Source organism: Dreissena polymorpha, chromosome 2 (assembly GCF_020536995.1).
Source record: "Dreissena polymorpha isolate Duluth1 chromosome 2, UMN_Dpol_1.0, whole genome shotgun sequence".
Taxonomy (NCBI): Eukaryota; Metazoa; Mollusca; class Bivalvia; order Myida; family Dreissenidae; genus Dreissena; species Dreissena polymorpha.
In genome coordinates this window covers 125,624,860-125,761,275 of record NC_068356.1, presented here as the reverse complement: position 1 = coordinate 125,761,275, position 136,416 = coordinate 125,624,860, and the positions used below count along the sequence as shown (strand labels likewise).

The 136,416-nt window shown below is 38.0% G+C and overlaps 2 protein-coding genes across 2 annotated transcripts; one reads left to right on the top strand and one right to left on the bottom strand.

Moving 5' to 3' along the window:
- The first annotated feature begins 19,959 nt into the window (after nt 1–19,959).
- On the top strand, nt 19,960–81,087 carry LOC127868890 (exportin-6-like). The gene is made up of 24 exons (XM_052411031.1): nt 19,960–20,010; nt 21,650–21,740; nt 24,670–24,782; nt 26,178–26,375; nt 33,287–33,446; nt 34,739–34,882; nt 35,927–36,362; nt 38,484–38,610; nt 43,003–43,112; nt 50,930–51,038; nt 51,724–51,816; nt 53,642–53,871; nt 54,744–54,836; nt 58,656–58,806; nt 59,613–59,759; nt 60,491–60,680; nt 61,493–61,648; nt 62,786–62,900; nt 63,196–63,255; nt 72,541–72,652; nt 74,568–74,723; nt 75,751–75,849; nt 76,485–76,715; nt 78,559–81,087. The coding sequence occupies exons 1-24, from the start codon at nt 20,008–20,010 to the stop codon at nt 78,661–78,663; spliced, it is 3,429 nt and encodes a 1,142-aa protein (XP_052266991.1). The 5' UTR covers nt 19,960–20,007; the 3' UTR covers nt 78,664–81,087.
- Nucleotides 81,088–85,243: 4,156 nt separating this feature from the next.
- LOC127868889 (myosin heavy chain, striated muscle-like) lies at nt 85,244–129,939 on the bottom strand. Its single transcript, XM_052411030.1, is given in 31 exon segments — nt 85,244–85,946; nt 89,808–89,972; nt 90,592–90,792; nt 91,091–92,025; nt 92,330–92,876; nt 93,729–93,974; nt 96,148–96,226; nt 96,412–96,665; nt 97,984–98,040; nt 100,429–100,519; nt 101,008–101,153; nt 101,774–102,449; nt 102,986–103,243; nt 103,471–103,507; nt 103,510–103,587; nt 105,181–105,268; nt 108,510–108,577; nt 110,303–110,423; nt 110,889–111,068; nt 112,678–112,848; nt 113,666–113,934; nt 114,251–114,389; nt 115,511–115,614; nt 116,503–116,601; nt 118,104–118,167; nt 120,838–120,939; nt 122,141–122,264; nt 123,918–123,945; nt 127,096–127,252; nt 128,702–128,845; nt 129,628–129,939. Coding segments are annotated over 31 exon segments (5,940 nt in total). The 5' UTR covers nt 129,829–129,939; the 3' UTR covers nt 85,244–85,835.
- Between the last annotated feature and the right edge of the window lie 6,477 nt (nt 129,940–136,416).

Genomic DNA, 136,416 nt, shown 5'->3' with positions numbered 1-136,416 from the left:
AATTGATTTTATAAATAACATCATACATGAAATATATTAATTTCTCAAGAAGTAACAACAACATTTTAAATTCAAAGGTAACAGGTTGTATTTTGTAACTGATGTTTATTGCTCATGTTATCTGTAGATCTTGTTTATATTTATTTGTAAATAAATTTACATTATTTCTTCGTACATGAATCTTTGAGTCTTTCAATAAGTTATTATATGGACTGTTGAAATGATCTTCCTCGCAATTTTGTACACATTATTACAGAAACCAGATAGCCATCGATTCCAAATGATTTGTCTCTCAGACATAAGTATTGATGTCTACAAACAGACAAGAGAAACATTCTAGCTATTTGCACATCCCCACAATTTATGTTGTTCATACAATTGAACCTCGTTCTGGGAAAACTGGGCTTAATACATGTGCGTGAAGTGTCGTCCATGATAAGCCTGTGCAGTCTGGGACTTTCCGCTTTTATGACATTTTTCGTTTTAATGAAGTCTCTTCTTAGCAAAAATCCAATTTAGACGGAAAGTGTCGTCCCTGATTAGCCTGTGCGGACTGTACGACACTTTACACACATGCATTATTCCCAGTTTTCTCAGAACATGACTCAATTGAACCTCGTTCTGGGAAAACTGGGCCTAATACATATGGGTTAAGTGTCGTCCCATGGTAAGCATGGGCAGTATGCACAGTCTAATCAGGGACTGCACTTTCCGCCTTTACTGGATTTTTCATTTAAAAAGACTTCCTTGAAATGAAAAATTCCATACGGACTCGTATGTGTCTTTTTACGTGTTAATGCTTCTTATAAATTGGAATTTTGAAACCATAGAAATATTTAAACTGTATATTTGTTGATTCACCGCACAGTCTAAACCCCGAGTGAAATATGCAACTCTTTAAGCCAATAACTATCAGTTACCGTAAATCATTTAGTACAAAAAGGATAAAAAGTATTGACATTTAACAGCGACGCTCGGCGTCACAATAAATTTTAATTAAGACATTTAATTTGGCTACGTTTATCCCAGTAATTTCACACTTTTCTACGCACTCGTCAAATCTGTTTTAACTTAACAAAAGCTACCGATTAACGGAACATACACTGACGGAGTATCTTGATTTCACTTGGGAATTTACCACCGACAAACATATAAACATTATAAATGTCGTAGTAACACGTTCAACTTAATAAGAATCCACGTAATACAACTAAACAAGGAAACTCTGTCACATAAAAGTAACACTTCAGTTGTGTCGTGTCTGTCAAACATTGTCGCTAACATCATACACTTGGCGGGTTTGTATTGTTTTTCAATTGAAATCGTTGTCACGCAATCTCATTGGGTCGCACAGCCTCTGCTCGGATGCAACACGGACGCCATACGATATCCCGAGTAGTGAGACCATAAGCTGTGCGGACACCCCAGCGAGTGTACCTTTCCCGCACCAAATTGTCATCACATGTTCATGTCATGTCGTATACAGTTCTTGGCTACGTTTTTATGAGTCCAAATCAATGTTCGCAACTTTTCTTTTCGGAAGCCAATTTTCACGAAGCGCCATTCGTGCTTTCTTTCTGTTTTATTTTGGATATTAAATTTCAAAAGGGACGAGGTAACTTATTGTTATATCGATTTTGCCTAGAGCATCGAAAAAAGTCACTCCTTTTAAATAGCAGTAACCTAGCTAATATCACTACGTTTAAATACCCGACTGCTATTTTACAAATTCAATAAATTATTTGTAATTTGCTAGCATTTAACAATATCTTTACTGAAGAACATAAATACCCCGGTATTCTAATTTTGTCTGCTTATCGCGCATTTTTTTCATTATCTTATTCAGTATATAAGGCGTCCGTTGAATAACTGCATCCACATGTATTTGTTGGCTGTCCGGTTTTGCAGTGGTTGTTACGCTTCAATCCTCGGCGACCCGGTTTCAATCCCCGTTCCTGGAAGATTCTGTGTTTGACTATTGGTCACAATACCAGACATTTGGAGTTTCCTCCGGGTACTCCAGCTTCTCCAAAAACAACGACCACACCAAAATTGAAAATCTCTCAGTAACAACTAATAAGGTGGAAATTGCAGCCACTTGTATAATTAACAATTCGTCCCAACTTTCGTGAGTCTAGTCAGTGTATTAGGTGAACGTATTTGAACACACCCCGGGTCCTCACAAAATACAGCCTCGTCGCGGGAGGACCTCATGAACTTTGAAATACTTGTACACACACTCTTTATCCCCATAAAATCTGTCCGCGAGGGATTCGATACAGATAAGATGGTCCAATTATTTTTACGGATATGCATATCGTGCACACGCACCATCCAACAATGCAAATGTATGATGCATAAACTAATCGAGATGGAGGGTACACGGATACACAATTCACATTCACATACATGCAATTTAGTTGTCTTAGAGGGTGTCGAAAACAGTCACACTTAGGGTCGTTCTCCTTAATCCATTGGACATCTGCATTAAACGATAATAGACGTTAATATATGTGCTATTGTGTGTTTGATTCAAATTTTGTGTTCTTTTTATCAATGTAAGATAACAATGGAAAGTACTAAATAAAAATAAATAGATTAACAATTGCTGACAAAATGTGCCTGGTGTGTAAATCAAATGCATAATAGTACAGAAAAATTTTGGGAGATTATTATGTATTAACTGGACTATCATACTTAATATTAATCAATTATCACTTTGTGGCCCAACATCTTTATTGAATTACCGATGACATAGTTGTTTTCCTTTCTTTCTTGGTTTTCATGCCATTAACAGATGCAATTTACAAAGCTATAAGTATTGAATTAGTGAGGGTGAATACACCTGTAAACTTTGTTTGAAAAAAATGCATGTTACTTTGTACCGGACATTGCAGGTGTTTCGGATGAAATATATGGCCTTGAAGAAACCTACTTACATTAAATAATTACGGGTTCAGACCAAGAAAATTTGGGCAAAAGCGATTTGTTCTAAAAATAAATAAATGATATTTTCTAAGCATGAAACTTTCAGTTTTCAAAAAATACCAAGGATTATAGAGTTGTTGATACCAAGTACTCTTAAAGTGAAAAAATGATGATAATGTTTAATGCTGTTAATAATAAAAAGCATGATGATTAGGAGAATGAACAAGATGATTGCAATCATTTAAAAGATTCAGGAAATGTATTGTCATCGATAAGGATTATTGATGATGATATTCCTTTGATAAATCTGAAATTCAAATGCAAAGGTTGACGAAATATTAGAGCAGTTGAGGTAAGCAGACAAAGGGATAGTGAAGTTGACATAGTTAGTCCAAGGAAAAGTGATGTTGGGGTCGTGAGTCTTAGAACAGTGAACATGAGGTCAGTAGATAAGGGTTTACTTAATTAGAGGTAGACAGGCAATGAAATTTTAAAGTGGATGCCGGAAGTTAGATGAATAAAGGAATAAAAGTTGGTAATTGGGAATAATGAGGTACATGTAAAAAGGGAAAATAATAGTAAAGATGAGGTTTGTAGTCTAGGGAATAGTAAGGCAAGAAGTCTTGGGAATAGTTTTGCAAGAAGTCTAGGAAATAGTGAAGTTGAGGCCATTAGAATAAGGAATATTGAGGCAGCTATTCAAAAGAAACCCGGTAGTTTTGTTTTTGCGCCAAGGAACAACTTCCTCCCAATCCCGTTGAACAGCTGAGGATACACAAGGATACCTCCAAATGGCTTTCCCAGATGTCTTCCTCATTGGTGATGCCTCGCCACACCAAGAACGTCCTCGTAGCATTAAAAATAAATCAGGAAGCTACAAGTATGCTTACCTGTATTGGGTATTTGCACAAAAACGAGCGATGGTCAATACTGAGCTTCAATTTCTAGTTCATAGCATGATTTAACGAGAACAAAGCAGGGAAAAGGCCAAGCTCGCTCTAAAAAGTGATGCCTTTGAAACAACTAGAATACCTGTAAAAGACGATTTAATGCAAAATGCCGAGCTTTGGAAACTGGACCATATCAAACTTATTGATATTCAAGTCATCAATACCGGATACAGCTCCATTCTGGAAACGGTCAAGAGATGACGCAATAGCTGTTCACCGGGGTTGGGAGAAAAGTGTTCCTTGGTGCAAAAATAAAATGTCAATGTTAATTATTCTGTTCCAGATTCGTGCTCCACCGTATAACCATCACCCGGTAATTCACAACCTCTGTCCAGGTACGGAGAGCCTCTCTATCCAAAGTGACCAAGAATTTTTGGAGGGTCGGAAAAGAAATGTTCTACAGTATTCAAGCATCATGTCATTTGTGTGCGCATTGATTGCATAGCTTGACACAACGTTTTTATCTAGAATTAGATATGATGGTGATGCCTATTTTACACGGTTTGAATTGGGTGCAAATGCCACTCCACATGCTCATAGGCTGTATTTCAGTCATGAATTCAGTCAGCAAATGGACAGCTTGAAACAAAACATACATAACTGCCTCAGATTGCCAAAGACGAATGTTTTAATACTGGCTAGGATCTCATCAATCCGCTTGTTCAAGACACTATCCGACAAACCTCAGATCTCACACCATGCAAAGAATCCAAAGTCCATTAACACTGTTATTTTGTATAAACGTATTTGTTCATTCTGATACTAAAGTTTATTCAGCGTATTTTTTCACATTTCATATCTCAGACAAGAAATAAAACGTCTTGGAAAAATCGAATAATATATACAATTACATGTATTTGAAAAAATACAGCACGATTCAAACAACATTCATGTCCTTTTCAGTATACTATTAGTAAGCATGCACTCGTTAAACCTACCGGGTTTAAAATGAATAGTATAAGCCCAATCATATGTTGTTGGTAGTTGCGTGTATCTGAACACTGGACATTTTGGGCCTATACATTTTCCTTTACTGTTTATACGCCCCTGCGAGAACTTAAGTGTATTGACAAAGTCATTTGCAATTATGGAGACGTTTAAAGCAAAATAGAACTGTCTAAAACATTTTGTCATGAGAAAATAACCAGACAAGTAACATGAAACTACTTTAGCAAGCATGGTTTTAATTATTTCACCCAGCAAGCGGATACACGAGTACTATGGAAGATTTGTTGAAGGTCAGGAGACTCTTTTTCGTGCCTATTATTGGTATTTATTCGCAACTACAGTCTAGTGATCCGTACAGTGTGTGGTAATGCACTAATTCTGGTGTCTTTTGCTCGCTTCCGGAGACTTCGGCGAGAGAAGCCCTTCATCCTGGTTTGTAATCTGGCATTGGCCGATCTTCTCGTGGGCCTTGTAGCTCTACCTATGGAGATTGCGAGTAAAACATCATATGTGTTCCCAAGCTCACACAAATTCATCTGGAAAGTGTGTCTTATATACAGCACATCAGCGTAGATGCACCAGTGGTTAACTTGTTCCTGCTTTCGCTAGAACGGTTTGGTGCCATATTATACCCTTTTCAGTACCACATGCGATTCACAAAGAGACGGTTGCATATACAGTCAAGTTACCATTACCGGATCAGTAGCGTAATAAAGATTTTTTGGTGAAAAGCATTAAATGTTTTAAGACGTCTTTTACACCAGTTTGATTAATTATTACATTTGCTTACTGTTTTAGAGCATAGTCTTACTTTTAAGCGCTGGTAAAATGTATTTTTGATACCTTTTTTCGCCTCAGAATTCATGCATTAACGGATCAGCTGTAGCCATATCCACACTTAATCGAAACCATTCAGGATGGCATTTAACACGCTATTTGAACTCTTGAAGCATGAACTGTGTTGTTTACAATGACCAAGTAACATTGCCAGTTATAAATTATATTCATTGTTTGTTATTAATTGTTTTCTATATGTAATATTGTATCTTGACGTTCTTGTGTGAATTATCTGTTGAAAATCCTAAATAGATCGAAAAGATATGGGCATCTTATAAACCATGTAAATTGTTTGAATCGTATCTAATCATCGATATTGAACATTGAACATAAATAAAACATTAAGATTGAGATTATTTATTGAAATAATCAACAAGATTTGCATATATTGTAATATAAAATATTATCAATACGCATTATATCTCGCTTGATCCGTTATTTCCCTTATTCTTCATTTCATTTAAGGTGTTGGAAAATCTTGAACACCGATCTCCTGCTCGGCTAATAACTTTAATATTCAATTTAATTTGACTTTCTCGCTATATGTCACTCGGTGTTTCATCTACACATGTACACCATTTTAATTTTAAAACGCGTCATCTGGTTGGTTGTTCTCATTGTGTTGGCCAATGATATTGCGTTTTAGAACCGAGCATTCGATCGACAAAATATGACAGCAAAACACAGACATGTAGCGGGAAAAGTCGAATTTAAATGAATATTAAAGTTATGAGCCGAGCAGGAGATCGGTTAGTAGTGTAATCTCGTTGCTTTTACTGTCTTATAACGAATCCAGTTGCATTTTGTCGGCAACTGCATGGGAACATGTGTGTTTTCGATGAAAAAGGTCACGTCCAGTGTTCCACAATCTTTCAGCAATAGACATATAGTGCGTTTCATACCTTGTCAAGGCTTGTGTATATATAATCCCTATACGAGGGTTATTTTTTAAAACTGTGTATTTTTGTCAATATTCGTTGTTGAAAAGTCAAACCATACACAATAGGTGTACATTTAACAATCTGGAACCCCTGGGGTAAGCTCGGGGTGGGGGGTGGGGGGGGGCAAATTTATGATACTGCTGCCTGTGTACAGGTCAGCAAAACATACCGAAATGTTTTACAAAGAATAGCTCCGATTACGACTCTATCAACGCGTTTTAAAGAACAGGCCTTGAAGATGCTGTGTGCATACAATCATCTAAAAATGCCAACTATTTATCGCGATACGAAGTATTGAACATCAAAGTGATCCGCTATGGGTAATGATCCGGTAATGGTAACTTGACTGTACTCATTGATTCCGAATGGGTAATAATCATAGTTGCTAACTTTAGTCCAATGGTTGGACTATCGCCGGAGGCGGATGAAGATGTCAGGTCCGCACAGTACTTCACGAAGGCTTTATCATCGGGTTCCACGTTGTTATCATCGTTTGCTTGTTGGCGAGAACAATCTTCTTCATTGTGATTGCTCGAATTGCACGAAAAGCTATTCGAAAGTTTCGAAACTTTGAACATGTCTTAGATCACCAGCGCACAAGCAGCATGCTAATGGTTCCCGGCTTCTTCGTCTTGTTTGGGGATCTTACTGCCTGGTTGCGTTCATACCCGATTCCGCGAGCAGCGACTCCTTATTAATAGCGAAGGGCTGGTTATCAACTCTGGGCCTCTTAAACTCCTGCCTAAACTGGTTAGTGTATGGCGTCCGTTGCCATAGTTTCCAGACCGCTTTCAATAGTATCTTAACGTGTGCATGCACGCGGAAGAACTTCAAGCTGCTATTTTCTTTGAGATACGGTCTATAAGTAAAATCAATAGGCTCATAATTCAGCCTGATACAAATTGTTGCAGCAACTGTTCTATTGCAAAATGTGTTTTAAATGGATTAAATATGAGCCGTGCTCTGTGAATAAGAGGTTTAATGCATGTGCGTAATGTCTCGTCCCAGATTAGCCTGTGCAGTTCGCACAGGCTAATCAGGGACGACACTTTCCACCTAAACTGGATTTTTGATGAGATGAGACTTTCTTTAAAGGAAAACTATCAAAAAAGCGGAAAGTGTCGTCCCTGATTAGCCTGTGCGAACTTCGCAGGCTAATATGTGACAACACTTTACGTACATTCATTAAACCTTCATTTCACAGAGCGCGGCCCATATGTAATATAACTTTAAATTATCAACATTTTGTTCTGCAGTTATTTATGAAAACGATTTTTATTATAATTTTTTTATACGTTCATTAACTGATTTGAAACAAGCTGCTAACCTTTTTTCGGGCAAACGCTGATTTGATAACCATGTATGATAATGAATCAATAAATATTAGGGCAATATTGTGTATACAAACACTGTAAAGGTTTAAAAACAGTAACTATTTAGGCATAACAATTACATGTATTTTGTATCTGGATGAAACACAATGCGTATGTATCTTCCAAGTTGTTAAATCTTATATCATACATTGTTGTTCTATTGTGGTCTTTTTTGGCCTCAGAAATTCAAAGCTGGCTTGGTCGCTTTTGCGTAGTGGATATAGTAACAACTACCAAACAGAAACAGGAATCTTAACACAATGGCGGCAAACTATTTTATGCGGATGAAACACATTATTCGACAATATTTATTAAAATTTGCCACATTTTTATGATGTCATGCTTCTTGTTAATGTGTTCACCTAAAATATTTTTACCTTTAAACTGCACAGGCATCCATGGCAAAAAGAAAAAAAGTATTTCAGTATTTTAAAGATACGAATTGCGACATTTTCTGTATTATAGATACACATTTTATTTGCGATCTATATAAAACTATTAACTCAGAATTGGGCGGACTCTTTAATGTGTAATTTTTCCTCCAATTCACTATGTGTTTCAATTTTCTTTACAAAGAAACTTGAGTAAAAGGTAGATCATGTTTATCATGATGACCAAGGAAACTTGATTGTCTGGGCATGTGTACTATCTATGAGCCATACATTGATTTTCCGGACTTTTTCAACAATACTTTTCTGGAAAAAAAAGATAACATTGGTAATGATTATTTCTTTATTTAAGAGGATTTTAATTATGTTTTAGACCCGACACTGGATTAGGATTGCTATAAACCTGTGAATAAAAAACAACAAGACAAGCGGTTATAAAGCATATTGAAGAATGCAAACTGTCCGAGAGTTAAATATATTTTTTAATAAGATACACATGGAGACAAAAAGCTAGGCTTGTTTTTTCTTCTTACAACACTTTCAATTCCAGCATATCTCAATAAAAATATTCTGGCAAGCTTCCAATCCACTCAATCAAATGTAAAAATGTCTTAAAACTTAAACCATGGCAAAGGTTTATTGAAGCATAATAATAGTGTCGACTATTTAAACATAATAAATAAAAATAATTATCAAAATAAGTCAACAATACATGGTCCCCATTTTTATAATTGTCATAAAGTGTCTTATATAAAATATCAAAACATTCAATGCACGATTGATGATCGAATTTGTATCGATACTTTTCTTATGAAGATAAGAGGCAAATCTATAGTTAACATTTCCTACAAGACAAAATTTATATCGTAAACTTCAACTTAAACTCGACATATAAAAACTGGAAAAAATCTCTAACATGAAAATATTAAAAATATTTATATTTTGAAAGCAGAACTAAACAAATGTATTATGTACATTTAAAGGGTTTGTTATTAGGTTTAGAGCTGAATGGGTTCGAAATAAATATATAAAAAACACTTCGAAACTGTTTTGTAATCGTGTAAAGTACAATTATACGATACATATTTTTTACCAATTTATTCATAAACCAGGGGGGTAAACCAGCTATGAATGAACGCTGGAGTTATGCGGGTACTTTAATTGACGGTGTTCAGTCCTTTACCTACGTTGGTGTCTGCTTCTTTCCTTCACTTTCGCTAAGTAAAATGGCTAGCGAAAATGCAATTAAGGGGAAGCGTGCCATGAATGGCATATTATCGTCATTGTATAAATATGGTCAACTATCTAATTCGGTCTTCTTTAAACTGTTTAACAGTAAAATAAGTCCTGTTTTATGACATGGAAGTGAAATTTGGGGTTTTAAAGAAATTCAATGTATCGAATCGGTCCACCGACATGCCTGCAAAAGGTACCTTTGTGTTGGTGAAAAAACATCAAATATCACGAGCCTCGGAGATTGTGTTCGCTACCCTATTGTAATAACTTCACAAATTCGATGCCTAAATACTGGCTGAAAATAATAAGCATGCCCGACACCAGATACGTAAAAAATGCTATAATTTCTTATTGAACACAAACATAAGTCTCTACTTTAATTGGGCCAATGAAATTAAGAACTTACTTAGCACAAATGGATTTCATTACATTTGGATGAACCAGGATGTCCCAAACCCACAAAAATTTATAAATGAATTTAGAGAAAGGGCTAAGTCCCAATACTTACAGAACTGGTGGAGTATAGTTAATACATCTCCCAAACTTGAATTATATAAACATATTAAGTCACAATACGAACACGAATCATTCTTAGACATCCTATGTGTCAGTTTTGCCCAACTTCGTTCCGGAACCCTTCCGATAGAAATCGAAACAGGCAGATATCGCGGTATAACAAGAGAACAGCAACTTTGTCAAATTTGCAATACTGGTGAAATAGAAAACGAATTACACTTCCTACTCAAGTGCCCTGTATTGCAGGATATACGAAAAACATATATACAACGTTAATTTTTCATAAACCCAAATATGCATAAATTGTTTATAATGCTGTCAAGCAAAAATGAACAGACAATTAAACAAACTGCTTATTACATTGTTAAAGCACTTGAAACGCGAAAATTAATTCTTGATCTTTAATATAACCTAATTTAGAGGTTTGCCACAGGACTACGCTATATTTTCAAATGAATGTTAAAGTGTTCTTAAGCTTAAAATGTAGTCTCTTACCGAGTAAGCCCTATATTTCGTTTCGATAGTCATACTACTCGGTATACAATTTCTGTCAATTTACTGTAGGCCCTACCTATATTACCTAATTTCAGCTATTACTACTTGTAAGAATCCTATACGCTGGCTTCTAGATCTTTGTAGGTTATATGCAGGGTTTATACAGTTATATATCGTATATATACTCAATAACATTTGTATATGTGTATGTATGCATATAAATGAATATAACTATATACATGTGTGAATGTGCGTGCGTGCGGGCATGCGCGTGTTTTGGATGAAATATGTGAATATTTTTGCTCTACTACATGTAATTACTGTATAGTGTTTTAGCATGCTATTGTTAAGCATTGTTTACCACTCGACTATATGTTTAAATAATATGCCAACCATTTGTGCACACACCATTGTCTTGCATGAATTGTAATATATATGTATATGTGTCAGGGGCCGGAGGCCTATATCACAAATAAACAGATTCAGATTCAGAATAAAAACGGATCTTTCAGATAACCAATCCGGTTTTTCAAAAGAAACTCATTTTTACTATAAAACCTATGCAAATCTCAAATTGTAAACGTGTTAGATGAAGATGCAAATAGTTATGTTAATGACATACACATTCCCAAACTGTCATGAGCAAAGTAAAATAGTTTAGAAGGACCATTCAAATAAAAAGAGGCTTCGACTGTTTAAAAAACAAAGCAAATAAATATTAAAAAACTGGTTCATACAGTATTACATTGACTTTGTAAATGCTTTTAGGCCAAAATTTGGCACTTGTTTGCAGAGCTCTTAATTATGCTTTTATAAGTGGAAATGTATCCGTTACTTAAACGTAAGATACAATTAATTGCATTTCAAAAGGTATGCGCTCAAACATGATCTATATAACTAGGGTCAAATCCTTAAATTAAGGGCATCAAAGTCAATGACATAGAATACATATTGTCACAATTTGCCCACGACACTAATATACGTCTGGATGGCTCTATAGAATATCTCCTGAAACTGTAGATGTATTGTTATACTTCACACACTAATCAGAGTTAAAAGTTAATTTCGACAAAGTCTGGATAGGTTAGAATAAGTTTAGCTCCGAAAGCTTTAAACAAGATGGAGATTAAATCGGAAACTAACTACAAACTTTTGACATGCTAGGCTTAAAATTTCACATTTACCGTTAATTTGTTTTTATAAAACTAAATACAATGTAGTGAAAACTAACGCCTTATTTACGAAACTGGTGAATAAATTTTAACTTATATAGGCAGAATTCAAGTCATTACATCCTAAGCATTGCCGTTGTAAAACCATCTCTGTGTTTCCTTGCCAATTCCACCACATAATCTTTTAACAGAGATTAATGAAATGGGTTTTTTAATTTTGTGACGAATGGTTAACCATACGCTAACAAAACTATTTTACTAACATAGTATTCTGAATGAGGTTTAAAGATAATTGATCAGTTTTGTTTCGTCAGTTCTCTGAGGTGCTCATGGAACCGTAACATTGCCACTGGGAATAGAAAACGTATACATTTTAACGCTGTAGAAAAGAACCATTCAAAATCAGTTTGGTTGTTTTTAAAATCCATAATTCTGTAAACCAGGCATAGCAATTGGTAACAAAAGTGTATTTGTTTAAATCATGGTTTTAAAAATTTCTTCGGCGACTTGATGCACAATTCGGAACTTTTAACCTTTTTTAACCTTTTACAATTATGATGATTTTGCAATGTATTTTGCTTCAATTTTGCTTCAATTCGAACTATTTATTTTTCTAAGGAATAATTAATGCAGGTAAAACATACATGAAGCTCAGAAGCTCTTTTGACATGTGCTTTATGAGGCCGTTTATCCCACCAAGCCTTCGGTCCATCATAGAAAACAAAAAGGGTACAAAAGCTATGTATGAAATAATAATCGTACTCAACATGAGTATTTGTCAGTGTGCTTAAATAAATGGTCGACTATTTATATACATATTGAAGCAACAGAATGTCGGAATATTTTGTATAGGCCTTTTCATGTTGCACAAGACGCGATTTACAGTGGTTTCAATACATAATAATACATAGAATCATAGGTATTCACTCCTTCTTATTTAAAACTGGATATGCCACTTCAGCCAAATGCACTTTGTGTCACACTGAATGTAAAACTATCCACCAAATATTTTGGGAATGTAAGCATGAGAATAAATTAGCAGAAATGCTTTGTGTATTTTCGAACTTTTTGAATATGCCTTCTTTTATACTTGGGAATGCTAATACAATTATACCATTGAACTTCATGTTTGTTTTGATCAAAATGTAATTAATAATTGAAAAATGAACCAAAGTAGACCCATTCTTAAAGCAATAAAATCGTATTTGTCCTTAAATTGCCATTCTAATTGAAATTAAGTATTTCAATGATATACGTCGAAGCACCGAATGGCAACGATTGTTACCTCTTTACCTGTAGTTGTGATAAGAGACATAAGAATTCATGTTTTGTCAAATATTTTTTCAACACAAATTGTGATTATATTGTAATGTAAAAGCTTATTATGGTGAAGCGTATAAAATGTGTTGTAATATGCATTTACTGCTTGTAATTTCCCAGACCGAGGTTCATATTGTAATATGTATGCATGTGTGTTTAGTGTCCCATGCTGTATGCTAGTTTACCTGGGGGAAATATTATTGTTCTTTTCATTTTGTACGTCAGTCTTTAAAAAGGAAAGGTTGTGTTTTTATGACGATGATTATAATAAAATTATTGACAAAACGATCTTCAAAGTAAGCAACACGGAAGCAGTGTTGAAAGAATAAACTAAAATCCGGGCACAATAAAACAAAGTCATGACTCAATATAAATTAAAGATAATAATATAACTTATTTTGATAAAACTAAATGAAATAATCGTATCGGTAATCATTTGAAATCGTGTGAAATCCATCTAAAAGCACGAGCAGTCCCATCTATGGATGCCTCCATTTCTTCATGACCAGTATGACAGGAAATGACTTTTTATTGCCTCTCCTCCAATATTTTTAATATAAATATTTTTTTCCGCTAAAACATCGCCAAAAAGGTAGGTATGTGGGCGTATTATTTTTCCTTTGCATTTTTCAGATACACGTGGTATTTCTCAGTTACGTAATAATATGCAATTATATGCATAAACCATCTGACTCTTCATTTAACATTATTTGTGTTTTTATTTTCAGTAATTTTATAGGTAAGTTAACGAATATAATCGATTGAAGCAATCAGAATCGCAAACTAAATACTTATTTTTGCGAATAAAATCGATGAAGCAATCACACTCGCAAACAAAATGCTTATTTTAGCGAATATAATCGATTGAATCAATCAAAATCGCAAACTAAATAAATGATTTTATGTTTATTTTTCGTTCACTTGAATACCGTCCATATGCCCATTTAATGAAGCAAAAGTAATTTTTTTTTAATCTTACGTCCTGTTTCCCGATGTTGTTTGAAATTGAAAATGCTTAAACGGTATCTGCTTAAAGTTGCATGTTCGAACGTAAACACACACACAACTAAAAACAACAACATGCGCTATGGTTACAGAAGGACACAAAAATGAGTTCGAGCGGTAAATTATTTTTTTTTCTCCATTAAAAAAAAAAAGGTGCGGCAAATCCGACGACCAACATATCAATTTGGAGTGGCCTAGTGCACGATGATAGGGCGAATACCACAACTTTTCCGCTCACCGTCGAAATTTTATACTTCTGACAAGTGCACCGTATCCTTTTGACGAAAAGTAACATTGCGGACAAAGACAAATCCGGTAAGTAGGTGACAAAATGTTTTATTATAAGACACTGAAAAATGATTGGCACTTGCGAAGCACTCCACCGAATTTCTGAATCAATATGTCGTCTATTTAAAAGTTTACTAGTCGTTTTATATTTAGCATGACTTTGAACAAGTGTTTACAAAAAGTCGTGTCGCGCTCGACACCATTCGTACTTGTGAGAAAAATGTAATAATCCGATTATTTTCGATGTGTCAGACCTGATGTGACAGACTTAAATCATTGTATATATAAAAAGAACATGCCATACGAAGCTGTTTGTTTCAATATCTGTTGAAGGCCTAATTTTGGTGAAAACATGCATCACTTACATAAAAATCGATGCACCACTCAACACTGATTATAAGCACCGTATATATATTCCATGTAACTGAAATTCGTGGCACCGCTAACTTCTGCACGTGGTTTTAAATGATAAGCTATAACAAGCCATCGTGAGCTTAATTTATTTACGATTATCTTCCATTTATCAAAGTTACATGTCCCAAATTTTATCATGAAAATGATAACATGCTTGCACCAAAAAAAGGTTTTCCGGGATCGATTGTCTTGCTTTCAATTACGTGGAGGGCACATGTTTAAGTCTCATGTTTCAATTTATCTTTATTGTTGTGGTATAATACAATCATAATTGATAATTATTATTTATTGATTTCAGATTCATAATCCGTAAATGAAAAGCTGTCAAGCTACGATTATATAAAGGTATAGGCAAATGTTGGTGTAAAACTAACCGAAAGAAATAATAAATTAAGTTATCTATAGAGTGTGCATTGTGATGTTGCATTGGTTACATTTACTGAAATATGACTTTGGTGTTTTTGGCCAAAACCAACGGTATATACCAAATATGCTCTCGACTACTTAAATCAGAAAAAAGGGGTTACAATTATAAAAAACAACTTTTTTGAGACTGTCTATAGAAGCGTGTGAGTGCACGTCTCCATAGATAAGACATTACAGCGCGGTCCGTTTTTACGAGATGTAAAGGGTTCGAATCATATACATGTATAGTTATTTCCGTCAAGTATTAAAATAAATAAATTGAAACCCAAATATGTTCAAAGTACACTGTAATATTGCTTTGAAACGGTTTGTACACTTGTTTACCATCGTGATTCAGTATGAAGCCATTATTTGACATTGTTTTAATAAATATTGTGCTTTATATTTGTTAACAATTATGACCCCAAACATGAATCTTAACACTTTTCCGTGAAATAATCTATGCACAACTCTCCAGAATTTCATGGTGTCTTCTTTGTATGTCATCATTGAGGTTATCGGTAGACCGTACCACCTGACAGCATCCAGAAACAATAGCAGAGCAATATTTGTCAGCGGAAACTTGTTGTTACATACCAAATTGATAAAGTTACAAAAGTCATAGCATAAATTTGCCGAGTGTAATTTTTGAAAGAAACCTGGTAATAGATGTGTCACTTTTTCAGTCATGATTTCTAAACTGCTATTTTCAAATAATTTCTTTTATGATGATCTTGCTTTCTTGGTTTTCCGTTTGTGTGGAGCATTAACAATATTGTCATGGAAGGCTGGGCGGCACTGATCAGTTGGTGTCTCTGTGACATACGTCGAGCTGGTACATGCCGGTTGACGGTCGCCTGGAGATGCGCTGGTATCATATTCAGCACCGAGAGGAAAAAGGCTCCGTTTCTTGTTTTTTGGTTTGTTTAAACATACATTGGAACGTCTCTTCCATCTGAAAGAAAAAAATATCAGAATAAAGCGGTGCCAAAAAATCATAAAGATGCGGTGCCTTTACGGACATTGTTGAGCGGTGTCCATATTTCTATAATGTCAGTGTTGAGCGGTGCATACTTGCTAACACGTGTAAATGTAAAAATCACAGTTATATTCAATAAATCATGTCATAATGTGTTGTAAATTGATTCTTCTACCATAAAATACCGTTTAACAAAAAAATCTTTCAATTAAAATGTTTAAAATCTGCAAAAAATACGATTTTTCGCGTCATGAAAGTCACTTCTTTCAAGACATGCTCAAATTGTTTTCAAAGTTTTGAAGTTAAAAGCGACTCAATTTTGATGCGGTAAACGGCAATTATATGTAAAGTGTATACTTCGTTCGATGGAATATCTTTTTATTAGCAACTTACCTTCTATCTTGTTTTTTTCTTTCATTTCTATACTCGCCAAAAAGGTTGAGGCCATGTTTTTGACAGAACGATACGGTGCGCTTGTCAGAAGTATAAAATTTCGACGGTGAGCGGAAAAGTTGTGGTATTCGCCCTATCATCGTGTAGTGGAATTTAAGAAGTGTTTAACATCTTTTAACATCTTTATGAAACTGGAATACACTCTGCATTTACACTTAATACTAAAGACATGAACATGTCATAAACTTGCTTTAATGTTACAACAGGGGTTTTGCTGCCGATCGCCACTGTCGCAAATTGCGACATTTTTTTTAAAGTGGCGACACATTTTTAAAAGTGGCGAATTTCAAAACTGACACTATAATTGTAAACTGTGCTTATATTTTTAGAATGAAATCTGGTCTGATACATTACTGGAGCATATTAAGTCATCAGATTGCGTACAAACAAGCCAAATGGACCATTGGTTGTTATCAGATTGCTAATTGCCCCTTTGTTCCATATAAGAATGAAATCTTGCAAAAGATCATTTTTAATATAACAACATGTTTCCCGCTTGGTTGGACACAAACATTGTCAGTTTGAGTTAAAATCAAAATCAGCATTATTTATATTAATCTTCTGAACTCTTTGAGAATTAAATTTTTGCAATATAGTAATTTTTTATTTAAAATAACTAACAAGAAAGTAAAAAAAGAGAGTATATTTTTGAATGCGGAAATGCGGTTTCCTTTTATTTCAAAACGAGGTTAATCAACAGCATGTTAAATGTAATACTTTTTTTGATAAATTAATGTAATATTAATATGTGACCAGCGAAGCTATAAAATCTCGCAGCCTAGTCAGGAGTTACGCAATAAAATCACAAAAGCTTGCGCGGTTTTCTGGCGGACAGCGCAGCTCATGACTAGACTTTCGCAGACTGGGCTTGAGCTACGCTTGCCGAAATGCCATAAGACTCATTTTCGCATGACGCAGCTCTGGAAGTGTGATTTTTATGTTTCGAACGAAAACCGCGTGTTTATCAAACATTAACATACCATATATTTCGATTCTGAAGAAATAAACTCATAATATGCCATGTCAGGACACATATAATGTGATCTCATGTGGTAAGATAAGATAAGATATATTTTGAGTCGGCAAGACATAAAATAGACAACATAAGCCATTAAGGCTTTTGAACCGACTATATAAACATTTGTATAAATGTAACAAGTATAAAACAGCTACAATATGGAAATTAAATATAGCAAAATTAAGTTAATAGATATGATATGCATGCTAATAAGTTAATGAAATCACAGTATTACATTCTAATAGTTTTCATACTATTTAAAGAAATATTGTGCAGGAGGCCGCTGATCTTGATCTATAAGTAGATCTAAAAAAAAACTGCCGTAAAAAATTGTGATTTTAAAGACTAAGAAGAAACCAAACACAAAATGAGCTAAGAAAATGGGTAATGGGTAAAGACGAGGTATTAAATCAAAACAGATTCGAATTGAATTGGTCAGCAGCTTCCTCACAAATAAAAGGTTGCAAGTACACATAAGCAAATATAAAACTGACAAGCACAGCAAGTACACATAAGCACATAAAAAAAACTGACAAGTACACATAAGCATTTACAAACTGACAAGCACATCAAGTACATATAAGAACATATAAAACGTACAAGCACGGCAAGTACATATAAGCCCATATAGAACTGACAAGCACAGCAAGTATACATACGCACATAAAAAACTGACAAGTACACATAAGCATATACAAACTGACAAGCACAGCAAGCACATACATGTATAAGCACATATAAACTGACAAGCACAGCATGTACATATAAGCCCATATAAAAACTGACAATCACAGCAGACCGAAGGTAGTTATAGATTTTAGGTAAAAGCAGATTTCATGCTAAACAAAATAATAGTGAAAAATGTTCATGGTAAAATGTTCATGGACTGGCATCAAGCACATAAAGACTGACAAGCAAATGCAAGCTTTGGGTCGTATTAGAATTTAGGTAAACAGATTACTTAACAAATAAAAAATAGTAATGAAAAGTGAATAATGTTCATTTGACTGTCACTGGTGTCATGCAACTGGCTCTAAACATACAACATTAATGCATACATGTATACACATAGACGGGTACAAAAATAGGCCTAAGCATTTCAGCACAAACAACAAGCAGTACAGAATATTTATAGACAATAGAACTCAACAGGGTAATGTTGAACATGCAATACAAAAAACATAAAAAGAGCGCAAAAAGCACAATAAGCATGAAAAAGAAGGGCAGAGAAAGTAGAAACTACTTATTTTGCAGTATGCTGTACCTGTGCTGTAGCCCTGTCCCAGGAGCAAGAAGAACATTTACAGACATTTCCATTCCAAGACTGAATAAGATTTTTCAATTGATTATAATTTATGTTGGCTCTAAATTCTTCTGGGAGGGAATTCCACAGCACAGGGGCAGCATACATGAAAAACTGCTTACCATTGGTTGAAGTCTTTACGCTAGGAATCTGTAAAATATTTGAATATCTAAAATTTATTAACGAATTTCTTTTTACAACTAAGTTAGTAAGTACTACAGGCGCAAGCCCGTTAAGAATTTTGTAGGTTTCAATAGCCATAGTATGCATTTTTCTAATATAAAGAGATGGAATTTTAACTTTTTGAAGCAAATCATGGTAAGATGAAGAAAAATCATTGTAAACAAATCTAAGTGCCCTTTCTTGCAGTCTTTCCATTTTCTTTGTATTGTTTTCAGAACAGAAATGCCAGGCCATTGGGCAAAAATTGAAATTGGATAGTATAAAAGTATGAAAAACTGTCAATTTATTTAGCTTATTTAGATGTTTACCTATTCTTTAAATGATATTTAATTGCCTATCCGCTTTTTTACAAATATTCCCAATATGATCTTCGAAATTGAGTTTATGATCAATATCAATACCAAGATTATAATGGTATAATTGTTTCTCTGAGATCGCCTAGGTGAAGTGGATATGGTGTTCATCTAGCGATCGGGAGGTCCCGGGTGCGATCCTTTTTCTGGGCGCGTTCTTTAGATCTACCCCAAAGACACCAAGTGCTGGTTCTACCCAGGCCCAAGACTCATTGAATAGCCAAAGTGCGTCGATGCTCAACAATTGCTATTAGATTACACGTATTTGATAAGAAAGCAACACACAGGTTATATAGCAAGTTAAATGAGAGAATAGCTTTAATATTTGTGAATATTTTGTTATTAAATGCGATTTTCTCGAACACGTGCATAGTGTAATATTGCCTATTTATTCGATTAAAACGCAACTTGTGTAAATCAAGAACACTCCCGGAAAATAGAAAATTAGACAGAGACAGATGTACATTTAACCACTCTGTCTGCATCATAAACCACGCAACCATGGTAATAAACTGAATATAATTAATTCGCTTGTTTATTTGTAAGCCGTTGAATTTAATTTCAATTGGTCCTACTTGATGCAAATCCAAATATATCGGATATTCAGAAAATAACTTACCGATTTCGTTCGGACAGTTAGTAACTGAGTTACTCATGTTATTGTTGGATCAGAACAGAATCATTTGAACAGTATATTGTTTTGAAGAATAGATATTAAGATTCACCGCTTGATATTTGGTTTACTAAAAGCATTTGAATGTTAGGGACCGTTACGTCCTCGTGGCGATTCGCATTAAATACAGTCGATAGGTGTATAACGGATAGCTAAGGACTTCGAGTCTCATTTCAACGTAAACGCCATGCATTCAGTAATTAAATCATTAAACCTAGATAGACACATGTCTTTCCTTTTGAAACATGGCAGCGGTTTTAAATTTCCGAAAAAATATTATTTGTTTACAGCGCGAATTTCATGGTACACTGATTAGGCCATTACCGGATCCCTTAGTTCTTTATCGGATTACATGTGTATCGTGTTATTTCTTGAAATTTGACACAGCATTTGTAAACAATAATTGCAATATATGTACATTTCCAGAGAGGAAATTAATTTCTGCGTTTTATAAGACCAAGTTCATGGAAATCGCTGCACAATTGATGAAGTAATGGCTGTTCAAAGCGATGCACCCTATATTCGAGTTGAATACCTTGTTATATATATAGATTTGATAGTGACAAATATGTTTTCAGAGAAATCGTTTTTTCGTTATAATTTGAATAGTTTTCATCAAAAATGATGTTTTCACTAATTAATATCATAGCCACACGCTAACCACATTTGTATTGGACAACTTCAATTGAGTTTATATTTATTTTGAGACAATCCCCACATTACTGAATATTGGTCACCGCATGTCCGTTATTCACTAAATCCCGAGTTGAAGCTGTCATGCTTATTTTATATGGTACGCATCAATTTGGTTTCTGAGCATTCTTACTTTTGTAAAGGACACATAATACTAAAATATTACATCAATGAACATTATGTTTACCAAACAAAATCTGCAAAATTCAAGAAACCATTTGTCTGCACTTTTCCTGTCGTCACAAAAACGGTGCGTACATAACGTGACCTTGTTTTGCTTTCGAAAAAAGAAACAGTTGTAAACATTGAAACACGTCAACAAAACATGAATCGACTTAACAATGATAGACTTTTTGTATTCAATTCAAGAAAACTATAAATCTTAACATAAATAAAAGTATTTTGCAAAAAACGTTTAACTTATCCGTTACTCACTAAAATCCGCTATACACCAATTGACTGTAATGTGTTGTGTGATATGCCTCTTTGTGGGAGTGGTTGCAGAAACACAATTCTATAATAAAATATTTTAGCTGTGCTCTTTAGTCTAGGTAAAACGGGCTTAATGCATGTTCATAGTGTTATCCCAGATAAGCCAGCACAGGCTAATCAGGGATGAAAATTTTGAAGAAACTTCCTTTAAAAAATAAAATCCATCAAGAAGAAAATGATGTCCAGGATTAGCCTGTGCAGAATTCACAAGCAAATCTGGGATTGCTGTTTACTGACATGCATTAGCCCCACGTTACTAGGGCGCAGCTCATTTTTTTGTTGCAGGCTGGGGACGCAGGAAGCCTGCATTCTCTCGAGATGTTAATGTCAGAGTTCTTCAGTCCAGCCACCAGCAATGACAGAAAACGGGAAATTGGTAACTGTCTGTCTGATATCTTGGACTGAACAGAATGCAAAACCCTAATTGTCTGTAATTGGCAATTGAACAAATAGCATACAGTTCTTAAAATCCTTTGTATAAATTCTCAATTACCACTTAGATATGTATTTGTACGCATTTGAAGTCCCTATGAAAGTTAAATTTAATTCAAGACAATTCTTAGTAGATTCAAGTTTTAAAGGCTTTATTTCCAACTCTTAGATATCCCTTTCTTTCATAGTATCGGCCCTCCTCATTGTATCGTCCCTCTAACAAAAAACCTTCAAGAAGTGCTGGAAAACTATGTTTTTCAATTTTTTGAAGTTGTAATTTATTTGATGGTTATCCATGACTATTATGGCGATCATTCTCATAATTTCCGGTGTTCATTGGAAAGTAGGTCATGTTTATTCCAAGGTGATGCCATGTTTTTTTAAATAATGTAACACACACGCAAGTAGTTTGTTAATGGATTAATAGTTGCTTTATCATATGTGTTATATGCCGCTGATTTTTCAATAAAATGTAAAAATATTTTAAAAACCAAATGACCAAGTTACTATTTTTAGAACAAGCGTGCGCACATAGTAACAAATCTTAACAACCAATCAGAAGGGCTGATACTATGAGAGGGTCTGTACATTAAACTCATTACTACAGGGAGCTTAGTCTAGCAAGTATTTTGTCAAAACATTACCAATTTAAATGCAGTTTTCGTTGTTATGTCCAAGAATACACATTTAACTATATTTTGATATATAACACATGCGTTTTTAGCTCGACTATTATATATAAAATATATATAGTGGAGCTATCCTACTCACCCCGGCGTTAGCGTCTGCGTTAGCGTGCAAATGAAAAGTTTTCGTACTACCCCAAATATTTTCATTGTGCCTTGACATATTGCTTTCATATTTTGCATACTTGTTTACCAACATGACCCCAACCTATAAACAAGAGAAGACAACTCTATCAAGCATTTTTTCATAATTATGGCCCCTTTTCCACTTAGAATATGCAGCAAATGTTAAAATTTGCGTACTACCCCATATATTTTTAATGTCCCTTTACGTATTGCTTTCATATTTTGCATACATGTTTACACTCATGACCCCAACCTATAAACAAGAGCAGACAACTGTATCAAGTATTTTGACAGAATTGTTGCCCCTTTTATACTTAGAATATGCATATTATTGATATATTTATGTTATAGTTTGCATACTACCCCAAATATTTCCTATATCCTTTGACATATTGCTTTTATATTTTGCATACTTGTTTACCAACATGACCCCAACTTATAAACAAGAGCAGACCACTGTATCAAGCATTTTGACATAATTATGGCCCCTTTAACACTTAGATAATTTTAACATTTTGCTTAAATTGCCATAACTTTTTTATTTATGATCACATTTTATTATTACTTTGACAAAACAACACTTACCTGAATACCACAATGGATTCCACCCAAACAATACCCCACGCCCCTACCCAGAATCCCTTCCCACCCCCCCCCCAATTTTTTTTTTTTTAACATCATCTTATAAATTACCCCACCCACATTATAGCCCCTTCTCACCCCCCCCCCACCCAATTTTTATATTTTTTTCCTTTTTTTTATTTTTGAAAGATCGTCTAATAAATGACCACACCCCACATTATACGCCCATGATACTGTCAAGCACTCGAGTAGTCGAGCGCGCTGTCCTCTGACAGCTCTTGTTTTGTATTTTTTCCATTCCAAAATTTCAATGTTTTCAATAAGAGGGCCGATACAACGGATAGACATGATACTGATGAGCAGCAAACAGCATAAAACCTGAACAGACTGCGAGTTACTCATTCTGATTTTATTCTATTTTCACTTTGCTTCTGAGAGGGAGAGGGTTAAAATCTCTGTGTACCCTTTTATTAAACAGGTTTTAAGCAAATTTGAAATCCTAGTAAATTAGATTAGGATATGGCTGGCATGCAGGTGGTGTCAAACAGATTGAATTCGGGGTGTATCAATTTTAGGGCAAAGTCAATGTATTTCTCTCAATTTCTTTTGGTTTGATGGAAATTTCTGCATAGGTCAGAAGGTTGTTTACATGAAGACCTAGTTTACTTAGGATCACATTTGGGGCCAATGGAGTTAATGTCAAGGTCACTGTCACTGTTATAGAAAAACAGCAAACAAGTGGTTTGTGGTCAATTTTTTTAATGGCATGTACTGATCTGGATGAAATTTAGGAAAGATCTAGCTTGTGTGGAAATCTAGCATAGGGTCGAGCTCAAGTTCACTGTTTTCTAAAAATAGAAAAAAAAATCTGCTTAGTAACTTTAGTGTGGATGGTGGTATTGTGCTTAAACTGTGTGTGAAGAAAGCTTGGGGCGGCACAATTATTAAAATTGATACCTTTAATCTTCAAAATCTGGTTTTGTGGCACTGCCAGGTTTTTAGCTCACCTGAGCACAACAAGGGGCGAGGCATTTTTCCTTATATGGCTTTATAGGCTTTAGTAAAACCTTGTTAGCATTCTAGAGGCCACATTTATTGTCCAATTTTCATGAAATTTGGTCAGAAGATTGGTCTCAATGATATCTTGGATGAGTTAAAAAATAATTATGTTTGCTTGAAAAACATGGCTGCCAGGGGCGGGGCATTTTTCCTTATATGGCTATAGTAAAACCTTGTTAACACTCTAGAGGCCACATTTATTTTCCGATCTACGTGAAACTTGGTTAGAAGATTTGTTCCAATAATATCTTGTTATCTCAGGTGAGCGACTTTGGGCCTTTCAGGCCCTCTTGTTTGCATATACATTTTGTGGTTGTTTACACATGTTTAGTTTTCGTCTCACATTAAATGTTGTTTTGCTACATGCAAATTTTGTTATTATTTATGTTGGGTTGGTTGTTCATTTTTGTTTGTGTTTAGAGTTGCTGTTGAACCAGTTCAGCCAGACCAAAGACTGTTGGAAGCAGTGTCTGTTCTTCCTGTCCAACACTAGCAACGAGTTTGTCATGATGTACTGCCTTACTGTTCTAGAGGTAAATATTGTTGAGCCACGCTTTGTGAAAAATGGGCTAAATGAATGTGCATAAAGTGTCTTTCCAGATTAGACTGTGAAGTCCACACAGGCTAATCAAGTACAACACTTTCTGCTCTTTTGGTGTTTTTTGTTTAAAAGAACTGTCTTCTCAGTGAAAATCCGGTTAAGGCAGAAAGGGTCAAACTGCTGAGGCTAATCAGAAAAAAACTTGACGAACATGCATGAAGCCCTGTTTGTCTAAAGCAAGGCTCAATTGGATATCCTCTGTGAAAGATAATAGTAATATTACTCCAATATCTTTAATTGATTGACCTCAGCTGTTTTGTGTTTAGTGTGTCATGTTTGATTTGGTTTGTGACTAACATTATCATAGATCAAAGCGCTGAAGGCACTGCAGTTGTTCTCTATGCTTTCACCTATTCGGAAATACCACATGACTGATGTAGCAAAGTTCACATTTTAGCTCACCTGAGCACAATGTGTTATGGCCCTTTGTCCACCGTGCGTTGTGCGGCGTGCAACATCAACATTTGCCTCTAGAGGCTACATTTTTTGTCCAATCATCATGAAATTTGGTCCAAAGATTTGTCCCAATGGTGTCCTGGACCAGTTCGACAATGGTTCAGGTTGGTTGAAAAACATGGCCGCCAGGGGGCAGGGCATTTTCCTTATACGGCTTTAGTGAAAACTTGTTAACACTCGTTAAGTCCCATTTATTGTCCAGTCATCATGAAACTTTGTCAGAACATTTTATTTTAATGATATCTAAGATGAGTTCAAACATAGTTTCGGTCTGTTGAAAAACATGGTCGCCAGGTGGCGGGGAAGTTCTCCTTATATGGCTAAAGTAAAGTTATATTTCTAGTTCACTCTTTATGAAAATCGGTTTGAACATTTGTTCTAATGATATCTTGGTCTTCACAGAACAGGTCAGTATCTTTGTATCTCAGGTGAGAGACTTTGGGGGTTTCAGGCATTCTTGGTTAATTATGCATTAATATACTCTTCCACGACAGCTATAAATCAATCATAATTTTTTTGCATGTTTTATTCACACTATATGCCAATTTCTAAATGAATGTAGTTGAAAAACTGAAATCTCTGACATAACTGATTTGGTTTTTGGTTCATCATGATGATTTCTCGCAATGGCTCTGTAAACACTGTATAAATTGAATTTGTTTGAAGTCTGCATAGGATCATCACGAATGGCACTTTCCACTTTTATGGATGTTTTCATTGAAAGGAATTCTCTTCTAACAGAACATCCAGGTTAAGCAGAGAGTGTGGTCCTTGATTCGTCTCTGCAGTCTGTGCACAGGCTAACCTGGGACAAAACTTTACCGACATGCAATAAGCACAGTTTCCCCAGAATGAGGCACATATTTTTTAGAACCTGATCAACAAGCACTGGCTGGGCATTCATGTGGATGACAAGCGAGACATTCGTGCCAACCTGAACCAGTACATGATGGCTCACCATGGCAAAGTGCCAACCTTCATCCGCAACAAACTGGTTAAGCTGGTAGTGGACATCGGCCGTATTGATTGGCCTCACTTCTATCCAGAGTTCTTCTCTAGTATACTGCAGGTAGGTCAAACTGGTAGTGGACATCAGCGGTATTGATTGGCCTCACTTCTATTCAGAGTTCTTCTCTAGTATACTACAGGTAGGTCAAACTGGTAGTGGACATCAGCGGTATTGATTGGCCTCACTTCTATCCAGAGTTCTTCTCTAGTATACTGCAGGTAGGTCAAAGTGGTAGTGGGCATCGGCCGTATTGATTGGCTACACTTCTATCCAGAGTTCTTCTCTAGTATACTGCAGGTTGGTCAAACTGGTAGTGGACATCGGCGGTATTGATTGGCTACACTTATATCCAGAGTTCTTCTCTAATATACTGCAGGTAGGTCAAACTGGTAGTGGACATCGGCGGTATTGATTGGCTACACTTCTATTCAGAGTTCTTCTCTAGAATACTGCAGGTAGGTCAAACTGGTAGTGGGCATCAGCGGTATTGATTGGCTACACTTCTATTCAGAGTTCTTTTCTAGTATACTGCAGGTAGGTCAAACTGGTAGTGGGCATCAGCGGTATTGATTGGCTACACTTCTATTCAGAGTTCTTCTCTAGTATACTGCAGGTAGGTCAAACTGGTAGTGGGCATCAGCGGTATTGATTGGCTACACTTCTATTCAGAGTTCTTCTCTAGTATACTGCAGGTAGGTCAAACTGGTAGTGGACATCAGCGGTATTGATTGGCCTCACTTCTATCCAGAGTTCTTCTCTAGTATACTGCAGGTAGGTCAAACTGGTAGTGGACATCAGCAGTATTGATTGGCCTCACTTCTATCCAGAGTTCTTCTCTAGTATACTGCAGGTAGGTCAAACTGGTAGTGGGCATCGGCGGTATTGATTGGCCTCACTTCTATCCAGAGTTCTTCTCTAGTATACTGCAGGTAGGTCAAACTGGTAGTGGACATCAGGGGTATTGATTGGCCTCACTTCTATCCAGAGTTCTTCTCTAGTATACTGCAGGTAGGTCAAAGTGGTAGTGGACATCAGCGGTATTGATTGGCTACACTTCTATTCAGAGTTCTTCTCTAGTATACTGCAGGTAGGTAAAACTGGTAGTGGACATCGGCGGTATTGATTGGCTACACTTCTATTCAGAGTTCTTCTCTAGTATACTGCAGGTAGGTAAAACTGGTAGTGGACATCGGCGGTATTGATTGGCTACACTTCTATTCAGAGTTCTTCTCTAGTATACTGCAGGTAGGTAAAACTGGTAGTGGACATCGGCAGTATTGATTGGCTACACTTATATCCAGAGTTCTTCTCTAGTATACTGCAGGTAGGTCAAACTGGTAGTGGACATCGGCGGTATTGATTGGCTACACTTCTATTCAGAGTTCTTCTCTAGTATACTGCAGGTAGGTCAAACTGGTAGTGGGCATCGGCAGTATTGATTGGCTACACTTCTATTCAGAGTTCTTCTCTAGTATACTGCAGGTAGGTAAAACTGGTAGTGGACATCGGCGGTATTGATTGGCTACACTTCTATTCAGAGTTCTTCTCTAGTATACTGCAGGTAGGTCAAACTGGTAGTGGGCATCGGCAGAATTGATTGGCTACACTTCTATTCAGAGTTCTTCTCTAGTATACTGCAGGTAGGTCAAACTGGTAGTGGACATCAGCGGTATTGATTGGCTACACTTCTATTCAGAGTTCTTCTCTAGTATACTGCAGGTAGTCAAACTGGTAGTGGGCATCGGCAGTATTGATTGGCTACACTTCTATTCAGAGTTCTTCTCTAGTATACTGCAGGTAGGTCAAACTGTTAGTGGGCATCGGCAGTATTGATTGGCTACACTTCTATTCAGAGTTCTTCTCTTGTATACTGCAGGTAGGTCAAACTGGTAGTGGACATCAGCGGTATTGGTTGGCCTCACTTCTATTCAGAGTTCTTCTCTAGTATACTGCAGGTAGGTCAAACTGGTAGTGGGCATCGGCGGTATTGATTGGCTACACTTCTGATCAGAGCTCTTCTCTAGTATTGTGCCGGTAGGTCAAACTGGTAGTGGACATCAGCGGTATTGGTTGGCCTCACTTCTATTCATAGTTCTTCTCTAGTATACTGCAGGTAGGTCAAAGTGGTAGTGGGCATCGGCAGTATTGATTGGCTACACTTATATCCAGAGTTCTTCTCTAGTATACTGCAGGTAGGTCAAACTGGTAGTGGACATCGGCGGTATTGATTGGCTACACTTCTATTCAGAGTTCTTCTCTAGAATACTGCAGGTAGGTCAAACTGGTAGTGGGCATCAGCGGTATTGATTGGCTACACTTCTATTCAGAGTTCTTCTCTAGTATACTGCAGGTAGGTCAAACTGGTAGTGGGAATCAGCGGTATTGATTGGCTACACTTCTATTCAGAGTTCTTCTCTAGTATACTGCAGGTAGGTCAAACTGGTAGTGGACATCAGCAGTATTGATTGGCCTCACTTCTATCCAGAGTTCTTCTCTAGTATACTGCAGGTAGGTCAAACTGGTAGTGGGCATCGGCGGTATTGATTGGCCTCACTTCTATCCAGAGTTCTTCTCTAGTATACTGCAGGTAGTTCAAACTGGTAGTGGGCATCGGCAGTATTGATTGGCCACACTTATATCCAGAGTTCTTCTCTAGTATACTGCAGGTAGGTCAAACTGGTAGTGGGCATCGGCAGTATTGATTGTCTACACTTCTGATCAGAGTTCTTCTCTAGTATACTGCAGGTAGGTCAAACTGGTAGTGGGCATCGGCGGTATTGAATGGCTACACTTCTATTTAGAGTTCTTCTCTAGTACAGTAGGTTTCCACGTATAGCGCGCTCCCGTGTATATCGCTCAGGCTGTTTTTTAAATGCAAAAATGGAGAAAAAAATATTTAAAGACAATAAAACCACCAAATCGGACCGAAAATGGCTGCCATTGGAAAGCTTAATTGAGCATTCAAAATAGGAAGCGTCATTATGATTAGGAGCATGGGTTGCATAGCACTATACTTTTCTGACAATTTTGTAATTTTCTAGCAAAAGATTACGTGCATTTCGTGAAAAACGTGAGAAAATAAGAATTAGTATACATCGTGTGATTTTTTTTGGGGAAAGCATGGGCATTACCGGTAAATTTGAATGTCGCATGGGAGACAGGGATACAGTTGTTGAGGTACACCACTGTTGAACGTTCAATATTTATACACACAAAATGCAATTGCATATCTTCACGTTCTCAAGTGTCAATTAGTGTCTCAAATGTCAATAAGCGTCTTAACAAGTCGTGGCACATATTACTCGATAACATCTGCCAATTCCGAAGTGCAAAATGACCCCTTTCACACCTACCGTTACCCGCAAAAAAACCCTCGTTCGCACCTACCCTTGCCTGCTCTCCGGAATGTCAACAACAATCCCCATCAGAATTCATCAATAAAGAAGTGTAAAAACACAAACAAAGAAATGTCCGCAAGTTTATTCAAACATACAGTCAATATTGTATTAAGAGACCACTCAAGGGAGTAATCAAAAGTGGTCTCTTAATAAAATGGTCTTTAAATAAAAAAGGCCATTCTGGAAGAATGCTTACCCTCAATTTTAATCTATATGAAGGATAATCTCTTTTGTCAACAATGATTTTAACTTTTATAATAAAATGAATATAAACACAATACATAAACAATATTTTACTTATAATGTGTTTTATTTTTTCACTTATTATAAATTATCATATATTATAAATGAATTGTGTGTACATATTTATTTGCAAAAACAACATAGACAAGGAAATATTTTTCACGTTTTTTTTCACCTGACACATAATTTTCCACGTCTTCAAGTGCCTCGGTGTTACGCTTAAGAATGTTCTGAATTTGAGTTTTACCGACTCCAAACTCATCTGCAATTTTACGTGCACTTTTACTCTTTGACAATTCCAAAACCCTAATTTTCTCGTTCAACGTTAACACTTTTCGTTTTGACATTTTATTTTCTGCATGTACGCTTAAGGAAATCTGACTCGATTATGATACATAATGAGCTGAAAAAATTAAAACACGTCAATTGAAAACAAACGAACAGACCTAATTGGAATTTTTTTAAGTAAATAACAATGTGATTGGCTAACAAATATCTACTAATTAGCATAATTACAAATTGGTAATGTACGAATTTCAACAGATGTTGCCGATTAATAGTTTATTTTCCGCACTTCTCAGGAAATGTTTGTCGCGTACAGTGCATTGTTTCTGCACCTGTTATCTATACTCGAGAAGAATCGGCGTTGTCTCTTAACGTTCCACATAGTAAACTTTTTAAGCTGTAGACTGTGCGTAAAACGTTCCTCTATTATTGAACTCAGTAAATTAATATGCAGTCAACAACAATACCGGTCAGAACCGGTCAACGAGACAAAGCATAATCATAATGTTTGGTGTGAAAACAAAGCAGCGGTGTAACAGTACATCTTATCAGCTTAGATAAACAATTAACACGGATTTGTCCCTGAAAGATCAAAACATTAACCACTTTTACCTCCTAGTGGTCGCTTAATTCAAGATTTGGACATCAAAATACATAGAAATCAGCGGTCGCTGGTCGCGTAAGACAAAAGTCGCTGAATACAATATCATTATATAGCGAAAAAGCTCCGAGGGATTTCAAAATGGTCGCATAAGACAAAGGTCGCTTAATACAAGTGGTCGCATCCACAAGATTGACTGTATTTATTTTTGACCAAAACTTCTACCGCATTCATATCTACCAGTAGCGACTTCTTGTTGTTTCGACAATGGCCCCTCAGTCTGTACGATTATAGGGTGGTAGTTTTCTGGAAAAAAAACATGGCGGCCATTTTGATTATTTACGATTACACAACATATTTTTTTACCAATTTAGCAGCCAGGATAGCGTTGTATCAATGTACAGCGCGCACCAGCTTTTTAATTTGAATTTTGGAGGTAAAACACTGCGCGCTATACGTGGAAACCTATGGTATACTGCAGGTAGGTCAAACTGGTAGTGGGCATCGGCAGTATTGATTGGCTACACTTCTATTCAGAGTTCTTCTCTAATATACTGCAGGTAGGTCAAACTGGTAGTGGGCATCGGCGGTATTGATTGGCTACACTTCTTTTCAGAGTTCTCTAATATACTGCAGGTAGGTCAAACTGGTAGTGGATATCTGCGGTATTGATTGGCCTCACTTCTATTCAGAGTTCTTCTCTAGTATACTGCAGGTAGGTCAAAGTGGTAGTGGATATCTGCGGTATTGATTGGCCGCATTTCTATCCAGAGTTCTTCTCTTGTATACAGCAGGTAGTTCAAACTGGTAGCGGGCATCGGCAGTATTGATTGGCCACACTTATATCCAGAGTTCTTCTCTAGTATACTGCAGGTAGGTCAAACTGGTAGTGGGCATCGGTGGTATTAATTGGCCACACTTATATACAGAGTTCTTCTCTAGTATACTGCAGGTAGGTCAAACTGGTAGTGGGCATCGGCGGTATTGATTGACCTCACTTCTATCCAGAGTTCTTCTCTAGTATACTGCAGGTAGTTCAAACTGGTAGTGGGCATCGGCGGTATTGATTGGCTACACTTCTATTCAGAGTTCTTCTCTAGTATACTGCAGGTAGGTCAAACTGGTAGTGGGCATCTGCCGTATTGATTGGCCTCACTTCTATTCAGAGTTCTTCTCTAGTATACTGCAGGTAGGTCAAACTGGTAGTGGGCATCGGCGGTATTGATTGGCCTCACTTCTATTCAGAGTTCTCCTCTAGTATACTGCAGGTAGGTCAAATTGGTAGTGAACATCTGCGGTATTGGTTGGCCTCACTTCTATTCAGAGTTCTTCTCTAGTATACTGCAGGTAGGTCAAACTGGTAATGGGCATTGGCAGTTGGCTACACTTCTATCCAGAGTTCTTCTCTAGTATATTGCAGGTAGAATTTAATTGTTTATTATCACTTTATCACTTAGCTTTGCATTTTGACACGCTTGTAGTTTCTCAAAAAATAAAAAAAAATGTAAAATTTGTCTAAATAGAATTAAATTTTAAAGGCTTCATTTCCAGTCCTAACAGACCAACAAGCAGCATACAGCATATACTTGTAACTCGCAGTCTGTTCTGGTTTAATACTGGTCGCATTAAGCCATTTTCTCTTTGTGGTCACATTAAGCCATTTTCTCGTTTTGGTCACATTAAGCCTATTTCTATTTGTGACATTGTTATGATGAAACAGGCCTGAATGTTTGTTATGACCATATCAAGTCTGGGTCATAGGAAGTAAAAAACTAGGTCAAATCTTCAACAATATTTTACCTTTTCAACTCAGGTGAGTGTTTAGGGCCATATTCCCCATTTTGAATATATGGGCAGTGCTGTGTGAAAAGGGGGTTAAATGCATGTGCGTAAAGTGTCGTCCCAGTTAAGCCTGTGCAGTCTGCACAGGCTAATCAGGCACAACACTTTCTGCTTTTATGATATTTTTCCTTTAAAGAAAGTGTCTTGATAGCAAAAATCAAGTTTAGACACGGGCTAATCTGGGATGACACGCACATGCATTAAACCCCCTTTCAGCACGGCTCATATATGTCAATATCCTGGAAGTGCAGGCTTCCAAATATGTCACCTGAATGCAAGCCTTGGTTGCATCTTACATGCTCAATATGTCAGCTGAATGCAAGCCTTGGTTGCATCTTACATGCTCAATATGTCAGCTGAATGCAAGCCTTGGTTGCATCTTACATGCCTGTATGATCTCTAGAGCTGCAATCTGGTAATACAGGGCTTAATGCATGTGTGTCAAGTGTCGTTCCAGATAAGCATTTGTAGTCTGCACAGGCTTATCAGACTGGACACTTTTCGGTTTATGGTATTATTCGTCTAAATGCGATCTCTTTTTAATGAAAACACAGGCTTACCTGGGATGACACTTTCCCCACATGCCTTTACAACTGTTTTAGCTAGTGCAGCAGGGCGAGACAACCAGCCTGGGCCTGATCCTGCTGCATACGGCCTCGGAGGAGCTGGCTGTACCGCGTGAGGACATCGCCATGGCGCGCAAGGAGGAGCTGCACAGACTGCTGCTACAGCAGGTCCCGGGGGTACTCAGTCTACTCAACAGTGAGTGCACATTTACGGCGTAAAAGAGTGTTTTTGTGAAGTTTAAGGCCAAAAGTCTCAGCTGTTTACAATTGTGTGAAGGTTGGAACAGCTTGTGTTAATAATGCACCATGTTAAGGTTATTGAAGTCATTTGAGTGGCTTTCTTGAAAAACTTAAGCTAAATGGATGTGCGTTAAGTGTCGTCTGAGATAAGTTTTTGCAGTCTGCACAGGACGTCACTTTCCACCTTAACTGGGTTTTTGCTAAAAAGGACTTCCTATATCCAAATAATAATGAGAATGAGGCTCCTCTACTTTTGGTTTTTGGAAACAAACAATTACCAAATTAAGGCTATATAATCAACTTCCAAGTTTTTTACTGTATTATTTTACATTGTTAACATGATGGATTATATACAGTAAACTTGATGCAAGCCTTGTACACATTTTATATGAGCTTCTGCAAAAACTGGGCTTAATGCATGTGCGTAAATTCTCATCACACATTAGCCTGTTAAGCCCAAACAGGCTAATCAGGAACGACAATTTACGCTTTTAAATATTTTTTTGTTTCAATGTACTCTCTTCTTTACAAAATCCAGTCTAGGCAAAAAGTGTTATCCCTAAATAGCCTGTGCAGACTGCACTGGCTAGTCTTTTAAAAGACTATACAAACATTCATTTAGCCCAGTTTCCATGAGTTTCCTCTCTCACATTATTTTCCTGCAGATTTTCTATAAATAGTTGTGGAAATCCCCTATGGTCAGTATCTGGATTTATCTAGATTTCAAAACAAACCCAGGATGAACGTGTGATATGTTGGATATTAATGTCATATTCTCACACTCTCACTTGTTTCGCTGCAGATGTTCTTGAGGTAGCCGAGGAGCGGCACTGTCACCTGGCTTAATGCATGTGCATAAAGTGTCATCCCAGATAAGCATGTGAGGTCAATACAGGCTAATCAGGGACAAAAATTTACGCTTTGTTCTAAGGATGTCTCTTCTAAACAAAATCCAGTCTATGCGGAAAGTGTCGTCCCAGATTAGCCTGTGCAATCCGTGTCCTGGATTAGACTGTGCGAACTGCAGAGGCAAATCTGATACAACACTTTATGCGCATGCAATTAGCCCAGTTTCCATGAGACAGGTGTCTAACTTTTTTCCTGCAGGTGTTTTATAGTTAGTCCTGGATATCCACTGTGTGTAATATCTGCAGTTATCTGGATTTAAAAACAAACGCTGGATGTACACTATGATTAAGTTGGATGTTAATTTCTTTTATTCCAATGTTCTTCCTTGTTTTGCGGCAGATGTTCTGGAGGTAGCCCTGGAGCGACACCGTCACCTGGTGTCTGCCACCCCCCCTCCCTCCCCCACCCACGGGGAGAGTGCTGTCGAGCCCAAGTCTTCTACATCTTCAGTGCAGCTGTTCTCGGCGTCACCTCTCAGATCAGGTGCATGATGAACGTGATCATTTCATAAGACTGACGACAAGTTCTGTTCAGCCTCGCTCTGGGAAAATGGGGCTTAATGCATGTGCGTAAAGTGTTGTCCCAGATTAGACTGTGTAGTTTGCAAAGGCTAATCATGGACAACACTTTCCGCCTTAACTTTAATTTTTGTAAGTAAGAGACCTTCTTTTAAAAAAATGGTTGGTAAAAGTGGCAAGTGTCTTTCAAGATAAGCCTGCCCTGACTGCACAGGCTGATGTGGAATGATACTTTAAGCACATGCATAAAGACAGATTTTCCCGGCGTGACACTCACTTTATGTTAAGCCAACATTTTCGTAAAGTATTCATTCACCTGTTATGCTTTGTTCATGAATCTTATAAAGCATTGTAAAAATATGTACACAATGACTTACAATAATGTTATGACAACATACAAAAACAAATTGCATTTTATAAATATTGTTAACAAACATGTGCTTAGTTAGTGAATAAATGATCTTAAGTATGTATAATTGCTGTTTAAAATATTGTGCATTTATAATTATTACAGTAGGACATCCTTATTAGGTTGTTACAAAATAAAATTCGTAGAAGTCATTGAAATTCTGCTATTTTGTAATATAACTTGAACCATGAATGTATAAGAGTGAAACAGTGGTAACAACAGTAATATATATGAGCTGTGCTCTGCGAAAACCAAGCTTCATGCAGTCCGTGCAAACTAATCAAGGATGACACTGTCGATCAAAACTGGATTTTTTGCTAAGAAATTACATCTTTTAATTAAAAGTACCTTAAAAGTGGAAATTGTTGTTCGTGATAAGCCTGTGCAGATTGTGCAGGCTAATCTGTAAGGACACTTTGCAAAAGTGCATTAAGCCATATTTTCCGGCAGCAAGCTTCATATATTATAAAATTATAAAATAGGAAGTTGTTTGTGTGTGTGCAATTAAAGGTAATGCTTATTAAGAAATATTTCATAGAGCATTGCTACTGATATTGTCAACTTTACGGGCGATAATGTATAGTGTGTTGTGCCTTTCAGATTCCTTGATGAGTAACCTATTCAAATCCCCCAACAGCCACATACAACTTGAAGCCTTACCTCCCTTGGACTCAGCCACCCAAGAGTTGTGTGCCCTGAGTCTCAACTGCCTCTCCCACCTCTTCAGCTGGATCCCTCTGTCTTCATTCATCACTCCAACTCTGCTGAGCACTATATTCCACTTTGCTGGTTTTGGGTGCGAAACCCAAGGCAGCCGTACTATGAACTCTGGAGCAAATTTCAACTCCATGTCGTGCTATTTAGGAGTTCTGGCAATGAATTGTATCAATGAACTCTTAGCGAAGAATTGTGTACCAGCAGAGTTTGAGGATTTTCTTCTACAGATGTTTCAGCAGACATTTTACTTGTTACAAAAACTCACCAAAGATAGCAGCACTTGTTCTAGTGGTAACAGATTATCAGAGTTGGACGATAGGTGAGAGAAAAAAGGATTAATAATTGAGCCTTTTTCTGAGAAAACTAGGTGTAATGGATGATTGTAAATGTCATCCCAGATTTGCATGTGCAGTAAGCACATGCTTATCTGGGACGACACTTTCCATTTAAATTTGATTTCTGTTTGAAGGAAATGAAATTCTATAACAGCGGAAAGTGTAGTCCATGATTAGCCTGTGCAGACTGCACGGGCTAATCTGGCACAACACTTTACAGACATAGATGCAATATACATAGGCTACATAGACGTCAATATTTGCCTTGTTAACACTATAGAGTCCACATTTATTGTCCCATCTTCATGAAACTTGGTCAGAAGATTTGTCCCAATTATATCTTGGACGAGTTCAAAAATGGTTCAGGTTGGTTGAAAAACATGACCTCCAAGAGGAGGGGGGGGGGCATTTTAACCAGGTTTGTCCGAACGAAAAAATGGTTATTAGATTGGCGAATGTCGGCTGGTTGGCGGGCAGGCTGAACAAGCTTGTCCGGTCCATCACTTTGTTGTTCATTGTAAGATTTTAAAATCATTTGGCACATTTGTTCACCATCTTTAGACGGTGTTTCACGCGAAAGAATTACATTGATATCTCTAAGGTCAAGGTCACACTTTGAGTTCAAAGGTTAAAAATGCCCATAAATGAGCTTGTCCGGGCCATGACATTCATTGTGAAATTTTGAAATCATTTGGCACATTTGTTCACCATAATTGGACGGTGTGATGCGAAAGAATTACGTCAATATCTCCAAGGTCAAGGTAGCCATGACTAAAAATAAATTGATTTTGAAACAAGGGGGTAACCATGAACAATCAGTAATAATGCACTTTTTCAGTTTTCTCCCTTTATCAGACTTTTTTTCAAATTGAAAACCTGGTTTTGTGACAATTTTGTCCCTTGTTCATTTATAATTATGGCATAGTAAAAAAACACTAAAAGTCACATATATAGTTCAATCTTCATGAAACTTGGTCAAAACCTTTGTTCTAAATATATCTTGGACGAATTAAAAAGTGGTTCTGTTCTGTTGAAAAACATGGCCGCCAGGGGGCAGGGCATTTTCCTTATATGGCTATAGTAAAACCTTGTTAGCATTTTAAAAGTGTGTCACATTTATTGTTCACTCCTATGAAAATGTGTCCGAACATTTGTTCTAATGATATCTTGGGCTGCACAGAACAGGTCAGTTTCTTTGTATCTCAGGTGAGTGACTTTGAGCCTTTCAGGCCCTCTTGTTTCTTAACATTGATTGTTGTTGATTATCTTAGTAATTGATTAATTTAGTCTAATAAATGGAACTCCTGCTAAAGTATCAAAATCTAATCCAATGCAGAAAATTTTGTCATAATCTATATTTCATGTCCTTACTGAGCTGCCTAGCTAACTTGGAAGAGTGCTGGTCCACAAATCTGAGTATGGCTGGTTTGATTTTCTGGCCAGCCACTTAATTTATGTGGTCATAAAATTATTTCTACAGCCATCTGATAAACCCTTTCCCACTTAGAAGCAAAGTGAAAATGGCTTTGTGCAAACAGCATAAAACCAGAAAAGCCTGCGAGTAACTTGCAGTCTGTTCATGTTTTATGCTGTTTGCTGCTCATCAGTATCTGATGAGGAGATAATGCCTTAAAGAGTTGAATCTAGTAAGAAAGGTCTTAAATTAAATATAACTTCCTGAGGGACTAAAAATGCATGGAAATACGTATCTAAGTGGTAAATGGTTAAAGTAGGGCAGTTGTCAGGTACCTGCATAGTTATGTGCCCTTAGTTCTGATAAACCAGATAACTCTGAATAAGTGTGAGTTGAATAGCCCTTTACCACTAAGATACGTATTTTGACGCATTTTTAGTCCCTCAGAAAGTTGAATACATGTATACTTAAATACATTTATTACCAGATTCAAGTTTCAAAGGCTTCATTTCCAAACCTTAGATACTGATGAGTAGCAAACAACATGAAACCTGAACAGACTGAGAGTTTGCACATAGCCATTTCACTTTGCTTATGAGTGGGAAAGGGTTAACTGACATCTGTGATTGCACTGAAAAACTGTTGAAAAATCCCATCAAATAAACAAACAAGTTCTGTGTCTCTGTTTCAGTTACGTGGATAAGTTCACAGAATTCCTACGTCTGTTTGTTAGTATACATCTACGGAGGTTTGAGTCCAACACCCATTTCCCTGTGATAGAATTCCTCGCACTTCTGTTTAAATACACCTTCAGACAGGTCAGAATGAAACAGTTTTCAGTAAAATGGCAGATATTACCATCTATGTATTTGTCATTGTCTGCACAACATGTGGTTTAAATCTTCCAGTGCTGAAACCGAATTTTGAAGGCCTTTGCAAACAGTTTGGATCCAGATGAGACGCCACAGAATGTGGTGTCTCATCAGGATCCAAACTGTTTGCTATTCTGATAGTATTCTTTGAAAAAAATCAAAGAAAATGCTAATTTTAGAAATTCAGCAGACGACATTTTTGCAGACGACAAATTTCCCAGCATGCAAAAGGTTAAGTTTATACCTATTCTGGGAAAACTGGGCTTAATGCATACACATAAAGCTTTGTCTAAAATAAGCCTGTGCAATCTGCAAAGGCTAATCAGGAATTACTTTTTCCTTTTGTATGGTATTTTTCATGTGAAGGAATTCTCTTCTTAACCAAAAACCTGTGTAGAGGGAATGTGGTCTCTATGGTGTAGAGGGAATGTGGTCTCTATGGTGTAGAGGGAATGTGGTCTCTATGGTGTAGAGGGAATGTGGTCTCTATGGTGTAGAGGGAATGTGGTCTCTGTGGTGTAGAGGGAATGTGGTCTCTATGGTGTAGAGGGAATGTGGTCTCTGTGGACTGCACAAGCTGGGACGACACTTAATACACAAAAATAGATCCCAGTTTTCCCAGAACAAGGCTTATTTTAAGTCATTTTTAAGATATTTTTTAAACAATTTAGTTCCCAGATATGCAAACTAGCTGTAATTTTTATTAAAACTTTTTAGTTTCAAGTACTTATTTCTAAAATATAATTTAAACTGTTGCCATAGCAAATCATCTCCTTCTAAGCAATTGAGATTTACTTGATATGGTCTAACTTCTTGGATATTTCTGCTTTTTTATTGGTTGCGCAATTGTACATAGCCAGAACATATAAATAGAAGATATCCACATATGATGATGTTAACTACATTTTCATGTAGACTCCTATTTAAACAAGCCAGAAACAGCTTGCATTAAGACCATGCTGTAAATGATTATTTGTTTAAATTAATTGGTGAACTCCAGGCATTTCATTGTATCAAAATGTAGGATATATCCTTTTTTAGCTCATCTATTTTTTGAAAAAAAATTATGAGCTATTGTCATCACCTTGGCGTCGGCGTCGGCGTTGGCGTCCGGTTAAGTTTTGCCTGTAGGTCCACTTTTCTCAGAAAGTATCAATGCTATTGCATTCAAACTTGGTACACTTACTTACTATCATGAGGGGACTGGGCAGGCAAAGTTAGATAACTCTGGCGTGCATTTTGACAGAATTATGTGCCCTTTTTATACTTAGAAAATTGAAAATTTTGGTTAAGTTTTGCGTTTAGGTCCACTTTTCTCAGTGAGTATCAATGCTATTGCATTCAAACTTGTTACACATACTTACTATCATGAGGGGACTGGGCAGGCAAAGTTAGATAACTCTGGCATGCATTTTGACAGAATTATGTGCCCTTTTTATACTTAGAAAATTGAAAATTTTGGTTAAGTTTTGTGTTTAGGTTCATTTTATTCCTTAAGCATCAAAGCTATTGCTTTCATACTTGCAACACTTACTAACTTTCATAAGGGGACTGTGCAGGCAAAGTAATGTAACTCTGACTGGCATTTTGACAGAATTATGTGCCCTTTTATACTTAGAAAATTGAAAATTTGATTAAGTTTTGTGTTTAGGTCCACTTTATTCCTACAGTATCAAAGCTATTGCTTTCATACTTGCAACACTTATTAACTATCATAAGGGGGCCGTGCAGGCAAAGTTATGTAACTCTGACTGGCATTTGGACGGAATTATGCGCCCTTTATACTTAGAAAATTGAAAATTTGGTTAAGATTTATGTTTTGGTCCACTTTACCCCTAAAGTATCATAGATATTGCTTTCATACTTGGAACACTCAAAAACTATCATAAGGGTACAGTAAAAGGACAAGTTGCATAACTCTGGTTGTCATTGTTACGGAATTATGGCCCTTTTTTGACTTAGTAACTTTTAATATATGGTTAAATTTTGTGTTTCGATCCACTTTACTTCTTAAGTATCAAGGCTATTGCTTTCAAACTTCAAATACTTTCATGCTATCATGAGGTTACTGTACCTGGCAAGTTGAATTTTACCTTGACCTTTGAATGACCTTGACTCTCAAGGTCAAATTATTAAATTTTGCTAAAATTGCCATAACTTCTTTATTTATGATTAGATTTGATTGATACTTTGACGAAACTACTCTTACCTGACATACCACAATAGACTCCACCCAAACCGTCCCCCATGCCCTCCCCCCCTCCCCCCCTCCCCCCCTCCCCCCCACCTCCCCCCTCCCCTCCCCCTATTTTTTTTTTTTTTTTTTTTTTTTAAGATCATCTCACAAATGACCACCACACCCTCACACTATACCCCCCCCCCACCCCACCCCCCCCCAATTTTTTTTTATTTTTTTTTAAGATCATCTCACAAATTACCACCACACTCTCACCCTATACCCCAACCCCCCCCAATTTTTTCAACCATCGCACCCAAAAAATCGCACCCCCCCCCCATCGCCCTCCCCCCCCACCCCCACCTCCCCCACCCCCCCCCCCCCCCCCCCCCCCCCCGCCCCCGATTTTTTTTTTTTTTTTTTTTTTTTTTCGCTTTTTGGGAAGATAATGTAATAAATGTCCACAACCCCACACTATACACCCCTCTTCACTCCACCCCTCCCTCCTTTGTGATTGAAAATGAGAGTCCCTTCACCTTTAAAAAGAAAATAGATGAGCGGTCTGCACCCGCAAGGCGGTGCTCTTGTTTTAACTGAATACATTACATAATATGGGATATTTATTGACAGCTTTTCTGTGATATATATGGAAATATCTGTATAAATAGTTAAAAAGCCATAATTGACTGTTTCAAACAGTGAAAAAAAAATTGTGAAGATAATATATATTTTTCCAAGTTTTACCATGAAATTATGTCGATGTTCATGTCATAACATCATTATTCCAGCAATATTAACCAGTGTTTCTCTTTTCAAATGTAAATATACGTAAGAAGGTATTCTACAAAAAGAAAATATGTTGGTTTTTGGTAGATAATTGATTTTATTCACTCGTGACCACACATTTGTTTTTCTGCTAATTTAAAAAGGTTATAAAACGAACCTGATCCTAAAGCAAACGGACCCGATCCCAAATCTAAGTTGTTAAAAAAAATCATGTTTAAAAAAGAAGTGTCTAATGATTTTTGTCCCCTACTGGTTTCACCGGAGGGGACTTAGGGTTTCTGCTCTGTCTGTCTGTCAGTCTGTCTGTCAGTCCGTCACACTTTTCTGGATCCTGCGATAACTTTAAAAGTTCTTAATATTTTTTCATGAAACTTGCAACATGGATAGATGGCAATATGGACATTATGTACTACATTTCATTTTGTTCCTACGTCAAAAATTGTGGTTGCTATGGCAACCAAAAACAAATCAATCTGAAAATGGTGGAATTTCTGACAATGGTGGGGCCGGTAGGGGACCATATTGCTTGACAATAGCCTTGTTATATCTCAATTTTATTTAATTAACATCTTACAAAGTATATAACTATAACTTTTTGCGTGAAATGCATTTTTTCCCAAAATCGCCAGCATAAGGCCTGATGTGACAAAATTTGTTGATAAAAAAAAATCTAATGTGGTCCATTTTGTCTGTAATTTTTTTCAAAATTTGCCATTTTATTGATTTAAAAAATCCCAATTTGACCAGACTCCTTTTTTTCAATATGGCAAGAAAAACTCCTGCCTCAGTATTTTCATAGTGGCTATTCTAAGCAATTTTATGTTTAATTCAGTAATCTAACAAAACCAACAAATATTCTCTATTAGTTCCCTACCGATGAAACCGGAGGGGACTTTTGGTTTGCGCTCTATGCATTAGTCTGTCATACTTTTCTGGATCCTGCAATAACTTTAAAAGTTCTTCACATTTTTTCATGAAACTTGAAACATGGACAGATGGCAATAGGGAGATAATGCATGTTATTTCCTACGTCAAGAATTATGATTGCTATGGCATTAAATAGACTAGAAATATGAACAAATACACTAGAAATAATTCTGAAAATAGTGGATCCTGCGATAACTTGAAAAGTTCTTCATATTTTTTCATGAAACTTGATATATGGATAGATGGTAATATGGAGATTGTGCATGTCATTTCATTTGGTTCCTACATCAAGAATTCTGGTTGCTATGGCAACAAATAAACTAGAAATATTGCTGAAAATGGTGGAGTTTCACCAATAGGGGACTTATATTGCTTGGCAATAGTCTTGTTTGATTAATGGTTGTTTGCCACGTATTTGATGTTTAACAAATTGCCAATGTTTGTTGCAGCCAACCAATGATGGTTTTTACAATTGTCTGGACATCTGGTCAACATTTCTAGACTATCTGTTCACAAAGGCAAAAGGGCGCCCATCAGAAATACAGGCTATCATAGACAGGTACTGGGTCAAATTTGTTGATCTTGTATATCATTGCGTTTACATGCATATGCCATTGTGTCATAATCCTTTGTGATTTTTAGCTCGGCTGTTTTCGGAGAAAACCCGAGGTATTGTCAAAGCCAGCTCTTGTTGTCCGCCGTAGGCGTCGTGCTAAACCCTTAACATTGGCTCTAAAATCAAAGTGCTTCCACCTACAACTTTGAAACTTCATAGGTAGCTGCCCCTTGATGAGTTCTACACTCCACACCCATTTTTAGGTCACTAGGTCAAAGGTCAAGGGGGCTGTGACCTCTAAAGAAAAAAGATTCTCCTGACAAGCTTTCATTTATTCAAAACTGCACCTGCAGCCGAGCGTTGGCAACTGTTATGCGGTGCTCTTGTTATTAACAAATTGTTATATTGTTTTTTGCCATAGCATTTTTGTTGGTCAGGAGTTTAACATTTGTTGCTGTCGTTTTTAGCTCATCTATTTTTTGAACAAAAATTATGAGCTATTGTCATCACCTTGGCGTCTGCGTCTGTGTCGGCGTCGGCGTTGGCGTCCGGTTAAGTTTTGCGTTTAGGTCCACTTTTCTCAGAAAGTATCAATGCTATTGCATTCAAACTTGGTACACTTACTTACTATAATGAGGGGACTGGTCACGCAAAGTTAGATAACTCTGGCGTGCATTTTGACATAATTATGTGCCCTTTTTATACTAAAAAAATTGAAAATTTTGGTTAAGTTTTGTGTTAAGGTCCATTTCATTCCTTAAGTATCAAAGCTATTGCTTTCATACTTGCAACACTTACTAACTATCATAAGGGGACTGTGCAGGCAAAGTAATGTAACTCTGACTGGCATTTTGACAGAATTATGTGCCCTTTTTATACTTAGAAAATTGAAAATTTGGTTAAGTTTTGTGTTTAGGTCCACTTTATTCCTACAGTATCAAAGCTATTGCTTTCATACTTGCAACACTTATTAACTATCATATGGGGACTGTGCAGGCAAAGTTATGTTACTCTGACTGGCATTTGGACGGAATTATGCGCCCTTTATACTTAGAAAATTGAAAATTTTGTTAAGTTTTGTGTTTTGGTCCACTTTACCCCAAAAGTATCATAGATATTGCTTTCATACTTGGAACACTAGCAAACTATCATACGGGTACAGTAAAAGGACAAGTTGCATAACTCTGGTTGTCATTTTTACAGAATTATAGCCCTTTTTTGACTTGGTAACTTTGAATATATATGATTAAATTTTGTGTTTCGATTCACTTTACTTCTAAAGTATCAAGGCTATTGCTTTCAAATTTCAAATACTTTCATGCTATCATGAGGTTATTGTACCTGGCAAGTTGAATTTAACCTTGACCTTTGAATGACCTTGACTCTCAAGGTCAAATTATTAAATTTTGCTAAAATTGCCATAACTTCTTTATTTATGATTAGATTTGATTGATACTTTGACAAAACTACTCTTACCTGACATACCACAATAGACTCCACCCAAACCATCCCCCGTGCCCACCCCCCCCTACCCCCCCCCTCCTCCGAATCCCCCCCTAATTTTTTTTTTTTTAACATTATCTCACAAATGACCACCACACCCTCACACTATACCCCCCCCCAGACCCCACCCCCCCCATTTCCCCCCCCCTTTCCCCCCCCCCCCCGAATCCCCCCCCCCCCTATTTTTTTTTTTTAAGATCATCTCACAAATGACCACCACACCCTCACACTATACCCCACCCCACCCCTCCAAATGTTTTTTTTTGAAACGGTTAAAAAACACAAATATTTATTTTTATTATTTTATGTTGGAAATACCGTCCAACCATCGCACCCAAGAATCCATCAACCACCCACCCACCCCCATCCCCCCCCCCCCCCCACCCCCCCCCCCCCCCCCGATTTTTTTTTTTTTTTCGCATTTTTGAAAGATAATGTAATAAATGTCCACACCCCCACACTATACAACCCTCTTCACTCCACCCCTCCTTCCTTTGTGATTGAAAAATGAAAGTCCCTTCACCTTTAAAAAGAAAATAGATGAGCGGTCTGCACCCGCAAGGCGGTGCTCTTGTTAAGTTATGCCTCAGGGGTTAAAATTTGCTGCTGTGGGGCTGTCTTGTTCCCTTATATGTACATAGTGAAATATTAAAAAATCTCTGAAACTGCAATTCACAGATATTTGATATTTAATGTGTTACATTGTATGGTGGACCTCTACCAAATATGTTCGCATCATGCCCCTCGGAACATTGTCCTCTTCAAGTTTCCCTTATATGTATATAGTGAAGACTTGAAAAATCTTCTCTCCCTAAAGCAGCAATGTCCAGAAATTCTGAGGCTTAGTATTTGGAAATATAAGATTGTGTGGTGGTCCTTCACCAAGTTTGTTCAGATCACAACCCTTGGGTTGATCCTGCCTCTTGGTTGGGATATTTTGTTTTCTGATATGCACATAATAAAAACTTGAACAATCTACTCCGAAATTGCAAGACCAAGAGGTTTGCTATTTGCCAAGGAACATCATATGTGTCTTGTTCTGAGAAAATTGGGCTTAATGCATGTGCGTAAAGTGTCGTCCCAGATAAGCCTGTGCAGTCCGCACAGGCTAATCAGCTTTTCCGCTTTTATAGTATTTTTAGCTCCACTGCCCAAAGGCCAGCGGGGCTAATGTCATGGTCCTGTGTCCGTTGTGCGTGCTTCCGTGCTTGTGTGCATTAACTTTTCCTTTTAACATCTTCTTCTCCTTAACTACTGGTCCAATTCTGATGAAATTTCTCAGGAATGTTCCTGGGGTGAACCTCTTTCAAATTTGTTCAAATTATGCCCCTGGGGTCAAATTTGACCCTGCCCCGGGGGTCACAAAATTAAAAATTTGCTTAGATAAGGCCTATTTTGTGAAAACTTTCAAAATCTTCTCGTCCATAACCATTGGGCTTAGGGCTATTAAATTTGGTATGTAGAGACATCACCGTCACAACTTATAGTCCTCTACCAAACTTGTTCAAATTATGCCCCTGGGGTCAAATTCGACCCTTCCCGGGGGGTCACAAAATTGAACATATGCTTATATAATGCCTATTTTGTGAAAACTTTACAAATCTCTCGTCCATAACCATTGGGCCTAGGGCTATCAAATTTGGTATGTAGAGACATCTAATAGTCCTCTACCAAGTTTGTTCAAATTATGCCCCTGAGATCAAGTTTGACCCTGCCCCCGAGGGTCACAAAATTGAACATATGCTTATATAAGGCCTTTTTTTTGTGAAAACTTTAAAAATCTTTCTGTCCATAACCTTATGGCATACGGATACCAAATTTGGTATGTAGTGACATGTAATAGTTCTCTTCTTAGTTTATTCAAATTATGCCCCTGGGATCAAATTTTAAACTGCCCCGGGGGTCATAAAATTGAATATATGCTTATAAAGTGCTTATTTTGTGAAAACTTTAAAAAATTCTCTTGTCCATATCCATAGGGCCTAGGGCTACCAAATTTGGTATGTAGTGACATCTTATAGTCCTCTACCAAGTTTGTTCAAATTATGCCCCTGGGGTCAAATTTGACCCTGCCCCGTGGGGTCACAAAATTGAACATATGCTTATATAAGGCCTATTTTGTGAAAACTTTAAAAATCTCCTTGTCCATAACCATCGGGCCTAGAGCTATCAAATTTGGTATGTAGTGACATCTAATAGTCCTCTACCAAATTTGTTCAATTTTATCCCTGGGGTCAAATTTGACCCTTCCCCGGGGGGTCACAAAATGGAACATATGCTTATATAAGGCCTATTTTGTGAAAATTTCAAAAATCTCCTTGTCCATAACCATCCGGCCTCGGGCTATCAAATTTGGTATGTAGTGACATCTAATAGTCCTCTACCAAATTTGTTCAAATTTTATCCCTGGGGTCACAAAATTGAAATACTAGTATGCTTATATAATGCCTATTTTGTGAAAACTTAAAAAAAATTCTTGTCCATAACCATTAGGCCTAGGGCTACACAATTTGGTATGTAGTGACATTGTATAGTCCTCTACTTATTTTGTTCAAATTATGCCCCAGGGGTCAAATTTGACCCTGCCCTGGGGGCCACAAAATCGATTATATGCTTATTTAGTGCCTATTTTGTGAAGACTTTTAAAATCTTCTTGTCCTTAACCATAAGGCATAGGGCTACCAAATTTGGTATGTAGTGACATCTAATAGTTCTCTACCAACTTTGTTAAAATTATGCCCCTTGGGTCAAATTTGACCCTTCCGGGGAGGTCACAAAACTGAACATACGCTTATATGGGGCCTATTTTGTGAAAACTTTCAAAATTCTCTTGTCCATAACCATTGGGCCTAGGGCTACCAATTTTGGTATGTAGTGACATCTAATAAACCTCTACCAAATTTGTTCAAATAACTTTGACCCTGCCCCGGGGGGTCACAAAATTGAATTAACGCTTATAAAGTGCCTATTTTGTGAAATCTTTAAAAATCTTCTTGTCCATATCCATAGGGCCTAGGGCTACCAAATTTGGTATGTAGTGACATCTTATAGTCCTCTACCAAGTTTGTTCAACTATGGCTCCCAAATTTGGTATGCAGTAACATCTTATAGTCCTCTACCAAGTTTGTTCAAATTATGCCCTTTGGGTCAAATTTGACCCTGACCCGCGGGTCACAAAATTGAACATTATTTACGCTTATATCTTGCTTATTTTGTGAAAACTTCTTGAATATTCTTGTTCTTAACTCTAGGACCTAGGGCTACCACATTTTGTATGTAGTGAGATATAGTAGTCCTCTACAAAGTTTGCTGAAATTATGCCCCTGGGGTTAAATTTGACCCAGCCCAAGGGGTCACAAAAGTGTACATGTGCTTAAATAGGGCCTTTATTTAAGTATTTGCACTTGCAGAGAATATTTGTTTCAGCCTTTTTTTTCAGCAGTGGAGCGATACAGGGTCATCATGGCCCTCTTGTTAGTTTCAAGGAAGTCCCTCTTAACCGAAAATCAAGTTTAGGCGGAAAGTGTCGTCCCTGATTAGCCTGTGCTGCTAATTTGGGATGACACTTTACGCACATACATTAAGCCCAATTTTGTCAGAGCAAGGCTGAAAAGTTAGTCCACTGCCAAGTCTGTTCACATTATTCACCTCACTGAAAACTGGAATTAACTTTTTTATTACTTATTAGCCACAGTAGGTCCAAAAAAATGGCCGCCAGTGGAATGTGTCTAAATGAAATATTGTGCACTTTCAAGAAGACAAATGTTTTGTCCAATCTCTATGAATCTTGCATAGAATACCGGTATTTGTTCTAATGATATCTTGACTTTGTTTAAAGATGGTTTCGGAAACATCTAAAACTTGCTCAGGACATTTCAGTTCCTCAAAGTGTCAGGCGAGCAACGTATGGCGTATGGTCCTCAAGTTCTTTAAATTTTGTCTTTTTACCAATTAGTGCTAACCATGACGTTAGACTATGCATTTTTGCCTTATGATATTGCATTAGTTGTGCATTTTGTGTCAGAGGTAGAACTCTACATATACAATAACAGACTGAGAAATTTTATTACTTTAAAATATGAACCTTGCTCTGTGAAAAGGGGGTTTAATGCATGTGTGTAAAGTGTTGCCCCAGATTAGCATGTGTAGTCTGCACAGGATAATCAGTGAAGACACTTTCCGCTTTTATAATATTTAAAAAATAAGAAAGTCTCTTCTTAGCATCTGAGATGACAATTTATGCTCATGCATTAAACCCCCTTTTCACAGAGCATGATTCATATGTTCTTATGTTTCCTGTAAGGAGCTTTGTGAAAGCAGGTCATGTTTTTGCTTTATTCCCCTAACAACAAATATGCCACACACTCATGCATTTTAATCGGCTTCTTCACCCTTTGCATGCTGGGAAATTCGTCGTCTGCTAAAATGTCATCTGCTGAATTTCTAAAATTAGCATTTTCTTCATTTTTAGCTCATCTATTTTTTGAAAAAAAATTATGAGCTATTGTCATCACCTTGGCGTCGGCGTCGGCGTTGGCGTCGGGGTCCGGTTAAGTTTTGCGTTTAGGTCCACTTTTCTCAGAAAGTATCAATGCTATGGCATTCAAACTTGGTACACTTACTTACTATCATGAGGGGACTGGGCAGGCAAAGTTAGATAACTCTGGCGTGCATTTTGACAGAATTATGTGCCCTTTTTATACTTAGAAAATTGAAAATTTGGTTAAGTTTTGTGTTTAGGTCCACTTTATTCCTACAGTATTAAAGCTATTGCTTTCATACTTGCAACACTTATTAACTATCATAAGGGAACTGTGCAGGCAAAGTAATGTAAGTTTGACTGGCATTTTGACAGAATTATGTGCCCTTTTTATACTCAGAAAATTGAAAATTTTGTTAAGTTTTGTGTTTTGGTCCACTTTACCCCTAAAGTATCATAGATATTGCTTTCATACTTGGAACACTCGCAAACTATCATAAGGGTACGGTAAAAGGACAAGTTGCATAACTCTGGTTGTCATTTTTACGGGATTAGTGCCCTTTTTTTACTAAGTAATTTTGAATATATGGTTAAATTTTGTGTTTCGATCCACTTTACTTCTTAAGTATCAAGGCTATTGCTTTCAAACTTCAAATACTTTCATGCTATCATGAGGTTACTGTACCTGGCAAGTTGAATTTTACCTTGACCTTTAAATGACCTTGACTCTCAAGGTAAAATTATTAAATTTTGCTAAAATTGCCATAACTTCTTTATTTATGATTAGATTTGATTGATACTTTCACAAAACTACTCTTACCTGACATACCACAATAGACTCCACCCAAACCATCCCCTGTGCCCTCCCCCCCCCCTCCCCCCCTCCCCCCGCCCCCCTATTTTTTTTTTTTTTTTTTTTTTTTTCAAAGATCATCTCACAAATGACCACCACACCCTCACACTATTACCCACCCCCACCCCACCCCCCATCCCCATTTTTTTTTTGAAACGGTTAAAAAAAATTATTTATTTTTATTATTTTATGTTTGAAATACCGTCCAACCATCGCACCCAAGAATCCCCCCCCACCCCCCCCCTCCCCCCACCCGAATTCCCCCCCCCCCCCCAAATTTATTTATTTTTTTAAGATCATCTCACAAATTACCACCACATCCTCACACTTTACCCCCCCCCCCCCCCCCCCACCCCCACCCCCAATTTTTTTATTTTTTTTGAAACGGTTAAAAAACACAAATATTTATTTTTGTTATTTTATGTTGGAAATACCGTCCAACCATCGCACCCAAAAATCAATCCACCCCCCCACCCACACACCCACCCCGAATTTATTTTTTTGGGTTTTTTTTCGCATTTTTGGAAGATTGTAATAAATTCCACACCCCCACACTATACACCCCTCTTCACTCCACCCCTCCCTCCTTTGTGATTGAAAATGAGAGTCCCTTCACCTTTAAAAAGAAAATAGATGAGCGGTCTGCAACCGCAAGGCGGTGCTCCTGTTTTTTCAAAGAATACTATCATAATAGCAAACAGTTTGGATCCTGATGAGATGCCACGTTCTGTGGCATCTCATCTGGATCCATACTGTTTGCAAAGGCCTTCAAAATTTGCACTAAGAGTTAATGTTTGAGCAGGTTTTTCAAATTTTCTCTTTTGTTCTCCCTGTCGGATAAGTTTCAGAAGTGAGAGCCAAATTTAATATTGATAACGTATTTGTTAAGTTCCTGTGTTTTATTGGATTCCAATTTGTGAAGTAGATTTTCTGTTGATATTATTGTATTTGTGTATTCCCTATTGATTCCCTATTTCATCTCAGGTACAAGGATGCCCTGATGTCTCTAGTCAGCCATATTCTGCAGAAGCTGCAGTTTAAATACAACCAGACTCAGTTAGAGGAACTGGACGATGAAACACTTGACTATGATGTAATTTATTTTGTGTCATTTGACTTTGACATTTTAAAATATGTTCAACACTGATTTTGACGCATTTTCCTTTCTGCTTTTAGGGTACTATTTGTTTAAAGAAAGTCTTCTTAGCATAAAATACAGTCTGGACAGAAATTGTCACTTTACGCATGTTCATTAAGCACAAACTATCACAATTTATTTGATGTAAAAACAAACAAAAAATCACTTTTTTTTTACAAAAAAATAACAACAAACAAGTTAATAAACTATAACAATATATTTTACAAAGAAAATTAATAAATAGAGGACATTTGTTGGAAATAGTGGATTATCGATTGTAATTCACAAGTAATCATAGAACATATATTTTTTATGATCACAAGTGAATTAACATAGATATTCCATGGAATACAACACATTTTCTTTTTATTATTTTTTTTCACGGTTCATACATTATTAATGAGACAAACTTAAGTATTTAGTTGGAATGATGACGTCATTTCGTAAAAAAATGTAGTAAAACAGTACAAATTATCGATAATGTTCACTGTTAATTTCACTGTTTGAAACCGTGAATAATCAGTTTTAATGCACTCATATTTCTCTATAAACCACCTGAAAGCATAAAATAAACAAACTTACACATTTTATTCGACGAGAAAATCAAATAAGCAAACTATGGCAAATTCCCTTGGTACAGGAGGAGACTGAGTGGCAGCACTTCTTGCGTCACTGCCTGGAGCTGGTGGCCAAAGTGGCTGAGATACTCACCGCAGAGACCTTCCAGATACTGGTACGATAGAGGGAAAATTGAATGTTTTATAACCCTTTGCCACATAGATACGTATGTTGATGCATTTGTAGTCCCTAAAAAAGTTATATTCAATTAAATACCTTTTTTACTAAATTAAAGTTTTAAAGGCTTCTTTTCGAAACCTGAACAGACTGCGAGTTACTCGCAGGCAGTTCTGGTTTTATGCTGGTTGCAAAAGCCATTTTCACTTTGCTTCTTATGGGGAAAAGGGATAATAGTTTGAACATTGCATAATATTGTGAACATTGTATGATATCGTGAACTCTTTCAGATACTGTTAGGATGGTGGGAACAGTATTGTGAACAATGTATGATAGCGTAAACTCTTTCAGATACTGTTAGGATGATGGGAACAGTTAACGTTTGAGACTGCTCTAGGACGGCGACGCTTACTGCATGTGCACAAAGTGTTGTCCAAGTTTAGCCTGTCCAGGCTGCACAGGCTTATCAGGGACAACACTTTCTGCTTAAACTTGATGTTTGCAAGATACCAAAAATACCATATAGTTTAGTGTTGTCCCTGATTAGCCTGCGTGGACTGCACAGGCTAATCTGTAACGGCACTTACCCACATGTATAAAGCCATATTTTCCCAAAGCGAGACTCACTTGATGTTCACTTTATTATTCTAAACCAACTTTGTTATGCATTTTGACAATAATTAGCACTTTGAAGACATTGACCAAAATTGCTAACATATAACAAATATATTTCCCAAAATATTAGATTGCCTGAGGAATGTTCTCGAGTATTTTAAAAGTCACAGATTACATTTTATGATGTGACATTTTATGAACCCAATAATTCTGTGTTTTGACGGAATGGGTTTTATGGGTGTGCTGTCAGCACATTGATGCAGTTGGGCAGGAGCTAACCTGCCCACAAATCAGACCAGTCAACCATACATTATTTAATACCAAAAGGAAAACTCTTTATGGTTATTATGTCATGCATCCAGCATAGCTCCAAACCAGCCTGCAAATTCATGCAGTTTGGTGAGGAGCTACTTTGTCAGCTATAAAGTTAGCAGTTTAGGGGACAGGGTAGCTCCTGACCAGACCGGGAAAATGCGCAGACTGGTCTAGAGCTACACTGACATTATTTATAATTTTATTAATATTTTCTCTCTGAGGGGCGTTTCTTGTTTGATTTATTTTTTAGCAGTCACATAAACAACCAAGCTATGTAATATGGATCTTTTACACCCATTATTACTGCTTCTTCCTGTATTTGCGCGATGATGATCTGAAATATTAACTTTATGATGCTATATTCTTAAACATTTTTCTAAAAAGAAGGGATATAGTTGACACTTGTTCGTAGTTTCATTTCATCGTTCCTTAAAAAGTTGTAGCTCTGTTGCTCTGGTCTCCTTCCTACCATTGAGTAATTAAATGGTATTTAAATTGAGTGCGTTCTAATTCCCTTGTATTATTGTTTAATTTGAGTTGCAATGCTATGAGATTAAATTTTATTTACAATTATATGTATCATGAATATTGCTGGGCCAAGTGTGAGGTTGAGCGCTCTAAAACTGGTTTAAACCCCCATTGCTTTGCATTGACCATTCCAAGGCGGTGACCCCAGTTTTATTCTGATATGTGTTTATGTTGTTTTGTATTGTGCTGTTTTGTACTGTTTTGGCCATTGGTCACTTGCCTTAAATAAAGGACCAACTAATTGTATATAATGAGAATGCAATACTGTTACAGAAGCTGGAGTTTCACTTCTTTATATTATAGGGCATGATGTCCCTTTTTTTTTCACAAAACTTGTCATTTACCTGTTTGAACTTTCATTCCAGTATACACCCTTTCAAGAGGCGATGCACATATATTTTGAGTTGGAACGCCATATAGCCACGGGCACTGAGAAAAGGCGCCTCAACATTCGTGGCGAGAATGACTGTCGCAGGCTGCACTGCTCCCTAAGAGATCTGTCATCCCTTCTACAAGGTCTGGGTAGGCTGGCAGACCATTTTATTGCCGAGAAATTCAGAGAACGGTTTTCTGATGGACATGTTCTTATTGAAAGGTACTTTATATAAAATAAAATGAAATTGTGCCGAGCTTTGGGAAAATGGTGCTTAATGCAAGAGCCTAGAGTGTTGCCCAAGATAAGCAGGACTGCACAGGCTTATCGTGGAAAACACTTTAAGCACATGCATTAAGCCCCATATTCCAGAAGCGAGGCTCAATTGTATTTAGTATTTGACATGGTTTAATGGTTTTCAACAAAGATGTGCCATTATTATCTCCCGCAAAAGGCAGAGAGATATAGAATTAGGCTTGTCCGTCCGTCCATCATGTCTGTCTGTCTATCACAATGTCTGTCTGTCTGTCACAAAACTTGGCATGGCTTTATCTCAGAAACTAAATAAGATAGCAACATGAAACTTAATGGGTGTATTGATATCAAGGAGGAGAATTGCCATGCACATGAACCATAACCCTACACCTTGTTAAATAAGAGTTATTGCCCTTTGTTGTTTTAGTATTACTTAACCTTTCAGGGCCTTATCTCAGATACGCTATAATATTTCACTATGAAACTTTATGGGTATATAGATATCTTATGAGGGGAATTGCAATGCAAAAAACAATTACCCTAAATATTTTTAATATCATTAAATATTTACTTAAATGTTTTTTAGGATTATACCATATATCAAGGGATTTGCACCCATCCATAAACAAGCTTTATTTGGTGGGGGATATTAATTCAACGAATTTGCTAGTAACAAATGTTATCACAATGTGACATATCATGGAGTCACATGGTTTATATTGATAACATTAAATAACAAAACAAAACAAAATGACCTCTGAAATTAGAAAATGACTCTTTGTTATAGAATGTTCCAAATCCCTTGGGTTTAGAAGAATTGTTAGCACCATATATTTCAGGTTGGTTAACATGGTAGTTTACGGTAGCAGAGTGAAGCTGTTTGAATTGACATCTACGGAACAGAGTGTCTTACAGACTGACCTTATTGAAGTGTAAGTAACATGTGATTATATGGGAAAACAGGGCTTAAATGCACTTTCTGCATTTATTGTAATTTGTATGCCCCCGGATCAAATGATCGGGGGTCTATTGTTTTTGGAATGTCTATCATTCAGTCCCAAAACTTTAACCTTGGTCATAACTTTTGCAATATTGAAGATAGCAACTTGATATTTGGCATGCATGTGTATCTCATGGAGCTGCACATTTTGAGTGGTGAAAGGTCAATGTCAAAGTCATCCTTCAAGGTCAAAGGTCAAATATATGGCCTCAAAGCGCAGTAGGGGGCATTGTGTTTCACAAACACAGCTCTTATTTGTTTAAAGACAGTCTGTTCTTAGCAAAAATCTAGTTTAAGCAGAAAGTGTCGTCCTGCATGAGCCTGTGCAGACTGCAAAGGCTAATCTGGGAAGACACTAAATGCACATGTAATAAGCCCTGTTTCCCAAAATGAGACTCATATCAAAGAAAATGAAATGAAGATTTTTAGGACTGTAAGAATCACCTATAAAACAACAGTCTGTGGGGCTGACATCTGATTGACATTAGAGGTGTAACAATGAGTCCACTTATTTACTATTTGCAATCTAAATGGATCCAAGAGCAATAAATAAATTGCAAAATCTGATAGCAATAAATCCATAGCAAAATGATTATTTGACAACTATTTTAAACATCAGTATGTCAATTTTTGAGCCAAAATATGCAAAAAAGGGTTGTATGACAAATGCGGCCACAATGCTCCAGACCAGCCTGGGGATTCCTTGCAGTCTGGTCAGGACCTACCCTGTCTGCTATGAAGTCACACAAGGTTATATGGTCTCATTAGCGGACAGGGTAGATCCAGATCAGACTGCAGTAATGCGCAGGCTGGATAATGGCAGCATATTGCATCAGACCGATTGACGCATGACACAGCTAATATAGTGTATGTGCCAGGGAATATCATGGGCAAAATAACTATAGCATATGAAACAGACTTTTTTCACAGATTTTTGCATGTCTTGAAGTTTGTCATTAAATGCTTTAAATTGATAAATGCAAACATTGGAACTTAAGACCTCCAGTATAAAACAAAAATTAAATTAAAGAAAGAAAAAAAAGTAATCCTCACCTGGTCTTGAATGGCTTACCATTTGAGTAAAAGTCTATCGCTTAAACCACTCGGCCACCAATGCATACATCGTCAAAACGTATTTTATACTTTATATTAGCAATCCTCGTAATGTTAAAAAATATAATGATAACAACAGAACTATCCAAACTATTCAATTGTTTTGCGTTTGTAACACGTTATAATTTTCAGGTTTTTTAATTGTCAAAAGATGCATATAATGGATATTTTGAGCACGGTAAATATTACTGTTTCCTTGCGAAAAACATATCTACAAAGACAAATTGCGAATCTGAAATATTTTTTTTTCAATTTTGTCAATTTTTTAAAACGTGAACAGGTCCCTCTAACGAAAACATCAACAAATATATAAAACAGCATTTCAACTTGAGAGGATTGGCAGCAATGGCAAACATGGCTGAAATGTTGGCTTCTAAACATGCAAATGAGTCTTGCTCTAGAAAAAAGCCTTAATCCTTTGAATGCTGGGAAATTTGTTTTCTGCCAAAATGTCGTCTGCTGAATTTCTAAAATTAGCATTTTCTTCGTTTTTTTTCAAAGAATACCATCAGAATAGCAAACAGTTTGGATCCTGATGAGACACCACGTTCTGTGGCGTCTCATCTGGATCCAACCTGTTTGCAAAGGCCTTCAAAATTCGGTTCCCGCGCTTAAAGGGTTTATCATGTGCATGAAGTGTCATCCCAGATAAGCCTGTGCATTCAATTAGGGATAACCCTTTCCACTTTTTTCATTTAAAGGAAATCTCTTCTGAGCAAAAATCAAATTTATGCGTGCAGTGTCATCCCTGATTAAACTGTGCGAACTTCTTAGGCTAATCTGGGATGACACGTAACGAATATGCCTTAAGTCCTGTTTTTCCAGAACGAGGCTTAAATTGTTTTTCGCTATTTCAGTACCGCAAAGCGCTGGCGGCAATTAAGCCGTTTTGACATTGGCTGCTCCAGTTATATTTATACAATGAGATGTCTAACTTCAGGGATTAATGCATGTGCAGTCTGCCCTGGCTTATTAGGATTACACTTTACGCCTCATGTGGATTTTTGGTTTAGAAAAGACTTCCTTTTCATGAAAAACTAGAAATGGCGCGGCAGAGGCGGACATGTATCCCCACGCCGCATGTTTGACCCAGGGGGGCCCCAAGGTTGGTAATGGGGCCATGCATAGTTGAGATTGACCGTATTGTCATAAGAGAAGTTCAGTATCAATTAGAAGTGAATCGGTGGAGAAATGAAAAAGTTATAGTAAAAGGCAATTTTGGGTGGGTGTGGTCTATGTGCGCGGGGTGCCCGAGGGTTGGTAATGGGGCCATTCATAGTTGAGATTGACCGTATTGTCAAAAGAGAAGTTCAGTATCAATTAGAAGTAAATTGGTGTAGAAATGAAGAAATTATAGTAAAAGGCAATTTTGGGTGGGTGTGGCCTATGTGGGCGGGGCTCCCCAGTGTTGGTAATGGGGCCATGCATAGTTGAGATTGACCGTATTGTCATAAGAGAGGTTCAGTATCAATTTGAAGTGAATCGGTGTAGAAATGAAGAAATTATAGTATAAGGCAATTTTTGGTGGGTGTGGTGTATGTGGGCGGGGCGCCCCAGGGTTGGTAATGTGGCCATGCATAGTTGAGATTGACCGTATTGTCATAAGAGAGGTTCAGTATCAATTTGAAGTGAATCGGTGTAGAAATGATGAAATTATAGTAAAAGGCAATTTTGGGTGTGTGTGGTCTATGTGGGTGGGGTGCCCCAGGATTGGTAATGAGGCCATGCATAGTTGAGATTGACCGTATTGTCATAAGAGAGGTTCAGTATCAATTTTAAGTGAATCGGTGTAGAAATTCAGAAATTATAGTAAAAGGCAATTTTTGGTGGGTGTGGTCTATGTGGGCGGGGCGCCCCAGGGTTGGTAATGCGGCCATGCATAATTGACCGTATTGTCATAAGAGAGCTTCAGTATCAATTTGAAGTAAATTGGTGTAGAAATAAAGAAGTTACTGTAAAATAACCTAAAGAAATGAGTGAAAATCTCTGACCCGGCTGCACCCCAACCCCCATTACTTTTGACCCAGGGATCAGATCAAAATTCCAAATAGTGTAGGGTCGCACATATGCTCATAGCTACCATGCGCGTAAGTTTTAAGGTTCTATTGCTAATTGCGTAGAAGGAGACAGTGGCCAGGACGGACGCACGGCAGAGATAACCACAATATCCCCACGCTTTTCAAATGCGTCGGGATAATTAAAAAAATGGGAACGTGACATCCCTGAATAGTTAGTGCAGCCTGCACAGGCTAATCTGGGATGACACTTAACTCAAATGCATCAAATCCGATTGTCCCAGAGTGAGGCACAAATTGTTCTGGGTATGTATATCACTCCGAAAGCGCTGGTGGCCTTCAAGCATTTGTGCTATTTGCTGCTCCAGTTACAATAAGTCATCCAACCACTGGGCTAAATGCTTATGCTTAAAGTGCAATCTGCACAGGCTTATCAGGAACAACACTTTACACCAAGTCTGAATATTTATTTAGAAGAGACTTCCTTTAAACTTTAAGTTCCAAAAATCAGAAAGGGTCATCCTGACTGCGCAGGCTAATCTGGGAAATACTTTACCCACATGCATTAAGCCCCATTTTCCCAGAGCTAGGCAAGGTACGCACATTGTGACTCGGTATTTCAGTCATGCCCAAGCCCTTGCAGCCATCAAGCCGTTCTGCCATTGGCTGCTACAGTTCTACAATGAGTCTTCAAGCTACCCGGACCAGAGACTCAAGTTCACAGAGATGCTTACTACGCTGCTCGGCGCTGTCACGAGGCTCTTTGACCAATCGGTATCGTCATGTTTTGTACCTTGTGTATTGGCGATAAGGAGACATTGTTAAGCTTTGACCACTCAGATTCTGAAAATTCTTTTGTGCAGAACATTCTATTTTAATATTGTTTCTTGAGTAATTCCTAATTTTTATTTATAAAACATATATAGTTTTTTACCAATTTAAAGGGAATTTATGCTAAAATATTTAATTCAAATGTAAAGATCTTATTCCCAGACAATATATCTCAGTGACTGTTACATTTCAGATCCCAAAAACAAGATATCTCTGTGACTGTTTCATTACAGATTCCAGATAATATATTTCAGTGACTGTCACATTCAATATCCCAGACAACATATCTCAGTGACTGTTACGTTTCAGATCCCATACAAGATATCTGAGTGACTGTAACATTTTAGATCCCAGACAAGATATCTAAATGACTATTTCGTTTCTGATCCCATACAAGATATCTCGGTGGCTGTTACAGTTCAGATCCCATACAAGATATCTCAGTGACTGTTACATTTGAAATCCCAGACAAAATATCTCAGTGACTGTTATATTTTGGATTCTAGACAAGATATCTCAGTGACTGTTACATTTCTGATTCAAGACAAGATATCTCAGTGCCTGTAACATTTTAGATCCCAGACAATATATCCCATAGTGACTGTTACATTTCAAATCCCAGAAAAGATATCTCAGTGACTGTTACATTTCATTTCAAGATACCCCACTGTTATATTTCAGATCTCATACAAGATATCCCACTGTTACATTTCAGTTCCCAGACAAGATATCCCACTGTTACATTTCAGATCCCAGACAAGATATCGCACTCTGCCGCCCACCTTCTGTCCTCCCTGGTGTCCACAGTACGTCCCAACTTCCTACTACAGGTTCCCTGCATACAGGGGCTGTATAACTCAGCTAGTCAAGGCGTGTATAGGGGCTGCATTCAGGAGGTATGCACTTAAGTATGTAGAGAACTCAACTATGTACAGAACAAGTCCCAACTTCTGTCTACTTGAATCCAAGCTTAAACATGAAAACAATTAATATTGATAAAATGTGTACATTCTTTCTTTGCTCATGTAAATTAATGAGCGGCATTCTGGAAAAACTGTTCTTTTTGAGCCTTGCTCTGTGAAAGTGGGATTTAATGCATGTGCGTAAAGTGTCGGCCCAGATTATCCTGAGCAGTCCGCAAAGGCAAATCAGAGATGACACTTCCCGCCTTACCTGGATATTTGCTAAGAAGAAACTTTCTTCAATTGAAAAACCCCATAAAAGCGGAAAGTACCGTCCCTGATTAGCCTGTGTGGACTTCACAGGCTAATCTGGGACAACACTTTATGCACAAGCATTAAACCTCCTTTTAACAGAGCATGGCCAAATTAATTTTCTTAAAGTGTTGTCCCAATTAAGCCTGTGCAGATCGCATGGGCTAATCAGGGATGATACTTTTTCCCTTTTATGCTTCTTGTCATTTACAGAAAGTAACTTCTTTGTGAAAATCCAGTGAAGACAGAAAGTGTAGTCCCTGATTATTATGTGCAGACAGCACAGTCTAATATGTGTCCACACTTAACACATATGCAATAAGTCAATTTTTTTCCAATTAGATGTTCAAATCATAAATATTGATAAACTCTCTGCATTCTTTCTTTTCTTATGTTAATACACATTGTTTAAGATCCAGCTGCTGTTATACCGCTCCCTCAGCCTGTACCTTCTGTTGCCATGGAACAACGTGCCTGATGCTGAGCAGGACTGGGCGAGCCGTGCCTTGCATCATCAGACATTCTGCCACCAGATGGCAGCTCCACTACTCCACTTGAAGGACACGTCCATGCTTATAAATAACAAGGTGGCACAAGAGGAAGGTGAGACGGATGGACGTTTTTGTGTCTATTATATAGAGACTATTTGGGCCTTGTTCTGGGAATCCGGACTTAATGCATCTGAGTAGTTTGTCAACCCAGATGAAAAGCATGTGCATTGAGGCATCAAACTGTCCACCTTAAGTGGATTTTCATATATAAAAGACTTATTTTAAACAAAAATATTTCGTAAAAGCGTAAATGTATAGGCTTATCTGGTATGACCCTTAATACATATACATATGAAGCATAGTTTTCACAGAAAGTGGCTCATTATATTTTAGTGGATAAATATATCTGATACTGAAGTGCATGTACCATGTGCTAAGAGAGCTCCAAATATTTTGCGTGTAAAACTTGGTTATTTTACGTAAGACAGGTTTCCATTTCGAGGAAATGATTTTATCTGACCTGTATTGTTATATTTTGTGCCCTGCAAACTCAAGTGGGCAGGCCTCTTCAGGAATGTATTAGAGCAAATATCCAGCGGTAAATCTGCATGTTTTGAGTCTTGTTGTCAACTGTTTTTAATCATGAAACATCACATCTTGTTAACCATGTTACAACTGCTGCAGCAAAGCCAGTGTTGCTTGTAGACTGGTTTACCCATGTTACATCTACTGTTATCCATGTTACATCTGTTACACCCAAACCAGTGTTGAATACCAGTCTGGGCCTGCTAGTTGACTGGTTTACCCATGTAACATATGTTATGTCTGTTACAGCCAAACCAGTGTTGCATACCAGTCTGCATCTGCTTGTAGACTGGTTTACTCATGTTGCATCTACTGTAGCCTATGTTATGTCTGTTACAGCCAAACCGGTGTTGCATACCTGTCTGCGCCTCCTTGTAGACTGGGTGGAGGGTGTGTCGGGTGAGGTAGTCAAGGCCAAACAGATCTGCTACCAGTCCATGGCCGACATCGTCAATATCACACTCAATGTGTTCCCAGTGTTCATACATCAGCCTGGTAATTGTTCCAACAAAATTTATGGAGTACTTTTCAGTTCAAATATGAGCCTCGTTCTGGGAAAACTGGGCTTAATGCATGCGCGTAAAGTGCCATCCCAGATTAGCCTGTGCAGTCTGCACAGTCTTGTCAGACATAACACTTTCAGCCTTGACTGGATTTTTCTTTCAAAGGGACTTCATTAAACGATTTTTTTTTTATAAAAGCGGAAAGTGTTGTCCATTATAGGCCTGTGCGATAATCTGGGACAACACTTGATACAAATGCATTAAGCACAATTTTCTCAGAATGAGGCTTATATCAACTTTTGCTAGTTTTATTTTTAACTTCGGTATCAAAATTAAATATTTGTAAGATTTATTGAACTATTTTAATGATATCGAAAGTGGAGAACTGGCAGAGTTTTTGAAGAAATATGAAGGGAACTAGATAAATAACATCCATGTCATCAATATAGATAGTAATCCAAATAATCGTCGAACATGGTTTCGCTTTCACCTCTGCCATTGTCATTGGTCAGTGACAAACTGTACTATGTGATATAACACATGGCAGATTGTACTTCTGCACTTTGTGATATCACCTAAGGCAGATTGTACTTATGTCCTAAGTGATATCACATAAGGAAGAGATTGTACTTATGTCCTTTGTGATACCACATATGGCAGATTGTACTTATGTTCTATGTGATATCACATATGGCAGATTGTACTTATGTCCTATGTGATATCACATATGGCAGATTGTATTTATGTGCTATCTGATATCACATATGGCAGATTGTACTTATGTCCAATGTGATATCACATAAGGCAGATTGTATGTATGTCCTATGTGAAATCACATATGGCAGATTGAACTTATGTCTTATGTGATATTACATAAGGAAAAGATTGTTCTTATGTTCGATGTGATATCACACATGGCAGATTGTACTTATGTCCTATCTGATTATGCAGAGTGTACTTCTTCACTATGTGATATTTCACAAGACAAACTGTACTTCTGCATGCTGTGATATTACACAAGGCAGATTGTGCTTCAGTGCTATGTGATATTACACAAGGCAGAGTGCACTACTGTGAATTGTGATATAACTCAAGGCAGATGGTTGTACTGAACTATGTTATATTCCAGAGGTGCTAGAGGATATCCTGGCATTTTTCCTGGCCCTGTTCCAGTCTTGTAGGGTCCAGATGGGAATCCCCTTCACTGAGCAAACCATCCAGACCTTCATGGCCCTCTTCAACAAGTGAGTAGGGGAGGTTCCAGTACTGGCTCTGGGGTATCTTCAGCAGAAAATGAACCTTTCTCTGGGAATACAGAGTTTGATGCATGTGTGTAAAATGGTGTCCTATGTGGAATGCACAGGCTTATCTGGATTGACTTTATGGACATGCATTAAACCAGGTTTTCAAAGAGTGTGGTGCATATACAAAGAAACATTCAATAACATATCAGTTCCTGTTACCATGTTACCCGTGCTGTTTGTAACCATGTCAACCATGCTGTTAGTTACCATGCCAACTGTGTTGCTTTTATTGCAGGGAGCAGCTTGCTGAGACTTTGAGTCATGAGAGTGGGGCTGCACACAGGGTTATAGAGAAGTAAGTCATGAGAGTGGGGCTGCACACAGGGTCATAGAGAAGTAAGTCATGAGAGTGGGGCTGCACACAGGGTCATAGAGAAGTAAGTCATGAGAGTGGGGCTGCACACAGGGTCATAGAGAAGTAAGTCATGAGCGTGGGGCTGCTCACATGGTTATAGAGAAGTAAGTCATGAGAGTGGGGCTGCACACACGGAGAGTGGGGCTGCTCACAGGGTCATGGGGAAGTAAGTCATGAGAGTTGGGCTGCACACAGGGTCATAGAGAAGTAAGTCATTAGAGTGGGGCTGCTCACAGGGTTATAGAGAAGTAAGTCATGAGAGTGGGGCTGCAGACAGGGTCATAGAGAAGTAAGTCATGAGAGTGGGGCTGCACACAGGGTCATAGAGAAGTAAGTCATGAGAGTGGGGCTGCTCACAGGTTCATATAGAAGTAAGTAATGAGAGTGGGGCTGCACACAGGGTCATAGAGAAGTAAGTCATGAGCGTGTGGCTGCACACAGGGTAAGAGAGAAGTAAGTGATGAGGTGGTGCTGCACACAGGGTTATAGAGAAGTAAGTCATGAGAGTGGGGCTGCACACAGTATTAAAGAGAAGTAAGTCATGAGAGTGGTGCTGCACACAGGGTTATAGAGAAATAAGTCATGAGAGTGGGGCTGCACACAGGGTCATAGAGAAGTTAGTCATGAGAATGGGGCTGCTCACAGGGTTATAGAGAAGTAAGTCATGAGCGTGGGGCTGCACACAGGGTCATAGAGAAGTAAGTGATGAGAGTGGGGCTGCACACAGGGTCATAGAGAAGTAAGTCATGAGAGTGGGGCTGCACACAGGGTCATAGAGAAGTAAGTCATGAGCGTGGGGCTGCACACAGGGTTATAAAGAAGTAAGTCATGAGCGTGGTGCTGCACACAGGGTCATAGAGAAGTAAGTCATGAGAGTGGGGCTGCTCACAGGGTCATAGAGAAGTAAGTCATGAGCGTGTGGCTGCACACAGGGTAAGAGAGAAGTAAGTGATGAGGTGGTGCTGCACACAGGGTTATAGAGAAGTAAGTCATGAGAGTGGGGCTGCACACAGTATTAAAGAGAAGTAAGTCATGAGCGTGGTGCTGCACACAGGGTTATAGAGAAATAAGTCATGAGAGTGGGGCTGCACACAGGGTCATATAGAAGTTAGTCATGAGAATGGGGCTGCTCACAGGGTTATAGAGAAGTAAGTCATGAGCGTGGGGCTGCACACAGGGTCATAGAGAAGTAAGTGATGAGAGTGGGGCTGCACACAGGGTCATAGAGAAGTAAGTCATGAGAGTGGGGCTGCACACAGGGTCATAGAGAAGTAAGTCATGAGCGTGGGGCTGCACACAGGGTTATAGAGAAGTAAGTCATGAGCGTGGGGCTGCACACAGGGTCATAGAGAAGTGAGTCATGAGAGTGGGGCTGCACACAGGGTCATAGAAAAGTAAGTAATGAGAGTGGGGCTGCACACAGGGTCATAGAGAAGTAAGTGATGAGAGTGGTGCTGCACACAGGGTCATAGAGAAGTAAGTCATGAGAGTGGGGCTGCACACAGGGTCATAGAGAAGTAAGTCATGAGCGTGGGGCTGCACAAAGGGTCATCGAGAAGTAAGTGATGAGAGTGGGGCTGCACACAGGGTCATAGAGAAGTAAGTCATGAGCGTGGGGCTGCACACAGGGTCATAGAGAAGTAAGTCATGAGCGTGTTGCTGCACACAGGGTCAGAGAGAAGTAAGTGATGAGAGTGGTGCTGCACACAGGGTCACAGAGAAGTAAGTGATGAGAGTGGGGCTGCACACAGGGTCATAGAGAAGTAAGTGATGAGAGTGGTGCTGCACACAGGGTCACAGAGAAGTAAGTCATGAGCGTGTTGCTGCACACAGGGTCAGAGAGAAGTAAGTGATGAGAGTGGTGCTGCACACAGGGTCACAAAGAAGTAAGTCATGAGAGTGGGGCTGCACACATGGTCATAGAGAAGTAAGTCATAAGAGTGGTGCTGCACACAGGGTCATAGAGAAGTAAGTCATGAGAGTGGGGCTGCACACAGGGTCATAGAGAAGTAAGTCATGAGAGTGGGGCTGCACACAGTATTAAAGAGAAGTAAGTCATGAGAATGGTGCTGCACACATGGTTATAGAGAAGTAAGTCATGAGAGTGGGGCTGCACACAGGGTCATAGAGAAGTAAGTCATGAGAGTGGGGCTGCACACAGGGTTATAAAGGAGTAAGTCATGAGAGTGGGGCTGCACACAGGGTCATAGAGAAGTAAGTCGTGAGAGTGGGGCTGCACACAGGGTTATAGAGAAGTAAGTTCTGAGGGTGGGGCTACACACAGGGTTATCAACAAGTATGGGAAATATGCAGTACATCAGTACATGCAGCCCTTTTTTGAGAACTTTGCCACTAAAATATTCCGAAATTGTAAAAAGTAAATGACTGAAATTTGAACAATTAAAAAAATGTGCACCTCTTTTTAGCTCACCTGAGCACAACGTGCTCATGGTGAGCTTTTGTGATCGACTTTTGTCCGTCATGCGTTGTGCGGCGTCAACATTTGCCTTGTGAACACTCCAGAGGCCACATTTATTGTCTGATCTTCATGAAACTTGGTCAACTAACTAACTAATGGGGTTGTTTACCCTGGGGACTTCGGTTAGAAACAATTGCCCGAGCACACTGCTTAACTTAAAACTCTACGTTAAAAAAGCCGAAAACGGCTATAATATGGTCAGCCCGATTTTACTGGGCTGTACCATTTATAATACAACAATAAATTGCAGTGTTGATGCGGTGCTTCAATAAAAATCTATTGGTTTAAAAATATCTGTACTTTACTTATTAAAAAAGCGTTAAAAACGCAGTACTCAATAAAATTAATAAGCAATGTCTTGCCTAAAGCTGTTAGAAAGCGGCGTTTTCATTGGTTGACAGTATTTAAAAGCATGGCTCTGATTGGTTATCTCTTTAACGTCCGCGCAAACGCAAGTAGGTCAATCTGTTTTGGGATGAAAAATTCACACAAAGAATGACCTTGACGTGGGCGTCTGCTCTTGCACGGAGGTGAAAGAGATAACCAATCATAATGTTTGCGTCTGCTCTTTTGCACTTTTAAAATGTAAACAAAGCAGAATTTCATTAGGAAATGTATGAAACAAGACAGAATAATTACATCCATTAATACCTGAATCTATTTGAATTTAATATGATTGGTATATGTTATTTAACCACTATGAAGATGTTATATTAATATTATTGTTATTTTTATTATTATTATATCGATGGTCCCAATTTAAAATGACGAACCTACATTTTTGGCATTTCGCGATTTTGATATTGTGTAAAGCGGGAAATCAATGCACATATACCCCCAAAACAACAAAATAGTTAACCAATCGCAACAGCTCCATATAGTCACGTGATGTAATGACGAACCGCAATTGCTTGAAGTCAAAATGACGAAGCTGAAAAAAATTGTTACGTCGGCATTTTGCGAGCTTATTAATATATTAAAGTATCAATATAGCCATGCATTTTAAGGCAAATTGACGAAACGTAAACGTTTGCTTATAAAATAATTAAATGATGTACATTTTATAGCATTGATGAACGCAAAAAGATATCAAAATAATATAAAATGTTGAGGTATTAACTTAGTAACTTGTGGCCGCAACTAATAGCTTGTTCCTACAACTTATTAAGTTGAGGTTTCAACTTAGTAAGTTGTTCCTTCAACTTTATAACTTCTGGCCGCAAGTTACTAAGTTAAGACCACAATTGTCTGAGCACTTGCCTTGTTTGCGACTGGGTTCAGGGTTCCATCCCCGGTCTGAGCACTAGCAACGTACGCGTCGGATCCCGGTTTCGAGTCCCATGGTTTTTGGATTTGAACCCGGGACGCTTCTTGTAAAGGGCGATTCCTCTGACCGGGGCTCGATCCCGGGAACCATCGCTTACGAGGCGAGTGCAAGATGCCTAAGTTTTCGACGGTCTGAAAATCTAATACGGAGTTTTCGACGGCCTCGGGGTTCGAATCATAGTTCGAGCACTAGCCCTGAAAGCTTTGGGTCTCTAGATCAATCCTCGGTTTGAGGATTTACCCTATAAGCGACGGCTCGAATTCCGATGTGAGAATTTGCACCAACAGTGACCGGTCCCGGGTTCGAGCCCCAGTCTGAGTACTAGTCCTGAAAGCTATGGATCCCGGGTTCAAGCCTGTGTCTTAGCTCTTGCCCAGTAAGGGAAGGATCCCGGTTGCAAACCTCAGTCTGAGCGTTCGCACCGAAAGCTACGGGTTCACACAGGGACTCGAACCAAACAGCCGTCGCTAACATACCATACTGAGCACCCGCCTACTTAGCGACGGGCTGCGGAAATGAGCTTCGTAAGCAACATTTCCCGCTTTCGAGTCCGGAAATGAGAGCTAGCCTCGCAAGCTATGGGTGTTCGGGTTCTAGCGCCGGTCTGAGCACTAGCCCTGTAAGCTATAAATCCCGCATTTTTCGGGTCCGGCGATAAGACTACGACTTTGATCAGGGTCCGTTCGCTTAAATGGTAAGTACTTAAACAGGGATTTTAGCCCGGGGGCATAGCATACAGGGTGAGTGCTCAAGCAGGGCATCCAAGCCGGGATCCGTTACGTAGGGTGCGAATGCTCAGACTGGAATCCAAGTCGCTTACAGGGAAAGTCCTTAGACTGGGGCTAAAACCCAAAGACCCATCGTTTAAAAAGGGAGGTATCAGACCTGGATTCCCAACCGGAATCCGTCGCTTATGTGCCTAGTTTTCACAACAGGGTTCGAGCCCTGAACCAAGTCGCTAACTTGGCGATCGCTCAGATAGGGGCTCAAATCTGAAATCCATGACTTACATGGCAAGTGCTCAGATAGGGCTCGAACGGGGGATCCATAGCTAACAGGGATAGTGCTCGAACCCGAGCACCTAGTAAAATAAGGGGTACTAATTGTGATAAAACGGTAAAGATGAAACGCCCGATATTATTGGTTAAACTTAAATTAGTGGTTTCAACATAGTTAGTTGGTCCCACAAGTTATTTAGTTGAGGCAAAAACTAATAAGTTGTGGGAACAAGTTATGAAGTTGTCGCCACAAGTTTCTGAGCTGAGGCCTCAACTTAATAAATAAGTTGTTCCCACAAGTTATTTAGTTGAAGGAATAACTTAATAAGTTAAATGAACAAATTACTAGGTTGAGGTCACAATTTAATAAGTTTTGGGAGCAAGTTATGAAGTTGTGGCCACAAGTTACTAAGCTGAGGTCTCAACTTAAACAGTTGTGGGGACAACGTACGTAGTTGTTTCCACAAGTTATTTTAAAAATTGTTTCCACAAGTTATTAAGTTGAAGCCACAACTTATGATGTTGTTCCCTCAACTTTATTAGTCGTTCCCACAAGTTACTAAGTTGAGGCCACACTATAAATAACGAATTGCGGTTGTCACCTCTGTTCCACCGTGTAAAACAGAAAAAAATGCATTGCTTTGCTATATCTAACGGACAACAGTGGAAAAATTTATTCTATTGAAACAAAATCTATTACAATAAGCTGTCCAATTTGCCGAAACATCACATAAATGCAAGTCTAAATGACGAAGATACATTTTACAGCAGATTTATTAACTTAACGTCAAATTAGTTCCATACGAACATGGTCTATCATGCGACAATTTTAAAAATGTTTAAAATAATCTTTATTTGACTTTGTGCAAGAAATGTTTAACTAAAATAGGTCTCCTGAAAACTTGTGTTTTTGTAGGTTCGACATTTTAAATTGAGACCATCGATATGTATGTTGTTTGTGTTGAAAAGAGAGAGGAGAGGGATAGCCCAATTTTCATAAGTATTTATGGTGAAAACACTTACTATTTATTATATGTGGTATCATCATTATTAGACGCATTGTTCAGTATTTACTGCAATGGGTTGTTGGAGTCTTGAAACTTTGTGATCTGTGTTTTAAATGTCAAAATCCAAATAGGATTACTTTTAATATAATGTTTATGGAAAAGAAAAGGAATACACGGATGTGTAATATGTTTGTAAAACAAAAACAAATAATAATATTTAAGGATTTTTCAGATCACAAAGTGGTTTAACATTGCCACTATGTATTTACATACATAATAAAGTATCAAAACTAGGTGTATATTTAAGGTTTAAATTTAATGACATACAACAAGATCTAGGCAGTGGGAAAATATGACTATTTACAACGTTAATTAGTAGGAAAGTTAGCGCCTGGTTGAATAGCTCTCATATGAAAAGAGAATTTGCATGTGGACATGCAGTTATATGGAAAATTATATTAAACACTTGCAGACAGGGAATATAGCCGTAATGCTCCAACATAAGACCCTGTCTGTATGGAACTTAAGGAGTATTGGGCTATGTAGAAGAAACGTCCCCCCAGAGTGGCGTTAAGACAATATTTAAAAGAAAATCAATAGTAATATTAGTATATTACAGTTAATTACTTACTTGTCGCCAAAAAACGGTTACCTTTATAGGGCCACGTAAGAATTATAAGGTAAAACAATGTATTTTACAGTTAAAAATTAAACAAAACAAAGAAGTTTCTATATAAAAGTAAATTATGTACATTATGTACAAAGCTGCAAGCATTTATTAATAGGTAAAATACATAATGCCACCCTGGGGGGTTTTAAAGAAAGAGAGTTTGGAAGTGTAGGCTGGTGTGGGTGGGGCGAGCCAGCAGGGGTAGTACTACTGGGAAGGGTACAGGGGAGGTTATTATGGAGGTGAAGTTTTATGATGGTTGTGTCCCCTAGACCAGAGGGAGTGCACAGTAAATGGAAATTACAAATGGAGAATGATGGATAAACTTGGTCAGAACATTTGTCCCATTGATACCTCGACTGAGTTCGAAACTGGATCATGCTGGGTCAAAAACTAGGTCACTAGGTCAAAAAAAAGAAAAACCTTGTGAACACTGTAGAAGTCACATTTGATGCCCAATCTTCATGTAACTTTGTCAAAATGTTTGTCTAAATGATATGTTGGTTTAGTTCAAAAATGGTTCCGGTCCCTTGAAAAACATAGCCGCCAGGGGGGGGGGGGGGGGGCAGTATTCCTTATATGGCTGTAGAGAAACCTTGTGAACACTCTAGAAGTCACAAATTTTGTTCAATCATCATGAAACTTGATCAAAACATTGGTTTCATTGATATCTCGGACGAGTTTGAAAATGGTCCAGATCGGTGAAAAAACATGGCCGCCAGGGGGCGGGGCAGTTTTTTCTATATGTATATAGTGAAAGCATGTGAACACTCTAGAAGTCACATTTTTGGTCCAATCTTCATGAAATTTGGTCAGAACATGTGTTTTCTGGATATGACGGTTGAGTACGAAAATGGTCCAGATCGGTGGAAAAACATGGTCGCCAGGGGGTGGGGCAGTTTTCTCTATAGTGAAAACATGTAAACAGTCTAATTGTGATAAGCCATAATGTTAAAGAAAGATAACCTGTACATACTTTCTAATAGTTAACTAATAGTTAACTCCCTTGTATAAACCTGGGACTTCTTTCATAAAATGTGGTGTACATAAAGACAGTAGTTTGCATGCAATTTAATAAACCTATGTCATAAAATAACTGTACATGTACTAATGCACTGTAGAGCCTTATCTTTGATCTTTACTGATAAGCCAAGTTAACATACTGATGTATTTAGCAGACTACTGTGCTATGAAACTGTTTCCATGGCAATCTTGTTATTTGGCATTTTCTAAATTAGAAAGACTCTTTTGATTGAAATAACTTTTATAAATTCTTCTTATTTTTTACATTTGAGTCACTGGAGTGTTCCACTCTCCATAAATTGTGTTCTATAGATTAAGTTAGACTTATTTTATAAACTAAATTTTTTAAGCAACTTCTAGACTAACAGTAACTAATACTTATATCAGTTTTTTGACAGATTGTGAACTTCTTTTTACATTCATTGAGGTATTTCTTTAGACTAAAGTAAGTTATTTTCATTAAAGCTGCTTTGGTTTTCACTTATAGATTAATTCTTTGAGTGTATTCAGGCGTATCTGACTGGACGCCTTTCGTTAATTGAATTACAACCAGCAAGTGAGTTAGAAATAAGCGTACTTTAATTAGACTTAATTTCCGTATTACATAAGTGCTCACAAAGTTACATAACTCGTAACTGTCCCATGACCGGTTCACTTGCGTAAGCGAACGAGACCGCATCACCACAGTTGTTTATAGTAAAACATTGTGAATACTTTTAGTCACATTTTTAGTTCAATCTGAATGACACTTGCTGATCTTCACACATGGTGACAATCTTTATGAGCATAATATTTTTTGCTCATGGTGAACTTTTGTGATCACCTTTAGTCAAATGTCTGTCTTCTGTTGTGCGTCATGAATATTTGCCTTGTTAACACTTTAGAGGCCACATTTATTGTTGGATCTTCATGAAACTTTGTCAGAAGATTTGTCACAATAATATCTTGGACGAGTTCAGAAATGGTTCCAGTCTGTTGAAAAACATTTCCGCCATGGGGCCATTTGTTGTTCATTCTTCATGAAACTTGGTTAGAACATTTGTTCTATTGATATCTTGGGCTGCAAAGAACAGGTATTTTATTTTTATTTCAGGTGAGCGACTTGGGGCCTTTCAGGCCCTCTTGTTTTTCAAAAATTTGAAAAATAATACTCAATTTTTCACAAATTGAGGGACAAAAGTCTGCTTCACATAGAGGAGAAAAAAAGCCTGAGCACATGCATATAAACATTTAGCGGAAAGTGTCCACTAATAAATAACAAAACAGATATTTGCTGTCCATGAATTGTAAAAATTAAAGATGTGAGTTTTAGAGATAATTATACATATTTTTCCATATAACCTATATTATTCTGATGTCTCTTTTATTAAACATACTTAAAACCATCCTGAATGATATTATAAGTTAACAAAAGCCAGTTGTTATGGGCCCGGTTTTTATCATTCCTCTATATGTTAAAAGTTACTCATTATCTGTGCTTGCCCTGCAAAAACTGGGCTTTATGCATGTGCGCTTATTGTCTACTCAGAGTAGCCTGTGCAGTGTGCTTATCAGGGATTTTCATTACAAAAGAGACATCCTTTAACAAAACAATCAATGAAAGCAGAAAGTTTCATCTTGGTTGAGCCTGTATGAACGACACTTCCCATATGAATTAAGCTCAGATTTCCAAGAGCTCATCTAAACAATGCCATTGTTTTCTGCATGCTTTTGTTCTCCAGATTCCTGAAGATCTTACAGATCATTGTCCAGGAGCCTGGGGCCTCCTTCAAGAGATTTCTACCCAGCATCATCAACATCTGCATTGAGTACATCTACCCTGTCCTGGCACAGGTAGGGACCATAGATACGCACGTCTTACCTGTCTTAGGGCACATATTCCCCTTCCTACAACAGGTTTACTTTCACTCTCCGTATTTTCAGACTTTGTGATAAACCTTGGTTTACTTTCAACGTGATAAACCTAGCTATTTTTTTGCACTGTTGGATATACCCTAGATGTATTCCTACTCTCTGTGATAAACCTAGCTGTATTTCCATCAGGTGCCATAAGCCTAGCTAATTTTCCATCCTGTGGTATTAACACAGCTGTATTTTAACCTACTGAATAAATGGCTGTATTTTTGGCATCACAAATGATTATGCCATGGCATTCAATTCTTATGTTCTTAGTCTTGCACATAAAATTGTCTCTATTTTCAACACTGACCTAAACTTTTCTTGTTTTGTACTATTCTTTGTAGATTTGCATGTTGATAAGGTCATAATTTGCAGAGGACTAAACAGTTGCAATAAATAAATAATTTTGTAAATAAACCATGTACCATTCAAACTTCACATTTGTTTGCACATATCAGTTCAATAATGTTCTATATTACCAATTGTGAAAATGTGTCATTTTTAAAGGATAGTTTAAAATAAAATGGCCATCTTAATCAGTTTTTTGCATTAAAATAATAGTTCAATAAGAAAGTACTGTTGATTTTTGTTTCTCGTGTAGGCACCTAACATCAAACCCAGCCCAACGATTTGTTTGTGCCCAATTAAGAAAAATACTGGTACCAGCCCAATTGGGACAAATTGCGCAAAAAACCCTGAAATTGGGATCTTCAAATTGGAAATTGGTGTATTTGATATTTTGCACCTACATTTTTTTTAATTGATGCCTAAGTGTTGTCAAGTGTCAATATTATATTTACTTAGGTTCAAGACATAGAGCTGCATAGGGAAATTAACTGGCATATATAAGGTGGCATATAGCAGTTCAACTGTCAGTCCGTCTGTCTGTCTATCAGTCTGTGCGTCCGTTTGAAAACTTTAACATTGGCCATAACTTTTGCAATATTGAAGAAAGCAACTTGATATTTGGCATTAATGTGTATCTCATGGAGCTTCAGATTTTGAGTGGTAAAGGTCAAGGTCATCCTTCAAGGTAAAAGGTCAAGAAACAAAATCCAAGGGCAGTAACAAGCCTTAATTTCTATTTTATATCATTTGGCAGGTACAGATCATTTTCACAAGTGAAGAAATCTTTTTAAAAGGGATATAATAAAAAGAGATATAATTTTAATTCAAAGCAGCATAGTAGGAGGCATTGTGTTTCTGACAAACACATCTCTTTTATTTTTATAAAAATGAAAAAAGAAAAAAATCTTCCATTGGGAATTTTATGAACCGCAATTTGGAAATTTGTAGTTGGGAAAGTGCCGCTTTTAGTACTTTATAAAGAAGGAAAATAATCTCTGATAACAAGCATGTGCTCTGTCATGTTTTGGGATTTGGATTCAAAGCCTTGCGACCTTAGTTGTTAGGAAATTTGTTTTGAAATTCTATTCATGACCATTCTCTGCCTCTTCAATTAAGGCAGGGGTCAGTTACTGATATATGTATGTTCATTATGCACTGGTGAATCAGCTTACCTAAGAAAAATGTTAATATGATAACTGACTGATATGATATGACTGAAATACTGTTTTAAATGATAAAACAACAACCAAAGACAATGAAGCAGGTGTAATAAGTCTCGCTTTGGGAAAACGGGACTTTAAGCATGTGTGTGAAGATAAGCCAGTGCCGTCTGCAGAGGCTAGTCAGGGACGACAGTTTCTGCCCAGATTAGATTTTTTTAGAGGAGACTACCGTTAAACAAAAAATTCCATAAATGGGGAAAAGTTTCTTCCCATATTACTAGTATGATCTGGGACGACACTTGACGCTCATGCATTAAGCCCCTTTTTTCTGTTTTCAGCGTCCATCCCCAGATATGAAGCAGGTGCTCTATGAGCTACTCCACGAGCTGCTGATGAACAACTGGCGCTACTTCTTTAAGGGCTCCGTCCTAACAGCCCTCAACAGCAAGGAGGAGACCCTGGAGAATGAACAGCAGTTTGTGGCCATCATGCAGGTATAAACTCATAGACATGTATAGGGCCATTATATCTTTGGAAAATACCCGGGGAGTCTGGGTGAATTTCACCTATTTCAGCTAAAATTACCTAACTTTTTCTCCTGAAAGGTTTAAGGCGCAGGTCTTTCCATAGTGCAGTCATGAAGATGCAGCAGGAGATGTAAATAAAGTCTGAAATACAAACGCACTCACACACAGAAAATAAAGCAACTGCTGTCTCTTTTCCTTTTTGCATCCCCCCATGTTCCATTTTGGGATATTTTCAGAATGGATTGACTATCAGTTGCACCTGCAACATGTAGCAAGTGTAAAAACTGCTACATTGAGCTATGGTTATTTATATTGATATTTGTATGCCCTCATGGGTGGAATGTGTTAAGCATTGAACTTGTCAGCCAGTATGTCCCAAAGCTTGTGTTTTCAACTCCTCTTTAACTGCTGGGTGGTTCTTTCAGGAATTTTGATAAGACTAGATTTTGGCAGAGTTATGGCCCTTTGTCTATTGTCACATCCTCAAACTTGCGTTTTCAATTTTTTAACCACTGGGTGGATCTCACTCAAATTTTTACCAGTGTATGACATTAATGTGTGGATGATGGCAAAAAAGCAATTATGGTAGCAATTAGTTTCGGCAGAATTATTGTTCTTTGTCTGTTTTTCCACTATAGAATGTATAGTCCCAATTTTGTATTACCTCCTCTTGAAGTACAGGTGGATCTTGCTGAAACTTTCAAAGCTGAATGGCCATTGTGTGGAAATAATCGCATAGAAAGGAATTTTGCCTGTTTCTCGTTTTGCAGCTTTTTCGCCATTTGTCCTCACAGGCTAATCAGGGACAACACTTTCCACCTAAACTGGAAGAGAACTGAACTGAAGAGACTTTCTTTAAAGAGAAAATACCAGAAAAGCGGAAAGGGTCGTCCCTGATTAGCCTGTGCAGACTGCACAGGCTTATCTGGAAGACATTACTCATATGCAGTAAACCCCCTTTTCACAGAGCACGGCCCATATTTATTATTTTCAGTCCTATGGCCAGTCATTTCTTCAAACAGATATTACAGTGTTTAGACAAAACCTTGAGTCCTTAGAAAAACTCAACTCCAAATGGAGACTTTATAAAAAGGTATGTCTTCATTTTTTTAAATCTTTTAAAGATTTATTTCTTGAGTATGTTGTCTTGTTTTGTTCACTTTAAGCTGCTTGAATATAGCCTGGTACTTGTATCTTAAAGAGTCTTTTTAATAAGTTTATTTGTGCTTATGGATGAATAAACAATGATTTGGAGTTCTGATGTGTATGTTGTAGCCTCATTGGCATAAGTTGTTTATAAGCTATGTAGGAGTATGAAAATATTGATGAGATTAGGTGACTGATGAACAACAGTTCTGCAAAAAATATTAAGATTCTATTAAAACAAGATGATATAAATATTTATGCAATTAAAATAAGGCCTGTTTTTTCTATACCATAATCAGGTTTGGGACTTCTTTTTACATTACACAATTTTCTTGTAGTGCTTATCAACTGTTTATTTTATATTTTTTTAGAGTTAAATAATAATAATATGAAACTTAAATAGTGTAAAAATACTGTTGTCAATTTTTTTTTCACTGTTTGAAACAGAGAATTGCCAATGATATTTTCCTATATAACACAGGAAAGAATTTTTGCAACAGAATATTGCCAGTTTTAAATCAATAATATTTTCATAAAAACTGCAGGAAAGCATAGACTTGATAACTGTTTCTATGGTTTCAGCCAATATTCTACAGCGGAATGCAGACGCAGTTCATGAACGTGTTGCTGCAGGTGCTCGTTCACAAGTCACATGACCTCCTGCAGGAAGAGATAGTGGTCACAGTGTACAACATGGCGTCTGTAGACTTTGACCGGTTCTACGGAGAGTTTCTGCCACAGTTCCTTACAGGCTGTGAACGGCTTGATGGAACACAGAAGAATATGCTGACAAGCAACTTTAAACCAGAAAAGGTTTTTAAATGAACTTAAGCCCTGCTCTTTGAAGATGGGGTTAAACCCTTTACCACTTAGATACGTAATTTTACGCATTTGCAGTCCCATTGAAAGTTAAATTTAATTTAAGACCTTTCTTACTGGATTCAATTTTTCCATGCTTTATTTCCAACCCTTAGATACTGATGAGCAGCAAACAGTATAAAACCTGAACAGACTGCTTACCCGCAGGCTGTTCTGGTTTTATGCTGTTTGCACATAGCCATTTACAGTTCGCTTCTGAGTGGGAAAGGGTTAATGCATTTGTAAAAGTGTCGTCCCTGTTTAGCCTGTTCAGTTTGCACAGGCTTGTCAGGGACGACACTTTCCACTTTTATTCTAGTTTTTCATTTAAAGGAAGTCTCTTCTTAACTAAAATCCAGATTAGGCTCAAAGTGTTTCCCATGATTAGCCTGTGTAGACTGCAAAGGCTAATCTTGGAAGACACTAAGCACATGCATTAAGCCCTGTTTTCACAGAGCGTGGCTTATTTGTAATGTTTGTATCTGTCTTAAATAAAGAAATGTGTACTTTCATATATTGTGACATAGAGTGTATGGCTCTTATAAACCCTTTCAAAAGAAAGAGGAAACTAAATGCACAAAGACACATCAATTTGACTTAAGTTGCCAAGAAAATAAGTAATGTCAACTTGAAAAAATGTGTAGATTGTCTCTTACCACTGTACATGTTAGTGCAATGTTACCATTTACAGACCCCTGTACATGTAAGTGCAATGTAACCTGATCACATTCCTTTACATGTAAGAGCAATGTAATTTGATTCAGTCCCATTTATACGTAAGGGCAATGTAACATGATTTATTCCCCTGAACATGTTAGTGCAATATAACCCATTTCAGACCACCATGTTCATTTTTTGTGTGCAATATAAGGTCACAATATACTAAATAGTTTCCCTATATAATTCAATGTAAAAGCCACAACTTTGAGAGAAAATAAATGCAACATTTTGCACATAGAGACCACCATAACCATACCTTTTCTTAACCCGTTACCACTTAGATACGTATTTAAACGCATTTGTAGTCCCTTAGATAATCGAATTTCATTAAAGAACTTTCTTACTAGATTCATGTTTTAAAGGCTTCATTTTCAACCCTTAGATACTGTTGAGCAGCAAACAGCATAAAACCTAAACAGACTGCGAGTTATTCGCAGGCTGTTATGGTTTCTACTGTTTGCACATAGCCATTTTCACTTTGCTTCTTATATGGGAAAGGGTTAAAGGCAATTCTATGCGAAATCGATTAATGCAATAAAAAGATAGGTCATGTTCAAACCAAAAAAGAACTTGACACGAATCAAAATCGACTGTTTTTGCAACTTTTTTTTTGCCGTTTCTTAGTGGAATGTAACCTTTTTCAGTGCAAGGCTTTACTAAAGTCTCCGAGTTTATCATATTTCAGGGATTTGGTCGTGAACACCTATTTATGCCCTACCATTATCTCCGAAAGATAAAACCCAAACAATAGTTTAAAGTGTAATACATGCCTTCGAGTCAACTATGGTATTTTTTTAGAGAGTACAGCCCTTCATGAAACGATTATTTAGTATCATGAAACGATTATTTAGTATATTGTTTTTCATGAAACGATTATTTAGTATATTGTAACCACCTTCATGAAACGATTATTTAGTATATTGTTACCATAACCCGTTTCAGACTGCATTGTATATTTAAGTGTGATGTAACCTATTTCAGACTCCTTGTACATTTTAGTGCAATATAATTGTTGTAGACCCTGTACATGTAAGTGAAAAGTAACCTGTACATTATAGTGCAATGTAACCTGTTACAGGACCTGCCCACATTCACACAGAGTCTACAGAGGTTTGTGAACGACCTGCGCTACTACCGTCTGCTCAATACCGGTCTGCCAGAGGGCTCTGTGCAATTCTCTTGATGAAAAGTGCTGCTAGATACCTTGTTCTTAATTGTTGAATTTTGTTTTGTTGATATTAAATTTTGTTTTCGGATACATAAAACTTATGCTTGACAAATTTGTTATCTAAAATATTCCTGCTAAAGGAGTTTTATGGGCATTGAATTTAAATACAAATAGTGTTATTTTTAATAAATCATGTATTAATTATAGTAGTGCTTAACTAAGAACTGCTTTTTAACCAGGTTTTCCAAAGGAAAAAAAACTGGTTATTAGATTGGCGAATGTCAGCGGGCGGGCGGGCTGGCGGGCGGGCGGAACAAGCTTGTCCGGGCCATAAATTTGTCGTTCATTGTGAGATTTTAAAATAATTTGGCACATTTGTTCACCATCATTAGACGGTGTGTTGTGCGAAAGAATTACGTCGATATCTCCAAGGTCAAGGTCACACTTTGAGTTCAAAGGTCAAAAAAGGCAATTAATGAGCTTGTCCGGGCCATAACTATGTTATTCATTGTGAGATTTTAAAATCATTGGGCACATTTGTTCACCATCATTGGATGGTGTGTCCCACAAAAGAATTACGTCAATATCTCCAAGGTCAAGGTCGCCACAACTAAAAATAGATGTATGTTGAAACAAAGAGGGGTAATTATAAACATTCAGTTCAGTTTGAGTTGTTTATCAGACTTTAAAAAAAAATGAAAACCTGGTTTTTTGACAATTTTGTCCCTTGTTTAAACTTGAGTTTTCATTATTATATTAAAAAGTTAAATTTGTTGAGCTAAAACATTTTTATAAAACATAACAAGTGTTGTAACCAATATTGTTGTTTGCTTACTATTCAGCATTATTTGTTTATTATCCCCTGCCATAGGCGGATGGATATTGTTTTGGCTTTGTCCGTCCGTCAGTCTTTCCGTCTGTCCGGAGCCATATCTTAAAAGTTCTGTGGCGGATTTCATTGAAACTTGGTATTAGTATATATATATATATATGGATAAGATGATGATTCACGCCAAAAGGCATTGTACACCATCTGTTAATAACGGAGTTATGGCCCTTTGTATTTTGAAAAAATGCTTTTTTGAGTGTCAAATATAACACTTTTGTGTCCAGAAGCATATTGGCGGGGAATATCAATTTGCTTGTTATTAATGCATTGCACTGTTTTTATGTTGCATATTTTAAGTTGAAAAATTAAGCAACTGATGGCAATATGTAGTACCTGTGTTGCCCATATGAACGAGTCTGCAACTGAAGTCTATTCTGGAGTTTGACTACTGTCTGCCTCAGTAAAACATAGCATAATTCAGAACATTCACCATAAACTAATATTGTAATATTTTATATAAGTTATTATATCCCCGAATGCGGGGGGGGGGGATGATCTTGGAGTCACTATGAAGATTTGGTTGTGGATCTGTCCGCATAACATGTTTTACGTTTTTGGAGAGAACTACTTTGACATTTCTCAAGCCTAAAATAGAAATAAATATATCATCAAGTAGAAGTGCAAGACACTTTAATTCCACGTGATCCAAATATTCCTGAGTTATATGTCCTTGAACATAGCAATACTGGGGTATCAGTTTTGTTGGTGGTACAAGTTCGAGCATCAGCTGCAGGTTTCAATAAACGAGTTGACAAAACAACTTCCAATTCGCTTAATTTTGTATTTGATCAGCGTTCTGAGAAAATAGGGCTTTATACTTTTGCGTTAAGTATCATGCCAGATTAACCTGTGCAGTCGGCACAGGCTAATCAGGGACGTCTTTCAGCTATCATGTTTTTCCTTTAAAGAAAGCCTCTCTTTAGAGCAAAATCTAGTTAAGACAAAAGTGTCGTCCCTGCAAAGGCTACTCTGGTACTTTACGAACTTGCATTAAACCCCGTTTTCCCAGAACATTAATCATTTTGTATGTTAATTGAATCTCATTTTGTTGATATCTTGTAAGCATAGTACTGAAAGGATAACTTGCAAACAATATTTCATAAGTTTTTTTTGGCGTAGCGCTGTTCTACAAACTAGCCATCTTATTTATATAACATAGGAGCCGTGTCAGGCCTGAAGGGGCTTTATGCCAAATATGGCCGGCGTTGCTCCAGACCAGTCTGCCCATCCTAGCATTCTGCTCCAGTGCTACCCTAACGACAAAACACAATCCTATGAGACTTTATGGCAGACAGGGTAACTCATGGATAAACTACGCAAATGCACGCCACGGTTTTGGCTTCACTGGCAGCATTTGACATAAGATCCACTTTCGCATGATGCAGCTAATATATAGATTGATTTGCATTGCAGCAACCTGTATTTTTGTGCATTTGCAAGTACATTTATAATAATGAGTTCTTCTTGTTTTGATGTGTTTTCATAAATCAGTATTGTTAATATTAGTATATTATATTATGAGATATTAAAAATAAAAACGTGATGCCATATCCAGTTTGGTTTTCTTTAGCGTTCGAATACATTGTTCTAGCTATCACCACACATCCGTAAACCTATCCATTCTTCATGCAAGTGTAATCAGAGGTGTTCTTCACATTTTAAGCACGGGACTAATGAATGACAATCATTTCATTCAATGTGTTTATATAAACCGATTAGTATTAAATTAGAAATTAAATGTAAAGCTCATATAATTGTCCATTAGTTCTTCTTGAATGCTCTGAGCTTTTATGAGTACATACGTACAGCGACCCGGAGTGTCAATAGCTGGGAGTTGTATTGTCGCTACTAAATTGTCCATCTGAACATCGTGGAGGCTCTTTCGAATGCAAATCAGATGTTGTTATCTAAAACATTTGGTTTCTTGACAAAATTCATTGCACACTGTGTTTAAACTAAATTAAAAAAAGAAGAGAATATAATGAAATCGCTAATTTATTTAATGACAAACGTATTCCAACAGTTAATGTATAGTGAATTTCCACTATTAATCATTTGAAGTGTCGTATTTATAGCTATGAAAAGTGACGTTTATTTGTAAGCCATTCACATAAGTGTCTCCATTTGTACATCATGTTCAGCATTTCTGGGTCAACTAGTTTGTTTCATTGATATTTATCTGTTTAATTCACAAGCATGGGTATCGGTTGTAGTAATCATAAATATCGGTAACAGTTGTTCGAACAGTAGCCAGATTACTATGTGGATTAGAAAGGTATGAGGCTGTGTTCTGCCTATGAACGTCGCAATTTTATGTAAAAAAGAGATACTGATATTCTTGCGTCGGTGTAATCAACGATGTCAATATTAATATTAATACGATGGGTAGTAAAATATCGCCGATATGCTTTATTCAAATTTCGAAAGATATTGAGTTTAAACTGACTCCTTGTTCGCCCCTGTTTATTTCCGCCCTTCAAACAAAATCTCTATAAAAGCAGTAATTTACTGTGTGTCTCATCTAGGAAACGAGCCTCGTTCTGCAAAAACGGGCCTTAATGCATGTGAGTAGTGTCGTCCCAGATAAGAATTACAGTCCGCACAGACTAATCAGGAACGACACTTCCGCTTTTCTTGCATTTTTCGTTTAAAGGAGGCGAAAATCCAGTGTAGACTCAGAGTGTCGTCCCTGATTACCGTCTAAGGACTGCACAGGCTTATCTAGGACGATACTTTACGAACATGCACGGAGCATAGTTTTCCCAGAGCGAGGCTCAAACAAAAAACATGGTACAATGGAAAAAAGAAAACGAGCTGCAAATGACAACCAGTTGTTTAAAGAGGTAGCTGCAATTGAGCCAGAATGAACAGCAACAATTCCGCTTCCCCCATTTTCTCCTTATTCCAGGAGTTTAATTTGTCTTTTTCTTTGCTCGATTGTACATGTATGTCATAAATTTAAAACGTTCACAGTTCAATCCGGATATTTGATGACGCAAATGCGCCGACGTCCATATTCGGCGTTTCAAAATGGGAGACGCCATACCTGTGAAACTTTATTATAGTCTATTTTTAACCTTGTTACTCCATGCGAAAATGGGTCTTAGGATACATGCAAGCAAAGTAGATCCAGGTATTACTTTGCATGCGAACACTCTGAGGAGGAGTCATAATGTCTGCTGAAAGGACCACGAAACCTTGCTTGACTTTATGGTTACAATATACTAAATACTTGTTTCATGTAGGGGGCTGTACTCTCTAAAAAAATATCATAGTTGACCCGAAGGCATGTTTAACATCTGAAACTACTGTTCGGGTTTTATCTTTCGGAGATAATGGTAGGGCATAAATAGGTGTTCACGACCGAATCCCTGAAATATGATAAACTTGGAGACTTAAGTAAAGCATTGCACTGAAAAAGGTTACATTCCACTAAGAAACGGCCGAAAAAAAAGTTGCAAAAACAGTCGATTTTGATTAGCGTCAAGTTCTTTTTTGGTTTGAACATGACATATCTTTTTTATTGCATAAATCGATTCCGCTTAGAATGGCCTTTAAGAAAAGGTATGGTTATGGGGGTCTCTATGTGCAAAATGTTGCATTTATTTTCGCTCAAAGTTGTCGCTTTTACACAATCTCTTGCACGACGGTCACATTACATTCACCTCTGTGTTGGGCTCAGAACGGACTATTGTTATGAAAGCGTCTCATTCATGTCATGATCATTCCAAGCGTTCATCAGTGAGGTTACAGTATACTAAACAATCTCTTGCACGACGGTTACATTGCATTAACTGCATTAAAGAAACCCATCTCATACCATGATATCTTATATCAGTCTTAATTAATTATTATAAAATTGATATGTTTTTTTTTTATGTTAAGAAACCGACATACATAAATACGTCGAAGCAATGCCTAACGTCACTCAATAAAAAATATGTACAATTGTTTACATTTGTGAAGTGCGTGGAATGATTACATCTGTGTAAATGGGCAATAAAATAGTTCCAAAGAGTTGCATTAAAACTCACAAGTTTTTGCACGATTTATCGTACATTTAAAAGTCATATTTCTTAATTAAATGCATGCGATCTTAAATATCCACTCAAATATAATATACATTGTATGCGTTTGTTCGGTTTTAGCTATTTGGTAGACAAAATGGCGTGCTGAGCCTTATGCAGAGTTGTATGTGAGAGCAAGGAACGACAACTTTGCGTGGAGATTGGCTTTTACATTGAATTATATAGGGAAACTATTTAGTATATTGTGACCTTATTGCGGACTGGTTAGCCCCTTACTAGACTGCGAAAATGCGCAGACAGGTCTTGGGCTACAATGACCGCATATAGCATTTTACCCATTTTTGCACGACGCGGCTCAATTGAAACATTATTTATTGGTAAAGGATAACATAAACCGAATTGACTATGTTGTATTTTGTCGTACGTGCTGTGACAGTTCAAACAACGTCTAGTCTATGTATCATACTATTAATGTTTCGCATTGACAAGACCCCTGCATTTTAAATCAAGTTGGGCCCTTGTGCCATACAATTGAACAATCGCTATGTATTCGCATAATAAGATCAATTTCTATAGCAATATTGAAAATAAGTGCACGTTTTCCTTTCGAGTCTACAATTGTTTGCGATATATTAAATTGACCATGACAGTAACTGAGTGTTTTTGTATATATATATTAAAGTTTCGACTTTTTGTATCGACCAAATGATTTGCAACCACTTACATGAACGTAGACAAACATTGGTTTTTGACGTCCAAAAATAGTCCAAATTGTTTTTGAATTACAAAACAATAAAATCAGTGCAATTTGGCAATTCCGAAAAATCTGTTAATAACTATATTTCCATTCAGGGCAGAAAAATAAACACGCTGTCAAATCTAATAAAACGTAAAAACAACCTTCGCAAGTTCGAAAATTGTGAGCTCTTATAATTATTAATAACTTATGAAGAGCTATTTTAAATTGAAACAAATTATCGCGGACGTAAAATCCGAATCGAGCAAGAAGATTTTGTGATGATCAGTTTCCTAAGTAAAAACATTTTCTGATGGAGTAGATATTTTTTTTGTTTGTCCGCCCTGCACCTCTGCAAAACTAGAGTACGCACTAACGGAACCCAGTATAGCCAATACTGTATCTGTTTCTACAACTACCACCAAGCAATTCATAACTTAAAATGATTTAAGTAAATGGCCACTTTACATGTATTGTCCGTGCCACAAATTTCATCAAATTTAATTAACAACCATACAATTAGATAAACGATGCAATCAAAATTGTTCTATTTTAGTATAATTAACATGTAGCTCGAGATAAACATTGGTGACTCACTGTTTCAGATGTTTGGTATTTTCCGAATATTCAGTTAAAGAACGTGGAACGAGCTCTGTCTTTATTTTAGTTAGGTAAATCTGTGTTTCAAAATATCAGAACTTGGCAGGCTGGCCTTATCAGTTCTTCTGCGACATAAGTATCTCACTATTCAGAACGTATCCCCTTAACCCATTGCATGCTGGGAAAATTGTCGTCTGCTAAAATGTCGTCTGCTGAATTTCTAAAATAAGCATTTTCTTCGATATTTTTCAAACTGTTTGCAAAGGCCTTCAAAATTCGGTTCCAGCACTGAAAGAGTTAAACACACACTCTGTCGTATGGCGAAATGAACTCAACACACTGTTCAATCATAATGCAATTTATCATCTGAAAGTTATTTTGTAACAAAGACGTGTAAGACAAACTTAGAATAAATAATGCCACACAAATCACACTAGAAAACCGACTATATACGGGCCCATTTAGGGATCATTCATAACCAAGGGGGCTATTCCGGGGAAAATAGCTACCGAGGTCAAATGTCGAAGCGATGACGTCTATTAAAGTCTCAATAAGAGAATAAATACTATCGAGAATGTCTATATTTAGAGATGATATAACATTTCACACAAATAAAGAGTAAATAGCTAGTTAAGACTCATAATTTACCAAACACTCGGGTCTCAAACGGCTCGTGTTGTGAATCTAAACAATCTAACATCAGTTTTACCGGGTATTTACATAGCGTTGTCTTGGATTTAAAATAGTTCGAATACCGATTGTTAGACGTCTGGATTCAAACATGAAATCCGCTTGGAACACTAATACACAACAACATAATACAAATAATGTATATTCCAAACTAGCTATATTTAAGGCCTAACACGTAAACGTTCACTCATTCAAATATGGCCACATATTTTCTTTTACTGGTACAGTAAAATAGTCCGAGAATTTAATAGCCGTCATCATCACCCAAAACGGACGATCTGTAAGAAGTATTCAGCGCAGAGTTTGACGCTCTTGTAACAGAAGTGCGATGGTAGGGTGACAGGGTTCCAAGAGTCTGAAAATAAGAACAAAATACGGAGGTTAAGTCTCAAATAATAAATAATTATTCACACATGATGGTCATCAACAACATGAAAAATGTATCGGTATTACCCATTTATGCCTAGTGGACTCTCCCATCCCTCTAAATTGGATCAATTTATTTCCAAAATTAGGGATGTCTAGTATATTTATTCTTATATTTAAAATATTTCTTACAGAAATTCCTTTAAGCAAACAGCGCAGACCCTGATGAGACGCCGCATTTAAGCGACTTAAAAAGACAAACTGTACACACATAAAACATAAGCACTATGTTGTAAATAGAATTAACATTAACAAGTTGATTTGGCGTTTTTGATTATAATAAAATTGCAGCCACAAAATGTAAAGAAATTCAAATGAAATTGATTTCATCGTATAAAATATCCGAAATTTGCTATATCTATCTGGGTACTATATATTTGAAACTATTTTCTTACGAATATTAACAAGAACGTTGGTCGTGAAAACGTCAAACTTCTAAAAAATTGCAATTGATAAAAAAATTACACACACTTTCTTAGCAAACAGTAACTGAAATATCAACAACAACACCTAAACCACTCCATGCTCGGAACTGCATGAATGAAACATGCTCGGAAAATGATAACTTCGTGGTAATGACACAAAATGGAATCCAAAATGAACGAAAGGCAAGCTTATAAAAAAGAAAACATATAAACATGTTATTTTGGGCGTTCAACGGGTTTTATGTGTCAATAGTAAATTAGGTATCGAATGTTATTTTTTACAAAACAGTATGCTAAGAAACGCTTTTGAAAGTCGCAACAGATTTTCGTGAATGTTAAACTGGGACAGATTTCTTGGTTCACATTAACAGTGCAATTATGAAAGTTTGTTTTTGCTTTCTTCCATGCACTTAAAATTGTCTGAAATTGCGTTTCCACTCCAGGCAGTTAACAAATGCAACCACTCGTAAAATAAAGCGCCACCTTTCCCACTCAAGGAAGATGAAATGCTTGTAACCACTGGCGAAACCACGTGCACCACACCATTGCCAAATTGACACCTACACTCTACTCGGTCATGTGACTCGAGCTGAAGGACTGATGGCTCTCGCGGATCGTTACTGAGGATCCCTGAGGTTTAATAGTCAACAAAACATACATGATATACAAAAATAAAGACTGAATTTAATTGAATTCAAACACGGTTGAGATGAAGCAAGGAGAGTCTATCTACTGATGAACGGTATGGAGAAGTAGATGAGCTAGTATAATAAACTAAAACGGTAACAAGTAGTCTAGTTCTGGGAAAACAGGCTTAATGCATGTGCGTAAAGTGCGTAAAATGTCGTCCCATTTTAGTCTGGGATTTTACAGAATTTTTCGTTTTATTATTATTCTCTTCGTAACAAAAATCCAGTCCTGGCGGGATGTGTTGTCCATGTTAAGCATGTGCGGACTGCACAGGCTAATCTGGGACGACACTTAACGCTCATGTATGTATCCCAGTTTTCAAAGAATAAGGCTCTAATATACAAAGAAAAAGACTGCATTGAATTGAACTGAAGACAACACACGACTTTGATGAAGCGAAGGGGTGCTATATACCGATGAACGGTTAACAGCGGTCGATGAGCTACTACAGTTAATTAAACACTTATAAAGGTAATGAAAACTGTACAATTGTTGTGCAAAACCTGGTGCCAGTATGCTAGTACATGTATATAGTTCGCTAAGGGTATACGAGTACAACGAGCCTCGACTAGGACTCGTGGCAACCCTGCAGTGCTAAATAATATACATCAATAACCAACTCAAAACGTCAAGTTGCATATATGGATATCGGTGAAGGCACAACAACAGCGACGCCCTAGTTGGCGGCGTGAATACCTAAGCAGACCTATGAGAACGCAGGGGGAAGGGGATTGTTAATTCCAGGAGGACTCGCGCCAGGACGACTCTCGCTCCCGACGCATCCTCTCGGCCTTGGCCATGGCCGCGGAGAGGGGAGTCGCGGGAGCCACAGGCGGCGGCTAGAATGGGTAAAGTGCGACCATTAGTTCGGCTTAGATCGAAGTATTTTAAGAACTTACTGTTCTCAATGACTTTTTGAGGATATTTTTTCCATAGACGAAAGCCAATTTTTTAAATGTTGTCAATCTACGATACCCCTTCAAAGCTAGTCTTAGTATATATCTCAATCAATAACATTGGGAATTCAATACTCTGTAAATCCCACAATTTAAAATCAGTATACGACCCCAATACTTTAATAGTGTCAATATAAGAATCTCATTATCAATGTGTCTTGTTCTGAGAAAACTTGGCTTAATTCATGTGCGTAAAGTGTCGTCCCAGATTAGCCTGTGCAGTCCGCACAGGCTAATCAGGGACGACACTTTCCGCTTTAATGGTATTTTTCGTTTAAAGGAAGTCCCTTTTTACCGAAAATCTTGTTTAAGCGGAAAGTGTCGTCCCTGATTAGCCTGTGCGGACTGCACAGGCTAATCTGGGACGACACTTTACGCACATGAACTGAGCCCAGTTTTCTCAGAACAAGACACATTTGATGTTTTCAATCTACAACACCCATCATTTATCATTCTCAATATCGGACGACCATATTACGATCTGTATAATATACTAAAAACATTATTTATCATGCTCATCACACGTCACGCACAATATACTACTCCTTAATTTATGCCACCGAATTTCATATTTTTCAAACTACGACCCTAAATTCTTAATTTCTGAGTCAACGACATCACCGATTTAACTCTCTTAATATTCAAAGCCCAGAATGCACTTCTTTCAAATCTAAGGCTTCCAGGTTAAGCGGCGAAATGATTTCACAACGAGGTTCTGATCTACAGAAAGCAAACAACTATGGAACATCAAGAACAAGGGACACAACTGGGTGATACGAAAAACGACGCCCTTAAGTTTACCTCTACGCTTATATTAAGGCGGAGGAACGTGTTTAGGGCTTAGGCTGAAATATTAAATATATTTTATGAAGAAAGCTGCGACCCTTGGTTATAATATTAATTTTATCTTTTACTAGCTCTTCCTAGTTTCAGTTGAGAATGGTTCCTCGAGAAGAGGAAACTACTTTTTTTCTATTTTTTTATATATCATAAAAGACGCGAAAAAAGAAAAAAAAAATTTAAATAGCGAAAATTAATATTCTGGCACGGTCCTTAATAGGTTATATACATACCATAAACAGCAATGCTTATAATATCATTAATACTTTAATGAATAAACGTTCTACGTCACGATGAATATAAAACTGAACAACACCATGTTAAAATGGGTCTAATGCCATAAGCGCCCAACGCAGCTCCAGACCAGTCTGCGCATTCATGTAGTCCTGTCAGCAGCTACCCTCTCCGTTTATCAGAGCCGGAAACCTTGTGTTACATTATAACGGACAGGGTAGGTCCTGTACAGACTGCGCGTGAGCCGCATATGACATAACACACATTTCGCATGACACGACTAAAATTATCACCAGTACACACGATTATGAAAATATCTGTATTGACGACGTGCTTTCTATGAAAGGTAATTGTACGATAGTTTTGCTTTTGATTATAGTGACACGAATTCAAACTAGGACTTAACAACTTATACTTGATAATGCAGTGTTACACAAATTTTACAAAAATATCTGGTCAGAGATATCCTTCATAGTAATGATACAATTGTTCACTAACATTTATGTTGGTTCGAAACTAGACAAGCACTGAAATTTCAAAGTAACTGATGTACATGTCTGCATCTAAGTTTATTGGTACATGTTAACCAGATTATTGAAATTCGTTAAGCCGGGTATACAGAGTCCCGTTGCTATTGATACTTACAGCGCCCCCTGGGCTCGCGCTCGTTCGGTTTGTGGAGACGGTGCTGCGGTTTTTCACGCGCAGTTTCTGCAGCGATCCCTCGGCGGAGTCGGCGCGCTCCTCGGCGTCCTCGAGTTCCGTCTGAACCTTCCTGTACTTGGCAAGGTTAATGGCCGCAACTTCCTCCTGTGGGGTCGGATGTCGGATATATTTTAAACATCGGTCACGTAGTTTGCAGGTTTAATACAAAGTCATCATGATTATCAGGCGATCATAATACTTTAAAGGATTGGTCACGCTCGGGAGATATGAGAAACGATATTTTATTTTTACGGTAGATTCATTATTTACAGATTCAATGGAAATATGTGATAAATAGTCTTGCATGTAACAGTGGACAGTTAGACGATAATGACTTTGGCTTAGAGTCGCAGATAAAGTCTCATTTATATACGGACACACACAGATTTGTCGTGGAAAAAACCTTAATTGGCATATCTTAGTATTTGGAATTAACTAAATTGGCCTTATGCAGGGAAAACTGGATTTAATGCATGTTCGTCCGCACAGTATAATCAGCGACGACACATTCCACCTTAACTGGATTTCGCTAATAAGATATTTTTTTAACGAACAATACCATAAAAGTGGAAAGTGACGTCCATTATCAGCCCGTGCACATGATAATCTGAAATAACACTTTCACACATGTGTTAAGCCCAGTTTTCTCAGAACGAGCCTCAAATAATATGAAACGACATTAAAATCTATCGTAGATGTGATACCAGCCTCATCCGGTACTTACAGCCTCCTCCACTTGTCGCTTGTAGGTCTTGATCTTGTTCTGTAGTTTGTCGATGAGCTCCTGGAGCCGCTCTTGATTCTTCTTGTCCTCGTCGGCCTGGAACGCCAGCTCCTTCATGCGCCTGTCCGCCTTGCGCATGTTCTTCTGGGTCTCAGCGTGGCGCCTCTGTTCGCTGTCGTACTCAGTTTCCAACTCACGCACCTGCCGAGATGAAACGGTATTAGCTTCCACATACCTTAAAATGCTAATATTGTTAAGGGTATTGCCTTATTTAGTTCAATACTTTAATCGAGTATTACCAAAACATGCCTATATTTACTATTTTACTTATTATCCACTTAATGTATACACAAATGTTTGATTTTAAAAGAGTCATAACGTGTTTGGCAGTGCTTGCATATTAAGATACGTTTGTATCTGCAATAAATAACACAACGACTTTAGCTTTATATTAAACTTAACAAATGATTCATATTAGTAAAACTGGCGTACTGCATACCCTTTGTTCCAATTTGGCAATCATCTTCTTGCCTCCCTTGAGCGCCTGGGCCTCCGCCTCGTCGAGACGCACCGTCATGTCCTTGATCTGGGCCTCCAGAGCCTTGCGCATCTTCTCAATCTGTTGTCCGTGGTCTTGCTCGGCACGCAATTCGTCGGCCAGGCGGGCGGCATCGGCGATGGCTTTCTTGGCCCTTTCGTCGGCACCCCTCACTTCGTTACTCATCTCCTCGAGGTCGCCCTGCATGGCACCGATGTCTCCCTCCAGCTTCCTCTTTTGGCCTCCCAGCGACTGTACCTGGGCGGAGAGCTCATTCAGACGGTCGTTGGCGTCCATGAGCTCGTTCTCAGCGGCCTTGCGGCCTCTCTCCGCGGATTCGAGAGCGGAGCGGAGCTCGTCGCATTCACCCTGCACGACGGCTACGCGGCGTTCAGCCATGTTGTACGCCTCCCTGGCCTCGCTCACGTTCCTCTGCTCCTCCTCAATGGTGGTTTGCAGCTCCCTGCACTGCTCCATAAGACGCTTGTTATTCTTCTCCATATCGGCTCTAAGTCTGTTAGCGCCGTCAAGAGCAACCTCGAGTTCATTGATATCCTGCTCGAGCTTTTTGCGGATTCTTAAAGCCTCCGCCTTACCCTTAGCCTCAGCTTCCAGACTGGCGTTCATAGAATCCATCGACCTCTGGTGGTTGCGCCTTGTGTTCTCGAATTCTTCTTCCTTCTCCGCGATCCTCCGGTCGATCTCCTGGCGGATGGCGGCGATCTCGAGTTGCGAGCGCGCCACCTTTGCCTCCTCCTGTTCGAGCGCGGACTCAGCCTCCTCCAGGGCGGCCTGGAGTTCCTCTTTCTCCATCTCGAGACGGCGGCGGATCTTCTCTACCTCGTGGACGCTTCTGCCGCCCTCGGTGAGCTGGTCGGTCAGATCGTGGATTTCATCTGCAAAAGGTGGCAAGTTAATTTTCATCGCCCATTGAATTATTACTATTTTTGATTCAGAAAAAGTATTGATTATTATTTATTTATATTGTTATTATAATAACGTAAAATTCTATATTTGAATGGGTCGATACCGAATAATAGCCTGTTTAATTTGTTATAAATGTATTCCTGTTTAAACTATAACAAGCACATGTTTCTACTACAAGAAAATGGATTTTAAACCCATGACACCAGTGAACTTCTGTGTAACAGAAAGATCCAAATTGTTTATCAGTCGAAAAATTGCCAATATTGCATTTACCAGCTAGGTTTTTGTTCTCCCTCTTGAGTGACTCGATGTTGTCGTTGGACTCCTCAAACTGCGCCTTAGTGCGGTACAGCTCGGCAGAGTAGCTGCGTGCCTCCTTCTGAGCGTTCTCAAGCTCTCCCTGCAGGTCTCGCACGCGCGCCTCCCACTCGGCGACCGTCTTGTCAAAGTTTCGCTGCTTCTTTTCCAGCATGGTCGCGTTGGCGTTCGACCTCTCCACATCGACCATCAGATCCTCCATCTCGCCCTGCAGTCTGGCCTTCGTTTTCTCCAGTTGGCTGACCTTGGCGTTGGCGGTCTCGGCGGCTTGTTCCGCTTCCTGCAGTTTGATCTGCAGCTTGCGTTTCGCCTCTTCGAGCTCCTCGGCCCGCGCCATGCCCTCGCTCTCGTACTTGGTGCGCCACTGTTGCGCCTCGGCGTTGGCGCGGGACAACTGTCGCAGCAGGTCCGCCTTGGACTCCTGTTCCTCCTCCAACTGCTCGCGTAGGTTGTCGATCTCTGACTGGAGGCTGCGGATGTCGCTCTGCAGCTTCTGGCGAGCCTAGAAAACACATCTGACATGTAAACATCAACGTACTGCCGACTTTTTAAACACGTTCAATTTCAAATCGAACGCTTTAAATCATTCACACTAGAAACCCTTAGTATACACGTACGTTTTTGTAATGGCAATTAAAACACGACATGTCTTGACATATACAATAGTTGAAACTGGACTAAGAAACAAGCGTCAGCAACTTTAACTAATTCGTATCGAGAAGAGTGGTACAATGTTTATATATTAATATTCAGAAGTAAAGCGAATCAGAGCGACTGTATGTTCAAGACATAAGCCATTGGCATATTCATTTATTTCATGTTATGCTGGTCATGGCGCTACGTCTATGGACAAGCGTGTTACATATACACGAGTACATGCTCGTTTTCACTCCAGATCAGCATACGATTTATTCCATAACCCGATGTATCACGATTGGCTCGTTTTCACTTATAAAACGAGTTTAAGCCCCGGAAAACATGAACCTAATCCGCGTCGCTTTCATAAAAGTAGTTCCAGTCGACAAATCAGGCGAACTCCCAGACGATTACCACTGTCTGGATTTAGCATCATGCTCTTGAGTATACACAGTTTACAACTTAACATCATGAGAACTCTTGATGAATAGAATAACGATATGTTGTAATTTCGATAAAATATGTCATTAAAATACACCGTACAGACTTCACTGTAAAGACAGATGTATACGAAGTATAAAAGCCAACGCAATTGTCCGTGACAGCAACTTAAAACTGATAAGTGTGCTGAACTTGTATCGCGTTTCTCTCTGAAATGTGATGTTCATATGTTTTTTTACAGATTGACATGTTTTCTACCGGCGTGCGGCCCACTTACCCTGGTCTCTTCTTCAAGCGCGCGCTTGGCGTCCTCGAGCTGCTGGAGCAGCGCCTGTCGCTCCTTGCTCAGGGCACTGGCCTTGCTCTCGGCGTCCTCTATCTGCCTCTGCTGGTCGGCGTTCTCCGCCTGGAGGCGCGCCTTGGAGCTCAGGTGCTCCTGGATCGCCCGGGCGCTCTCCTCGAGGCGTGCGTTCAGGTCGGCGATCTGTGCCTCGACTTGCTTTGACATTTTCTCGGACATGCCCTGATAAGAAAGATTTATTTAGAGTTCATTCGTGTTTATGTGTGCAATTCATGATCAAAGCAACGTTTGTATTAATAGTTTCAATAACTGTGTTTTGAAGACAAATACGTTTGATTTCATACAGCGACATACATAAATACTAAATGAGCACACATTTTTTCACTATTGTAATGCAATATATTATTGTAATTTATTAAAGGTATTAACTAATATCTTATTATCAATAAATGGTTTCAAACCTTAGGTATTAACTAATATCTTTATATCGGAAATGGTTTCAAACCTTTAATTTAGTTGAGAAATACAATTGCATTTTCAATTTCAAACTTTAATTTAGGAAAATGCACAATTTAAGAGATGAACGATTAGTTGTAATCAATATGTACTTAGGAAATCACCATTAACAAAGGGAAATGTTCTTTTCATGCTACACGACTAAGAACTAAATTGCAGCATGCTATGTCCATTTCTCATCGAATTTATACACTGTCATTTATGAGCCTGGTTTTTGGAAAACTGGCCTTTATGCATGTGCGAACACTATCTTCACAAATTAGCCTATGCAACTCGCACAAGCTAATTAGGGACGATACTTTCCGTGGTAATTATCGTTAATAGGAAATTTCCTTTAAGCGCAAAATAGTTAAGGGAGAGAGAGAGTGTCGTCCCTGATTAGCCTGTACGGACTGCACAGTCTAATCTCGGACGACATTTAGCGCACATGCATTAAGCCCTGTTTTCATAGAGCGCGCTCATATATTTTCCTCTGTTAGACATTCCGATGCGGGTTTTACCCTGAATTTCTCCGCCTGTTCCAGGCTCATCAGCAGATCCTCACACTCTAGATGCATGTCGAGGCGCTCCATCTCCATTCTACATGCAAACACAAACACACAGGCATGCTTGGGGAAGAGATACGTGAGTCCACTTTGGGGAAATGTTTAATGCATCTACGTAAATTGTCGTCCCATATTAGCCTGTGCAGTCAGCTCAAGCTAACGAGGACGACGTTTTTTCGCCCTCACTGGATATTCGTTTACATACGTAATACTACCTTTTAAAGAAAAATCGATAAAAGCGGAAAGTGTCGTCCCGAACTGCACAGGTTAATGTTGTTGTGCACTAAACACATTATGTATAAATCAAGTTTGTTTTTCCAGAATGAGGCTTACTTCAAACGTGAGGCATGCTTAGGACATAACACACTCATTTTGTTAATATTTACTTAAGTTAAACATTGACATCAATTGTCAACATGAAATCTATCTATACGAACATGCTACAGAATACAGTTTTAAAAACATCAATATTCGTTATTCGTAGACATTGCCTAACAATGTGTTGGTGAATATGGGCCCACAGCATAATTACTACATGTATTTTACGTTTTACGCAACATTCATGTCAAAGGAGGGGTAAAAGAGGCGGCAAAGTGTTCTTTTTAAAACCGAAAAAAATGGAAATTTTAACAAGTGCAATTTGAAATTTATAAAATTAATACAACATTAACTGTAATAATACATTTAAAAAAGAAAGACAAAAGAAAAAAATGTTAAAAGTGTAAACCAACAAACACAGCGCATATGGTTCATTCGTTTACCATGTGACTGTTACATATAACAGCATGCATGCAATTATGTTTCTCCGCAGACGAAGATACGAGGGAAAAATAAAGAGAATCGAACGAAATTATAAGATTAACCTGCGTCATGCGAAAATAGATCTTACGCCATATGCCAGCAAAGTTCAAAACCAGCCGTTGCACAAAGCGCAATCTGGTAAGGAACTACCCTGGTTTGGAACTTTGCTGGTCTCGTATGACATACGCGCATTTTCGTATGACGCGGCTCATGGAAAGAACATGCCCTTTACATGATGAAAAAAGTCGATAGACAATCGTTCCACCCATTAACGGCGCACGTTGGCACCCAAAAATATGCAGTTAGTCTTTATAAATGAATATTAAAAAAACACACACACATACTATACTCGCACCTAAAATATGGAATATCTGTTAAGAACGTATTATATTAATTGTTTTTCCTGAACATATGTTATATGGACGATGCTGGCAAATTAAATAAATCAATACAAACAAAATGAACAGAATAGCCCGTAATGAGTAACCGAACAAGCACGTGCAAGGCATGCAGACGACTCATGCGCTGCGTACTTTGTTCTTGGACACGTGCTCGATTTGTGCGTGTAGGTCATCGATCTCACTTCGCATCGTTTGTTTCTCCTTCTCTACCCTGCAACCCGCCACACACTTACATATTGTAAACCTTCTTAGACTCATATCTATAACGACTCTTGATTTCATTTGAACACACGCGTATTCATTGTTAACCTTGCTTCATAACTTATAATGTAAGACTTTATTTTACTAGACTAGAGCTTAATCAATACATGTATGTAAATGAAGCGGAATACTGACTTGGCTTTGACTTTCTGCAGCTGGTCGATCTGATCGGCCATCTCATTGGAGGCGTCCTGCGTCTTCTTCCTGAGCGCCGCGATCTGTCCCTCATGCTGCAGACTCGACTCCTCGAGGTCACGGCGGAGCTTGAGCAGCTCCTGTTCGCGCTTCTTGTTGAGCTCGAGCTGCGCAGCGGTGGCGCCGCCCGCCTCGTCCAGACGCTCATGGAGTTCCTCGAGCTCCCGGTTGATGTCCGCCCTCTGCTTCTCGACCTGGTGGCACCAAGACAAAAACGAGTTTAGATTTCTTACCCGAACATATTACATTGATTTGGGCCCAGCACCACGAACTTCAGTCAGTGTTCTGACTCAAATGTGTGCGTTTGCTAAAATATTTTAGATGAGTTCCAAAATTATGCTCAATTTGGTGTTCACAGCCTGACTCAACACTGAGTTTGAGAAAAAATATATGCATATACTTACAGGTGATATTTTATTTTATTTGTGAACTGACCGACATTCTAAATACTCAACTGAGTTGAAACTTAAATTGCATAATTTTAGTTGAGCTTAAAAATCTAATATGTTTATAATACTGGACCAAGAACGTATGAATTTTAGTGTACAAATATTTTTCTGTACTAAACTCCCACTTAAACTCACTCACCTTCAATAAACGACACAATTTAACTGTTTTTCAAGAGCTTTGCTCGAAACCAGTTGAATATCTATGCCTATCGTTAAAGAGCAACTTATCTCTTATTCAAAGAACGCGTTCTGCCTTCGTTTTGTGATTGATGACAAAAGTTGATAACAGCATGGGAAAACATACGTTGCCATACCAACCGTTGATCCCAGGTAACGGTGTTTGTGTTATGGAATTTGATAATGCACTATGAGAAATAATGCAATTGGAAATATTCGAACTTATTAACCTCTGAATATAAGTATTTCGTTTTTTTTGCGGCATACTTCTTTAGTACAGACATATGGTAATATACAAGGGAACTTTATAAGTATTGGCTGTAATAAATAAATTACTTTGCTTCTTAATAGCCGCTTATTGCTGTAATCTTGGCTTCAATTAATAAAATAAATTATTTTTTACTAAGTTATTACTTCTAGCAACATTTTGAATATTTATTTGACGTGATGAATACCATAATGTCAAACGTAAAAAAAATCATTGAACACACACTTATACAAATTACATTGCTTAACCAGAAAGAAATGCATACCTGATATGTATCTTATTTTATCTATCCATCGATAAGAAAAGACGACATATATTTGTGCTACATTTGTGCTAGCAAAGCGTGTCATTTAATTTATATTACCATTCTATTAACATTAACAACTAACAAGGCTTAATTTAGTTTCTTATCAATGAAATTCATCATTAGGCAATTACTCGGTTGACTGGTGGACTACCCTTTTGCTCTGACAGTGAATTTAAAAACAGTGGTATACCTATGTTTCATTAAATTCTTTCTTATAAATAAAAACAAATTTAAGTACCGTTATTGGTGATTGAATATGTACGTAATTAATCATAATTACGACGTCATAGCCCAATTGACCAATAGCTTACCTTGGCTCGAGCAGCGCGTTCCGCCTCTAATTCCTCCTCCAGCTCTTCAATGCGGGCCTGCAATTTAGCAGACGACATCTCGGAATAATTGAGTATTGCAGACAAAGTATAAGGAATGTGAAGGTTACCTCACGAAGTCCCGAAATGTCCGAAGGAATTTTTTAAGTAAACCGATATGTCGAAATGTATCACAGATATTATACAATGTTGTGATATGCGAACAGTTCATTTATCATACAGTTTCTCAATTAGCTTTGTGAATTATTAAGCTTAGTATTAATAATCACAAAAACTCTTTATGAATAATGTATGTGCACAATCCGAAATTTCGAAATGATGTGTGTTTCCTTCACAAAGGTTTGCACCAGGAAAGCATTCTTGATTCGCACATTTTCTGAACATGACTCATTGTCGTAAATTGCCTTGAATTTCCTGGGAGAACCAATCAACTTTTAACGAACGATGAAATTTTATCTCTACACTAGAATTCCAGGCTTTCACCTGGCGAAACACTTGTAAAAACATTTCTCAGTAAATCTCACTGAAAGCAAATCAAGATAATCAGGTGTTTGGTTTACGCTCATAACAAAAACCTATGTACAACCAGCAACAGGCGAACAGAAGCATTTCCAAGCATTTTTGACGGATATCAACTGGCTAGACGTAATTAGAATGTACATTAAAAACGAAATAAACCCAGAAAAACGGAGCAACATTTACCTTTAAAACCTCAGCAATCTAAAAGCAGACGTTAATACGGCCTACAGGCGCATGGTGCGACAAGTGTTTGCCCAAGCACGTGACAAACAGATCACGTGACAAGCAGACGAAACGCATAAGAAATAAGCGGCAGATTTCTGAAGCGCACATATGCACGAACAACGAAAACACGTGATACTGTACTTCTAGCATGTGCTTTAGTCCTGGTGTAACAAGAGACAACTCCTCCGCATCGCGAATGACCTTCCGGCTTCGGGCACTGAGCGACGGTCGGTAGGTTTCCGGTTGATATTGTCGGCTGTAGATTGCCGGATGTGTGGCAATGCTTTCTAAAACGGCAGGGCTAGTGCCTCTGTAGTCTCTGGTTAAATCCGACAGTAAATGTTGAGTATCGGCATACTCACGAAACGACGTTTTCTTTGAGCTAGATTTATAGCTTGAGCTAGATGATGTTGACGAAGGTTTGGTGGTGATGGCTGGTTTCGTTTTGGACTGTGGCTGCGGCTTCGTGAGTTCAGGGGCGGGCGAGCGTCTAGGCTGCTGCTTGGTGAGACCACTAGGCTGCTGTTTAGTGAGAACAATCTTCTGACTAACGGAAGTAACAGTCGTGTCGGCAGGGGGCGCCACGGAATGGGTTACTTCTTCCCGCATCTCTTCTGATGTTGTTGTTATTTTCTCAGTATCAGCCATGATTAAATGTGTAAACTTATATCTCCAAAGCCTGAACGCTGTTTAAGATTCCAAAAACAAAAAGTAGAATCCTACTACAAGAGTCGAAACACTCAAAGCATGAAGCACCAATGCCTTATCAGAGACACAGTGTATCAGAGACACTACAGATTATCCAACAGTCTATCACCACCAAGTGCAAGTCCAAACACACCGCCACATGAACCAGGAAGGACTAAACAGGAACCATCATACACGGAAGTACTACAGAAGCAGTGCGCATGCCCGGCAAGCTATCAGATTCCCAGGTGAAAGCACATTTCTAGAACAACAGGCATACGTATGTGCTGACTAGTCGAAGCGCTGCCAAAAGTATTCTCGATAAGGATCCATGCAGCAATTACTAACATTTCTTGGCAATGCCCCAGTCGTCTTGAACTTATCCACAAAGTGTTTGTCTGACGGCAAACACAAAAAGTTATGGTAAAGTACGATACAACATACTCTTACTATCAGGGACGTGCCGCCAGCCTCAAAGGAATGTTTTACAGGGTATAACTGTCTGCTTTGACCAACAATTACCCCATCAAATAAAACCTACAAAAACCCACGTTGGCGAACACAAAGTGGGCTTTCTACAATATTATATTCAAGAATATTCGAAATAAAACGAATGAGAAACCCGTGAAACACACTTATTTATATCACCTGATTCCGATAAAAAGTCTTCACTACACTGATTATAACTTACATACAATTGAACCATAAAATAATAACAGCATTCAACATAACATAAGTTCAAGCGTGAAGAACAGATTATATCATATTATGAGCCTCGTTCTGCGAAAACTGTATTAAATGCATGTGTGTAAATTTTCGCTATTTCGTTTAAAGGAAGTCTGTAACAAACACAAATCCAGTTTAGGCGAAGAGTGTCGTCCCTGATTATTCTGTGCGGACTTCACATGCTAATCTGGAACGACAATCTACGCACGTGCATTAAGCCCCATTTTCACAGAGCGAGGCTCATGCAATGAATTGTAGTCCCCTGCTTACCTGGAGCTCCTTGATCTTTCTCTGCAGCTGGGCGACCAGACTCTGTTCGTCCTCCAGTTTAGCGTGGACATTCTTCAGCTCGATGTCTTTCCTTGAAATCACATACACAACATTGGTAAATTGAAAAATGTATTCATGTGCGTTAACTGTCGTCCCAGATTATCCTGTGCAGTCCGCACAGGCTGATCATGCACGACACTTTCCGCTTTTAAGGAATTTTTCGTTTAATTGAAGTTTACAATTCATTTTAGGCTGATATGGGACAATACTTTACGCACAAGCAATTCCTCATATATATATGAGTCGTGTTCTCATAAAACTGGGCTTAATGCATATGCGTAAAGTGTCATCCCAGATTAGCCTATGCAGTCCGCACAGGCTAATCAGGGACGACACTTTCCGCATAAACTTGATTTTCGGGAAGGAGGGACTTCCTTGAAACTAAAAATACCATAAAAGCGGAAAGTGTCGTCCCTGATTAGCCTGTGCAGACTGCACAGGCTAACCTGGGATGACACTTTACGCACATGCATTAAGCCCAGTTTTCTCAGAACACGGCCCATATGTGCACCCGCTCACCTCCTGACGTTCTCCTCGAGGTCCCTCTTGACGCGCTCAAGGTCCTCTACAGCCTCTTGTGTAGTCTTCAGATCCTGCTCCACTTTCTTCTTGGCCTTTTCGACATCAGCGCGCACCTTCTTCTCGCGCTCAAGGTTGTCTTCAAGCTGCGAAAAATACACAACAATGCAAGGTCAAGGAAAAAATCCAACAAATCAAGGTCAGTATATTTTGTGAGGCATTAAACGAAATACTAAACGCACTCAAAAATTATTGCTTTTACAAATGCGTTTAATTATTAAAAATATGAATTTAACAAGATTAAAAAAATTAAAACATTTGCCCCGACGTGCAGCAACATCGTCCTTGTAAACTTGATCTTAGATATCTTTAATTTTAAAATTAAAAGGGGTAATTCTTCGTAAAGGTTAACCAGATTCTTACTTATATTAGCTTAATAATTCACTAGGTATTGTGTGGAAATGTATTTCATGATACAAGTCCTTTTGAGCTAGCCCTTTGACCGGATGACCTTTAATACCTCAAATACCTCAAAATCACTATGCTTTATTATTTCATCCCCAAAACCAATACACCGATTTTGATGATAAGAGGTAAACGAATAATCTAGATTTCTTAATAAAAATCTCGATTCAAGAACATGTGACCTTGACATTTGACATGGTGACTTCAAAAGCAATGTAAGTCATCTGTTCATATCCTAGAACACTAACAATATGATAATATTGGATTTGGAATTCAATAACATATTATTGGAGATAAATACCTCATCAAGAGTTGCCTCCAGTTTGCCCTTCAGCTTTGTCAGGTGGTTAACCTTATCCTCTTCGGCCTGAAGAGCTTCTTGCGTTTTCTTCAGGGTTTCATCAATGCCCTTCATGCCCTTGCTCAGTTTGGCGATCTGCTCGTCCTGCTGGGCCATCTCATCCTGAAGAGTTCTAATCTGATTGTCTTTAGTATTTTTCTCAGACTCAGCCTTAGCGAGGGAGGTCTCCAGATCTTCAATATCTTTCTTCAGGTCAGCCGTCTCGGCCTCCATCTTCTTCTTGATGGACTCAAGCTCAGCAGCGGCGTCTTCCTCGTCCAAAAGCCTATCTTCAAGATCTTTTAGCTGGCCCTCGAAGTCGGCCTTCTGTCTGATTAGACGTTCAATCTTCTCCTCGGCATCAATCAAGGTGTCTTGTTCCGCCTGCAACTGCAGGTACATATCGTTCTTTTGCTGCAGCAGGGTAACGTTCTGCTCCTCCAGTTCTTTCTTGATCTTCTCAATCTTTGCCAGTTCAGCCTTAGTCTTCTCCAGCTCTTCTTCCTTCTTCTTCATCTCGTCTTCAGCGCGGGCGATGTTGAGCAGAGGCTTGACCTTGGTGTACAGTTTCCACCACTGCCAGTTCTTCAGGATCAACCACTTCCGGATGTTTCTCTGAATGACGGACAAGCCAACCCTGAAATAAGAAATGTATGTAGTAATGTAGTTTACAGTTGTTATTATTATCATTCGTACAATAACGGATGATGTTTTCTTTGATTAACATTTAATTGACATTATTTTAATTAAGAAATAAGTATATTTCGCCATATTGTTTATGTATTTATTAACTACTTTTTCAGCATACACTATTCTTTTACAATGATTGAACAGCATTTGAAACGAAATACTAATCAGTGTACTAAAATTCATGCAAGTTCTCCTGTATTTTGAATTATACTACTCGAACACACGCTCACACTTGATGCATGTATGCAAAATGTCGTCCCAGATTACCCTAGGCAGTCCGCATAGGCTAATCAGGGACGACACTTTCCGACAAAACTGCATTTTCTTTAAGCGTTATAAAAGCGATAAGTGTCATCCTTGACTTGCGGATTGCACTGGCTTATCTAGGGTGGCTGTTTACGCAAATGCATTAAGCCCAAATTTCCAAGGAAGAGGCTTCTTTATCAACGCATCGATGTAAGTAACACGTCTCATGGACACTACCTCTGGTCCTGCAGCTTCTTGTACTGCCTGCGCATGAGGTAGCCCCGGATGTGCGCCTGGAAGAGGGAGATGATCTTGGAGAGGCGCTCGTCGCGCATGTCCTCCAGCATACCCAGGACGCCGGCTTTGAAGAAGACTTTGGTGGAGCCGAGGCGGTACTCGTTAGGGTCCATCTGGAGGGCCGTCAGGATCTTGTCGGTCACCTGCTTGCCGTCAACGAAGCCCTGGGGGATGGCATTAGGGGCCAGGATGGAGTATCTGAAAGATACAGGATAACAGGCTAATCAGGGAAGACACTTTCCGCCTAAACTGGAGTTTTGCTAAGAAGAGACTTTCTTGAAACGAATAATATCATAGAAGCGGAAAGTGTTGTCTCTGATAAGCCTGTGCAGACTGCACAGGCTAATCTGGGACGGCACTTTACGCACATGCATTAAACCCCATTTTCACAGAGCTCGGCCCTAATAATATTGCACGAATATTACCTCTGCTTGAACTCGGAGTAGATGATCCTGTTGGGAAGCCCTTCCTGCAGATACGGATACCTTCCAGTACACCGTTACACTGCAGCTGGTTCAGCACCAACGGAGCATCGATGACACCTTCACAAGTGGAAAGTATATTCATTTTTACTCAGTTCATGAATCCCGTGACAACATGATCACGATACTATATTATCAGAAAATCCTCATTAAAATGTGGGTTTTAAATATGTAACACGTACATTTTCAAATTAAATATAATTTAATTACACATTAACGTGAGTGTAACTTTGGAATGGTTTCAACATAACATCCTAGATAAATATTTTTGTTATTTATATCTCGTCGAGTAATTATCTGTTTCAAATATTAAATTTTTAATATCATTTATAAGCACAATTTCGTCAGTAGTCCACTGCAAGTTCCACACATTAGTAGTTAGCAAAAGTTAAAACATTAGTTCAGGTTTTCGCTTTTTCCAAGACATTTCATGTATGTCTGATTTAAAGATAAAGAAATGAGGCGGTTCATGCGAAAATGGATCTTATGCCGTGTGGGGCCAACATTTGCGAAGTCTTGCAGGAGCTTCAATATCTACAATACAGTTAAGCAAGGTTTCTTCGTGGTCTCATTAGCGGACAGTATAGCTCCTTGTGGTGCACTGGACGCATATGACATACGACCTATTTTCGCATGACGCGACTCAAATAAGAACGCTGCTGTGTGGACCACGTGGACCGTTGGAAGAAACGCTTACCGGGAGACTTCTGCTCATTTGGCAAAATGCACCGAACAAAATGTGGGGACGTCGTCCCAAGATGCTTCATCAGTCTATTGAGAGACTCCTACGAAAAACAATTGGTATTGTAACATGCAAGGAAAGAACAACTGGGAAACTAAACCCAAGCAGATAACGGAACGGTTATTGGATTCGGGTTAGTCGTAGAAATTTAATTTAAGGATTGGGTAATGAACTATGAATACAGACTATCTGGTGAACACAACTGGGTAGGGGGACGGCATTCGGTATAGATAACGAGGCGCTTCACAACTGTTCTTCACTAGAGACATCTTGTTTTACATAAAGAATAAAACGGTTAAGGAACGGTTGTTAGGTGAACGCACTCTTTGGTTACTCTCTATCTGTCTGCTATGATCACTGGATCATCTACACTTGCCATGCGTGCCTTGAACATCTATCACACACGTGGTGGGGTCTACAATGTGAATTACATGCCAACTCAATGGGTGGTGAACTTGGACTAATGGGAACTGCACAGTTGGTGTGAATACGGATAATATCACTGCACACCAGGGGTGGGGTCTCATGTCACTGCACACCAGGGGTGGGGTCTCATGTCACTGCACACCAGGGATGGGGTCTACGTGAGCCTCGTTCTTGGAAAAGAAGACTTAACTCGCGTGCGTTAAGTGTCGTCCAGGATTAGCCTGTGCAGTCCGCACAGGCTTATCAGGGACGACACTCTCTGCCTCGATGTTTCGTTTTTAAGTAAGTTTATTCTAAGAGGCATTCAGTTAGAGCGGTAAATGTCGTCCCAGATTTGCAGTCAACTACATGCCAATCAGGGAACGACACTACGCACATGCGTTACGCCTGGATTTCCCAGAACTGGGTTCATAGGGGTATCACTGCACACCAGGGTTGGGGTCTATGCCGTCTGCATTCGCATGGGCCGATGGCACCGAATTTACCTGGCGTCTTTGTCTCGTTGGGAATAATACAACGGACAAAGTGGGGGTGGGTGGTGTACAAGTTCTTCATGAGTTTCGTTAAGGACTCCTAAAACACATCGTAAATTGAATGTATAAAATGTGACTGCGATACTGATTTGGGTAAATCATAAAAACAAATGGCATAACAAATGTATTACAAACAACGTAGAAAAGGCATACGAAATGGCAAAGTATTAACACATTACAAAATAGTTATTATAATTCATTTATGTAAAAAAAGAGGAAATTCATCACGGCTGTTTTATATATTAGAGTATACATTATATTGATTGTAAACATTTCTCATACAGAATAAACAAAAACACGTAAACGCATTTCCTTCCCTAGCAATAAACAACAACAAGCAATACTAGAATAATGTACGTTTAACAAGAATATGAAAAAAGGCTCTAAGGCGCTCACTTTATGCTAAATACACTAAATAAATAAACTATAGCAATACATAAAACAAGAGGGCCAAGATGGCCCAAGTTCGCTCACCTGAGAGGAGTCGGTTCATTCAATCTTTACCTAATGTCAAACTTGACCTAGATATTGAACAGACAAACATCCTGGTCAAGTTTCATCATTATTGAACCAAAACTCTGGCGTAATGAGTGTTTTTGTTTTTGTAAGATTTGAAATGGTGACCCTATCATCAAACTTGACTGAGATCATTCAGCAACTTTGATAAAGAATGCTTGAGAAATGTGAATGCTAGAGTGTTTACAAACCAAATGTGGACGGACGGACAGCGGACAAAGACCAATCCTAAAACCTCACCTGAGAAATCAGGTGAGCTAAAAAGTGTGTTTTACCGATCTGAGCCCTTTTCGAACTTGTCCAAGAAATCAATAAAACCAATGTATTGACTAAGTTTCACGATGATTAGGCAAAATATGTGACTTCCATAGTGTTCGATCACAAGGTTTCTCTCTCTATAGTCACATAAGGAAAACTGTCCCACCCCCCTGGCAGCCATGTTTATTGACCCATCGGGACCATTTGCAAACTCATCTGAGATATATATATAAAACCAATCTTTTCACGACGTTTCATGATGATTGGGCAAAAAAATAGTGACTTCTAGAGTGTTCACAAGCCTTTTTTTACTATATAAATATAAGAAAACTGCCCCCCCCCCCCCCGGCAGCCTGACCGGAACCATTTTCCAACTCAACTCTCGTATCAAGAAAACAAATGTTCTGACAAAATTTCATTAAAATTGGGCCAAAATGTGACTTCTTGAGTCTTCACATGTTTTCACTATAAACATATAGAGAAAAATGCCCCGCCCACTGGACCATTTTCGAACTCGTCCGACATATCAATAAAACCAATGTTTTGATTAACTTTCATGATGATTTGGCCAAAATTGTGACTTCTAGAGTGTTTACAATGTTTCTCTCTAGCCATATAAGGAAAACTGCCCCGCCCACTAGCGGCCATGTTTTTCAACGGACCGGAACCACTTTTGAACTCAACCAACATTAAGACAGACATTTAGACAAAGTTATATGAAGATTGGGCATTAAATGTGACTTCAACGGTGTTTACAAGCTTTTTCTTTTTTTTGACCTAGTGACCTAGTTTTTGACCCAGCATGACCCAGTTTCGAACTCGATCGAGATATCATTGGGACAAATCTTCTGACTAAGTTTCATGAAGATCGGACAATAAATGTGGCCTCTAGAGTGTTTACGAACAAATGTGGACGGACGGACGGACGGACTGACGACGGACGGACAGATGACGGACAAAGACCGGTCACAAAAGCTCCCCTGAGCAATCAGGTGAGCTAAAAAACATCCAACCTCGAATAACAATTAACACATAAATGATACGCAGATTATTATGAAAACATTAATAATCAAAGGGGAGTAACTACTGTAAACTTAAATGCAATATTTAGAAGAGTTTTCTCGCATGTTACATGTACATGACCTTTATCCATAATTGTTTAACAAGCCTTTTTACTATATAAATATAAGGAAAACTGCCCCGTCCACCTGGCAACCATGTTTTTCAACGGACCGGAACCATTTTCAAACTTAACTCACGTATCTAGTTAACAAAAGTTCTGACAAAATGTAATGAAAATTAGGCCAAAAATGTGACTTCTAGAGTGTTGACATGTTTTCACTATATGCATATAGAGAAAAATGCCCCGCCCACTACCGATCTGGACCATTTCGAACTCGTCCGAGAAATCAATAAAACCAATGTTTTGACCAACTTTCATGGTGATTGGGCAAAAATTGTGACTTCCAGAGTGTTTACAAGGTTTCTCTATAGCCAAAGAAGGAAAAACTGCCCCGCCCAATGGCGGCCATGTTTTTCAACGGATCGGAACCACTTTTGAACTCAACCAACATATCATTAAGACAAACATTTTGACAAAGTTACATGAAGATTGGGCATGAAATGTGAATTCTACAGTGTTTACAAGTTTTGTTTTCTTTTTTTTGACCTAGTGACCTAGTTTTGACCCGGCACGATCCAGTTTCGAACTCGACCGTGAATTCATTGGGACGAAGCTTCTGACCAAGTTTCATGAAGATCGGACAATACATATGGCCTCTAGAGTGTTTACGAACAAATGTTAACGGACAGACTGACGTATGGCGGACAAAGACCGGTCACAAAAGCTCACCTGAGCAATCAGGTGAGCTAATCACGCTCAATCATTCTCTGCTTTTTAACGGACGGAATCAATTGCTAACTCTGCCCAGATGTATCAAACGTTTTGATAAAGTTTCATGGTGATTTGGCAACAAAGTAACTTCTCTATTGTTAACGAGCTTTCTCTTTGTGTTGACATAGTTACCTAGTTTTTAACCCCACAAAACACAGTTTCAAGCTGGGGCAAACGATTTGACCAAGTTTCAAGAAAATTGAGCAACAAATGTTGCCTCGCAAAAGCCATGAACACCTCGAACTAACATGTGCTTAAATGGTAAAAACAACATCACTAGCTCCATGCATGTCACAAAACAATACTTAGCAAACAAACATACCGATTAATACTATTTATGGTATAGAATACTCGCTCCTTCAAAAACACTAGTCTAATTTTCATAAAACATCGAGTTACTAGTAATCGATAATGACCCTCTCATAATGCCGTTAATATAACATGACGGACTTCTTAATTATTGCAAGAAATTGTGTTTTATTGTTTTGATTTAAAATGGTTATTTATTAAACATAAATCAGAATATTTAAGTAAAGGTAGGCTGATTTGAAAAACAACAACAACAGCAGCATGTAATGCCTCACGACGAATTGTACACATGCGTTATACGTACTTTGTGTGTGGCAGAAATAGTCTGGAAAGCAGATGATTTTTGCTTTCGTTTCACGTCACCGTCACCAGCTGTAACATATGTATCAAAATTATGCAAGGGGCGGGGTTCGCTACACTATACACTGTATATAGCACCTATAGCATGCATGTTCCCTGACTGTCGCGGTGTATCCGTTCTCGACACAATTTCCTGAAAGTCAAACTAAATGTTCATGCTTGCTATGTTTGTACCACTTGCCACAAGCATGTCAGACAGACGTCGGCCACGTGCTGTTGGCCGCAGCATCACAGAAGTGATACATACTTTGTGCGTCGCAGAGATTGTCTGGAAGGAAGCCGATTTCTGCTTCTTCTTCACGCCCCCAGCGTCTTCTGCTGCAAGCGCATGTATACCACAGACAAACAGTAATACGCATAGACGTAAATAACCAGTTGAGATTGAGATTGTACTTACAAACCACCTATATAACACCCGTCTATATGTTCACAAACATGTGAACAATTGCTGTGTCGAAGACAAAACAGCATTCCACTACCGAGTTAAATTTTGTTGAAGTAAACGCATTTTAGATATGGTATGATGCAGATTTAAATGATTTCTGTAAACATTTCAACCACAATTTTCGTCTTTCGAAAACTGAAATAGCACGCACATGACCCTCTATCCGTATGCCGATTTCATGAACCTATTTATGCCTAGTGGACTCTCCCATACTTCAAAATTGGATCAATTTATTTCCAAAATTAGGGATGTCTAGTATATTTAATTCTATATTTAGAATATTTCTACATAAATTTCTTTAACCAAACAGCGCAGACCCTGATGAGACGCCGCATCATGCGGCGTCTCATCTGGGTCTGCGCTGTTTGCCAAGGCCTTTTTTATAGACGCTATGCATAAATGGGTTAACCAAGTATATTCAGAAATATCGAGGTAATGAACGATCCAGATTTTATTTTTCATTTATATCTGCAACCAAAGGAAACACAATTTCTTTTTGACAAAAATGCTTGAAATAACATGCAGTTTTTTATAATATGGTCCCTTATCTACATAAAACGTTGCAGCAACCTAGCTTCAGTACTTTAACGGCCCTCTATCGTCAAACAAATTTTCATGAACCAAGCTAACGTTCGGTTTATCGAATGATCAACCTAAGTGTTCAATTACTTATGTAACTACATCATCCACAACCATAGCAAACACATTTTTGTCTGACGAAAAAGCTGAAATATTCTAGCATATTCCGCATATGTTTTTTAATCGCATACAAAGTCATCTACCTAGCTTTGGTACTTGTTGAGTGATTAAATAAGCCATTTATGCCTAGTGGACTCTCTCATCCTTCTAAATTGGATCAATTTATTTCCAAAATTAGGGATGTCTAGTATATGTATTTCTATATTTAGAATATTTCTTACAGAAATTCCTTTTAGCAAACAGCGCAGACCCTGATGAGACGCCGCATCATGCGGCGTCTCATCTGGGTCTAAGCTGTTTGCCAAGTGTTTTTTTCTAGACGCTAGGCATAAATGGATTAAAGGATCCAATTTGTAGGCCAATTTTTGTCCAAAGAACAAAAGTAGATAGTTTTTAGGAGTGATCGCAAGATCTAGATTCGGATGGACCAACGTACACATGGAGTGAATGGGGTTAAACCTGTATTCCCTTCGGTGTATTTACATCGGTAGAGAACTAAAAAGTAATGTTCATTTGAGAAATAACGACATATATAAATAAAATGTGCATATTATGTAATAAACATGCGTGCAGCTGTTGGGGACGATACGCACCTGCCGGGGAGGCGAATAGGGCGGACACAAGGGATTCCTTGGATTGCTCGAGGAGAGCCACCACGGTCTCGTTCAGGGGGTCCTTGTTCTTGTCCAGCCATCCGTTGATGTTGTACGGTACCTGCATGGCGACGGAATACATTCGAACTTATGTATGATAGTAGCACGATGAAATGCATGCAACGCTGTGTGTGGGCCAATTGTTTTTCCAGGATAGCTTTCCAATAAGATCAATACGATTGGGCCAGTTAATTAACAGGACAGCTTTCCAATAAGGTCAATGTTATATTACGTTGTGGTGTTTTAGTGCTTATTTCGTTTGAAAGATTGACATCACACATGATTATGGAAACATGAAACTGGGATTAATGCATGCAGATGAAGTGTCATCCCAGATTGACATGTGCAGTCCGCACAAGCTAATTAGGGACACCACTTATCGACAAAACTTCTTTCCGTTTAGAAGAGACTTCCTTTAAACGAAAAATTTCAACGAAGCGGACTGCACAGGCTGATCCAGGACGACACTGTACGCAAATGCATTAAGCCCCGATTCTCCAGAACGCGACTCGTAATGAGTACGTACAGCGCCAGCGTAGTGGCCCAACTCGAAGTGGGCGTCAGCGCCTCCCTTCCGAGAGCGGGTGGGCTTCTGGAAGTTGTTGGACTTGCCGAGGTGGTTGGTGTAGAGCTTCTCCAAGAAAGTCTTATCGGACGCCTTAGGGAACATGCACTCCTCCTCCAGGATTGACAGGATGCCCATCGGCTGCGGACGTAACACGAGATTTACACACTTATGACTTTATACAGAGTAAATAAAACTAGGTCCTAACTTTCATTTTTAACCATGATAACATACTTTTGAGTCAAGTATTTTGCTGCCGATTGCCTTTTTCAAAGAGGTAAATTTCATAGCTGACAAATACATGTTGACTATGCTATTCTGTATTACAAGAAAACTGGATGAGTACATTACTTGAGCATATTAAGTCACCACAGTTAATAAAACAATCCCTAAGGGCTGGTATACCTTTTGATGGGCATACTAATGGTTCTTATGATTGGTTAGAACTTTACCCAGGGGCCGGGGAAATCAGTGGCCCGCAGGTCCATGAACATAGCTGCCACACTAACCCTTGCATGCTGGGAAATTTGTCGTCTGCTAAATCGTCTTCATTTTTTTCAAAGAATACTATCAAACAAGAGGGCCATCAGGCCCTAAGGCGCTCACCTGAAAGCCAAAGGAACTAGACTATTCTGAAAAAAATGCAAGCTGATTCATGAAGATTATTTTGGACCAAAAAAGTGACTTTTAACTTGTTTTTTTTTATATAGATTTGACCTTGTGACCTAGTTTTTGAGCTCATATGACCCAGCTTCATTCTCTGGCAAAATTTCATTGGGACACATGTTCTGACCAAGTTTCATGAAGATTGGCCAATAAATGTGGCTAATATAGTGTCAACAAGTTTTCACTAAAGCCATATAAGGACAACTGCCCCCCCCCCCTGGCGGCCATGTTTTTCAACGAACCATAACCATTTTCGAACTCACTCGGGCTATTGTTAGAACAAATGTTCTGATCAAGTTTCATAATGATTGGATAATAAATGTGACTTCTAGAGTGTAAACAAGGTTTTGTAGTAAATAGCCATTTAAGGAAAAATGCCACGCCCCCTTGCGGCCATGTTTTTTAACGGATCTCAACCATTTTTGAACTTAGCCCAGATATTATAAGCTCAAATATTCCGACCAAGTTTCATGAGCATTGGACCACAAATGTGACTTCTAGAGTGTTAACAAGGTTTTACTATAGCCATATAAGGAAAACTGCCCCGCCCCCTGGTGGCCATGTTTTTAATCCAACCGGAACAATTTTTGAACTTGTCCAAAATTTTATTGAGACACATGTTCCCACCAAGTTTCATGCAAATTGGACTAAAAATGGGACTTCTAGAGTGTTAACAAGGTTTTACTATAGCCATTTAAGTCAAACTGCCACGCCCCCTGGCAGCCATGTTTTTCAACAAACCGGAACCATTTTCAAACTCGTCCAAGATATTATTGAGACACATGTTCTAACCAAGTTTCATGAAGATTGGACAATGAATGTGACCTTTAGAGTGTAAACAAGGTAAATGTTGACGACGCACGACGCACAACGCACGACGCACGACGGACAAGAGGCGATCACATTAGCTCACCATGAGCACGTTGTGCTCAGGTGAGCTAAAAAACAAACAGTTTGGATCCTGATGAGACGCCACGTTCTGTGGCGTCTCATCTGGATCCAAACTGTTTGCAAAGGCCTTCAAATTCGGTTCCAGCACTGAAAGAGCTAATGTCAGCACGACATTCCAGTACTGCACGCTCACCTTCTCAATGAGGTCAATGGTGGCCTGCAGATCCATGCCGAAGTCGATAAACTCCCACTGGATGCCCTCCTTCTTGTATTCCTCCTGCTCCAGGATGAACATGTGGTGATTGAAGAACTGCTGCAGCCGCTCGTTCGTGTAGTTGATGCACAGCTGCTCAAAACTGTTGAACTTAAAACCAGAAAATGTTGATGCAAAACTGCCTAACACTGTTGAACTGAACATCAGAAAATAAACAGTCGAATGTTAGGAATAAGTCAAGTATGTTTCATATTTTATTTTTTGGAGTCTTGCTCTGAGGAAACCATCACAGATTAGCCTGTGCATTCCACTAATCAGGGATTAAACTCTCCGTTTTTATTGTATTTGTCTTTTAAAGGGAGTCTAGCGAAAATCCAGGTTAGGAGGAGTTGTCGTCCCCGATAATCGTGTACTGAATGGGACTTTATACACATGCATTAAACCCTATTTTCCCAGAGTTAGTCTTAATTTTAACCCATTTATGCCTAGTGGACTCTCCCACCCTTCTAAATTGGATCAATTTATTTCCGAAATTAGGGGTGTCTGGTATACGTATTTCTATATTTAGAATATTTCTTACAGAAATTCCTTTTAGCAAACAGCGCAGACCCTGATGAGACGCCGCATTATGCGGCGTCTCATCTGGGTCTACGCTGTTTGCAATGTCCTTTTTTTCAGGACGCTAGGCATAAATGGGCTAATTGTGTTTTGTTGTACCGATCGCCATGTACTAAATATACAATATGTCACTTGTCTGATATGAAATAGTTAGGAATATTAATTACATTTTCCGACTGATGACATCTGCGCTGTTTCATTATTCTTATATTATTTACTACTGTCAGGTTTTTTCATTTTACATGTAACATCACCAATGTTTAAATATCAAAGCATAAATATTCCACAAATGACATTAAACATTCCGATAAAAAAACAACGTAAAGAATTCTTTAACCAAAGAACTTACGTCAAAAATTTCGAAACCAGCAATATCCAGCACACCAATGAAATAGTTTCTCTTGGCCTTGGTGTCGAGGGTCTTGTTGACTCTCTTGACGAGCCAGTCGAACATGCGGTTGTACAAGGACTTGGCGAGGGCGCTCACGGAGTAGACCACTTGGTCCTTGTTGCGGCCCTGGGTGACGAACTCGTTACCGACCTTGATCTTTGGCTTCAGGAGACCCTTAATCAAGTCGCCGGCGTTGATGCCCAGCAGGAAGGACACCTTCTCGGCCTCTGAACAAAGGGCAAACAGATTTTGATGGAATAGTTCTGACGAAATTGTGTAAGATGCAATACTGGCATATGGCATAATTTATATCAGTTTTAAGCGATTTCTGCTATACAAATTTAAGGCCAATGGCAGGTGAATTTAGCGCATGCATATTTAAGTTCTTACAACGAAATTACCGGTATATGGCATAAGGGATACTTTATGTGAGATATATGTGTCTGTATTAATATTAGTAATTCATATTCGTTTTCAGTCATATTTTGGGTTTAGTGCGGACGACTTTTGTGTACGGTACAACCGCTATTTACGGTACTCTACCTGCGGTTCCATCCGGTTCGGCCTGTTCCTCACGCGGTCTCTGCTTGAACTTCATCTCTCCGAAGTGCAAGATGGCGGCCGTGCACTTAAACATGCTCGTCTTCTCCTCGTTTGTGAAGCCCAGAATGTCGAAGGCTTCCTGTTGACAAGTAAAAACGCTTAAGATGATGGTTTAAGCTGTTGGAAGCGATTCTGTTTTCATTTTTTGTTAGTTTCAAGGTCAAAGATGATTCCTTAAGATGATACAAGCGATTGGTTTAGCATTTTGCAAGTGTCAAGGTAATATTAAAAACAGATTGACCCGCAGACTGAAGAAATGTTTATTCTGACAAATATTAGAAATGTTAAAATGATTCTGCCAAAGTTTAGATCAAAATGCATGTTTTTATTTGTTTTGTTTATATGAACATTATATTACGGTACACACACTTCAAAACTTAAGGATTTTTAGTTGATAAATGGATACATTTTTTTACATTATAAGTTCATCATGAACACGATTGATATTTTAATAATATCGATTTTACAAGCGCTGTCCAAATATATAAAGGGTTTCACGGTTTGCTTAAAAGACGACTTTCAAGATAAGTGGCAAATATTCATTTTTTATACATTATGTTTTAAAAAGCTTCCCAACACTCCATACTATATTGTTAAAAGTATTTTTTAATTTATGAATAATCATTTGAAATCGGTTTAATAGTACAGCGCTTTTTAAAGCATCTATATATAATTTGGAAAATACTTTGAGTACTTAAATGGCGCTCATGTTTCACACCCATTTATGCCCTGCGGACTCTCCAATCCTTCTAAATTGGATCAATTTATTTCCAAAATTAGGGATGTCTAGTATATTTATTTCTATATTTAGAATATTTCTTACAGAAATTCCTTTAAGCAAACAGCGCAGACCCTGATGAGACGCCGCATCATGCGGCGTCTCATCTGGGTCTACGCTGTTTGCCATGGCCTTTTTTTCTAGACGCTAGGCATAAATGGGTTAAAATAGTAGAGCCTGCGACGTGCAGGGGTAGCGAGTTAGCTTTTGCGTCTAGAGGTACCCACTTCGAATATTGGGAATGGGAATATTTGTAAATCTACTAAATTGTATTTGTTTGGTGTTATAATTAGTTTAGACCATCCAAAACATTCAAGATATGTTTGTAAACATATTAAATGACATTAAAAAGAACATCTTAAAACAAGCCAATTTAATCTTAACACTGCTTAGTTACTACGCATGGTAAATGAGTCACTTACGTCAGTGATCTTCATTTCCTCGACGTCATCGATGCCGTCAACGGTGAGCACACCCTGGTTGATAAAGCTGTAGAGACCGGGATCCGGCGACACCAGACACAACTCTAGAAACCAGCCAGTTAGAGACACGTCAGCAATGTGGACATGCACAGGTTTATATTGATACAAAGAGGTTCTGTTAATTGTTTAGCCCATTTATGCCTAGTGGACTCTCCCATCCTTCTAAATTGGATCAATTTATTTCCAAAATTAGGGAATTTCTAGTATATTTATTTCTTTATTTAGAATATTTCTTACAGAAATTCCCTTAAGCAAACAGCACAGACCCTGATGAGACGCCGCATCATGCGGCGTCTCATCTGGGTCTACGCTGTTTGCCAAGGCTTTATTTCTAGACGCTAGGCATAAATGGGTTAATATGTGAGTATGAAGTTTGTTGCGTTTTCCACCAGCAACGAAACACACAAATGAATGAAATCAGAGCATTTGTGTTGAGGAAAGCTTGATAAAAATAATAATCAAATGTATATATTCGACTATCAGTTGATGTGCATTTAGTAGATTTGCTTTACTCTTGCTGGAAAACGACACACGTGCATTCATTGGTAAAATAACAAAGTGGGTCAAAATTTGTGTATTTATTATTCGATTATGTTGGTCGTCATGCTTGTTACAAGGTATTGGATGACATTTATTGTCAAAATGGCGGCAAAATGTATCCCTAAGGCACACAAGTTGGGAAATAATTTAATACAAGGAAAACGACTTTACCAATCTCTTTTTGAAAATTATTTTAGTTTAGGGGTAAATATCAGTGTGAAATCAAAAGGAAAGTCGAAACACTGAAGGCTTCATAACAAACTATTGATTAACACCTGAAAGAAAAAGCAGGAGATAAATGATATAACGTAATATAAGTATGAAAACAAAATAGCCAATCAATCTAATCGGTTATTGTCCCAGTGGTTAGCCCACGGGACACGATTACTAACCGTGGTACTTGGGGCATGCGGGGGAGAGGAGCTGGTAGAAAATGTGGTAGTTCCGCTCTGCCGGCTGTTGGAAGGTCACGCGGGATTTTTCCAACAGATCTACGGACGCAAGGTACACACGTTGGATAACATTTCAGTAAATAATATGAGCATTGCTCTGTGAAAACAGGATATAATGAATGTGCGTAAAGTATCGTCCCAGATTAGCCTGTGCAGTCCGCACAGGCTAATCAGGGACGACACTTTCCGCCTAAACTGGATTTATGCAAAGAAGAGACTATCTGTAAACGAAAGATATCATAAAAGCGGAAAGCATCGTCTCTGATTAGCCTGTGCGGATTGCACAGGCTAATATGGGACGACACGTAACACACATTCATTTAACCCCCTTTTCACAGAACACGGCCCATATGAGCCGCACTCTCGGAAAACGGAGCTTCATGCATGTGCTTATTTATATTCTAAGAGTTTATTTTCGTTTAGAATAGACCTCCTTTTACCACAAAATCCGAACAAGCGGAAATTGAGTTTCCTGTGCGGACTGCACATCAGAAAACTGATGGGAGCATTCTGGGTTTAGGCGAAATAGGGTGAAATAAAATGGTTGTATGTGGTCAATTTAGGATGGAAATAAAGTGTTCCAGGAAAAACGTTCATTCTTTTATATTTGAAGAAGGTGTTTTTGTTCGTGGCTGCAATTGTTTCATGATCGACAAATCAATCGTTATATGCAAGGGCAACAAATCCGAAATTAGTTGCGCAGAAGAAAACATGATATGTTAATGTAATTTGCATGGTATTTGACCGCTGAAACATAACTGATTAGTGTACAAAGATGATCTCTTTAACTGGTCATACAAACATGAATACAAAAATATCTCTGTTTCAAGTATGAAAACGATATGGAAATCACATACTTTGATTTATAGTCTTTTCGATGTGTTAAACGTTTTAACATCTATAAAACGCTCGATTAAAGGGGCCTTTTCACAGATTTTGGCATTTTTTAACTTATTCATTAAATGCTTTATATTGATAAATGTAAACATTGGATCGTAAAACCTCCAGTAAAAAATCAAGAATAAAATTAAAAAAAAGGAAAAGAACAGTGCCCGGAGCAGGTTTCGAACCAGTGACCCCTGGAGTCCTGCCAGAGTCCTGAAGTAAAAACGCTTTAGCCTACTGAGCTATTCCGCCGAGTACACATGCTTGGCGTATTTTATACCTTATATAAGCAATCTTCGTAGTTTCACAAAATTTAACGACAAAAACAGAACTCTCCAAATTATTCAATCGTTTCGCGTTGCAACGCTTTATAATTTTTAGGTTTTAAAATCGTCAAAAGATGCATATAATGGCTATATTAGACCATGGTAAATGTTCAGTATTACTGTTTCCTCACAAATATCATAACTAAAACGAAAATGTGCGAATCTGAAACAACTTTTTTTCAATTTTGTCAATTTACCAAAGCGTGAAAAGATCCCTTTAAAGGAGTAATACCGAAACAAAAGGTACAAGTGAGTTCAAACGAATATATGTCAAATAATTGTTCAATTAAAGATGTGATAACAAGTATTTTGGTATAAAAGTGCGCTTACAAAACTCGATGTCAGCTCCGGCAATCTTTCCCGTGGGCCCAAAGTGGATACGGATGAATTTACCCTAGAGGGAAGGAAAACAGCTCTGCAGCAATCTTAAACATTTTATAGAAGTGGCGTTTATTAAAGAATTTCGATCTTACACGTGTATTTATATACGCAGCAAGTTGATATGTATTGAATATTGTAATAAACGGTTTTACAAAGACATACGTTGAGTAGTATAATTGTATGTTTCTGTGTATTTTGTGAAGTGACATATAAATGGCGCTAGTCAATCGATTGCATCACATGATACACGCATCATTGTTTTAAGATTGTGTCAATAAGACACATCTAAATGTATATGCCACTTACGTAAAGAAACTGCACGCTACTAATTCAAGAATTATGACAACAACGGTAGATAATTGTCATAGTCGAACAATCAATGAAAAGGGATCACACGAAACCATGCACATAGACAGAGTGGAAAATATGTCACGGAAACCGGAAAGGACAAGTTCATGCAAAAATGAACATACCATTGGTAACGAGAATCACAAAATGTGGTTCGCCAGAAGCCGAACGGTAGAAATTTCGAAAAATGTAATTATTGTTATGAATATCGAAATTATTACTCCGCATGAAAAATAAAAAAGCTTAAAATTTTGACAATAATACTTACAAATCTGGACGAGTTGTTATTTCTGATTGTCTTTGCATTTCCAAATGCTTCCAACACCGGGTTGGCTTGAATAATTTGATCTTCTAAGTTACCCTAAGGGAGGTTTCACACGCAGGTTGGTAAGAAATAGAAAACATAGTGTTAATCAACGGGAGAGAATGTTAGGAACCTTAACACTACCTTAACTTACGTTAAACTAAAGCATGCAACATTCAAAAGGCATAATCAACTTACAAAACGGGAGGAGTTGTTATTTCTAACTGTCTTTGCATTACCATATGCTTCAAGTACGGGGTTGGCCTGGATAATTTGGTCTTCTAGGGTGCGCTAATATGGTAACACACAGGTAAAAATAAAACATCATTAATACAGGAATAATCACACGGGTTGAAGAAGAAACTAACGGTCAAGCTTTATAAAAACATTATCCAGCGCATATACCGTTATTTTCATCTTTATACATTAAACACGGAGAACAGACGTGTTACATATGGAAAAGGGTGTGGTTGTGGTTGTGAGGGTAAAATAAAGGGGTACACTCGATAGGGTTTCAATATGTTTGCAATCAATTGGTGAGGGTTCAAGGGGAATAAATGAAAGGGTTAAAATGAAAAGGTTTAAATGTTTTTGCAATATTCGTGAGGGTTCATAGGGGTGGGGTAAGGTATGTAATCTAACATCTATTTTTAAAATATACAATGGGAGGGACACAATTAGATTGGAAAAAAGGGTAAAGGTTTACTAAGGTAAATGGGGTTATAAAACAATGTGCACTACCGTTTTATTTTTCAACCAGAAGGGGTACTTACAAATCGAGAGGAGTTGTTATTTCTGACAGTTTTAGCATTGCCATATGCTTCAAGGACAGGGTTGGCTTGGATAATTTGGTCTTCCAAAGTTCCCTGGGTGGTAGGAATCACACAGGTTAACACGGGTTCAACTGTTTTAATATCTACAAGACTAATGTTTGAGCTGTTTAAGGGAGCTACACATGCCGACGGGACGTGGGTGGCGATGTGTTTCAAAAGAAAGGAATTCCCAGGTACTTTAAAATACCCTCGAGGATGGATATTGTTCATATGTTTATTTTCGTTTACGGTTTAGATTTTATTGATCAATTAGCAGACATGACATTTGATCGATCCTCGGGTGTATCCTGTATACCGGTGGGTGGGTGTAAGGATATGAATGGTGTAGGATTTTGATGAAAGGGCTGGTCCGAAATTGTTAAGGTCAGTTTTAGTTCATGCGGATAGAAGGTTTTCGGGTGGGAGCAATCTGGTTTTCAAAGGGTAAAAACAGTTCCTCATGGGTCAAAAACGGAATGAAGAACTGCTTAACTGAAAACGAAGGGTATAACTGGGTGCAATTAGTGTTTATCCGTGATTGGGGGACCAACTTACAAATCTCGAGGAGTTGTTATTACGGGTGGTTTTGGCGTTTCCATACGCCTCAAGAACGGGGTTAGCCTGGATAATTTGGTCTTCTAGGGTGCGCTAATATGGTAACACACAGGTAAAAATTAACGAAAACAATAATCATTAATTCAGGAATAAACACACGGGTTCAAGAGGAAACTAACGTTAAAGCTGTTCAAATGATTACCGAACGCATATATAGCTAGTTTCCTCTTTATACATTAAACATGGGAAAAGATGTGTTATAGAAGGAAAGGGATGTGACTTTGGTTGTGAGGGTAAAATAAAGGGGTAAAATCTGTTTCAATGTTTTTTGCAACCACTTTGTGAGGGCTCAAAGGGGGGAAATAAAGGGTTTAAATTGGCAAGGTTTCAAGGTTTTCGGTTCAATCATTCAGTGAGGGTTAAAAGGGTAAGGGTTTGGTTTGTTAAATGTAAAAGTGGGCTAAATAAGGGTGGGTAAGGCTTCGGACTAAAGGGTGGGTCTGAACAAGTAAAGGTCAGTTCTAGCTCGTGCGGATAGAACGTTTTCGGGTAACAACAATCTTTTTTATGGTGGGTAAAAACGGAATGAACAACTGCATAACTGAAAAGGAAGGGTTTAATTGGGTGCAACTAGAGTTCATCCGTGGTTGAGGGACTGACTTACGAATCTCGAGGAGTTGTTATTACGGGTTGTTTTTGCGTTTCCATACGCCTCAAGAACGGGGTTTGCCTGGATAATTTGATCCTCAAGAGTTCCTCGCTGTTGCTGTTGTTGATGGACAGGAACGTTATTTTAACATGACTGATTTTGTGCAGTTTGTGGGAACAGAAGAAAGAATGCAGATAGTGTGATGGTTGTGAGCTGATAATACGTACATACAAAACAACACACATTTATTTACAATACAAATGCTAAAATTGTAACAAAATTGAAGTATTTAAATATAAAAAAACTGTTCACACCTGCAAATAATGATAGTGTTAAGAGATGATCAAAATTAACATCGTTTACGTTTTAAACATTATTCTGCAATAAAAAGTATAACGATTATTTATAACATAAAATTAGTTAAAACAACAATAAAACAATTCAATGCAAAAACCGGAAAGTTAGTACATGTTATTACGACGTATTAAAACATAGAATCACGTGCTGCCGCTGTCATCTCTGGAATTCGAAAGTGGAAGATTCTACAACTATTGTCACACTAGAACGGGATGGGGAATGGCCGATGCATCTTGCAACGTACGCTGGTTATCGAAAGTCCATACAACAGTCTAGGAAAATCTCTCAAAGGGATGCAACTGAAAATTATCAAGGTGTGGGGGGAAATCTGGAGGTTATGTGTCGTAACGGGAATGTATTTTGGGATGTGGAAAACACTGCAAACTATTCAAGCAAGATTGAAGTAATTTAAACGAATAGGTACTACATCTTCACTGGTTGTCCGGATATTGCTGAAAAATTTAAACACGGTATGTCGAAGGAATGCACATATGTTAATATTGAAATTGATCAATTGTTTTATTTTCAGTTATACATTTGATAAAAGGTTCAACTTGATTAATAATGTTTCGATCATTCGTTCGACATGATTTTCGTTACACCAAGTATCACTCGTGCTAGTAGGGTGTCATAGGGGTCAATGGAAAGGTATTGGTGTATAAATAGCATGCACACTGGTTTGGGAAAATAGACTGTTGTACAGACTGGGTATTGTTTCAAGGAGTTATCAACTGCTCCATTTAAAGTGCCCTTTGATTTATTTACAATTACACACTTCAATTACCGATAGTTTAGACGCCGTTTAACTATAGAAATAGTGATAATCTTTCAACAAAACTTACGAAAAGCCAATTAATAAACGAAATAAACGAAATTTCTCAATTCCCAAAGCTGGGAGATGTGACAGCGTACATGCGTGCAAGATGCGTGCAAGCTGTGGCCGGAAGGGGTTGATGACAACCTTCTTGTGGCTCTCCTGTTGAGCCTTTTCCTCCTCCGTCAACTTCTGCAGCTGGGCCGCCACCTTGGCAAAGTACATAATTACCTTCTTCGTGTTCTCGGTCTTACCAGCACCAGACTCGCCTCTGTGGTCGGAGAGCAATAACACATGTGAAACATACGATAATATATAAACGTAATTGTATTGATTCCTATTTTATACTTGGAATCTACAAGACAAAGTTATAAAGCACCTATGATCAGACTTAGTGTTTTGTCAAATTTTTTTAAAATTTAGCAGTGCTTTCGAAATCTCTTAGTCTTTGTGCTATGACCACGTGCTTATAATTCCATATTTTTCCGTTATAAAAACATAAGCTACAAACAGCTGCTCTTTTAGGCAGTAGAACTAATTAACAAAGTAAAAGCCACGATCCGTTTGGTGCGTTATAACGTTTGTACTTTGTATTTACAACGTATGCAGTTCTAAGTGAAACATCGTCATCGACTCGGGATGCTTTCTTATCGTACATATCAAGTGTACATGTATCTGAGGCTCGCTCTTGGACAAACGGGGCAATAATGCTTGTGCGTACAATATCGTCGGTGGCTAATCATGGACAACACTTTTCTCCCTTTTTGTAATTTTGCGTTTAAAGAAAGTCTATTCTTTATGAAAATACAGTCTATGCGGGAAGTGCCGTCCCTGATAAGCCTTTGCGACGACACTTTACGCCTAAACTGGATTTCCACTAAGAAGAGACTTCCTTTAAACAGACAATACCATAAAAGTGGAAAGTGTCGTACGTGATTAGCCTGTGCGAACTGCACAGGCTAATCTGGGACGACAGTTTACGCACATGCATTAAATCCCCTTTCCAAACGCGTAGCTCATATCATTGTACGTGTATAGCGTAGGTTCAGATTGTACCGGTGTGTTTGAAGTGTTTTGAAATGGATACTGAAATAAATATAAAAACAGTCAAATGGTGCTGTTTAAACGCTTTTTCGTATTAAATAATCGTATCTTCGGAAAGCTTAGGAGTCTATGACCATATATACTACGAACAATCTGCTAGGTAAATAGTTTACAATTTTGTCATATTTCAGTTAAAAACACAACACAAAACAACGCAGTCAGTAGGAGAGAAATACGTGAAAAAAGGCATAGGTTCGTATTAATATTTGGGAAGGTAAGTAAGTTATGAAACAAACGATTCCCACGTACAACCTGAACCCGCGCGTCCTAACGTTACAATCTAAGACTTACAGCATAGGGTGAATCTTGCTTTTTAGAATCAATTTTGGGGGCTTCTCCCTTTTTGTGGATGTTAGCCGCAACTATTGCGAAATATTTAATGACCTTCTTGGTGCTTTCGGTCTTTCCAGCTCCACTCTCGCCGCTGAGTGGGTGGGGTAAGAAATAAGAAGACATGTTAGCACGTATCAGGGATTAGTGGGAAGTATTTAACTACTCTATCAAAATGGGGATCGGACATAAGGTGAGGTAGGAGAATCACTGCACACAATTGAAAACTAAAACTGACAACGTCGAGAGTAAAATAGTAAAAATAGTGATTTATTTTTTTAGGTTAAAAATAATAATAATTTAGTTAAAATTTAATAAATTTAATACTCAACTGGAATGATGCTGCACGTAGAATAAAACCAACTTTAATCAAGCAACATACGTTTGAGACAGATTAAACAAGAACTTATTATGAATATGTAATATTGCAACATTTCAGGATGTTTAAAACATGTGATGACAATATTAAACAAGGATTTTAGTAACTCACGTGATCAACATGGACTGGTTCTCGCGATCTGTAATAATGATAATAATGATAATACTACTACTACTACTACTACTACTACTACTACTACTACTACTAATAATAATAATAAAATTATATAATTATAATTGTAATAACAAAATAATATGATAATAATAATAATAAGAAATACATTTTTGAAAAATGAAAATTTGTGGTAATCAATATAGCAACCATAAATTGCATTTTGTTCGGCACAAATAATTATAAAACTAGTTATACAATAAATAATTGAATATTATTCCAGCAGTTTTTATCGTATTAATTTAGTAAATTTGTTTGAACGGTAACGACTTATCTTAGGTTTTAACCGCGAAATAAGTTTCATTTATTATGAGTGATTCATAATATACTTCTGAATGGACTGTATGGTAAATGCATATTTATAATTAAATGCCAGTACAGCTTTGTAGATTAGAATAAAGAAACGTATTATTATATTTAACATCATGAGATGAAGAACTAGCACAATGTAAACACCTCGAAAGAATCGAACAGCGTGAAAATAGCCAAAGGGAAAAAAGTAAAGCCTCTAAACATGCATCATTTCATCACTAATTAAATTAACGAGTTACATGTATCATTTCATTACTGATCATAACTTACTAATACGGAGGAGTTGCATATATATTATTTCATATATAATAAGGCATAACTTTTTGTACATGGACGAGTTACACACTTTCATTAATCATTGCTCATCACTAGTTAACATGGGCAAATAATTCATACTATTCAATTAATGATTGCGCATCATAAATTACAAGGACGTACTACAGGTATCATTTTGTTATTATTGCGCATTATTAGTGATTCGACGGCAATGCGGAAGTTATCAATTTCATCTAAAGTAAGCAATTGCATATCACTAATTAACGTGGACGGCATAGATGTTTTATCTCCAAGCCAGCAGACAGGCAATTGCCAGCGTAGGCATGTACCTGTACACAGATGCTATCTCAAGTCAGTTTTTTATCGCTGAACAGCAGACGAGAAGATATGTATCAGTGCGCGTGATTCTATTTTTAGAAACATTCCGCCATATATGGCGCGTGCGTTGTCAATAACAACTGTAAAGAATTCTCAATGTAAACTACACAGGTAAGCAGATTATATTTCGGGGGAATATTGAGGAAGATATACACAAATTTTTGAGTGGTTTCATATACAGAACTGTTTGGTATGCGTACTTTATCAGCGTTGTAAGCATGAACGTTTCGTGGGTGGAAAGTATGGATCGTTCACTGTCTTTAACAGTTTCCGCAGAAATGCACACGTTTATATTCCCACAAAAAGGCCCTACCTTCTATGAGAGGTGATCGGAAGTAAAAACCAAGCGCCATTGAAATGTCTTACGAACATCAAAAATTGACTCGTACGTCAAATAACCCTACGAAATAAATTACTATAACGGAAAATGCTCTTGTAAAATATTGTTATGGAGTTGAAATGGATGCGATATAAATGGCTTACATGCCTCACTGACGTCTTGAAAACACATTTAAAACACTCCCGTGAAGTAAGCATTAGAAAAACATTGAATAAATAGCCTTTGTTTGGCTATAGACAATCATAAATCATACTCAAGTATAATCAAGTATGATACAATACACTCAAATACGCTACAAAACGCAAATACGTATCGCGTATGACATGCAATGTAAACTAAGTCCTGTTCGTACATAATATTAGCTCAAAACGACTTACATATTTGCTTAATCAGGTTTGCTTCGCGTTGATTACGGAAATATGCTGCAAGCAACTGGGCCCTATTTTACGAAATGTTAGTTTAAAGGGGCCTTTTCACAGATTTTGGCATTTGTTAACTTATTCATTAAATGCTTTATATCGATAAATGTTAACATTGGATCGTAAAAGCTCCAGTAAAAAAATCAAGAATAACATTAAAAAAAGGAAAAGAACATTGCCCGGATCAGGTTTCGAACCAGTGACCCCTGCAGTCCTGCCAGAGTCCTGAAGTAAAAACGCTTTAGCCTACTGAGCTATTCCACCGTGTACTTGTACATGATTATTTTATACGTTATATAAGCAATCTTCGTAGTTTCACAAAATTTAACGACAAAAACAGAACTCTCCAAATTATTCAATCGTTTCGCGTTGCAACGCTTTATAATTTTTAGGCTTTAAAATCGTCAAAAGATGCATATAATGGCTATATTAGACCATGGTAAATGTTCAGTATTACTGTTTCCTCACAAATATCATAACTATAACGAAAATTTGCGAATCTGAAACAACTTTTTTCAATTTTGTCAATTTACCAAAGCGTGAAAAGATCCCTTTAACAGGTATTGATAGGAAATCATTTACAAAACATTGATATCGATTGTAGTTTGCGGTATATGAGGAATCTGTATGAAGCGATTCAAGAAATGTGTGCAACACACCCTCAACTCGAATCAATGGACGATTGGTAGCGTTCGGATCATGGCATATTGAATATTGTAACGTATTTTATTCCGAGGCAAAATACTATACGCTACTTTGCGCTATTACCATTTAAATAAAAATTCGTTTGGTGTTATAAGATTTTTAAGAGAGCATGTTGTGCGGAGGCAGGCAGAGCTATGTTTTAACGGTCTAGCAACATACTTAAATTTTGTTTATGGGGCTTTTTCTTAAAAAAGGCAGACACACGAGTCTCGTTATGGAAATATGTTCTTAGCACAAATGCGTCCGCACAGGCTAATTAGGGACGGAACGGTCCGCTTTTATGAAACTTTTCATGTAAATGAAGTCTCTTCTAAATACAAATCGAGTTATCGCGGAAAGTCTCGTCCCTGATTAGTATGTGCGAAAATATGCCTTAACCCTTTTAGCGATGGAACCGAATTTTAAAGGCCTTTGCAAACAGTTTGGATCAAGATCATACGCCACAAAACCAGGATCCAAACTGTTTGCTATTCTGAAAGTGGTCTTTGAAAAAAAGTGAAGAAAATAATGATTTTAGAAATTCAGCAGACACCAATTTAGCAGACGACAAATATCACAGTATGCAATGGATTAAGTTCGACTTTCTGAGAACGAGGCTCACATTTAGGTCAACTGACCTTGCAACGTACTTTAGATTCCCTGATAAGGTTTTTGTGAATACAGAGGCAGACATATAAGTGCCACTGACCTTGCAACATGTACTGGTAGGCGTTGTCGGCGACGGAGAAGAGATGGGGTGGCATCTCGAGCTTCCTCTTGCCGCGGTACTTGCCGATGATGCTGTCCAGGTAGATGGGGAGACGGCGGTAGGGGTTCACCGCCACGCAGAACAGGCCCGAGTACGTCTGCAAGGGGCATTTAGCTGCTAGTTCATTTGTATTTAAACTTCAATGTTTCGTGAATAAATGTGGAACAATAATGTGGTTTGGAGCTTCTTAAAACCGGTGTTCACCCCAAATGTTTTGCATTTAACTTTTTACAGAGGTGAAACTAGTTGTTTGTTTTTTGCTTGCTATTTTAAGTGAGTTGTTTCTTTTGTTTGTGTGATGTATCACACTGTGTCAACATTTTCATAGCCATTGTTGAAGGACCACATGAAATTGTAAGGGTTTTTAAAATGCTGGTGCAGATGAGGTTTCCCTTTGGTGATATATGACCCGTGTCATGCGCAAAGTAATCATCCGCCACATACGTCCTCGGTAGCTCCACGCCAGCTTGCGCATCTGCGCATTCTGGTCAGGAGCCACCGAGTCCATGAAACATTCCGTGAATTTAAAGCGGAAAACGTAGCTGCAGACCAGACTGCGCGGATGACGCATATTGTATAAAACCCATTTTTGCATGACGCGGTTAATATAAAAACTATCTACTCTAAATGGCGTTACAATGGCATATGTTTGACCGAAATGGTTGTGCACAAATTGGAGCTAACTTATATAAGATTCGCACAATACCATCAGATCCAGAGTGAGAGGCTTTAAGAAGGCGTGAATAAACAATAAAACCGTATCCCCATTGAAGATCCGTAAATATGAACTAATGATATATTATGCGAGGAGCTGCTTTGTTATATCAATCGTTAATGGCCAATTCAGGTTCTACGGTATTTATTTAATAAAGAGTGGAAATGCATCCCGATTTGTTTTGTCGATATAAATAACTTAATACAAAAGGTTAACATTGTGTATACAAAGTAACTTTCGGACAAAGGTTTACCTTTCTTGTCTCTGATATAATCACGATTAAAAGGCAAATTCGTAACACAAAGTCATACTAGGGCATACTATTTGTTTAATATAATATTTAAATATATATACATAAAGACCTTTAATTGACCATTTTTTTTTAAATACCATAGTCCTAGTACAATCAGTTGTATCCTCCGTTTAAATATTTGATGGATTGTTTTGTAGCGCATCAATAATGTTCTGTTCCAACGACTTCATTTGTCTCAAACCAAGACCCAACTCCGATCAATGAACAATTTGTGTGCGAGTCCCATTGAGCCGCGTTCTGGGAAAACTGTACAAAATACATGTGCGTTAAGTGTCGTGTGATTACTCTGTGCAGTCCGCACAGGCTAATCAGGGACGACACTTTCCGCATCTATGGTATTTTCCTTGATTTGATTGCAAGGTAGTCTCTTTTGAGCGATTATCTAGTTTAGACGGAAGGTGTTTGCCAAGAATAGCATGTGCGGACTGCACAGGCTAATCTGGGAGCACAATTCACGCACATGCATAAGATTAGAACTAGATTAAAGGTAACTATGTGTTGCCGTATGGCCTGCTTACGTAGATGAACCCGGAGAAGTAACGTTGCCTGAGGTTGTGAAGAACTGACGCCTCGTTCAGGTACGTCATGTTCGCCATGTCGTCTGTCATTTCGAACTTAGGCGGGTTCACCTGTTGAACGTCATCCTTCTTGAACGTCTTAACCTGAAAATCGAAACCAGTTTAAAATGATGTAAGTTTTTAAAAATCGCACACTTTTTTGAAGAAAATCTATTCAGGCGATATGTGCCTGTGAATCGATTTATCAAATGTTGCGTTGTGACGAACTTATCTATTCATAATTATAGATATGTCATATGTATTTGTTTATAATGATATATATGTTCAGTACAGATATCCATTTTAATGCCTGTGGTTATTTCTCAAATACAATAAATATAACACATTGCATTGTATTGTATAATCATGCTGATAGTGCGCCACGGTGCAACGCGTTTTTATTTTTTTATGGTGTGCAGTTGCTGATTATTCAATATGCAGTTTTAAAGCGTTTACAAGAAGTTTTTTTCTGCGACTATATTACATTACATCATATATAGTGTGTAAAGCTGCATATGACAAACCAAATTTTCTAAGGACACAAATGTTACGGACGCATAGTATAAAAGGCGTGTGAAAAGTCACAAAGTTGTATTAAGTCATAGCTAAATAATTGATTTATATATCCTTTCCCACTCAAAAGAAAAGTGCACCTGGCTATATGCAATTAGCATAAAACCAGAACAGATGCTAGACACTTGCCGGCTGTTCAGATTTAATGCTGTTTGCTACTCATCGGTATCTTACTGTTGGAAATTAAGCTATTAAAAAATGAAACAATTGAGAAAGTTTTTCAATTTAATTCATTTTAATGGGACTAAAAAGGGTAAAACATCTAAGTTGTTAAGGGTCAATGTATGCTTAATCATCAGAATGTTGAAACTCACGTCGTTGCTGACGTCGATCTTCACGGTGACCTCCTCTCCCTTTGTGGACTGGATCTCGGCCCGGACGAAGCCTTCCTTCGCATCTGGTACCCAGCATGACTTCTTGCCGTCGAAGGGCTGCGTCTCCTTCATCAGCTTCTTCCGGTCCACCGCCAGGTACTGGAAGTCGGGGTCGGCTGCCCAATCGGTGCCGTGCGACATCTTGCGTTTCTAGTGTGCGTTCGTGTGCGACGAAAAAGTTGTACAAAATGTGTTCCAAGACAACCTTGTTCCAAGTGTGCCGATACGCCAAGACTCGAACAGCTCTTTCCCCTGTAAATGAAAGGTATCGTGTTATCTAAATGCAGGATGAAAACTAAACTTCAGATTAAAAATATACATAAAATAAAAATGGAAACTAGCAGATGTTCTACCTGTTGGTAGTAAGCAGTCGGTAAACCATATTCCTGCTAAATTCTAGAGATTTCTATCTCTGTTTTTGCTATCACAGTTTTATCAGTGTTTATCTGCAGGCGTTCTGCGGGTTACCAGTTCATAAACAAAACGAATAAAATAGTGGTTTATAACTTGGCATTTTTTTTAATTCGCATTGGATTTGTTTTGTGAAGAGTTCGGGAAAATGTATTCGATCAGAATACTCCGTATCTGATTCCCAATTAACGTACACATTTAGAGTCAACTAGGCATAAATGGGTTAACGTACACATGTGTTTATTACATCACTTGAGATAGAAGGGACAATATCGTGTAGCGGTTATTAGCTTTATAACACCCATTACAATTATTGTGCAAAGGTTTTCAACAAATCCGTCTGCGATTAACCCACTTATGCCTGGCGTCTAGAAAAAAAGGCCTTGGCAAACAGCGTAGACCCAGATGAGACGCCGCATGATGCGGCGTCTCATCAGGGTCTGCGCTATCTGGAAATAAATTGATCCTATTTAGAAGGATGGGAGAGTTCACCAGACATAAATGGGTTAACGTACACATTTGATTATTTTTCCCGTCAGATAGAAGAAACAATATCGTGTAGCGGTTATTAGCTTATAACGCCCATTAAAATTTTTGTGCAATGGTTTTCAACAAATCCGTCTGCGATTAACGTCACGCTGCATTTCGTTAATATTTGGATATAGCCAATGCACGGGCAGCGGTTCAATACACACGGCAACCTGTTTCAGCTTTAAGTGTATTCGTAAGTGGGACAATTCGTCAACTACCTGCGAGGTTTTTTTATCACTGAGTATCGAAAGTGACCAGAACAGTGTGAATCGAGACGGTGAATTACTACTCAATTATTTCAAACATTTAACTTAAAAAAATAGGCAAACCGTTTCTAATAATTTGGTTTAAGTTGATGGAATACGAAATGCTGCAAAACATAAGCCGGGAAGTCAGCCAAGATTATACAAAACATTAACTTTCATGTTAAAATGACCACGTTATCCGAAAACTGGTTGTATGCCATCTACGGCCATATACGACAACCCTGTCCGTAATAAGACAGCGAAACCTTTCCCAAGCTGGTCTGGAGTTACTCTGGCGGGCAAAATATAAATAACATGCTTTTAAATGAAGGTATTATTTCCGAAAAAGTTAAGCATCCACATCCAAAGCACTTACGTCATCGCGCAGTTGGACGTTTTCTGGAATTTAAGTGGGCGTTCTTCGAAATTCGCACCTTATCAATCATGCGCCGCGAGGCATTGGCACCTGCTCTGAGAATTTTGCGATTAATTTTCTCCACGCACGAAATGAAACAACAGCTTCCGGTATGTGTTTAAATCAAAACTAGTGTTTTTCAAACGATTCTGTCACGGTTTAATTGTTCTCCGTCTGTATGTGATTATACCAGCTCGTGTTGCGCAAAATGTATACAAGGAATTTTTGCATATGATTGTGCAGTCCAACAATCGGCCAATACATAGACAATGGCATGTAGTATATACAAAATAACACTTATCTTCTTACAACATATATGAAACGAAATTATTTCAGCAAATATGTAAAACAAATGCAGTGCATAACTCTCCTAAAATTACGATAAATAATGCCAATAAACAAGGTACATCTCTATAAGAAAAAAAAGAATATAATGCAAAAAGATATACAAACGCTTCGTTGTATTATTTATCCCTTGTCCATCCAGTTTGTAAACATACTGAGAGTAATGATATACATTGATTCGCGAACGTATTCAAATGTCTATCTGACATAGTCATATTCAACCGTATTGTTATCTACCTTTTAACTTCAAATCACTAATCCGTTAATCCAGATTAAAAAGTAACAATTAAGCTATTAATACACCTCCGCGTTCCATTGGCTTTATTACATTATCGATAAAAGAAAAACGTAATAAAAACCCGGAAAATAATTAATAAATTAACCCCAACCAAATGTACTTACGGTAAAAGAGCAAGTTCTTGTGTAGAGAGAATTCGAAACCGCGCTTAAATACTACCGTGCGATCCTGCTAGAATTACCTGTTGAATTATATAACACTCGTGGCGATTGGTCGTTTCTAAGGCATGGACCAATCGGAATTAATTTTTGTTTTACAGGTATGCGGAAGCTGCTTTTTGATGCTACCAGCTTCCGCGTGTAGATTTATATAGAGAGAAGTAAATACCTCCCGACATTTGGCAGCATGTACAGAGTTCTGTTCTTTAAATGTCTGTCAGATAACATAACAAGGTCTCAAGGTCACCTTCACCAGTCTTTTTCTGATAAGTTAGCATACTAGTATCTGAAAATTTCAATTATTTAAACTTTAAAAAAGGTTGTTTGTTCTCCACCAATTTAAACATGTTTGTGGGCCGATCACTATTAAACAATGAATCTATAAAAACGGCAACTATGAATATCACAACATTTTTTTTACATATTTGAATAAACATTTTTCGTCACACCTCAAAGTTAAAATCGTCATGACTGATCAAATGACTTGTTCTGCAATAGACTTACACATTGTTTTTTTGCGCTGTGTTCGATAAATACCTAAGTCTCGCTCTAAGAAAACGAGACTTATTGCATGTGCGTATATTGTCGTTCCAGATTAGCCTGTGCAGAACGCATAAGCTAATCAGGGACGAAACTTTAGGCTTTTATGGTTGTTTTTTTGTGTGTTTAAAGAATTTTTTTTTAGCAAAAATCCAGTTCGGGTGGAAAGTGTAGTCCCTGACATATGCACATGTATACAGCCTTGTTTTTCCAGTCCGTATAATCTGTAAGTAGAGAACAAGTTGTATGCAAAGTAGGGCGACTACTATAAAAATCCGCACATTAACTCATTCATTAGGGTAGCAAATATTTGTTTATGTGTATTGATAACGACAAACGTTAAGAAGCATCCTTATTTCGATACCAAAACTATCGTATTATTGGGAATGCAGGTGATACCTGTAACTTTTAATTAGCTAATTATATTGTGCTTCAGATGTTGAAGCTTGAATAAACAATGTATAAATTGACATTTAATAATCGCAAGTCATAATTATTTACATTTATTATTTTGGGAAACTAAGTGCATATCGTTTACCTGTAACATAACTTAGTTTTGCGCTTTAGTGTCGATCTGCTCACGAGCGCTTAAAAACGTTCACGGAGAAAGCTTTCTTGGTTGATTCAGGATGTTACGGTTTTTTTTTCAAGCTGAGTAGAAACCATCCAAATAACCGTTACCATAGGAACTCGTGCAATGCATATTTCGCTCGTGTCAGAAGCCAAATCTACAGACGCCAGGAACCGTTGTTTGATTGTAACGTATGTTATTTTGGATAAACATACTGTCTGTGTGATGTAAATTGACTCTTATCTTGTTTATTATCGGTCGCTGTCGATTTGGTGGGCAAAAGTGGGCATCGATCGCAAACGTTATTTAAACATCTTGATTCTTATAATTTCTCACGGTATTATGTACATAGACATGTTAAGAACATTTATTATGCTTTAAATATGAATAAGACTTTCGTTTTAAACAATATTAAGCCAGTAGAGTTGTACCTGTCAAACTAGTAGAAGTAGTAGAAATAGTTGTTGTTGCAGAAGTAGTGGTTTTATTATTATTATTATTATTATTATTATTATTATTATTATTATTATTATTATTATTATTGATGATGATGGTGTTATTGCTGCTGCCGCTGCTGCTGCTGCTGCTGATGATATTGATGATGATGATGATGATGATGATGATGACGACGACGACGACGACGATGATGATGATGATGATGATGATGATGATGATGATGATGATGATGATGATGATGATGATGATGATGATGATGATGATGGAACACAATTTTGTCAGTGGGCCAGAATGATATTTCTGTTCTTCATTTACAATGCCATATTCGCTACTAGAATACATTTTGAATCGCACTACACAATAACTTTCATTTTCTCGGTGTGTTAAATAAATCACAAGGCCTTCTTCACCATAATGTTCACGAAGACGAGATTCTGGCAGCGTGGACGTCGGAATCAATACATGTATACCGGAAGTAAGGTACAGGTTTGCAGCTGATGTACTGATACGCGCATTCCCGGAACAATATGTGGATAGACGATAAAATACATCGTTTAGTTCCTACAGGTAAATAGACGTGGAGAGCCGCCCGCCGGTTTGACGGTAATGATCCGCATTCTACGTGATCTTGTTAAGAGATAACATATGCGTTGCGCACGCGCTGGGTATCAAAGATGGACGCACACATAATTGTTAATTAGCCTATTAATAAAGTGCAAGAGACAGGTTGTACCAGATTCATTTAGTAAAAACTGATAGCAGCACACTCACTTACCCTAGGGTATCGATCTTCCCATGTGTTTGTGCATTTCGAGCATCGGTACTTATTTAACTATTTGATTCAAGAAAGTACTTTGATATAGAAAAGCCAGCATTGATGTTTTGGCGTTGATGTCTAATATTGTTACGAATGTTCTTGATGGAGCCCAAGGACATCGAATATCAAATTATAGCACGAAATTTTGAATCCTCGTATAGGTGTGTTTTGCGCCCATCATTAACTGCATGTTATTTTTATCTTGCTCAATGCTCCTTCATAATTTTGACATTTTAACTATGAATAAGAAACATGACGTGTGGTCCTTTACATCACCAATTTCCGTTTTAGAAACTAATATAAGTATATAATTAAAACGATAAAACAAACATTGTTTCCATTTGAATACATGTATTATTTAGAAACGATTTTTTGCATTGTTTTGAGTTTAAAGGGGCCTTTTCACGTTTTGGAAAATTGAAAAAATTAAACAAAGTTGTTTCAGATTCGCAAATTTTGATCGAAACGATTGAATAATTTGGAAAGTTCTGTTGTTGTCGTTATATTTGGTGAAACTACGAGGAATACTTATATAAAGTAAAAAATACGGCCGCTTATAGCATGAGCACGGTTGGCCGAGTGGTCTTAGCGGAAGACTTTTTACACCAGGACTCCAGGTGTCAGTGGTTCGAGCCCAGTTGAGGGTTACTTTTTTTTATTGTATTCTTGTTGTTTTTTACCAGAGATTTTTAGGTTCAATGTTTAAATTTATCAATATTAAGCATTTAATGACAAACTTCAATACATGCCAAAATATCTGAAAAGACCCCTTTAAAAGCGATTGTTTTTTTTTCTGTTTTTTTTTCTTCAAAAGAGTGAACATATATAAATAAATGCATGCCAATACATGTAGGCTATCGAATAAAGCGGAAATAAATAAATCACCTCCGGAAATCATCTGCTAAACCTTACTATGTTCCCCTGAGTTCCGACAATTGATTAGATGGAGGTAACGTTGACATTTATTATCATGGGATATCCTCTTTGACATTGCGCTTCGTAGTCTGCAATTGTGAAAAAAACACTCTTGAGCTGACATTTAGGTTGTTTTGATATGCTTACCTGCATACATGTAGGTCAATGCACACAAGCTGCAATGTTTAATAAGAACCGAATATATTTCGTAACGTTGGTTTCTTAGACCATAAACTTCGTTATGAACCTTATTTGTGCATGATCAATTTCACGTAAACAATGTTTGTGCTATTACGGTCAACGTAAATTTTCCTTAATTAAATTGTCAATTTACCCAGTCTAACAAGTCCTATAATATAATTAAGGCAATTAAGTTTGTCTCTCAAATCGATATTTTACACGTTTTTTATATCGCAAACAAAGTATACCACAACCAAATTAAAACGTGCATTCGGACATAATGTTCAACATATCTTACAGCGCACTTTTCAAAATTGCAAGTGCGTGGGTCAACGACCTAGAATAAGGCGAAGACTTTGAGGTAAATGGCCTTTTTAAGAAATGTAAATTCATGTCAGAACACTATGCCCCTATTAATCGTTCACGATTCAAGTATTGTACTTACCACATATAAGTCGCGTCATATTTCATATTCGGCCGGCGTAGCTCCAGACCAGCTTGCGCATTTTCTGTAAATTCATGCAAGGTTTTCGTGGTTTAATTAGTGGTCAGTGTAGCTTTGACCCGACTGCACCGACACGCAGGCTGGTCTGGAGCTACGCTGATCGCATACGCATATGACCCATTTTCCTATGAAGCGGGTCAATTATGACTCTCTGCACGACCGTTGTTTTGAAGAAGAATGGCTATCGATCAGACCGGTTTTAACCCACTATACTTTGCGTTTACATTTAGGAGGCGATGATCACAGCATACATAAGGATCTGGCACGAGTTGTCAAATCATACCATATTTTATTAAACGAGTTCAGGAAATTTGTTAGTAAGCGAGCCTTTGGCGAGCTTAC

Bases quoted from the DNA above. Each gene is read 5' to 3' on its own strand.
- LOC127868890 (XM_052411031.1), top strand. The intron at 51,817-53,641 runs GTACGATAGAGG...CTTTCATTCCAG, and splicing joins CAGAGACCTTCCAGATACTG to TATACACCCTTTCAAGAGGC. The intron at 76,716-78,558 runs GTTTTTAAATGA...AACCTGTTACAG, and splicing joins GCAACTTTAAACCAGAAAAG to GACCTGCCCACATTCACACA.